This window comes from Rhinopithecus roxellana, chromosome 7, assembly GCF_007565055.1.
Source record: "Rhinopithecus roxellana isolate Shanxi Qingling chromosome 7, ASM756505v1, whole genome shotgun sequence".
In the NCBI taxonomy this organism is placed as follows: domain Eukaryota; kingdom Metazoa; phylum Chordata; class Mammalia; order Primates; family Cercopithecidae; genus Rhinopithecus; species Rhinopithecus roxellana.
This window is the reverse complement of record NC_044555.1, coordinates 113778634-113922812: the sequence shown is the minus strand read 5'-3', so window position 1 is coordinate 113922812 and position 144179 is coordinate 113778634. Positions and strand designations below refer to the sequence as shown.

Here is a 144179-nt window from a genome sequence, read left to right as displayed (position 1 = left end):
ATCCCAGCACTTTGGGAGGCTGAGGCGGGCGGATCACAAGGTCAGGAGATCGAGACCATGGTGAAACCCTGTCTCTACTAAAAATACAAAAAATTAGCCGGGCGAGGTGGTGGGCGCCTGTAGTCCCAGCTACTCAGGAGGCTGAGGCAGGAGAATGGTGTGAACCCGGGAGGCGGAGCTTGCAGTGAGCCGAGATCGCGCCACTGCACTCCAGCCTGGGCGACAGAGCGAGACTCTGCCTCAAAAATATATATATATATATATATGTCAGGCAGTTTAACCTAAAGATGAGTGGTAAAGACCCCAAGTTCTACAGCCAGATAATCTGAGTTTACATCCCAACTGCTATGGTTTGAATGTTCATTGCCTCCAAAACTCAACTTGAAAGTTAATTGACATTGTAACAGTATTAAGAGTTGGGACACTGGAAAGGTCATTAGGCCATAGGGACTGTGCCCTTATGGGTGATATTAATGTTATTATAAATGGGCAAGTTTGGCTTCCTCTTTTACGCACTTGTCTTTCCACCGGCCACCATGTAATGACCCAGAAAGAAGGTCCTTGCCAGATGCTGTACCTTGACCTTGAACTTCCCATTCTCTAGAACTTTGAGCTAATAAATTTCTGTTCATTATAAATTACCCAGTCTCACTTTTTGAAAGAAGACATACATACAGCCAACAAGCACTAATGCAAATCAAAACCATAATGAGATACCATCTCACACCAGTCAGAATGGCTATTATTAAAAAGTCAAAACATAACAGATGCTGATGAGGTTGCAGAGAAAAGGGGACACTTATACACTGTTGATAACAGACGAAATTATTTAAACCATTGTGGAAAGCATGTGGCAATTCTTCAAAGAGCTGAAAACAGAACTACCATTTGACCCAGCAATCCCATTACTGGGCATATACCCAGAGGAAAATAAATCAGTCTACCAAAAAGACACATTCACTTTACTTGTATTTTCATCACAGTGCTATTCACAATAGCAAAGACATAGAATCCACCTAAATGCCCATCAAGAGTAGACTGGATGAAGAAAATGTGGTACATATACTCCATGGAATACTGTGCAGTCATAAAAAAAAAACAAGATCATGTCCTTTGTGGGAACATGGATGGAGCTGGAAGCCATAATCCTCAGCAAACTAATGCAGGAACAGAAAACCAAATACTGTATATTCTCACTTGTAAGTGGGAGCTAAATGGTAAGACCATACGGCCACAAAGATGGGAACAACAGAAATTGGGGCCTACTTGAGGGTGGAGGGTGAGAGAAGAGAGATGAACAGAAAAGAATAACTATTGGGTACTAGGCTTAGTGCCTGGGTGAAGAAATAATCTGTATAATAGATCGCTGTGATATGAATTTACTTATATAACAAACCTCCACATATACCCCCAGACCTAACATTAAAAGTTTTAAAAATAAAATAAGATAAATGAATAACCCAGTCTCAGGTATTTTATTATAGCAGCACAAAATGGAGTAAGATATAACCCTCTCAATTTTGAGCTATGTGATTTTGCCCAAGGTACAAATAACCTTTCTGTGCCTTGATTTCCTAATATTATTCATTGTTATCTAAGCCTCGATGATGGTAAAAGAGCAAGTTTACTGTGTCAAATAACCAGTCCAGTAACATCGTAAAACAAGCTACCCGACTTTTTTCGTTAGCCATCACATATTAATTTAAGTGACTATTTTTCACTAGCCATTATACACAATATGATGACTTTGAAGAAATGGAACCATGAAACCACCTTATTGTAAGTACTGGAGTAAAGGACATGTGCTCAATGAGTAATATGCACAATAAGCCTTCCAAGAGCTCAGAGGGGAGAGAGACCGCTTTGCCCCCAGGCCACAGTGTGAGTACAGTCTGTATATTTTCCTCATTTAAAACCTAATCAGTTTTAGCAAAGCCATAGTTATCTTCCCTAACTATTCCAGAAATAGGTCAACCATTCCTTAATAAAGGGAAAGGAAATCAATGATTTCCAGCACCAACATTATGATGGTAAATGATTCTAGAAATGCATCAATTATCCTTTATAGTGAAAAACATTTTCAGGTACCAACATAATAATGATAAACTCATAAATTATACAGTATAAACACACAATATATGTCATATATTCTTGTTCATTATGTGAAATTTACTTTCATTAAAATGGTTATTATATTCTGCTCAAAAAATACATGCTCATTGAAAATTTTGAAGAGGAGAGGGAGCCAAGATAGCCAACTAGATGCAGCCAGAAGACACAAGTACCACCGAGGGACAGGAACACTGGGAAGACTGGCACACTCTGAGCAGATCCTCAGAGGGAAGGCATTGAGAGTGGATGAAGGGAGGGCACAGACCCTGGACTGAAAGGGCAAAAAGTGTACGGCCCTTCCCCTCCTCCCCCGATGGCACACATGTGTGCACACATCCAGCCTCCCACCATGTTGGCATGACCTCTCACCCTGCCACTCTCACCAACACTACCAGCGCCCCACTGCCACTGAGGCACAGGCAGCCCACTGCACCACTTCCACTGCTGCAGTGCTAATGCATGCACAGGTGCCAGAACCACACCCATACTGATGCCCTGCCCCTGCCATGCCATGTCTGCCATGCTGCCCAGACCCCACCCCCATGTGGGCACCCCTCCATGCCATTCCATTTGCTGGCACAAATGAGTGAGCACAGATCTGGCTGGCACTGCCTGTATGAAACACTTTAGCCAGTACTTCCCCATCAAAGTATTGTGGCCTACAGAGCAGATCACTTCGGCCTCTCCAACAAAACAGGTTTCAAACCTCAAGAGGCAAGGAATGAAAGTTGGGAGTCTAGAACCAGCTCCCCAGAGTTAGAGCATGCCAAATCTACCAAGCAAATGGAAAACACAAAAAAGGAGGAATTGCTATTCTACTTTCAGATGAAACAGAGTTTAAACCAACAACAATCCAAAAAGACAAAGAAGGGCATTACATTGTGTTAAAAGATTCAATTCAACAAGAAGACTTAACCATGTTAAATATATATGCAGCCAACACAAGAGCACCAATATTCATAAAAGAAGTTCCTAGAGACCTACAAAGAGACTTAGACAACCACAGAATAATGGTGGAGAACTGAAACACCACACAGAGTATTAGAGAGATCATTGAGGCAGAAAACTGACAAAGATATTTGGGACTTGAACTCGACGCTTGACCAAATGGACCTAAGAGACATCTTCAGAACTCTCCACTCAAAAACAACAGAATATACATTCTTCTCATTTCCACATGGCACACACTCTAAAACTGACCACACAATCAGCCATAAAACCATTTTCAGGAAACGTCTTCAAACCAAAATCATATCAAACATACTCTCAGACCGCAGTGCAATAAAATAGAAATGAATACTAAGAATGTTTCTCAAAACCATACAATTACATGGAAATTAAGCAGCCTTTTCTCTCAATGACTTTTGAGTAAACAATAAAATTAAGGCAGAAATCAAGGAATTCTTTGAAACAAATGAGAACAAAAATACAACATACCACCATCTCTGGGACACAGCTAAAGCAGTGATAAGAGGAAAGTGTATACTGCTAAACCCTCACATCAAAAAGTTAGAAGAATCTCGAATGAACACTATCAAGGACACTTAAAAACATTATCATACATGTACCCTAGAACATAAAGTATAAAAAAAAAGAAAAAAAATAGCAACACCATATTTTATATTATTACCCACCATTCCTTACTCTATCTAAATTTACCTGTTAATCCTTACCAAGACCAAGAAAATGTATTTATTTTAACTACTTATCTCCTCTAGCACATTATAAACTCCATGACCTTGGGGCTTATCCATCTCTTCGTTCACCAAACAAAATAGTAAACATAGCAGAGCAGACATCCAATAGCTATATATCTTTTTTACAAAATATCTGACCTGTTATTATTATCAAATAATCAATAAGAGAGTTTAAGTTGGAGTGAGATTATCATATATCCAAAAGCTATTTTTGAATAAACGAATTCATGAGTAATAAACAAACAACAACAAAAAAAAAACTAATGCTCTACAAAGGTCAGCAAACTATGACCAGCCCACATTCTACTTTTGTCCATAAAGTTTTACTGGAACACACACAAAAACAAACAAACAAAAAACATTATCAAGGGAAAAACAAACAACCTTATTAAAAAGTGGGCAAAGACATGAACAGACACTTTTCAAAAGGCAACGTACACGTGACCAACAATTATATGAAAAAATGTTCAACATCACTAAACAAAGAAATGCAAATCAAAACCACAATGAGATACCATCTGACACCTGCCAGAATTACTGTTATTAAAAAGTCAAAAAATAACAGATGTTGGCGAGGTTGTGGAGAAAAGGAAATGCTTATACATTGTTGGTGAGAATAAAACTTAGTTCAGTCACTGTGAGAAACAGTTCAGAAATTTCTCAAATAACTTACACAGAACTAGAGTTTGACCCAGCAATCTCAATATTGGGTATATACCTAAAGGATTATAAATCAATCTTCCATAAAGATGCATGCATATATGTTTATTGCAACACTACTCACGATAGTGAAGACATGGAATCAATCTAGATGTCCATCAATCATGAGCTGGAAAGAAAACAAAGTATAAATACAACATGGAATACTATTCAGCCATAATAAAGAATGCAATCATGTCCTTTGCAGCAACATGGTTGAAGCTGGAGGCCATTATCCTAAGGGAACTAATGCAGGAACAGAAAACCAAATACTGCATGTTCTCACTTGTAAGTAGGGGCTAAACATTGAATACACAAGGACATAAAGAAGGAAACAATAGACCCCAGGGCCTACTTGAGGATGGAGGGTGGGAGGAGGGTGAGGATCAAAAAACTACCTATTGGGTACTATTAATACAAGAGTTAATAAGAAATGATTTTAGGCAGATAGTAAGGGTAAATGCTCTCAGTGGAAATTTTCCTGTAGTAAGAAACAACCCCCGAACCATCTCTTTTCTAACAGAAACGGCGGCTTGAAGGGCTGGGCTGTCAAGCTTTGATATGCAAATACCAGCCATTCGAAACTGGGTTCACCCAATATGGTGATTCCTGCCCTCTTCTTTTTTTTTTTTTTTTTTTTTTGAGACGGAGTCTCGCTCTGTCGCCCGGGCTGGAGTGCAGTGGCCGGATCTCAGCTCACTGCAAGCTCCGCCTCCCGGGTTTACGCCATTCTCCTGCCTCAGCCTCCCGAGTAGCTGGGACTACAGGCGCCCGCCACCTCGCCCGGCTAGTTTTTTGTATTTTTTAGTAGAGACGGGGTTTCACCGTGTTAGCCAGGATGGTCTCGATCTCCTGACCTCGTGATCCGCCCATCTCGGCCTCCCAAAGTGCTGGGATTACAGGCTTGAGCCACCGCGCCCGGCCCCTGCCCTCTTCTTATTACCATTGTGCCAAGTGTGATGGCCACCTCCAGATAACATCATGTGTTCAAAACATCACGACGGCCGGGCGCGGTGGCTCAAGCCTGTAATCCCAGCACTTTGGGAGGCCGAAACGGGCGGATCACGAGGTCAGGAGATCGAGACCATCCTGGCTAATACGGTGAAACCCTGTCTCTACTTAAAAATACACACACACAAAAAAAAACTAGCCGGGCGACGAGGCGGGCGCCTGTAGTCCCAGCTACTCGGGAGGCTGAGGCAGGAGAATGGCGTCAACCCGGGAGGCGGAGCTTGCAGTGAGCTGAGATCCGGTCACTGCACTCCAGCCTGGGTGGCAGAGCAAGACTCAGTCTCAAAAAAAAAAACAAAAACAAAAAAAACAAAAAACAAAACATCACGACGACCCACATTTGCATATTAACAGACTAAGGAGGGCCAGGTTTTTGGCAAGCTACGTGAATGACACACCTGGTCAAACCAATCCTCTGGGCCCTACGCAAACAAGACACCCCCTCCCCCAGCCTCCTGATGTAATGAACTGCCTTTCTGCCACACACAGGTTTCTCTTTGTTCCAAGTCCCCCGCTCTTGCCTCTGTATGGGAGAGCTGTTCTCTTCTTTCTTCCTTCTTTCTTGCCTATCAAACTTTTCGCTCCTTAAAACCACTCCACGTGTGTCTATGTTGTTAATCCTATCTGCAGGAGACCAAGGAGCCTGGTGTTCCTTCAGTCATCAGAGCTGTATCATTTTGGTGCATGGGCCTGGAATTCATTCATCAGAGTGGTGAGGATGGAGTGAATCTCAACTTCAAATCTGTTTTAATCCCAAGGCTGTCTTCCAGCTATCCTGTCGCAAAATCTTTCCTTCTTTCCTTCTTTCTCTATCTGCAGTGTCTTACTCCCTGTGTGTTGAGTATGTGGGAAGTTTTACAGCCCAGGCAAGTAATCCTGTTAGGCAAGATCAGGAAATGCTATAGTACTGGGGAAATAGCTCAGGGAATGAATGGAAAAGGAAGTGTTTTTAATATGCAGTTTAGAAGCCCTACGGAAAACCAGGGCCAAACCTCTCAATTACTCTAAACTGACTATAATAGATCAAAAGCCAGGTGCAAATCATGAAGCCTTTATGGAAAGGCTGAGAGAGGCACTAATAGAACACACCTCTTTATCCCCTGATCCAGTCAAGGGACAGCTTATCCTGAAGGACAAATTTATTACACAGGCAACTCCCAATATTAGAAGAAAACTACAGGAGCAAGCTGTAGGACCGAATAGCACTTTAGAAAACCTCCTGAAGGTGGCCACTTCAGTCTCATAATAGGGACCATGAGGAGACCCAAAAGAAAGAGAGAAAGCTCAGGAGAAGTACAGAGGCTCTAGCAGAAGCTTTGCAGGCTTGCAAAGTCCAGGATCCCCGAGGTACATCCGCTAGTTGCTATTGGTGTGGCAGACCAGGGCATTTTATTTTATTATTTATGTATTTTTTTATTACACTTTAAGTTCTAGGGTACATGTGCACTACGTGCAGGTTTGTTACATATGTATGTATACATGTGTCATGTTGGTGTGCTGCACCCATTAACGTGTCATTTACATTAGGTATATCTCCTAATGCTATCCCTCCTCCCTCCCCCGATCTCACAACAGGCCCTGGTGTGTGATGTTCCCCTTCCTGTGTCCAAGTGATCTCTTTATTCAATTCCCACCTATGAGTGAGAACATGCAGTATTTGGTTTTCTGTTCTTGCAATAGTTTGCTGAGAATGATGGTTTCCAGCTTCATCCATGTCCCTACAAAGGACATGAACTCATCCCTTTTTACGGCTGCATAGTATTCCATGGTATATATGTGCCACATTTTCTTAATTCAGTCTATCATTGATGGACTTTTTTGGGTTGGTTCCAAGTCTTTGCTATTGTGAATAGTGCCGCAATAAACATATGTGTGCATGTGTCTTCATAGCAGCATGATTTATAATCCTTTGGGTATATACCCAGTAATGGGATGGCTGGGTCATATGGTATTTCTAGTTCTATATCCTTGAGGAATCGCCATACTATTTTCTACAATGGTTGAATCAGTTTACAATCTCACCAACAGTGTAAAAGTGTTCCTATTTCTCCACATCCTCTCCAGCACCTGTTGTTTCCTGACTTTTTAATGATCGTCATTCTAACTGGTGTGAGATGGCATCTCATTGTAGACCAGGGCATTTTAAAAAGGAATTCCCAGGCAGCAAGAAGAAGCTACCTTGACCCCGTTCAGCCTGTGGTGAAAACCACTGGAGACAGAACTGCCCCCAGAGGCGGAGGTCACTGGGATCAGGACCAGTCTTACAGATGGTACGGCAGGACCGATGGATCCCAGGGCTCAAACCTCGGCTCCAGCAACTCAAATTGCCATCATAGCACAGGAGTCCCAGGTGATTCTGAAAATTGAAGAAAGGAAAGCAGACCTCCTTCTAAACACTAGAGCCAGTTTCTCTCTTTTTTTCTCTCGAATCCAGGTCTCCCCTCTTCCTATAGCCTGACCGTAATTGGCATCTCAGGAAAAATCCGAATCCAATATTTTTCTCCACTTTGGTTGTAGTTAGGAGGACCTATTTAAAACATGCTTCCAAGCCATTGTCATGATAGCTCTATTAGTCAGAAAAGCCTCCAAGTTAACCCCAGGACATAATTGAACTGTTTACACCCCATATAATGTGGCAGGATCACCGTTCTCTGGTGGGAGCTCTTAGCTAGCAAACAGCCCAGTAAAGCAAGAAGTACGTAAGGCAGGATAAGCAGTAGTCACTGTCCCCAAACATAAGCACTCAATTAGCTGAGCTAATAGCTCTTACAAAAGCACTTAAATTAAGCCAGGGAAAGGTAACTAACATTTATACTGACTCCAAGTATGCCTTCCTGATTTTCTATGCTCATGCTGCCATTGAAAAGGAAAAGAATTTTCTTACCACTAATGGATCTACTATAAAATATCACCAGGAAACTAGCAGATTATTATCCTCAGTTTTTCTTGCATGACAGATAGCAGGGATGCATTATAGTGAACATCGAAAGGGAACAGATGAGGTAGCCAAAGAAAACAGATGAGCTGATCAGCCAGCTAAGTCAAAGGCAAGGAAGCCACAAGGCACTGACACACTTCAAGCCCTTCTAATCTAGGAGGGCTCCATAAAAGAAATTAAACCTCAGTATTCCCCTGCAGAAATAGAATAGGCCACTTCTCAAGGGCATACTTTTCAGCCCTCAGGATGGCAAACTCTATTTGCCAGCCTCCAGCCAATGAAGGTCCTTAAAATCCTTCCCCAAGCTTTTCACTGGAGAAAGGATAAAACTCATCAGTGTGCTCAGAGATTGTTTGCAGACAGAAAACCTCTACATTGGTTAAGCATGTAACCTCTCTAGCTCACTTCCAACAAGAATGAACACAACTAGCAGAAGCCCAAGCCCAGGAAATAAAACCACCTTTCTTTAACCCAGGAAATTTAGTATTAGTGAAAATTTTCCTCTCTCTCCTTCCATAAGCCAACCTGGGAAGGGACCACCACTGTTCTTCTTTCAATCTTCTCAGTAGTAAAAGTTATAGGAATCAACTCCTGGATACATCACACTCAATTCAAAGCCTGAAGAGCTGAGGGAGCAACCCTTGACAGCCCAGAGGAACACCCTGAATATCAATGTGGAGAAGTAGAAGATCTTAAGCTAAACACCATAAAAGATAAGAAACTGAGTGAAGGACTATGCATCTTACTGAGTCCCACCTTTACCTCAACAGATACTTTTTGTCATTTCTGTCCTTTCGTCTCAAAATTTGCCACCAAATATTAGAACTTCTTCTTAATGCATATTTGCAGGGAGATTTAATTATTCATAGAATCGCATTTGTAACTTTGTAAATCTCCAAAGGGAAATACTATATCTGGGCAAGTAAAGTTTTAAATGACAATTATTTACCATGCCACTCTTGGGAAAATGGTTATAGTCACGCTACTATTTGCAATAGAACTGTACACTGTGTCAGCACCCACAGTGTGGAATTCTGTTTGTAAAATTATAATTGCTGTAATATTTTGCCTGATTATCATCCTTATAACAGGATTAATAATTACAGGAGAAATTTAGTCAAGGTTGTTTTGCTTATAACAGGAGCAACAGTTACGGATAAGAAGCAAGCATATCATTAAGTTCAATAGGACTTTTTACTAAAGATTGGTAATATAAGACACTCTAAGCTATGAAAAGAAGGTTATAAAGAAAGAAATTGTATATAAGAAAGGATTTTTATGGTAAATACTTGTCCTAAAATGAAATGACTGGTTGTTTAAGGGAAAGATGTTTGGGAGAAGTCAGAAAGCTTAAGGATGTTGTGGGAGGGTCTGTGAAAGTCATGAAAAACTATAATAATTAAAGGAAAGTAATTGTCACAATTAACGCTAAAGTTATTTTAGCCAGCCAATAATGCATTTCTCCCAATCATACTGCAAGTTAAAAAGATGGCCTGAGCCTAAAGTTATTCTCTAATGGCAAATCAAGGGGAAAATATGCTTTTCTCTAGGAAAAAGTAACTTTTATATTAACGTTTCTGGTAATGTACATCGACATCTAGTGGAGGCAAACCGGTATTGCAATCCACTGGTGTAACAAACAGGTGTCAAACTCTACTGTCAGTTATGTTCTATGGGACCCCCACTAATGGTGGTAACCTTAATACTTATATTCTAACCCTATATTTTAAAACTTATTGTAAAATGTATCTGTTTTCACCTAGAAGCAATTAAACTCCAAATGGTGCTGTGAGCAGAGCCACACATGGACCCACCATTCAACCTCAGGAGAAGGCCCAACCGCTGTTCCGCCACACAAAGCCCCTTTGAGGCAGGGAGCAGCCAGAAGGAATCATCATCCAACACCTCCCAACAGCAGTTAGGTTCACTTCTCTTTGAGGGGGAATAATACAGGAGTTATTGAGAAATGATTTTAGGTAGGATAGTAAGGGTAAAGGTTCTCAGTGGAAATTTTCCTGTAATAAGAAACAACCCCTGAACCATCTCTTTTCTAACAGAAAAGGCGGCTTGAAGGGCTGGGCTGTCAAGCTTTGATATGCAAATGCAGGCCATTAGAAACCGGGTTCACCCAATATGGTGATTCCTGCCCTCTTCTTATTACCATTGTGCCAAGTGTGATGGCCACCTCCAGATAACACCATGTGTTCAAAACATCACAATGACCCACATTTGCATATTAACGGACTAAGTTAGGAGGGCCAGGTTTTTGGCAAGCTACGTGAATGACACACCTGGTCAAACCAATCCTCTGGGCCGTACGCAACAAGACACCCCCTGCCCCAGGCTCCTGATATAATGAACTGCCTTTCTGCCATGCATGGGGTTTCTTTTTCTTCCAAGCCTCCCTCCCTTGTCTCTGTACAGGGAGCTGTTCTCTTCTTTCTTCCTTCCTTCTTGCCTATTAAACTTTTTGCTCCTTAAAACCACTCCACGCGTGTCCGTGTTGTTAATCCCGTCGGCATGAGGCCAAGGACCCTGGTGTTCCTCCAGTCATCAGAGCTAATCACTATGCTTATTATCTGGGCTATGAAATAATTTTTACACAAAACCCCTGCAAGACACAATTTACCTATATGACAAACCTGCACCTGCAGCCCTGCAATTAAAAGTTAAACATTTTTTTGAATGCTACTAAAAACAGCCATAATTAGTTTTTTTTTAAGATGGCAGACTGGAGGCAGTGTTAGTGCGGCCCTCCCACCTGGAAGGACAGAATAGTGGAGAGAAATTCACACTATTTTTTTCCCCCAAGAACCAACACAGGAACTTAACAGGAAAACTGAAAGAATCTACAGATCCTTTGAAAGAAGTGGCAGGCTGCAACCTACTCTGTGAGACAGGCAAAACACCTGTAAATTCCCAGAGTGTGAGAAGCGGAGAGTCTGCTTCCGAGCATACATCCCCACTGGGGAATCTGAAAATTCAGACCATGGGAGAAGGCCTTAACCCTACACAGACCTGGGAAGGATTGAGGGAGCGGTGTAAAACATAAAAGTAGAAGCAGCAGCAGAAAATGCCTTGCAGGCATTCCTATCCCTAGGGAATAGGGAACCTAAGGAAGCTGTTCCTGACTATATCTCACAGGGGCCCTCGGGGAAGACACCCAACAAGCTCAGGAAGAGCTGGCAGAGTGAAAGAAGCTCCCAAATGAATTTTGTGATATAATCTCAAGCGGGGACCAATTCCCTTGATCAGAACCCAGGGATCAAGCAGGAAGTATGCTTCAGACTCGAGCACAGAAGCTTGGCACCCAGCCCTGCAGGCAGACGGGGAGGGGCATGGTTTGAAAAGCATGGTTGCTGCCTCCCTGCCTGGGGCATATCTGACATCTGTGCGCAGAATGCCTGGATCTAAACCTGGTGCTATCAGAAGAGCACTACAGGAGTGAGACTGGCCTCACCAACTGCCTGGGAGCTGGGTAAGGCTTACTGTTGCAGCCTGCTACTCCAGACTCCCTTAGCAAACTCTTCTGTGCAGCAGAGGCACTTATACCTTCCTCCAGAACATTACCCTAGTGGCCTGGCAACCATCCCCCGTCCTTCACAGGGGCTGTGGCCTGCCCCACTCAAAGAGAGTAAGAGCTCAGACCCGCCTAACCCTGCCCCATCTGATGACATCCCTCCACCCACCCCGGTAGCTTAACACAAAGGAAATAAACTTTTGGGAGCTTTATAGCCCCACTCATCACCTGACAAACCAGAATATTTCCTCCGGGAAACTTAGCGCAACTCAAATCCCACTGTTACTACTGTAGCTGATGATCTTTTGCAAGTGCCACCTCCTGGCTGGAGACCAATCAACACAGGCCGTTACAGCACCTCTAGGTATAATAACACTGCACTCAAGAAGAAAATGGTCGCATGACCTCAACTATCACCACTGCCTGCAACACTGTGAGTAACTAGAGGTCTTCAGTCTGTCCACATGATAAGCTCACTACTATTATAACCAGCATTTGAGAAAGCCAGCACACTAAGCCTATCCACAACTAAGAAATCTCACAGAGTCTACACCGCTCCCCTGCCTCCTCCATCAGAGTAGGTGCTGGTATCCACTGCTGGGAGAACTGAACAGATCACATCGGTGGATCTGCGGCAGATATTTCCCAGTACCAACCCAGAGTCTAGTAGCCCCACTGGGTGGCTAGACCTAGAAGAGCAGTAACAATCACTGTATTCTGGCTCTCAGGAAGTCCCATTCCTAGGGGAAGAGGGAGTGCACCACATTAGGGGAATGCCCCATGGGACAAAAGAATCGGAATGGCAGGTCTTGAGTCCCAGATTTTTTCATTGGTGGAAATTTTCTTACAGCAGAGACGCAATTGCAGTGCTGGGCACAGTAGGGAAAATCTGCACCTCTACCCAATAGGCTGGCAGTCTCTGTGATCATGAAGGGTCTTGGAGAAGGGGTCCTTGTTCCCCCCTTGCACACCACTGCAGACACAGCTGCAGCTTCTCCCATGGGAACACAACATGGATGCACCTATAGACAGCCTTCCTGGAACAATTCAGGGTGATTGCAGCCCCACAGGAGGAACACTCCCCAGATTCAGGCATGCACAAGAGGCAGAGTCACAATTCTTCCACACTTGGAACATCAATATTCCTGCAGATGAAAAGAGGTGCTTGTCTGATCTGAGTAGCTGGAACACTGGGATAGGAGTGAGGCCTGGAAGTGGATAGCTTTCCTGCTGGCCTGGCAGGTGACCTGATGTAGCTCCTACCCTTCACTCTGATAAAACCTCAGCACATCTAATAGAGGGCTCCCTCAGCCATCTTCATCAAGCCTGGGACCTCTGCACACCATTGGTATTACATCTACCCATCTGCTTTAGCTACAACTGGTGCCTACTCAGGGATACCTCCCCTACTATCCTGAAGCCTAAATAATCAACTCATTAAATAAAATACTGAAGAAAAATTAAATAAAATGTACAACACAAGAGAACGAGATAGGCTTCAAGAGATCTCTGACATTCCAACCCCATAAGAGACAGTGAACTTGCCCACACATCAAGTACATAACTACTATAACCAGCATCTGGGAAAGTCAGTGCACAAAAACTCTCTGTAACTAAGGAACTCATACAGAGTCTTCACCCCTAAAAGCAGCAAAAATCAAATTTGGCTATAATAAACTGTAAACATTAAAGCCAGATCCTTAGGAGGGAAACATTAAATTAAAAAAGAACACAGTCAAATCAAAAATAAATTCAAGAACTACTTGAATAAATAGTCTACCTAAATGAGAAGGAATCAGAAAATTAATTCTGCTAATATAACAAAACAAGGTTCTGTAACACCCCCAATAGATCATACTCGCTCTTCAGCAATGGATTTAAACCGAGATGAAATCTGTTAAATGCCAGATACAGAATTCAGAAGGTTAATTATTAAGATACTCAAGAAGATACCAAAGAAAGATAAAAACCAACATAAAGAAAGTAATAAAGTCAGGATATTAATGAAAAATTTTCCAGAGAGACAGATATCATAAAGAAAAACCAATTAAAACATTGGGAAATGAACAATACACTTAGGAAAATACAAAATGCAGTGGAAAGTTTCAACAATACACTAGAACCAATAGAAGAAAGAATTTCAGAGCTTGAAGACAAGGCTTTTGAACTAACCCAATCAAACAAAGATAAAGAAAAAAAGAATAAAAAGAAATGAGCAAAGTCTCCAAGAAATATATTATTTTAAATGGCCAAATCTAAGAATAATTGGTGTTCCTGAGGGAGAAGAGAAGTCTAAAAGTTTGGAAAACATATTTGAGGGAATAATTGAGAAAATTTTCCTTGGTATTACTAGAGATCTGGATATCCAAATACAAGAAACTCAACAAACTCCTGGAAATTTTTTTGCAAAAAGACTACCAACAAGGTACATGATCATCAGGCTGTTTAAAGTCAACATGAAGGAAAGAATTTTAAGAGTTGTGAAACAAAAACACCAGGTAATCTATTTTTAAAAAACCTAACAGCAGATTTCTCAGCAGGAACCTTACAAGCAAGAAGAGATTAGGGTCCTATCTTTAGTTTCCTTAAACAACATGATTATCAGCCAAAAATTTGGTATCCAGCAAACCTAAGCTTCATAAATGAAGGAGAGATAATCTTTTTCAGACAAACAAAGGCTGAGGGAAATTTCCACTACAAAACCAGCACTACAAGAAATGTTAAAAAGGAGTTATAAATCTTGAAACAAAACCTCAAAATACATCAATATAGAGCCTCTTTAAAGCATAAATCTTATGGGGCCTATAAAACAATAACACAATAAAAATAAAACACAAGGTATTCATGCAACAAAGAGCATAATGAATAGAACAGTACCTCAAATCTCAATATTAATGCTGAATGTAAATGACCTAAATGCTCCACTTTAAAGATACAGAATAGACAAATAGATAAGAAAAACAACAACTAAATATCTATTGTCTTCAAAAGACTAATCTAACACATAAGGACTCATATAAACTTAAGGCAAAGGGATGACAAAAGATATTTCACACAAGTGGAAGCCAAAAATGGGCAGGAATAGCTATTCTTATAACAGAAAAAACAGACTTTAAAGCAACAACAGTAAGACAAAGAAGGTAATTATATAATGATAAAAGGGTCAGTACAACAAGAAGATATGATAATCCTAAATTTATATGCACCTAACACTGGCCCTCCCAAATTTATAAAACAATTTCTACCATATCTAAGAAATGAGATAGACAGCAACACGATAACAGTGGGGAACTTCAATATTCCACTGACAGTATTACACAGACCATCAAGACAGAAAGTCAATGAAGATACAATGGTCTTAAACTATACCCAGAAGAAATGGATTTAACAGATATTTACAGAACATTCTACCCAACAACTGTAGAATATACATTCTTCTCATCAGCCCATTGAACCTTCTCCAAGATAGACCATATGATAGGCCACAAAATGAGTCTCAATAAATGTAAGAAAATGAAAATCATATCAAATATCTTCTGATACCACAGCGGAATAAAACTGGAAATCAACTCCAAAAGGAACCTTCAAAACTACACACATATATGGAAATTAAATAATGTGCTCTTGAACGATTTGGGGGTTAACAATGAAATCAAGATGGAGATATAAAAATTATTTGAAATGAATAATAGTGACACAACTTATCAAAACCTCTAAGATACAGCAAAAGCAGTGCTAAGAGGAAAATTCATAGCGTTAATTGCCTACATAGAAAAGTTTGAAAGAGCACAAATCGACACTCTAATGTCATACTTTAAGGAACTAGAAAAATAAGAACAAACTAAATCCAAACTGAGCAGAAGTAAAGAAATAACAAAGATCAGAGCACAACTAAATGAAATTGAAACAACAACAAAAAAAAGACTGGAAAATTTAAACAAAATTAATAGACCATTAGCAAGATTAACCAGGAAAAGAGAGAATATCCAAATAAGCTCAATTAGAAACAAAATGGGAGATATTACAACTGATACCACAGAAATACAAAAGGTCATTCAAGGCTACTATGAACACCTTTACATGCACAAATCAGAAAATCTAGAGGAAATGCATAAACTTCTGGAATTTACAATCCTCCTACATTAAATCAGGAAGAAACAGAAACCCTTAACAGACCAATAACAAGCAGCAAAATTGAATCAGTAATCTTAAAAATGCCAAAAAAAATTCCAGATGGATTCACAGCTGAATTCTCCCAGACATTCAAAGAAGAAATGGTACCAGTCATACTGGTCATACTGCAACTATTCTAAAAGATAGAGAAAGACAGAATACTTCCTAAATCATTCTATGAAGCCAGGATAACCCTAATATCAAAACCTGGAAAGGACATAACAAAAAAAGAAACTACAGACCAATATCCCTGATGAACATAGATGCAAAACTCCTTCACAAAATACTAGCTAACCAAATCCAACAGCACGTCAAACAGATAATACATCATGTTCAAGTGTGCTTCATCCCAGTGATGCAGGGATAGTTTAATATACACAAGTCAATAAATGTGTGACATCACATAAACAGAATTTAAACAAACATCATATAGTTATTTCAATAGGAGCAGAGAAAGTATTTTATAAAATCCAGCATCCCTTTCTGAAAAAAAAAAAAATCTCAACAAAATAGGCATAAAAGAGACTTACCTCAAAGTAATAAGAGAAATCTATGACAAACTCACAGCCAACATCATACTAAATGGAGAAAAGTTAAAAGCATTCCCTCTGAGAACTGGAACAAAACAAGGATGCCCACTTTTACCACTTCCATTCAACATACTATTGGAAGTTCTAGCCAGAGCAATCAGACAAGAGAGAGAAATAAAGGACATCCAAATTGGATAAGAGGAAGTCAGACTGTTACTGTTCACTAATGATATGATCACATACCTATAAAACCCTAAAGACTCATCCAAAAAGCTCTTAGATCTCATAAATGAATTCAGCAAAGTCTCAGGATACAAAATCAATGTACATAAATTAGTAGCACTGCTATATTCCAATGACAACCAAGAAGAAAATCAAATCAAGAATTCAATCCCTTTTACAGCAGGTGAAAAAATAATAATAATTAGGGAAGCACTTAACCAAGGAAGTATAAGATCTCTACAAGAAAAACTACAAAACACTGATAAAAGAAATCATAGATAACACAAACAAATGGAACCATATTCCATGCTTATGGATGGGTAGAATCAATATTGTGAAAATGGTCACACTGCCAAGGGCAATCTACAGATTCAATGCAATTCCCAGAAAAATAACATCAGCGTTCTTCACAAAACTAGAAAAACAATCCTAAAATTCATATGGAACCAAAAAAGAGCCCACATAGCCGAAGCAATACTAAGCAAAAAAAAAAAAAAAAAAAAAAAAAAAAAAAAAAAACAAAAAAAAAAACCTGGAGGCATAACATTATGTGACTTCAAATTATACTACAAGATTATAGTAACCAAAAAAGCATGGTAGTGCTATAAAAATAGGCATGTAGACCAATGGAACAGAATAGAGAACTCAGAAATAAAGCCAAACACTTACATCCAACTGATCTTCAACAAAGCATACAAAAACATAAATTAGGGAATGGACACCCTATTCAATAAATGGTGCTGGGAAAACAGGAAAGTTATAAGTAGGAGACAGAAACTTGATTCCCATCTCTCACCTTGCACAAAAATCAACTCAACATGGATCAAAGACTTAAATTTAAGGCCTGAAACTATAAAAATTCTGGAAGATAATGTTGGAAAAACTTGTCTGGGTTTTGGCTTAGGCAAAAAAATTTATGACTAAGACCCCAAAATCAGATGCAAAAGAACAAAAATCAATAAATGGGACCTAATTAAACTAAAAAACTCCTGCACAGCAAAAGAAATAATCAGCAAACAGACAAACCACAGAATGGAAGAAAATATTCACAAACTATGCATCTGACAAAGTACTAGTATCCAGAATCTACAAGGAACTCAAACAAATCAGCCAAAAATAACAAATAATCCCATCAAAAAGTGAGCAGAGAACATTGATATGGTTTGGCTCTGTGTCCCCACCCAAATCCCATGTTAAATTATAATCCTGTGTTGTGGGAGGGACCTGGTGGGAGGCCATTGGATCATGGGGGCAAATTTTACCCTTGCTATTCTTGTGATAATGAGTGAGTTCTCATGAAATCTGGTTGTTTGAAAGCGTGTAGCACTTCCCCCTTTATTCTTTCTCTCTCTTCTACTCCACCATGTGAAGATGTGCCTGCTTTCCCTTTGCCTTCTGCCATGATTGTAAGTTTCCTGAGGCTTCCCCAGCCATGCTTTCTGTACAGCCTGCATAAATATCAGTCAATTAAACCTCTTTTCTTCATAAATTACTCTGTTTTGGGTAGTTCTTTATAGCAATGAGAGAATGGACTAATACAAACACGAATAGATATTTCTCAAAAGAAGATATGCAAATAGCCAACAAACATATTAAAAAATGCACATCATTAATCATCAAGGAAATGCTAATTAATCCCACAATGAGATATCACTTTACTTTTGTAAGAATGCCCATAATTTAAATATTAAAAAATAATAGATGTTGGTGTGGATGTGGTGAACAGGGAACACTTTCACACTGCTTGTGGGAATATAAAGTGGTACAACCACTATTGAAAAGAGTATGGAGGTTCCTTAAAGAGCTAAAGGTAGAACTACCATTCAATCCAGCAATCCCACTACTGGGTATATACCCAAAGGAAAAGAAGTCATTACATAAAAAAGACTCATGCACACCCATGCTTATACTAGCACAATTTGCAATTGCAAAGATATGGAATCAACTTAAGTGTCCATCAACCAATGAGTACATAAAGAAAATGTGGTATATACACAGCATGGAATACTACTCAGCCATAAAAAGAATGAAAGAATGTCTTTTGCAGCAACTTGGATGCAGCTGGAGGCCATTATTCTAAGTGAAATAACTCAGGAATGGAAAACCAAATATTGTATGTCCTCACTTATAAGTGGAAGCTAAGCAATGAGGATGCAAAGGCATAAGAATAATATAATAGACTTTGGCAACTGTAGGAAAGGCTGGTTGGGGGTGAGTGATAAAAGACTACATACTGGGTACAATGTACACTGTTGAGATGACAAATGCACTAAAATTTCAAAAATTACCACTGAAGAAATTTTCAATGTAACCCAAAACTACCAGTACCACAAAAACTATTGAAGCAAAAAATAAAAACCATCCATAATCCAGAAATAATCACCAATAACATTTTTGCATATTTTCTTCCATTTTTTCTATATTGAGCTAATAATGCATAATTTGCGTTTTAAATAATATTTCATTTTTTTTATTTCAATTAAATATGTAAAAGGAAGGGAAGAAAAAGTCCTCATAATGCCACTATCAGTTAACCTGAGATGCATTTTAAAAAGATTACACACGTGGTTAGAAAATTCAAAGAGTATAAGGCCGGGCTCAGTGGCTCACACCAAGTAATCCCAGCACTTTGGGAGGCTGAGGAGCGCGGATCACTTGAGGCCAGGTGTTCAAGACCAGTCTGGTCAACATAGTGAAATCCCATTATTCACTTAAAAAAAAAATAGCTGTCAATGGTGGTGCAGGCCTGTAATCCCAGCTACTAGAGAGGCTGAGGCATGAGAATCACTTAAACCTGGGAGGTCGAAGTTGCAGTGAGCCGAAATCACGCAATTGCACTGCTACATCCTGAGCAACAGGGCAAGACTCTGTCTCGAAAAAAAAAAAAGGAAAATTGATACAGTATAATGTTGTAGCCTTCCACTACACAAATGTAATAATATATACTATATAATATGCCACAAGGTTTTTATTAGGTTTTCAACTCTTAAAAATTAGAAACAATACTGTGTTGAATTATTTACCAATACATATCAGTATCATATGACAATGGCTGGATGCATTTTTACCAAAATTGCAAAGTATATTTAGAATACTGTAACCCAAAATATAAACTATGTAAGACCCATGAGATTTACTTTGAGAGTCAGGAGGGAAACATTCCTAAAAATATGCTGCAATGCAACTGTATCTGAGGTTCAGCAAGAGCCCTCTATGATTGCTAATCAGGAAAGCCCTGCTACAGGCATTAAGATGCCAAGGAGTCAGAAATCAAGCAGTGCTTAAACAAGAGCCTCTTTTTTAAAAATCACAAGGTCAGATACTACAAATTACAGTACACGAAATTACAAGGACTGATTTTCTATTGAATTGTTTCTCAAATAGTCAACTTGATATTATTAATATGTCATCCAGAGCAAGAAACAACAGGAGTAGTACTTACGTTATGGTCATTGATGATTAACATGAACAACTCAGAAGAGGACAACTGAAAAATAAGTGAGTCAAAATCTGTCTTATAGGAATTCTAAATGATAAAGAAAGAAAAAGACAATGGGTTGGTATGGTTTGGCTCTGTGTCCCCTCCCACATCTCACCTTGAATTGTAGTTCCCCAAATCCCCACATGTTGTGGGAAGTAATTTAAATGTGGGGGTTGTTACCCTCATGCTGTTCTCCTGATAGTGAGTTCTCACAAGATCTGACGGTTTTATAAGAGGCTTTTCCCACTTTTGCTCAGCACTTCTCCTTCCCGCCACTATGTGAAAAAGGACATGCTTGCTTCCCCTTCTGCCACAATTGTTAAGTTTCCTGAGGCCACCCCAACCTTGTGGAACTGTGAGTCTATTCAACCTCTTTTCTTTATAAATTACCCAGTCTCGGGTATGTCTTTATTAGCAGCCTGAGAATGGGCTAATACAGTGAATTGAAATCAGTAGAGTGGGTGCTGTTATAAGGATACCCAAAAATGTGGAAGCGACTTTGTAACTGAGTAACAGACAGAGGTTGGAACAGCTTGGAGGGCTCAGGAAAAGACAGGGAAATTTTGAAACTTCCTAGAGACTTGGAGGGCTCAGAAAACAGGAAGATATAATGAAGTTTGGAACTTCCTAGAGACTTGTTGGATGGCTTTGACCAAAATGCTGATAGTGATATGCACAATGAAGTCCAGGCTGAGTTGATCTCAGATGGAGATGAGGAGTTTTTTGGGAACTGGAGCAAAGCTGACTCTTGTTATGCTTTAGCAAGGAGACTGATAGCATTTTGCCCCTGCCCTAGAGATCTGTGGAACTTTGACCTTGAGAGAAATAATTTAGGGTATCTGGTGGAATAAATTTCCAAACACCAAAGCATTCAAGAGGTGACTTGGGTGCTGTTAAAAGTATTCAGTTTTATGTATTCACAAAGATATGGTTTGGAATAGGAATTTATGTTTAAATGGGAAGCAGAGCATAAAAGTGTGAAAAATTTGCAGTCTGATGATGCAATAGAAGACTGCAGGTACCCAGAAGTCAAGAATTCAGGTCTGGGAACCTCCATCTAGATTTCAGAGGATACATGGAAACTCCTGGTTGTCCAGGCAGAATTTTGCTGCAGGGGCAAGGCCCTCACAAAAACCTTCTGCTAGGGCAATGGGGAAGGAAAATGTGGGGCTCAAGCCCCCACAGAGTCCCCCCTGGGGCACTGCCTAGTGAAGCTGTGAGAAGAGGGCCACCATCCTCCAGATCCTAGAATGGTAGATTCACCAACAGCTTTCACTATGTGCCTGGAAAAGCTGCAGACACTCAACACCAGCCCATGAAAGCAACCAGGAGGGAGGCTGTACCCTGCAAAGCCATAGGAGTAGAGTTGTCCAAGATCATGAGAACCCACGTCTTGCATCAGTGTGACCTGGATGTGAGACACAGAGTCAAAGGAGATAATTCTGGAGCTTTAAGATTTTACTGCCCCACTTGATTTCAGACTTGCATGGGGCCTTCGTTTTGGCTCATTTCTTCCATCAGGAATGGGTGTATTTATCCAATGCCTGTACCCCCATTGTATCTAGGAAGTAACTAACTTGCTTCTCATTTTACAGGCTTATTGGCAGAAGGGACTTGACTTGTTTGGGGTGAGACTTTCGACTATGGACTTTTGAGTTAATGCTGAAATGAGTTAAGACTATGGGGGACTGTTGGGAAGGCATGATTGGTTTTGAAATGTGAGGACATGAAATTTGGGTGGAGGGCAGGGGCGGAGTGACATGGTTTGGCTTCCCCACCCAGATGTCATCTTGAATTGTAGCTCCCATAATTCCCACATGTTGTGAGAAGGACCTGGTGGGAGATAATTGAAATATGGGGGCTGTTTCCCCCATACTGTTCTTGTAGTAGTGAATAAGTCTCATGAGATCTGATGGTTTTATAAGGGGAAACCCCTTTTGCCTGGTTCTCATTTTTTCTTGCCACCACCAAGTAAGAAGTGCCTTTCGCCTTCCACCATGACTGTGAGGCCTCCTCAGCTGCATGGAACTGTGAGACCATTAAACCTTTCTTTCTTTATAAATTACCCAGTATTGGGTATGTCTTTATCAGTAGTGTGAAAATGGACTAATACATGCAATAAAGGAGACGACTTGGTGCTCACAGTGGTAACAAGGAGAACATATTGTCTTAATAATTACTGTTGATGTGGCTATGAAATTAAGAAAACTAAGTAAATTTTTAAAACTAAGAAAATTAAGTAAAGTTCCTAAAATAAAAACGCATAGTGTAAACAAACAAAATTATTTTAAAATCCAGAAAAAGTTCAGTGGTTCAGCAAGAATTCAGCCTTTTTGTTCCAAAAGAGCTCCACTTCATGAGGATAGTACTGCTTGCAGCTATTCTCTCTGTTAGGCACTCTGCAGGCAGAGTCATCTGGAGGAGGTGGTAGGGGAAGAAGTGAAAGTACTGAAAATATAAAGTATGCTAAAGACCTCGTCTTGTTGGGTAGAAGCATCATAGAAAGCTGATTAATTCGTGATACCAGTAAGAAAATGTACATTTTTTCAGTGCCTACAGTTCTTGGGCCCCACTCCTAGTTTCATTTCAGGACAGGAAGGGCCACACTGACTGAAATGAAAGCAAAGGCCCTGTTGGAATCTCAGTCCTGGAGAAACTGATAGAAACTTCCAGAGGAGCTCAAGATCATGAAGTAAATGCTAGCAATGTCAAACCAACTCTCAAAGAAGCGAAAGACTGACTTCCTCTGGTAGGGGGGATTCAAAAAGTGCATAAACTGGGGAAAATATTTAAACTGAGGTGATGGTGACCAACACTGCTACTAAGGTAGAAGCATAAGGAAAATTCTGGTTTGGAGTGAGGGCTTAATATCAATCTCAAAGTTGTTAGTTTGGTGAAAAAGCAATTGTGATTTTTGCCATTTCTTTTAATAGCAAAAACCACAATTAAATTACTTTTGCACCAACCTAATAATTTTAAGATATGGTCAAAATGTCTCTTTTCAATAAAAATCAAATGTTTGAAGGTTTCAGGGTCAAAAATAAAGTTTGTTCCCACAGTTTTGTAATCAGACTATTTCTCCTTCCTGAAGATGTAGGTGTTCCCTGATGGGAAACTATTGGAATAGAATAACAAATCTGAGAGAGGTATGGTTGGGTGGGGCTCTGAGAAAACAGAAAAAGTTTAGAGAACAACATAAATGAAAGTAAAGGAGGGAAGAGATACTAATGTACGTGGTAGTGAGAAAACCAGTCTGACTAGAGTAGATGACCCGTGGGCAAGTAGAGAACAAAGATGATTCTGTAGGGAAGGTCATGGGCACTTGGAGGGCACATGTGGACATTTAGATTTAATGATGAAACTTGAATTGTATGTTTTTGAGTGATATAAAAAATGATATTTAAAGAGATTAATCTGGTAGCAATAAACCAGATGAGCAGTAGTGAGAGATTGAGAGATTTGTGGAAGGACTTAAAATTTGGAGGATGATAGTCTGAGCAAGGGGAATGAGATTGCTGACAAAGGAACAAATACTAGACACATTAAAAAGCAGATGTTTCTTTCTCCCTTTTTTATTACAAAAATATTACATACTTCAAAAGTTCCAATTGCACAAAAGTATGTGAAGTAAAAAATAAATATGTACGTATATATGTACCTATTTGAGCATAATCACTATTAGAAGTGATATTTCAAACTTCCAAACCAGTATAGGAAAAAGTACATATACTTTGACAAATCTACCAAGGCTTTAAAAAGACAGAAAAATTAATGAATATTACCAAATTATAATAAATATGAAAGGTTTAATTGTGAAATATTAAGGGCAGACATTGCAAGATCGAGTAAAAAAACTCATCACATGCTGTTTTGAAAAGATATACCCAAAGCAAAACAACAAAGAAAAGCTGAAAATACTGGTATGAATATAATAGGCAAATGATAACAAAAATAAAGTAGGGGTAGCATAGAAGAGTCAAGACAAAAATCATTAAATGAGTCAAGGAAGGTATCTTTTTGAATTAATATATATTGTGAACTAATACAATCCAATAAGATCATCACAAAACAATACCCTTAAAAGCAATTTCAAATATGTCAAGCCAAAAAAGTTAGAAATAGGAGACTGTAATAAAACAATTAAGTGAGATGTTTTATATATTTTTATTAGAAAATTTAGATAAATCAGACAAAAATAGAAAATTTGAATAACAATGAACTAATTTGACTTAATTTGTAGAAGCATGATATAATATTTACCCCAACAAAAATATATATTTTCTCCAATTGTTCATGGAATATTTATAAAAAATTTATTTCATATAGAATACAAAGAAAATATTCCAAGAGGTATAACTCACGCAAGAAACATTCTCCATCCATGAGATAGTAAGTAGTAATTAAGGGAAAAATGAAATAGGAAGCAAAACATCAACTAAAACCTAACCACATTGAAATATATACACTTCTAGATAATTCTTGGATTAAACAGGAAAACAAAGCTTTAACTAAATATGAGGTGACAAAAAAAAAAAACAGACATGAAAATGCTGAAAACTATAGGATACAATCAAACATGTGTTTAGAGGAAATTTTCTAACTTAAATGCACTAAACAGAAAAGAAAGAATTAAAAGTAAACTAAGCATTACCTAGAGAATCTAGGAAGAGATCAAACAGAACTAAAGAATGTAAAAAGAAGGAATTTACAAAAGCAGAAAGTGATATTTGAAAACACTTGATATTTCCAAAAAAAATAGATAACTGAAAATAAAATATACAAATCTATGGAAAGTCCTACCAGAGAAAATAAAAAAGCATATAGCCACGTATATGCAAATTAAGGCACATCAGGAAATATTATGTGTAATTTCCAATCAATACATCTGAAAATCCGGATGAAATGGACAGTTTCGACAAAATTGACTCCAGAATAGGAGGAAATCTTGGATAAAATAATCATACAAGAAATTGAAAGATTTAAATTTCTAGGCCCCAAGCATGCACTAGGACAAAACAGTTATACTGGTGAGTGTTACCAATCGTTTAAGGAACAGCTTGTGTCTAAGTTATTTACATTGTGGAAAAGGAAAAAAACTTTATTCACAAAAATATCATAATCCTAATATCAAATCAGGAAAGGGGTATCACAGAAAGGAAAACAATAAATAAGAGTTTCCCAACAAGTGTACCTTGGCACACTGGTGTCCTGTGAATGGCTTGCACGTGTACTGTAATCTTTATCTCCTAAGGCCTTGGGTCAACCAGGCAGATCCTGGGAAGCCAAGCTGCCTCTGCCCTGAGCAATCTTGTCTATTTACCCCAGGGTGCCATGATGTGAAAGAGGTAACAGGGCACTTCTATAGGCATTTGTTAATATAGAGCTTTATATCCTAAATAAAATAATGACATACCAAAACACCACTACCAAATCAGTTTTATTCCAGGAATCTAAGAATAGCTCAACATTAGGTAATTAACTACACTGATGGATTAAGGAGAATAACCATATCATCACCTTGATATCAGCTTGTCAGATGCCAGAAAAGCCATCTTGATAACATTCTATATCCATCCCTGATAAAATTATACGTCAATCAAGAACAGAAGGACATTTCCACAACTTGAAAAGGGGCATTTATCAGAAACAATGACAATTATAATATTTAAACAAAGAGGCATTTCTATTAGAGCCAAAAACAGAAGGTTGCCTGCTCTTTGTTAATCAACATCAATCTGCATTGTCCTGGAAGTTATAAAGTATTTACCAATGTGCTAAAAGAAAAAAAAAAATACATACAAACATTAGCAAGGAAAAGACAAATGTTTTATTATTTACAAATGGCATGACTGTGTACCTAAGAAATCAAGATAATCAAATGAAAATAAAAACTGGCCGGGCGCGGTGGCTCAAGCCTGTAATCCCAGCACTTTGGGAGGCCGAGACGGGCGGATCACGAGGTCAGGAGATCAAGACCATCCTGGCTCACACGGTGAAACCCCGTCTCTACTAAAAATACAAAAAACTAGCCGGGCGACCTGGCGGGCGCCTGTAGTCCCAGCTACTCGGGAGGCTGAGGCAGGAGAATGGCGTGAACCCGGGAGGCGGAGCTTGCAGTGAGCTGAGATCCGGCCACTGCACTCCAGCCTGGGCGACAGAGCGAGACTCCGTCTCAAAAAAAAAAAAAAAAAAAAAAAAAAAAAAAAAGAAAATAAAAACTACTGTTAGGGCTAGGAATAGAGTTCAATATGATACCTGGATATAAGATAAATATTAAATAGCTTTTCTATGCACTAATGGTAAGGAATTTTAAAAATGCAATATCATTCGTGTAAGAGGAACTAAAACTATAAACTAACAAATAAGCCCAACAATTGTTTTAATATCTAAATGGAGACTACAGTAAATTTACATAAATTGAGACAGACACCTTGTTACTAGATGCAAAACTCACTATCATAAAGATGGCAGTTCTTGACATGTTACTCAAAAGGTCTGAAGCATTTCCAAGGGATTAATTTTTTTATGGACATTGATGAGTTGATTTTAAAATTAATCTAGAAAAATAGGATGCACAAGAATAGTGAAAAATTCTGAAAGAAAGAATAATGTAGGGGGAGCAGTCCCATCATATGTCAAAACATAATGCTACAGTAATTAAAACAGTGAGGTACTAGCTCAGTACTAGAGAAATATTATCAGTTGAACAGAAAAGAAACATAAAAAAATACCCAAATAATTCATGATAAAAAGAGAATTCCAAATCAGTAGGAAAATAATTCAACTGAGGAAATAAGTTGAAAAAACTGACTCTCTGTTCTGAAAAAAAATAAGCTTAGATTCCTACTTTCTACCATATACACACTTATAAAAGAAAAGCCAATCCTAGATAGGGTACTAAGCAATAAGAATGTACAAAATATTGGAAGAACCAGGCACACTGGCCCACACCTGTAGTCCCAGCTACTCAGGAAGCTGAGGCAAGAAGATCTCTTTGGCCCAAGAGTTCAAGACCAATGTGGATAACACAGAGAGACCATATCTCAAAAACATATTTTTTGATTAGAAGAATATATGGGAGAATATTTTTATAATCTTGGGAGTGCAGAAGCCTACCTAAGTATGAAACAAAAACAAGAAACTATAAAAGGTTAAAATGTTTGTCTATTTACATAATTAAATCTTCTTTATGGTAAATAGCACCATAAATAAATTTAAAAGACAAATTGACAAACATTTGCAATATACACCAGACAAAAGGATATCAACTCTAATATCCAGAGATCTACAAATTAATAATAAAACAAGACAAATGACACAACAAAAGAATAGGTAAATGATGCAAACAAACAATTTCTTACAGAAGAAATAAAAATAGCTACTAAATGTATGAAAAGTTGCTTAACTTTACAAATTATTAGAGAAAAATAATTTAAAGGAACGAGATTAGATTTTCCATCCAAAATATTGACAAAAGTCAAAAATAACAGCATTCAGCATGCCAGGAGGGCAATTTAGCTCAAACATGTTGATCCAGAAATTATATTTCTCAGGTACCAGCTCTTTAAAATCCTTGTAAAAGTGCAAAAAATTGTAAAGATGCTTTATATAGCGTTATCTATATTAGTAACAAACTTGTTAACAACCAAAAGATCTATCATGTGGAAAGAATTGAATAAAAGATTGTAAAGATGCTTTATATAGCATTATCTATAATAGCAACAAACTGTTAACCTAAAGATCTAATGTGGAAAGAACTGAATAAATAATATAGTACTCCACACTCTGAAATTTCCTGTAGCTGTTTTATAAAATGACTTTCTAATGAGCAGGACAAAAGCAAGTTGTAGAATATATATATAGGATGTTAATATTTTATGTTAATAATATTATAATATTATATTATTATATTTTATTATGTTACAATAATATAACATTTAATGTCAATAATAATAACATATCAACACTTTTCACTCCCTGTTATGTTTTTTCATTTTCTAAAACAAATGAGAATACATTCAAGTAAATAAAAAAAGTATGAGGAAGGTAACAAAACAAAGAGTCATGGCTATCTCTGGGAGATAGGATTAGGAGGATATTTTCACTTTTTACTTTATACACTACTGCTTTTTTTTTACTTTTTACAATAAACATATATTACTTTTATAACAAAAAATAAGCCCACCCTATAAAACACACACACATATATATACACATATATATGTATATATATATGGGATATACATATATGGAATATACATATATACACATTGTGTATATATGGAATATACATATATACACATTGTGTACATATGGAATATACATATATACACAATGTGTACATATGGAATATACATATATACACATTGTGTACATATGGAATATACATATATACATATTGTGTATATATGGAAACATTAAAAAAGTGATTTGAAATCTGACTACGCAGAAGCAATTATTGTTAACATATCAACACTTTTCACTCCCTATTATGTATTTTTCAACATATTTTGGATCATGCGCTATGTAATTTTTGAGCTTGCTTTTCAATAAATATAGTATTCTATTTCCCTGTATCAATAAAAGCGCATTAACATAAAGTTTAAATCTATTTTAATTTTGAAAATAATGCATGTTCAAAATAGAAAATTTCAAGAACAAAGAACCAAAAGAGAATAAAAATCCCATGTAGTCTTATCACCCACAGATAAATTACTTTAAAAAATAATGAAAGACAAATGTACAGAAAGGGATTAATAATCCTTAGATTGTGCACACTGTCTCATTGATTCATATAAGGCCCTCTTTTATTTTTACCCATTAACTTGCCTTTTTATTTAATGTTAATAATCATAAAATTATTAAATAATCAATAATGGGATTTCAATTACATAATGACACCAACCACTACCCAACACATGAGTACTGGAATATTAACCATAATATGAATTCATTTACATAGTCCTCCCATATTCTGACCCTCTTTCCTCAACCCCAGTGACCATTATCTTCAATTTTTAAAATTTTTTTTGCTTTTTAATAAATTATTTGTATCCTGTGTGTATGTAGCCCTAAATAATATAGTGCTTAGTTTTACTTGTTTTTGAATAATATAAAAAGGATATCCTATTATATGTAGTCTTTTGAGACATGATATCTTAATATTCTAGAAGTAAAATCTACCCACATTATGTGTAGCTGTAGAACATTCATATGATGACTATATAATATTTTATGTGAAATATACCGTGATTTATCCATTTTCTTTTTGGGACTTTTACTACTAACATTTTAGTGTATATCTTCTAGTTATTTTCCTGAAGGCATTTAGTTTTCCTTCTACAAAACATGAATATTATACATATTTTTGTGACCTATTTCTCTCACTGGTGATACCTTACGAACATATTCCCATTTCAGTAAATATTCTTCCATGGTATAAATTTAAATGACCGCACAGTATTCCATTAGATAGTTACAATATAATTTTCTAACCACCCCAACCGTTAGACATATGATTGCTTGTAATTTTTTTGCTGTGATTATGATGCACATGGCCTTGTTTGGCTCAGCAACTCTCCTTTTAGAAATTTATCCTAAGTAATGTGCAAATACATCTGCACACAAATATGTACAGGGACGCCATGTAGAATGACACAGTTTCTGTTCTTCACACCTTACATAAAGTATGTGCTGATCACAGAAGTTTTTATAATACAAGAAAATTGGAAGGAACTTAATGATCACCCATAGGAGATGGAGTAAATAAATTATATATTAAAATTATTACATAGCTGCACAGTTACTGACATAGAAAGTTGTTCACAATTTATTGCTAAGTGTAAGAAAGAAATAGGTTAAATTGCAGTATGATTACATTTTGTACAAGAAAATATACCAGTGAAAGTGTCTAGAAGAGCATACTCGAAAATCTTTACAGTGATTATCTCTGGATATTGAAATTATTTGAGAATTTATTTTTTTCACTTTGCTAACATACATTTTGAAGTGTTTCCAACAGTAAAACTTGATTCCATGTACAAGAAAAACGATGAATAAATAATAGTTTTGTGCACAATTGTTTAAATATTTTTCCTGAATAGAAAATACCTGTACATTGTAAGAACTTAAAAATAAAAGAATATATAGAAGAAAATAAAATCATACATAATCCAACCTATCCAGTGATAATTAGTTTAGAGTCCCCAATACATTTACTTCTAGTCATTTGTCACTGATTATATATTTTAAAATAGTTGCCATCACACTTTATGTAACCTTGTATGCTGATTTTTCACTTAACTTATAAAATGAATATGCCATAGTATTTTAACGGAAGAATATTTCATCATAGGTACGTGGCACATTTACTTAGTCATTCCCTTAATGTTAGATTAAGGTTTTTCTGTTTTTCACTATACCAAATAACTATGTGAGGAGTATCTTTGTGCATGAATTATCCACATTTCAGATAATTTCCTTGGACGGATTCCTTGAAGTGGAATATACTAAACAAAAAAGTATATTTTTATATCCCTTGATATATATTTTCCAATAGTACTTCACATATATTTTAAGGCAAAATGAGTAGCAGGGAAAACAAAGAGGTCAAAACAGCTGGGTCTCATGGCTATTGTTAGCACTCAGATTAGTAAAACTGATATATAAAAAATCTTTTTTATTTAAGTCACAAGGCTATATTGTGAGAACCAAATGAGAATATAGATTCTTCAGAGTCACAATAAATATTACTTCTTTAGGAATGCTTTCCTTGATTTTCCAGACTCTCAGTTACTTTTTCTTCATGGCCTTACAATTGATAAGTAATTTTTCGATTATCTGTATGTTGTTTGTTTCCCACAGATTATTTTAAGCTTTATCAAAACATACCTGGCATACAGTTAGCGCTCAATAAATATTTGTTGAATGAATGAATGAATGAATGAATGAGGTGACAGCACTCTATAAAGTATAAATCATAAGACATTCAGAAGGCATTTCTATTTTAATTGGTATTATTATTGTTCCTTTTTGTTATCATATAGATGATTTTAAATCTTTAGAGAGTCCCTGCCTAACTGTAAAAATTTAATTATGTGGTTTTCATGTCAGCCAGAGGCCTGGGTAGCAACATTGCTGAAGGTACTTGGTGGGAGCTGAGACTTAGAGAACCAAGTAGTTAGTTCTCTAGATCAGCATGCTGCGATTTAAGGAGTTGTAGCTACCATTAGTTGGATACAAGGCAGTGGTCAGGAACCCAGGAGGTTGTGATATTTCAAGCAGGTAGATGCTGGAGGTTAGAAACAAACTAATGGTAAGTGCTCCACATAGTAAGGTACAAACTGGAGAATAGTCAGTAATAAGGGATTCAAATAGATAGAAGAGATAAATTCCAAGCACCAGTACTCAAAGCATGGAGCTATGAATATGATTCTGAAGCAAAGGGTAATTGAACTCAGTGCTTCCTTATGGTATCAGAAAGTGTTTGCACCTACTTCCATATACAGGACCAAGGGAATGGTAGTAGCTGGTTGGGGAATAAAAGCTGTGCATACAAATACACTCTGGCAGTGACAGGATCAAGTGAGACCATTTGTATATGGGATTGTATAATATTCTACAGATAATGTGGAAGCAATCAACCTTTGGATCACATCATTCTATCATGATTTTAAACAGCAGATATCACAGCATAGTGGTTACAATCATGGACTCTCACAACAGGCTAGCCGCGTTTAAATCTGGCTCCATTATTTAGTAATTGTGTCCTGTGGACAATTTACTTCACCTCTGTGTGCCAGTTTCCTCATCTGTAAAATAGGGATAATGATGGTACCTAGCTTCAATGGGTTGTTGTGAAGATTAAATGAGTTAATGCATGTAAGGATCTTAGAACAGTGCCTGGACGTAGCAAATGCTATGTTAAGTGTTGTTGTTATTATTATTATATTATTCTTTGGTCACATAAGACCAATGTTAAAAATTGATATCATTTAAAATGGACAAACAATACACTACACGTTAACTTTACCTAAAATACCAGTCTTAAACAGGAATTTTCTCATTAAATAAAAATTTCACTTAGACCTAAACATAGTCAACTGTATAAAAACTGTAAGCACTAGTGAAGTAGTAAAATTTATTGCAGCAGTCCTATCTGTTTATTCTGCAGAAGTTTTATTGTGGACATTATTTTTAAAAGTTGTAGAGATTAAATACACATTTCCTAATTGTAAAAAACACAAACTGCAGCACAGTTGGTTCATAAGATCTGGTCTATAAGGAGGAATGTCCCATTAAATGTTTTTGAAGCTAATTCAACTAGAAGCAGAAATAGTTGAGTTGGAAGATTTTTCTGTAGAGTGATTTTAACATGGGAAGGCTCAGACAGGGGAAGCCTAGATTTGAAAAGGCCTGGACCTGGGGAAAGTTTGGAAGATCTGGACTATAGAACATGATAGAATACCTGGATATTGCAGACACTGGAAGACCTGAATGTTAGAAGATCAGCACACTGGAGACGTTGGAAGACATGGATATTGAGCCAGTTGATGGAAGACTGGGTAGTTGTTGGAAGACATGAAGATGCTGGAAGACACAGAGATGCTGGAAGACGGGGAGATGTTGGAAGACGAGCAGATGCTGGAAGCCCTGGAGATGCTGGAAGACCTGGAGATACAGGAAGACACGGATTTGTTGGAAGACGTAGCTTAGTTGGAAGACATATAGTTTCCGGAAGATGTGGATTTTCTGGAAGACATGGCTTGGTTGGAAGACATGGATTTTCTGGAAGACGTACCTTTGTTGGAAGACGTACCTTTGTTGGAAGACGTACCTTTCTTGGAAGACGTACCTTTGTTGGAAGACGTACCTTTCTTGGAAGACGTACCTTTCTTGGAAGACGTACCTTTGTTGGAAGACACAGGTAGGCTGGAAGACATTAATTTGATGGAAGACATGGCTTTGTTGGAAGACGTGGATTTGCTGGAAGACACAGATTTCCTGGAAGACCTGGATTTTTCGGAAGCTATGGATTTGAGGGAAGACAAGGATTTTCTGGAAGACGTGGATAGTCTGGAAGACATGGCTTGTTGGAAGACGTGGATTTGCTGGAAGACACAGATTTCCTGGAAGACTTGGATTTTTTGGAAGCTATGGATTTGAGGGAAGACAAGGATTTTCTGGAAGACTTGGATTTTTTGGAAGCTATGGATTTGAGGGAAGACAAGGATTTTCTGGAAGACATGGATAGTCTGGAAGACCTGGAGGCCATTGGAAGACGTGGATTTTCTGGAAGACATGGCTTTTTTGGAAGACATAGATTTTCAGGAAGACCCGAATTATCCGGAAGACCTGGATTGTTGGGAAGACGTGGATTTTCTGGAAGACTGGGAGGTTACTGGAAGACATGGATTTTCTGGAAGACATGGATTTTCAGGAAGACGTGGATCTTCAGGAAGACATATATTGGCTGGAAGACTTGGATTTTTTCCGGAAGACGTGGATTGGCTGGAAGACCTGGATTTGGTGGAAGACATAGATTTTTCTGGAAGACGCTGACTGGAAGACCTGGATTTCTTTCTGGAAGACACTGATTGACTGGAAGATCTAGATTTTTCTGGAAGAACTAGATTTACTGGAAGACTTGGATTTGGGGGAAGACATAGATTTTTCTGGAAGACATGGATTAGCTGGAAGATCTGTATTTGATGGAAGACCTTGAAATTATTGGAAGACACAGATTTTCTGGAAGACGTGGATTTTCCTGGAAGATCTGGATTTGGTGGAAGACCTATAATTGCTGGAAGACTGGATTTACTGGAAGACTTGGAGCTTCTTGGAAGACATGGATTGTCCGGAAGACATGGATTGTCTGGAAGATGTTGATTTTCCGGAAGCTCAGGATTATCTGGAAGACCTTGAGATTGCTGGAAGACTTGAAGTCGCTGGAAGACCCGGAGTTGTTGGAAGACCTTGACACTGGCGCCATTGGAAACCCTGGACATTGGAAACATTGTAAGCACAGGATATTGGAGACATTGCAAGCCTTGGATTTTGAAGACATTGGTTACTCTGGACATTGACGATTCTGGAGACCCTGAACATTGGGATATTGAATATTGGAAGTCACAGACAGTGAAATCTCTGGAAATTAGAGATATTGTAAGTCCTGTACCTTGGAACTCCTAAATACTGGCAGATATGAACAACAGCAGATGTAGACATTTATAAATCCTAAAATGAGAAGCCCTGGATTTTAGGAGACATTGGTAAGCATGGATACTGACATATTTATGTCAAAAGACAGTTTGGAAGAATTAAATTTTAAAGATGCTGGACGTCAAGAATACTGGCAGCCTGGACAATATGAGACCAGGATATTAAGAGGTCTATTCATTCAGACATTGAGGATATTGATGTACCTGAAAATCGTAAGACCTAGTTCTTGCAGGCATTTAAAGACTTGGGCATTGGAGGAATTGGCAATAAAAATACACTGTAAAACTAGAATGTAGGAGACATTTAAAAATGTAAAAACTGTGTGATGTAAGTGCTGGAAGACATTGAAGAATTTAGACTTAAACACTATGAGATACATAGCCTCTAGAACACCTGTATATCGGAGACATTGGAGGATTAGGACCATGGAAGACTTGTAATTTAGAACTCTGGATCCTGAAAGACAAGACCTGGACTTTGAAGATGGGTTGTTGGAGATATTAGTAAGACCTAAATTTTTAATAACTTGAATACTGGGAAGTTTAGAAAACAAGGGCATTGGAGATGCTGCAGGACAGGGACTGGAATGCATGGATGTTATTGCATGGATGTTATAATATTGGGAAGATCTGGCAATTAAAGATGTTGGAAGCTGTGGAGCTTAGAAGACTTGAGTTAGAGAAACTGAAGAACAGAAAGGCCTAATCTTAATGGTATTGGAAAGTCCTGCTGAAAGATAGTAGCAATATTCAGAGTTGTGTATTAGGGCCTAGATATTAAATTAAAAGACATCATGAGACTACTCTTGTAGTCTTTAATACTATTGCATCTCTTCTGCTAAAAAGCAAAACACAAGGAAATAGTATTCTAGAAAGGTGAGAAAGAGAAGGCAGGGAAATTCAAGAAAGAGCAAATAGTTTGAATGGGTTGGAAGCTTTTTTCATAGTCTCAATGAACTGGCCTTATTAGTTAACAAGATGGGAATGGGAAATTATCAAAGAATAAGCAGTATCTAGGTTGAGAGAACTGCTTGGCTTTAGATCAGGGATCAACAAACATTTTCTGTAAAGATTCAGAAGTAAATATTTAAGGCTTTACATGTTACATTGTCTCTGTTGCAACTACTCAACTCTCCCATTGTAGTGCAGTCACAGACAGTAAGTAAATGAACGGGGATGGCTGTGCTGCAATAAAACTTTACTTAAAAAAAAAATGGTTGGGCTGCATTTGGCCCAAGGGGCCTTCGTTTGCTATGCCCTGCTCTAATGCCAAATCAAGATATGGTAAAGTTAAGTACATTCCAGCCTAGCATTCACATATGAGAACAAGCAGAGAACAAGAGAACTTGTTCTCACATGGAGAACAAGCAGAGAAAATTGAAGCCGAATGGTAAATAACAATATCATGTGCTGTAATGATAGGAGATGAAACTGGCAAGAAACTAAGAATTTAGATCTCTAGGCAACTGTTTGGACAATTGCCCAAACAGGGAGCCTTGTATTCAGAGCCAAAATTAAATGGGTTGCATTCAGGGGCCCAACCAACAGGGCTGAGGATCAATGAGGATGTCCTGATTTAATTAAATAAGCTGGAAGCTTAAGTAAATTAGAGAAGAAACCCACGCCTACAGACTGGACATCTATGGAGGGGAACAGGAAAAAGATTATAGCTTGGTAGACTCTTCCCAGGCACCCTGGCTTCAGGTAATATATGTAATTTCTTAAGTGACAAAGAGCTTAAGTGACAAGCTTAAGGGATCAGACTTGAGCTGTGGGCTGAAGGCCCTTAGTACTTAGATAGGGCTGAGGAGTCAGGAACTATCACATATATTACATGAAAGAGAACACTGGCATACAAAACTGGGAAAGTACACTGGAATTAGGCCATGCATGATTTAAAGATCAAGTAGTGGAATAGATAGACAATGGGTGGTCATTAGACATCTATGAACAAGGAGGTTTTGGAATCAGAACTGTACATAAGGAAAGTCAGTTGAGCAGCAAGGTGCTGAATAGCAAAGACTACTAGATATATATAGTAGAACACCTAATACTCCAAGTTAAAACACTTAAAGGGTTGGGATGTGAGGCTAATACAGTTATGTAGGTAAGTGGTAGTGGAGGCTAGAATTAAGGCAGTGACATTTCTGTCACTCAGCAGACGCAGCATCAGTTATGATGAATACTTAGCATTCTGAATGACACTATTTTAAACTTCTTGAATGCCATCATAGAATACATGAAATTCAAAGAAGTTCAGAAGCCAGCTGTGAGGAATTTTCCTTGCCTAGTAAGATTACATAGACTTACACAAATTCTCTCAAAAGGCAGCTGAGCTAATACCTTGGTAGTCAAGCAAAAACAGGTCCTATTTAGCTTTATCTTTACCCCTGTATCACAGTTACCTAATTTTCTTTAAAGTGGAAACAAGTGGATGGATTATTTTCTAGAGAATAAGAACACATCCATGTCCAAAACTGAGATTACCTCTAGTCACTACACAAATAAATGTTATGCAATGATAACCATATTATAGCATAAAGAATCACTACAGATCAGGGAGTAACTTACACACAAGCAAATTATTGTTTCATGTATCCCTCATCAGCAAACAAAAAGAAATACTAAAACTCATTTTTAAACTTCCTTCTCTCATCTTAAAACCATCATGCATACCTTAATTTGAGGGAAATTAAGTATCAAAATGTGAAAATTTTGCAAAGATAGGCACAAACTCTCATATTCTGGTTGCATAATGCTTATTCATATAATAATAATAACAACAATTTATTGAGCGCTTACTATGTGCCAGGCACTGTACTAAGGATTTCATATAATCTTATAGCAATCCTACAATGCAGGTATTTTTGACCCCATTTTACAGATCAGAAACTGAAGTCTGGAATGGTTAAGAAATAAGCCCACAGTCACGCAGCTGGTAATTGGTAGGGGCAGGATTTGAAAGCAGATCCATGTGATTACAAAAGCTTGGCTCCGTGCTCATTCTCCACAACCCAATAACCCAGGGGTGGTACTGCCAGGACTAAGTGCCACTCACCCAAAAAGTGGGTGCCCCCAGTCCAGAGCAGACAAGAAGTCAAGAAGTCAGTGGCAGAGCTCTCACTTTAAGTTCCATTTTCTTATCATTGTGATACTCACCATACACTGCCAAGTAGTCAAGAACCAATTCTAGGTGTTTGCTAAGATGAATTAATTATATCTTTAGCTTTATGTAGCAATGCAAGAAAGATGAAGTGCAATGTCTCAAACACAATAGATTCATACTTAATTTCTCAGTATTTGTTATTTATGCTAATGATACTTATTGTTTCACCTATTTTCTATTTGATTTTACAGTTCCCAGTAATATATACACTCTGTTCATAGTACATCATATTTCTGAATTATTAGCAACCATAACACACTGACATTAAAGGCCATTGAAAGGTACTAACACTATGTAAAGTTCAGTGATCAATGCATTTCACATCGTAAACATTGTTCACACAAGCTTTTAGACTATACATACTGTCAAAACCCTTTATTAGCATTCAGGTGGTAGAAGCTATGTAATCCAAATGTGTAATTTAAAGAGCTTTCTCTGCATTTTGAACTTAAAAGATTTTCAACGAAAAGTTCTTTTTAAATGTAATACAAGTTTCCTAACATACTCGTCCCATTTCATCAGCCTGGGCTGCCCTTTCTCCCCACCCCTCTCTCTCTCTCTCTTTTTTTTTTTTTTTTTTTCTTTTTGCCACAATGGTTAAACATGTCTGTAAAGAAGGGAATTTCCATGCACTTTGTAATATTGAGCTCAAGAATTTACCCAAACCATTTGCCAACAGATTCTCTCCACTCAAACTGTGCATAAAACATACTAAAAGAAACCTCAGCTTTTATATTTGGGGGACTATTCTTAAACAAGAAAAAAATACTCATTTACATGGCAGTGTTGTCATTAACTTCTATTTCTACCTTTAGCCTATACCAAACTTTCTCATCCTCCTACAAGTTTTGCTGACTTGTTGAACTTAACCACAGTAAAATGTTCTTTGACTCTCATCAGTGATACTTCTTAGGTTGTTTTAACTGGATATTGTCTTAAACAATAATTTGATTTATCCCAATATTTTATTTCAAATGACCTGGGCCCTAGATAAATGTTTCCATACATCAAGCCAAAGTCAAAGTATTCCCATGACAACTAAAATCATATTTCTCATTTTATTATTTATATTAAGAGTTCCTAGTTGATGCAATTCAATTTAACCTTTTATTTCTCTAATTCTGGTCAAATTAAATGAAAAAATTGCCAAGGTAGTAATCTCAATAAATGGTAAAATTATCAAAACAGCTTTTTTTCTTTCTTTTTTTTAGATGGAGTCTCACTCTGTCGCCAGGCTGGAGTGCAGTGGCGCGATCTTGGCTCACTGCAACCTCCATCTCCCAGATTCAAGTGATTCTCCTGCCTCAGCCTTCCAAGTAGCTGGAATTACAGGTGCACACCACCACACCCAGCTAATTTTTATATTTTTAGTAGAGACGGGGTTTCACCATGTTGGCCAAGATTGTCTCGCTCTCTTGACCTTGTTATCTGCCCGCCTTGGCCTCCCAAAGTGCTGGGATTACAGGCCTGAGCCACCGTGCCCAACCAAAACAGCTCATTCTTTAAAGTCATATAGAACCACTGATTATACTAAGGAAAAGATCACTGATTTAAAAACATTTACCTGTAGATGTGATTAAGAAGAAGGAAATGGAGGCCGGGCGCGGTGGCTCAAGCCTGTAATCCCAGCACTTTGGGAGGCCGAGACGGGCGGATCACGAGGTCAGGAGATCGAGACCATCCTGGCTAACATGGTGAAACCCCATCTCTACTAAAAATACAAAAAACTAGCCAGGCGACGTGGCGGGCGCCTGTAGTCCCAGCTACTAGGGAGGCTGAGGCAGGAGAATGGCGTGAACCCGGGAGGCGGAGCTTGCAGTGAGCTGAGATCCGGCCACTGCACTCCAGCCTGGGCGGCAGAGCGAGACTCCGTCTCAAAAAAAAAAAAAAAAAAGAAGAAGGAAATGATCTATGAAAACTTAAAGCATTCACCATACAGAGTACTCTGTTTGGGTTTGTGGAAACAATAGATACAAAATATTGGCATTTTACACACAATATCTGTGCGTTATTTTTCCCAAACCCTATAACCCAGAGTGGGGAAAAAGGCTATTATCACAGACAAAGAAACTCCCAGTAGGTATTTCCTCTCTTTCCTTTCAGAGAGTTGGTGTCTATATTTGCCTTGTTTCTGCGGCATTATGCTCTACTTCCTTTTCTGGGAGGGACTAAAACATGGTAAACCTTGAACCATGAGCACAATTATGCAATGCAATAATACTCCTATTTACCTTGGTCTCTATGAAAAAGTTCAGATATTCTCAAAATCAACCATTGTGGTTGATGCACCTTTCTCTCAAGGTAATGTCAGAGATAGAAAGACTTTAGACACCAAGTAGTCTTACTCTCTCATTTGAAAGACAAGGAAAGATAGGAGTGCCTTGAATAAGACCATTCATTGAACTAGTGGCAGAACAAATCAAGGTTTCCTAGTTCCTGGGCCCACTACCATTTATATTTTCTATCATAATTTTCCTTAGCTTTCAAGCGGCAGTTTGAAAACCATGGCTATATAAAGAAACACTGGAGGAACTTTTGAAATATACAGATTCTGGCCCTATCCCTGATTCAGCAGGTCTGTGTGCAATTCCTGAAAATCTATATTTTTCAAAGCTTTCTATCATTACTCTGACACACAGTCAGTGTTGAGAACAACTGTGGTTTAGATCAAGAGCATAAGTTCTCCTGGAACTGTGGCGGATCGCTAGATCCACAGTATCCTACAATGGGTTTTCAACCCTCATCTTCCTCATTTGAGCATGTTGAAGAATATCTGTCATCTCAACCATAACCGTGCAAGCAAGCCCTTTTTTTATTATTATTATTTTACTTTACGTTCCAAGATACATGTGCAGAATGTGCAGGTTTGTTGCATAGGTATACATGTGCCATGGTGGTTTGCTGCACCCATCAACCCTTCATCTAGGTTTTAAGTCCCACATGCATTAGGTATTTTTCCTAATGCTCTCCCTTCCCTTGCCCCCCACCCCACAACAGGCCCCTGTGTGTGATGTTCCCCTCCCAGTGTCCATGTGTTCTCATTGTTCAACTCCCACTTATGAGTAAGAACATGTGGTGGTTGATTCTCTGTTCCTGTGTTAGTTTGCTGAGAATGATGGCTTCCAGCTTCATCCATGTACCACAAAGGGCATGATCTCAATTGTTTTTCTTTTTTATGGCTGCATAGTATTCCATGGTGTATATGTGACACATTTTCTTTATCCAGTCTATCACTGATGGGCATTTGGGTTGGTTCCAAGTCTTTGCTATTGTAAATAGTACTGCAACAAACATACATGTGCATGTGTCTTTATAACAGAATAATGTATAATCTTTTAGATATATACCCAGTAATGGGATTGCTGGGTCAAATGGTATTTCTGGTGCCAGATCCTTGAGGAATCGCCACACTGTCTCCCACAATGGTTAAACTAATTCACACTCCCACCAACAGTGTAAAAACGTTCCTATTCTCCACATCCTCTCCAGCATCTATCATTTCCTGACTTTTTAATAATCGCCATTCTGACTGGCCTGACGTGCGGCAGGTGTGGACAGGCCAGCGTGAGACACACCCAGAGTAGGTGGGCACACGCGGGCTGGGGTAAGGAGGACCCCAGAGGGTGGTGGGAGAAAGGAAGGAATAGGGACAGACGGCACCACTGGTCCAACAGCCCCCCGAGCACGCAGGCAGACAAACCCCTGTGTGGAGGGCTCACTTTCAATAGATCGCAGTGAAGAAGTTGCTCTGCTACTCATGAAACCCCGACCCAGAAGTAGGTTGTCTAGGAATGGTTTAGCGCCAGGTTCTTCACGAACATGTGTTGCATGATGCGCAAGGGGGTGGCTGCCTTTCTGGCCAAGGCCCGTTTTCCAGGATGAGGGGCTGTCCACACTGGACCCTGGTCTGGCTCTCATTGTGGTTTTGATTTGTGTTTCTCTAATGATCAGTGATCATGAGCTTTTTCTCATGTTTGCTGGCTGCATAAGTGTCTTCTTTTGAGAAGTGTCTGTTCATATCCTTTGCCCACTTTTTGATGGGGTTGTTTTTTCTTGTAAATTTGTTTAAGTTCCTTGCAGATTCTGGATATTAGACCCTTGTCAGATGGGTGGATTACAAAATTTTTCTCCTATTCTTTAGGTTGCCTGTTCATTCTGATGCTAGTTTCATTTGCTGTGCAAAAGTCTTTTTAAACTTTTTTGTTCCTTTTCCTTCAAAATGTGAAACTCACGTATAGTTCACAGACTGAGGAGAAAGTTACTACACTCCCTTATGCCAAATTTCACGTGGAGTGGACTTGTTTCCTGCTTCCTACAAAACCAAATTCAATTCACTCTCCGATGTCAGTTTTTGACACAGCTGTTTAAAGCATTTTTTTTCATTACTGTACATACATTTCCTTATTCCAGGTTGTCTTTATGTTTTCTCAAGTTATATAAAGTCTCTTTTTGGCAAGCACATGACAATGAACTATCTTTCTTCTTTTCTCTATTCAGGTTTTCTGTGCATCATTATCAGATATAATGATGAGGTCAGTGCTGTGAATCCGGCACAAATAGCAATTAAGACAGAAACAACAGCGTTGTTATTTGGACTTCCTCTCTATTCCCCAGAATAACTGTCCAACTGAGTTCAAAATGGACATCAGTTGGGAATGTGTACAAGCAGCCAAAAGAACAGGCAGGTTCATCCTATGTCTTTGCTCAAAATTCTTAGAACAAGATAACAGCGTCATATTTCTGGCTTTGTGACTTTTTTCTTTCCTCTGTCAAATCTGCCTGGCAAATTCCAAACATCCAAAATTAAAACAACCATAACATTAACTTTTGTAACACAATTGAATCAAATAAAGTAAATACATGGAATTATGGAGGGAATTGAAAAACAATCTGAGAATGAAGTCTCCATCACCATCAGAGAACAGGAAGTAATAATATCTGTTTTTTTTTTTTTTTTTTTTTTTTTGGAGGATATTCAACTCTTCAAATCACTGGGGAGGCCAGATATGAGAACAGAAAGAATCTATGAAAACGAACTCTAGCAGCTGTTCCTCCTTGATTAGCTACCAAAGGAAATCTGGAAATTTAACATAAATATACTGCTTTTCAGGATCAGCCAATAGCTAACATATACAACTGCTGCAAAACAAATTAATTTAACTTATACCAAACTAATCCTTTCTGGTGAGACCACAAGTTAGGCTTAATCAGAATTAAAACAAATTTCAGATCAAGAGTACAAAATCAAATCATCCAGCCAAGTACAGTAGCAGCACACCTCCTTAAATGCCATAGTTGAGTCCCTGAAACTCTCAGAGTATTCGTGTTGTAGGAATTTAAGACCTTTTAGGAAAAAATGAGGCAGGGATGTGAGTATCACGAAAGCCCAGACAATTAGTTTGTTCACCAAAATAAAACAATAAAATAAATATCAATGATATTTTATATTAGCAATAGTGGATATCAGGCAATTAACTTCCTTTGTGATCTCAAGATGAAGATGATAACACATCAATGAAAATGCTTGGTCATAACAGTAGTAACAGGGAAAGAATAGAGAAAATTGCATTTCGTCTGAAGAGATGTAAGCTCAGTCTTCTGCTTACATCTGCATTCATCCCCAGCACACAAATCACCACATCATCAGAGCCATCAGAGTCTGAATCCCAAGGTTTAACCATCTGTGTGTGGCATTTCTACTTCCTGTTTTTCTGTTTGCAGAACGGGTTTCAATGACATGTCCTAATGTCAACCTCTTCTCCCCTTTCAAGTAAGCAGAGAGAAAAGACTTATCAGTGTTTGTTTGGAGGTTTATTACTACTGCTTTATAGGATTGTAAGTAATCATCTAAGCCTTACCTGAAAGTCAGTATGTAGTCCACCAAAGGATCTCTTTCTTTTGAATCACTGTGATAATTTCATTTGTGGAGTAGATACTTGAACATTCTTAGAGTTCTGGATGTTAACGTATGCTGGCTTCTTTTATTGCCTTTTGATGTGATCACATCTCCAAAATATTTCTAAAGTATCTTTTGACGGTGAGAGTCTAACAACTCAGTAATGCCACTTAATTCAATGTCTTCGAGGCCTTCACTATTCAAATGGTTTGCAGATGTTACAATATTTTCAATTTCTTCTACCACTGGAAGGAAACCTTCCGAATCAGTCACAACCTCATTCCAAAATTTCTGCCAGACTTCATTAAGTGTTGATTGTTTTATTTGTCTCACTGATTCTTCTACAACTGTTAAGGCATTACAAATGGAGAAATTTTGCCAAGCCACTTTCACAGTAAAGTTCTGGTGTCTCTGATAAGATCTGCAGGTAGTCAAAATACAGGCCGAGCATAGTACATCAGAAACTTTAGCACTCTCAGATGCATGAGTTGAAGGAGTGGAGTCGTACTGGGGGTAATGGAGATGACTTGAACACAAGGAGCAGCATTTATGACTACATTTTTGTAGTCAGCAGTGTAGGAGCAGTGTCCAGAATCAGCAACACTGTGAAGTCCAGATTTCTTATTCATTTAAATATTATTTAACCTCAGAACAAAACACTTCAAAGACCAGTTCAAAAAGAGTTTCTCAGTGATCCATATTTTATGGTTTCCCTTCATGTAGACAGAAAAGTGTTTCTGGCCTTCTCTTTAAAAAAGGCAACAATTTTGGAATCTGTTTAATCAGAACACACTGGAACAAAGCAGAATTTCGAGTTTGTCTTCTCCAGGCTTGAAGCCTCTGGTCCTTTTCTCGTGCTTTGCAATAGATGCGCAAGTAGGCGTTTGCTTCCAGAGTTTCAGCAGCACTGACAACCTGCTCAAGCAAATTGCCATTTTCCTCAATCTTCTTCAGGTATTCAGGATTCTCTCCGGCAGCTTCTTAATCTGCTTCCTCTGCCAGCCACTCCACTTCCTTTCATTACAGGCCACAGCTTCGCTTCACTTCGCTTCTCTTCTTCTCTTCTCTTTTTTCTCCTCTCCTCTCCTCTTCTCTCTTCTCCTCTCTTCTTTTCTTTTTTTGAGACAGACCTTCACTCTTGTCACCCAGGCTGGAGTGCAATGGCACGATCTCGGCTCACCTGCAACCTCTGCCTCCTGGGTTCAAGCGATTCTCCTGACTCAACCTCCTGAGTAGCTGTGATTACAGGCACCCACTACCATGCCTAATTTTTGTATTTTTAGTAGAGACAAGGTTTCACCATGTTGGCCAGGCTGGTTGCAAACTCCAGACCTCAAGTGATCCGCCCACCTGGCATTTCTTAAACCTACCCAACCACCCATTACTTGCAATGAATTTTATAACTTTCCATCCAGATTGAAATTTAAATTTGCAGTTTTGCTCACTGGCAGATTTTGCTCACTGGCAAATTTTAATTTGCAGTGATGCTCACTGGCAGATTTTACATACAACCTTCTCTGTTTCAGAAGCCACAAGTGCACATCTCTTTATATTTTCTCTATTGTGGCATTTTGAGTTATGTATGATTTTCTCAGTGATTCTTGTGTGCCCCCGATTCACTGGCCCCAACTGTTTTCTCATTTTTCCTTATTGTATGATGTGTAGGTTCATTAACACCAAAAATATGACCTAGGAAGTGTTGCTTTCACCATTATCAAGCATTTAAAGAACTTTCATTGTGTTCGCTATTAACATAACCTTTCTTGCCCTCTTTACTCTTCTTGCATCTCTATCATCCCTCTTCTTGTTCTTTTGCTTGCATGCCATTCTCACCCTAACTCATGCAAATTTACAATGACTGAAAGTCATATATCACTGAGAGTACACAATATTAATTTGTAATACATAAGAACCAAATGATAAAATTCACAAGACAAATAAAAAGGCTACCCAGTTTTTGTATGACAACACGTGTGTGATCAATGGCTGCAGAAGCAACAATATCAAGCAGAAGAACAAGGGTAGAAACAAGTAACCCAAATGCTGGTCTTCTCACAGGAGGTAGCAAGAAAGAGGATGGTGACTTGAACTTGCATATCATTCCAAAGCTCTCAAAGGCGCAGACTTAGGAAAACTTAAATTTTGTATGAGAATGACTTGCAGTTGTGAAGCGATCGTAGAACTCAGGAGTCAAGGTCAGGCTACCAGGCTGAGGTGAGAAGCACACCATCTAGGAAAAGGCAAACATAAAAATAGGAAATGAGGTCAGGAACAGAGGCAATCTAAATGAGTAGCTTATGAGCTAGTGAGAAAGACAGAAATTTGGAGTAATAAAAATATATGCCAAGGTCGGGCGTGGTGGCTCACGCCTCTAATCCCAGCACTTGGGGTGGCTGAGGCAGGGGGATCACCAGGTCAGGAGTTTCAGATCAGCCTGTCCAACGTGGTGAAACCCCATGTCTACTAAAAATACAAAAAATTAGCTGGGCATGGTGACGGGTGCCTGTAATCCCAGCTACTTGGGAGGCTGAGGCAGGAGAATCACTTGAACCCAGGGGGCAGAGGTTGCAGTGAGCCAAGATCGCACCACTGCACTCCAGCCTGGGTGACAGAGTGAGACTTCATCTCAAAATATATATATATATATATGTGTGTGTGTGTGTGTGTGTGTGTGTGTATACACATATATATGTATATATGTGTATATATATGCCAAATTGCCCTTACAAAGGTTGTACCAATTTGTATGCTAAAAGCAAATGAGAGTTCTTTTCTCTCATGTACTTACCAACATGAAACATAATCAACATTTGTGACTTGTATCAATTAGAAGGTAAATAACAAGATATCTAATTTTTGTTTTAATTGATTTCTTTAATCATCTTTCCTCTTTAAATACTTGTTCTTATCCCTTTTCCACGTTATATTTTTTTCTTACTGATTTATAGGTACTGTTAACATTTTAGAGATCTTATTTTTAATCCTCTCTATATTGCAAATATTTTCTCCAAGCATGTCATTTACTTTTGAATTTTATTACTTTTGTCTTTTGCCATAAAGTTGCTTCTAGTATTTATGTAGTCAACTGTCTCTGCCTTGCTTTGAAGAGTCTTCCCCCCAATAAGATAATACAAATGTGTTCACTTATTCATTTTTAGTATTTTTACAGTTCTCTGGTAGAATTTCAAAACACTAAGGAAAGGATGGACTACTCAAAAAATGATGTTGGAATAAACAACTGACTATCCATCCACAAGTGTCTGGAGTTCTCTCCCAATGGTCTTTTTTCTCTCTAGAGCCTGAGAGTTTCTGGTAGTGCCATAACCCTTGGGTAACCAGGTTGAGTGCTCAAGTTGATCTTAGGTGATCCCTCAGTTTCTTTGGGTTAGTGTAGCTTGGAGAGGAAAGTGTTTTCAAATAAATAATTACTATCTATTTTGTTGTCTTAAGTTTTGTTCTTCCACCAATCCATACTATGACTCATATCAACTAAGCAACAGTACCAAGTTCTCAGATCTCAGATCTTCTGATAACGCTTCACTAATAATCAGTCAATAAATAGTCACTCATAGTTTTGGAAGGACTGAGGGAATCTGAGCATGAGTAGGCTGTTAGATGACATTAGGTCACTGCTGTTGATTCTACTGGGTGCAGTAATGGAACTGTGGTAATATAAATAAATATATGGTTTTGTCAGGGGAGGACCTGAAGCAAATACATATATAATGTTATCAGTAATTTATTTTATGGAAAAAATGTTAACAATTTTTATATTGTTGTTTTGAGATGGAGTCTCACTCTATCACCCAGGCTGGAGTACAGTGGTGCGATCTTGGCTCGCTGCAACTGCCTCAGCCTCCGGAGTAGCTGGGATTATAGGCGTGAGCCACTACACCTGGCTAAATTGTTACCAATTTTTAAATCCAGGTGCTTGGTAGGTGGACATTATAATTAGCATATAATGAGCAGTGAGGACGACCAGAGGTCACTGTCATCACCATCTTGGTTTTGGTGAGTTCTGGCTGGCTTCTTTACCACATGCTGTTTTATCAGCAAGGTCTTTGTGACATGTATCTTGTGCCGACCTCCTATCTCATCCTGTGAATAAGAATGCCTTAACCTCCTGGGAATGCAGCCCAGTAGGTCTCAGCCTTATTTTACCCAGCCCCTATTCAAGATAGAGTCACTCTGGTTCAAACGCCTCTGATACCATCTCTTCCAGGAAGCTTTCCCTGATCCCTCCTGCTGGCTCTATATTGATGGTGGAAACTCAGAGCCTTCCTCCAATGCCTACTCTGATTACAGCACTTAGGATATTTCACTACAGTGCCATCTGTTTTCCTGTGTTTTAATCATTTGGGAATGCCTTGACAGTAACTGAAATAGAATAGGTCCTCATTTTATAGCATAAATGCTTACAGTACAGAAAGTAAGACAAGCATGCAACACTCTCAAAAGCAGTAGCATTTGAATGGGACCTTGAAGAATGGGTAGAATTTTTAGGGTGTGGAGGAGAAGGCAAGCAGGTGGAAGGGACAAAGGCGGAGGCACGAAATTGCTGGGTACACATGGAATTAGATGAGAGATGAAGCTGAAACAAAGGATGGCTGAAGTGGGCAGTAAAAATAAAACTGGAAAAGATTTGTTGAGGCAAATCATAAAGGGCTTCAGGTGCCAGATTTCTTTGATGAGTGGAGTTCTTTAGCTGTCTTGATATTAATGAAAGGGTTTATGTTTGCAATGAATAAAAAAGCAGATATTTAGGATTAATCTGATCTATTCTTCCTTGTTACTAGGTTTCGGCACACAAAATGTATGGAAAATTTGCATTCACAGAGGGGAGGGAGAAAAAAACGAATTTCATTAGATGCTATGGAAATCAAATGGGATTATAGAATTCCCACTGGCAAGCAGAAGACAGCATCTAAGACTGAAATGGAAGAACTCTGTAACACATAACAGGACTGGTCTAGAAAGATGTAAAAGCTGAAGCAAATGTAGATGAAGGAACAAATGGCACCTATGAGGCCCTCCATGATCTGGCCCCAGACTGTTAAAATAGTTTCCTGACTAATTTTGCTATAACCAAGTCCACCCTCATAGCCACCAGCTTTTTATTCCCAAAACAGTACCTCTGCTGTGTTGTGCTTACTCAAGAAGCCTTCAGTGGCTTCCCAATACCTACAGGACACATTCCAAACTCCTTGAACTGACCATCAGTGACCTTGTCCTAATTCTCGCTTCCTGCGTTTGTGGGCACTACAAGGCACCTTCCTCAAGAAAGGTTCTCTGGAAAGACTGGTTTACTTATTGGCTCCTGACCAAAATCATATTTGTACCGCTGCTCACACCATTCCTTCTAGCTGGAATGCCCCCTTTCCTTTCTATCTATGGAATCTCATCATCCAACTCAAGCCCCATTTAGTCCATTTTATGACCATTAGAAAGACATGAAGCCTTAGAGGAAGTAACTAGGTCCTATACTTATATGTATTTGTGTATGTATATTAGTACAAATATATATATAATATATATACAAATACATATACTAATATATACATATACTAATATATAATATTTATCATGTATAATTAAATATATTATATAATATATTAATTACTATATATAATATTATAATAATTACTATAACAATTAGATTAATAATATAACTATTATAGTTCATATTAATTATGAAGCTGAAACAAAGGACGGCTGAAGTCAGTCCCTCAACCTTGGCCTTGTCATCTTCTATAACCTCTAACAAATCCCCTGTCCTTCATCTAACTAGCTAGCTATCCCATTGGTTCTATCTCTCTGGAGAACTCTGACTAATACAAACTAGTTTATAGCTTGTCTAAAAACTTCAGAGAAAATATGTCTTCAAAATAATAATAATAATTATTATTATTTTTACAAATAATACAATCATACATATACAATAATACAATCATTACAAATAATTATTATTATTTATTATATAATATAATATATAATAGAAGAGTTAATTATAATAAATATATCATATATTATATATTATAATATATATGTATTTATATATTGCATCATTAATTCAGAGGCCCAGAGAGAGGAAGCAGCAGTGATCTTGCACAGCTTCTAAGATTACTATCGTCCTTCTATTGTATAAGTACAGAATGGATGTGTTAACACTAACCCTTTTGTTACAGTCAAATCTTCTCAACATTTCATTTCCTCCTGAGGTCTTCGATCTACACTTGAATGAAGCATTATCAAAGGAGAAAGGGAATAAGGTCGAGGAAATGGTACTAACATGTTTTGATGTGAGCACTCGGTATATGGCAAACCCTTTACAACGTAGGTCATATTTTGGCCTACGACAGCCTTGTATTTAAAAAAGCAGAAGCTCAAAGATGACATATGGCATGTCCAAAGTCACACAGCTAGCGTCCAAGCTCCAGACTCCAATACTCATGTTTTTTACACTAACCTAAGCTGTTTCCCCTTAAAACGAGTAGCTGTCACTTACATTCTGGTGCATGCGAAAATTCTGTCATGGAGCTGTGTTATGGTTTGAATGTCTGTCTCCTCCAAAACTCATGTTGAAATGGAATTGCCACTGTAACAGTATTAAGAGGTGAGATCTTTAAGAGGTGATTAGGTTCCACTGTCATGAATAGATTAACGCCATTTTCATGGGAGTGGATTCTTCACAAAAGGGCAAGTTTGGCCTCTCTCTCCTTTGCCATGGGATGACACAGCAAGAAAGCCCTCGCCAATTGTCAGTCCCTCAATTTTGGCCCTTGTCATCCTCCATAACCACATGAACAAATTCCTCTACTAAATCCCCTCTCCTCTATCTATCTAGCTAGCTAGCTATCCCATTGGTTCTGTCTGTCTGGAGAACTCTGACTAATACAAACTAGTTTATAGCCTGTCTAAAAACTTCAGAGAAAAGATGTCTTCAAAATATTCTACTCTGAGTAAGAGACAAAGACTGCTTCATGAAACTGTTCAAGAATTCTCTTTCATGGCCAATGTTTAAGAGGCATAAGTTACTAAATGTGCATAGAACCACTTATTTAAAATTAAATAAGCAATATTATATGCAAATGAATCTAAGCAGCTCTAGAGCTAAACAATAAACTAAGGGGAAATTAATACATCATGTTCAAATTAAAAATATTATTAACAATAATGGAAAAAATAATAGGTAAATGACACTATCATTTACCTATTGATTTTTCTGGACCAGGCACTGTTCTAGCTGCTTTACGTATATTAACTCACTTAATATTTAATAAAACCCTATGCAATGGATATTATTATTATTCTTTTATAGATGAGGAAATTGAGGCTCAGACAAGTTACATAACCTGTCCGAGGTCGCACGTTTATTAAGTAGGAAAGCCCAAAATGTACAGCTATGCAATCTTGCTCTACACTCCACACTCAATCATTACAATGTACGTGAAACTAATGATGTTAAGATCTTTTCTTGCAATTCTTAACTGCTCAAAATCATCCTAACACAAGAAACTTCTGATTGAATAAAAAAGAAGGCCTCCATCTTTAGAAAAGATGTATGATAATACCTGTAGCATAGCAATGAGCAAAAACCATATTAAAACACCCAGAATAGCGCATAGGTTCTAACACAGAATGTGAGTCTAAGTTTCTACAATATGAATTTGATATTCCTATTAAAACTGTAAGAAATAAATTAGTATCGATACAACTCTTCCATTAACTTTCTACAAATATGACCTAAACATAGAGAACAGATTTCAATCCTAATCCTGCTCAGAATCATACACATTGTTTGTTATTTCATTTATGGTAGTTAATTATAAATCTTTTACATTTTTAATTTTTAAATTCCCACTGCACGTAGAAGCATATTTTACTGGAGACTTCTCTGTAGAAAACTGAATTGTACATTGTAAGATCACATGACTATTCATATCCCAGTTTTCATTCTTCCAAATGAGTAATATAAATTCACAAATTAACTTTCTTTATTTGAAAATTTAAATATCATCCCTATGAGCAAAAGCCCTAGCTACTTATGTTCGAAATAATTTAGGGATATGATGCCGATTTATTATCACATTGCTTTTTTGTTCTTGCTATTTTAATCTTTGATTGTTATGAAACATCTTCACTTTCTTTCTATGGTTCAATGGGTTAAAAACCAAATAGACATCCATCAGTTTTTAATGATAATCTATTTTTCACATTAAAATTTCATGGAAAATCGTTCATACTTCTGCCTGGATGGAAGTTTTTAAAATAGCTCTGAAAATTCACCACCAAAAACAGTCAAAAAACATTCTATGTAGCTATAGTGCCCTCTGCTGGCCACAGCGTGGAACAGCTAAACCAGGCCTATGAGAAACTCAACAGCTAAGGAATCTGCCAGTGTCCCACGTTTGACGATGCCCACAACGACCGTTCGGCCTACCTTTTCCCCATTTCAGGTTAGGTAGAATTTGGCTTGATACCTCCTCAAGGGAAGCAAAGTCTTTTTAGCAGGCCAGGGATCACAAGTGCCCTTTTCTTCCTTTTGAAGAGCTGGTCACGCCCAAAACTTCAAAAGATTTTAAGAAAAGGCACACGGATTTGAACAATAGTTTCCTGATCTTCTCCAGATCTTTTACAGATCTTCCTCTTAACCTCATTTTTCACTGGCACGCATAAGACAAAAAGGAGCATTTATAAATAACACCAGGCCATCCCCTACTCCGGAGCTAGCTGCCCCCCTTGTCACCTCCCTTAAACCTAAGAGCAGCAAACAATTCAAGCTCAGCATAAAATGGCTCTAGGGGATGGTAAGAATTGAAAACCCTTTTTAGCCAGCACCTAACAGTGTCTACTCACTTACTAGGAGAGGTAAATGGTGCTTCCTAAGTTATTGAGTGTGATCCTCATTAAAGGTGCTTGTATCATTGCAAGTTCAGACTGAACTGCCATACCACCAAATATACACGTGGCAAGCTAGAAAGGAACAAGGCGTCTCCACGCGCGGAGGCATCCCTCTTAGAAAAATAATTCCAAAAGCCGTTCCCTGCTATTTGCTGTTACTTTAAAGATTTTATACTCAATTCAATTATTGAAGGGGTTCCTAAATACTAATTAAAGGAGTGCAGTTTCCCCTCTAACTTTGCTTCTGTGAGGCTCGGGCAGTTCCAATGCAAAGCTTTGCAACCTGGGGCGGCTGTATAAGCGCTCACCTTTGAGCTACTCCAAAATCCGTATCGACCCCAGGGCCTCGGTGAACAAAGCACTGGACTGCGCTTCCTGAGGCTCAGTCCCTGTCCCTTCCCACACAACCAGGAAAGCGTATACACAACAAAACCCGGAGGTCCAGTACGTGGCACCACGGAAAGGATGGAATCACTTCAGAGTTGATTAGCGGCGCCGGGGATTAGGGTGAGGCAAGTGAGGCTAAGTCGTTCAAGTGCAAAGTCTGAGCTTGCCCTTATTTAATACTTGTTATCTAGCTTCTCGCGGAATTTTGGCTGTAACTTTGAATTTTAAAGAGATTGCATGAACATTTTTATCTTGGTTACTGAGTATCTTGGTACCGCCTTAAATTTTGTACCCAAGGCGAGTGCCTTGCTCGTTTTGCCCTGTTTACGACCGTGGCGATTGAGTGAGGGCGATTATCCAGCTACAGAAGGGGTAAAAGATACCCCGGAGGAGGAAGCCGGGAGCCGAAGCAGGAGCCCTCAGGATGGGAAGGAGGAGGAGGTCGCAGAAGTGGGCTCTGGCTGGCTGGCTGGCTGTGAGCCAGCGAAGACGCTCCGCTCAGGAAATTTGTGGGGCCGCCAGGAAAACTAGCTTGGTTAAAGCGGAATACGGGAAGTAGTCGGCTTACCGGGTCTGGCTGCTCCGGGCCACGCAATCGCCTCTCCTTAACCGCCTCCCCTCTCTGGGGAGGATTCGTCTCGTCTCTGCAGTGTGCTCACTCTGATGCAGTGCCGTTCCGTGCCACGTTGTCACCCGGCCGTTCTCTGGAGAGACCTGCCCCCGCGGATGGCCTCTCCAGCGTTTCGTCGGCTCCTGACTCCCCTCCCTCTGCAGTGGGCGGGGTCGCCCCCTTCCCCCACTCCCCAAGGAGGGGAGGGCTGAATGCTGTCACTTCGGACCTGGTTGCAGTATGCCAGGGACTCTTCCTCAGTTACACCACTCACCACCACCCTCACCCCCGCCCCACTCCGTCTCTGCAGCGGGATTAACCAGCTCAAGTCCAGAGTGGTAAGAGACCCTCCAAAGTTCTGTAAAAGTCGTGGATGGAGTAGATCACAAGGGCGTCAAATCTTACAACTGGAAAGAACATCCGATTTGGAGTATTTAACATTCAATATCTATCGTGAAAAGTCACCAAGCAAATTAAATGTGGGTCAATATTGAATACCAGTAGTGAATTCTAACAGATACACACAAAAAGAAACCTCTCTAAACCAGGCCCTACGAATTGCTGCCTGTGCACGCTTGACACCTCCATCAAGGGGTATAAAAAAGCTTTTAGAGGAGGACGGAGTTTCTGTTTGGAAACGGCCTGAAGGAAGCTCAGTTTCATTGAACGCCAGGCTGAGAGGATTTTTATTTGCTGTTCCTACTCAATTATAAGACCTCAAATTTCTCTGAAGCCCTTTGCAACATAAAATAGCAAGTGCTCGTTACTTTGAGAGTCTTACAAAGCATTTTAAATGGCTTGTTCAACTGAGACTGGCAGCTCAGAATTTGTTCTTCTAGAAAATGGATGTGAATAACAGCTGTTCATGCCTTACAGTTGTTTTAATGTGTTAAAGTGCACGGGAAACAAGCAAGCCAGTGAAGATCCATATTTCTCCCAATTCCCCAAAGATATATTTTACTGGAGAAGTCTTGTCTTCAGATCTTCAACTTCATTTATTAAGCCCTTAATAAATGAGGATCGGTCAGTAGAAGAACGAATATCAGACTTAGCAATTTAGTTCACCCAGTTAAAACTGAATCTCAGAGAAACAGTGAACCCCTTTTGTTTTTATTTTAACTGAAATTCACATTTAATTTCAGTTAAATGTGAATTTCACATTTAATGCTCTCTTCCTGACAAATCCAAGAACAATGCACCAACTACTTGAATTCTTTTTTTTTTTTTGAGACAGTCTCCCTCTGTCACCCAGGCTGGAGTGCTGTGGTGCAATCTCGGCTCACTGCAACCTCTGCCTCCTGGGTTCAAGCGATTCTCCTGCCTCAGCCTCCTAAGTAGCTGAGATTACAGGCACCCGCCACTATGCCCGGCTAATTTTTGTGTTTTTTTGTTTGTTTGCTTTAACACCATGTTGGCCAGGCTGGTTTCGAACTCCTGACCTCAGGTGATCTGCCTGCCTCGGCCTCCCAAAGTGCTGGGATTACAGGCGTGAGCCATCGCACCCAGTATACTACTTGAATTTTTTTGTCTATAGTTTTTAACAAACAAGGCAATAACAGACATAGGCAAAAATGCCACATGGATTTTTAGTAATTTATACATGCAAAAAATATACTAACCACATTGAAATATGTGTTATGAAAGTTATAAATATATAGATTGAGGAGATTGCCAATCTGATAGCTAGGAAGTCTTGGATCTCTGCAAACTACTGCTTGCCAGTCAAATCAGGCCTATGGTCATTTTTTGTACAATCTTTCACCTAAAAATGACGTTTACATTTTTTAGTGCTCAAAAAAAAAAATCAAAAGAAGAAGAATATTTTGTGACAAGTGTAAATTATGTGAATTTCAAAATTCGGTGTCCATAAATAAAAGTTTATAGTAACCTATTCATGCCCACTTATTTTCATATTGTTTCAAGCTGCTTTTCTGCTACAGTGGCAAAGCTGAATAGTTTCAACATAAACCATATAACCTGCAAAGCCAGAAATATTTACTGTTACAGAAGCAGTTTGTCAATCCCTGACATAGATGAAGACATTACCTGTAAAGTGGTGTGACAAATAATCGTTAAGTCTGTTAGCTGTAACTGAGTGGGCTCAACATTTTCCTTCTTAGAGAAATTGTTTAGCTATCCTTTTTCTCACAGTCAAAAGAAAAAGATCATGTTTTCATACACACGAAATGTTGGTAAACCGCAAACCGATGGGATACAGGCTGTCTCTGTTTTTCATGACTTCTAATTCACCCTTTGTCCACTGCTAGGCTGCTTCACAAACCAAAATATTGCTGTGGTTTCTACAGTCCTAAGCCAGTCACTACTTTACCAAGTGGCTCGCCTGCCATCTAGTGGGGAAAGATAAGAGTACACTCTCTCTCTCTCTCTCTCTCTCTCTCTCTCTCTTTTTCAAAAAACTCTGACGAGGTCGCTATAAGCTGTAGGACCTTATATGTAGGACCTCAGCCAGTGATGATTATAATAGTAATTCCTTACATTTTAATGGCACTTTGCAATTTACAAACTATTTCCCAAAGTATAGTATTTTAGCTAATCCTCCCTCACCACAATTCTAGGATGTAAGCACATCTTCTTTTTTCATAATACATAATGCCATATTTTTTCAGATGCAGAAACTGGGTGTAAACATTGGCTTACTCCAGGTCATACAGGTGGGCTCGAACTCAAACGTCATGCTCTATTTGCTGAATCTAACACCTCTGAATTTGGGCTCTCTCATTTCTACATTTCCAGTTCTATTCTATGAATGATTTTGAGTCTCTGCCACAAGGACATTTATTTTGGGAAACTCCCTTGGGTAGTCTTTTTAAATAAACAGGACCCATCCGAAACATCCCCTCTCAAAAAAATATTCTAAGGAGACAAACAATTTTTTTAGCTAAAGGTTTAATTAATGTTTATCAAAACACGTTGTTATCTTAGACACATTTTATGATGCAAGACACACAAATTTGGAAGAAGACACTTAAGGCTTAAACCTTGGAGAACTGTGAGACTCCTGGCAGAACGCCTGCTACTAGCTACCCTAAATCCTTTTCTGATTAAGACATACAATAATTTTTCCAATTCAGTATGAGTTCCAACTTTTGGGCCTACAAAACAATGTTTGCTTAGAGCTTTGACAGTGTAAGCCACAGAGTTCTCAAGAAGAGGTCCATTTTAATTGTTCAGTGTCTCAGAAACTTCCAGCGGCTTATTGTGAATCTGCAAAGGGACCTCAGAACTCATTGTGCTAAAGCTCATTTGAGAGGAAAGATTTGTGGGCGTTTCCAGCACTCACTAAGGTGTCTCTGTCTTGTAACAGCAGCCTTTGTGCTAGGTGATGACCAAGAACCAGATTCAATGAACCAAAGGTTAGGGCAACCCACAAGAAAGAGTCATGTTTACACTGACATTCATCTGCAGAGTCTGCAGTTTGGGACACAATGAGAATGGACCAAATCCTGGGCCAGCTGCTAAATGCAGCTGTACTTGAGTGTGTCCAAAACTACAAGGAGGGTAAATGCAAACAAAAGCAGGCTCCAGAGCTTTGCAGGTCACTGTTCCCAGGCTGTGCCTATTTCTTGTGAACAAGCCTCCTGTGACAATATTTTAGTGTTAGTGTTACTTGCAGATTGTCACACTTTCATATTAAACATTTCAAGTTGTGGTGGGAGTGTGAAAACTAAGACATCTGGGACATGGGAAAGAAATAGTTTTATTGCTATATTTATGAACAGCCTTAAGTTTAACCACAGGTGAACCTTACTGTTTGCAAGCTCTCCTGATGATGTGATTTATATCATAGATGCAGGAGATCTCTGAAACTCTCTAGCTCAGACATGACATTTTATTGGTTGCCCAACTTGCCTTGGCTGCCAACATTCTGGCTAGGCCATTTTTAGCTGTTGAGGACCAGATACATATATATATTTTTTAAATGGAGTCTTGCTCTTGTCACCCAGGCTGCTGGAGAGCAATGGCATGAACTTGGCTCACTGCAACCTCCGCCTCCAAGGTTCAAGCGATTCTCCTGCCTCAGCCTCCCAAATAGCTGGGATTACAGGTGCCCGCCACCACATCCGGCTAATTTTTGTATTTTTAGTAGAGACGGGGTTTTGCCATGTTGGCCAGGATGGTCTCAAACTCCTGACCTCGTGATCCGCCCACCTCGGCCTCCCAAAGTGCTGGGATTACAGGCGTGAGCCACCGCGCCTGGCCGAGGGCCAGCTATTTATGTGTCTATTATGTGGTTCAACTCAGGTGTACCTAAACAATTTTGCAAAGAGCATACATAGTATTGATCATTTCTCAATAGTCCCTGAGGTTCACTTCTGGTTTTCTCAGCGATGTCAGGTCATCCCAAGTATGTTCCTACAAGTTTACAACACAAGAGTTTCCCAACGTTGCTACGAATTACGTCACAACTATTATTGGTGCTGCTGCTGCTGCTGCTACTACTACGACTAGTACTACTACTAACAACAACAAGTGACACTTATATAGTGTTACCTCTTGTTAGGCATGGTTCTAACAAGACTAAACTAAACCAATCCTCATTGACTGTACCTGTGGAGTATAGTATTATTAATGCCCCCATTAGACACAAAGGCTAAGAGACTTGCTCAAGTTCACACAGCTAGTGAGTGGTAGGGCAGCATTTGAACCCTAATCATCTGATTCCAAGGCCATCACTATGAATTACTATTGCCTCCATCCTAAAGCATGGTTAGAAGAAAAGACACACCATTCTCCACTGCCTACTCAACAAAATCCAGTGACCTGTCTTGGCATTCAGTGCCTTCTGTGATTTTCCTCAGCCTGTGCCACCATCCAGACTCTTCCACTCTTGCCACTTCAAAAGACTCACCATTAACAGGCCATGGCTCTATTCAAGCTATTCCTTTTTTTTTTTTTTTTTTTTTTTTTTTGAGATGGAGTCTCACTGTTGCCCAGGCTAGAGTGGCAATGGCGTGATCTTGGCTCACTGCAACCTCTGCCTCCCAGGTTCAAGCGATTCTCCTGCCTCAGCCTCCCGAGTAGCAGGGATTACAGGTGCCTGCCACCACACCTGCCTAATTTTTGTATTTTTAGTAGACACGAGGTTTCTCCATGTTGGTCAGGTTGGTCTCGAACTCCTGACCTCAGGTGATCCACCTGCCTCAGCCTCCCAAAGTGCTGGGATTACAAGCGCGAGACACCCCGCCTGGCCTATTCAAGCTATTTCTTCTGTTTTACCTCATCCCTGACTCCTTTCCCTGTTGAACTTCTACTTAGCTTTTAAAGCTCACCTCCAATTTGATCTATTTGGTAAATCCTTATCTGAGACCCCAGCTAGAGGTAAACACACCCACCTCTGAACCTACCTTATAGCCCTTTGTCTGAGCTTCTTGTAGGGCACTTGGCATTTCCTACCTGGTATTGGAATTATTCATGGGCATGGCAGTCACACTCACTAGACTATACACTCACTGAAGAAAACCCAGTTCAACGAGTGCTTAGACCATGACTCCTTCCTTGTTTTCCCTAAAGAGAGCAATCCCCAGGCTCCCACATCACTTTGTTCTTACCTCAGTTGTCCATACACCTAACCTTATCCCAGGATGCTGTGACTAGTCTGGGTATCTGACTTCCCTAGAAGGTAAACTCCTTGAGATCAAATAGTGTTTTGTCTTTGTATTACCAGCCTAGCATAGTCTCATTCTCCTGTGTTTGTTGAATGAATGAAGAAAAGAGTCAAGCCTTTCCTGAATTTCCCCAACTTCCTTCCTTCTCTCAACTCCAATAGCAATATTTTTTGTTGTTGTGACACTTGGTTAATTTTGTTTTAGAGTTATCTACAGACAGGTCTTAGCTCCCTTGTTAGACTATAGGCACCCTATGGTTGGAGCTACGCCTTAGGAGCATCTCCATGGCCCCATCACCTAGCAGAGTCTCTGGTCCAGTAAATAGACTCAATAAATACTTTCTGAATGAATTATTTGTCACAATGAGTGTAGTCCCTTAATGCCGGGCTCATAGGTGTTCCCAAAGAATAAATGAGCCAAACATGATGGCTTGCAACTGCAACCCCAGTGACTTGGGAGGGAGGCACGAAGATCACTTGAGTCCAAGAGTTTGAGACCAGCCTGGGCAACATAGTGAAACCCAATCTTTAAACAACAACAAAAAAAGTAATTAACTGGGCGCGGTGGTGCATGCCTGTAGTCCTAGCTTCTCTGGAGGCTGAGGAGGGAGAATGGCGTAGGCCCAGGAGTTGGCAGCTGCAGTGAGCTGTGATTGAGCCACTGCACTCCAGCCTGGGCAACAGAGTGAGACTCCATCAGAAAGAAGAGAAAAGAGAAGAGAAGAGAAGAGAAAAGAAGCTGGGGGTGATGGCTCACGCCTGTAATCCCAGCACTCTGGGAGGCTGAGGCGGGTGGATTACCTGAGGTCAGGAGTTCGAGACCAGACTGATCAACATAGAGAAACCCCATCTCTACTAAAAAAAAAAAAAAAAAAAAATTACAAAATGAGCCGGGCATGATGGTGCATGCCTGTAGTCCCAGCTATTCGGGAGGCTGAGGCAGGAGAATCGCTTGAACCCAGGAGGCGGAGGTTGCAGTGAGCCGAGATCATGCCATTGCAATCCAGCCTGGTCTACAAGACCAAAACTCTATCTCGAAAAAAAAAAAAAAGAAAAGAAAAGAAAAATAAAATAAATGAAAGAAGGCTGAACCATGGAGAAATCAGCCATCTAGGCTGAGGGGAGTTGTGTGTGATAGAATGGCTGTGAGCTACCAGGCTTATCATTCACACCAATACAGACAAGCAGCCATCAGTTGTCACTGTCAGTAGCACCATTAGAGGTAATTCATTATTCTTTGCCCTGCCATGGTAGAAATTAGGAGAGCAAATATCAACATCTTCCAAGAGAATAGAACAAAGGGATAAAAACCTATAAAGAAAATATAACTTTTGGCCAGGCACGGTGGCTCACGCCTGTAATCCCAGCACTTTGGGAGGCCAAGGCAGGCGGATCACCTGAGGTCAGGAGTTCAAGACCAGCCTGGGCAACATGGCGAAACCCCATCTCTACTAAAAATAAAAAAAAAAAAAAAAATGAGGCAGGCGTGGTGGCAGGCACCTGTAATCCCTGCTACTCGGGAGGCTAAGGCAGGAGAATCGTTTGAACCTGGGAGGCAGAGGCTGCAGTGAGCTGAGATCACGCTATTGCACTCTAGCCTGGGAGACAAGAGCAAAACTCCGTCAAAATAAAAGGAAAATGTAGCTTTCATACATCATTTTTATACAATAGCTGAACATATTCTAGAAAAATCTGCATTTATTGGTCAGTGCAACTGTATTCCAATTCTAGTATTCCTTTCACATCACAATTTTAAATCATTGAAAATAAAATAATTGGTAATTTTAAAATAAAATAATTATAGATTATTTTTTAATTATCTTAGCACCTGGTAAGATAAATAATAGGTTAAAATGCTTACATTATAACACAATGGTAGAAAGGTTTTAAAAGTTCACTAAAAATACATAGGTCTACAGGTTAATAATTAGTCATTCCTATGCCATCATGGATGAATAAATAAAAATAAATTTTCTGAGAATGAAATGATCCTCAAAACTCGGTTCTTTATACAATAACACAACCCTAAGATATAGGAAAAAAGAAAAATGATATTTCAGAGAACCAACTCTGTGTCAAGTATTGTGCTAGATGCTTTGCCGCACATTATCTAATTTATCCCGCTAAAAAAAACGTATACAAAGAGGCTGGATGTGGTGTCTCACGCCTGTAATCCCAACACTTTGGAAGGCTGAGATCGGTGGATCTCTTGAGGTCAGGAGTTTGAGACTAGCCTGACCCACATGGTGAAACCCTGTCTCTACTAAAAGTACAAAAATTAGCTGGACGTGGTGGTGCATGTCTGTAATCCCAGCTACTTTGGAGGCTGAGGCAGGAGAATCGCTTGAACCCGGGAGGCAGAGGTTGCAGTGAGCCAAGATTGCGCCTCTGCACTCCAGCCTGGGAGACAGAGGGAGACTCTGTCTCAAAACAAAACAAAACAAAACAAAATATACAAGCAGAAGTCACACAACTCATAAGCATCTGAACTGGAGCTTGATCCTATCTCTTTGGTGTCCCTCCATTTATTCTGCCCCTCTAATTAAGAATTCATTGCAAGTATCAGTACTGTTTAATCTTCTTCCTCCTCACCACAAACAGCATTTCAGTTGCTATCTGGGCCAGTTAATTGAATTTCAGAGACTCATTCAATACATCTAAATCCAAGTAGTCAGCATTTCTGCCATTCAGCTTGCCAATGTCTATCATATAGTTCACTTTAGATAGTTTAAACCTGTTAAGTTAGTCTTTTTAAATTTTTTTCATCTCCTTGAGGTGCACAGTTGTGATAGCCTGCTGACAGAAAGCGAATCATGGCAATCCAAGCAGGCTGAGTTCCAACGGATCAATAACTCACTTGGTGGCTGGCTGCCAAGTGGCCAATCGCCATCAAAAAATATGGAGCCAATTCTTCTCTCGTCTGCCACTGATTAATTGGCAGTTCTATTGTCAAAAACGTTTTTCCTTGGCAGTGGTGACAGTCCCTTCCAAGCAATCATAGGCATGAGAGTAAGTGTGCAACCAGCCTCCAGATAGGGAGTCGCTGCAAATATTTATAGACATTTTTGGATTGGGGAAAAGTTTGTGGAAATGTATGCATAAAGTACTTACGTAATAGGGTATACACAATCAGTTTAAAAACACTAAACACTTGTCAAAATGGCAGTTAAATTTTTTTCGGAATTAAATGAAACTGATGGAACAAGAATCAGGAAAGTAATTACCCGGAAAAAAAAAATGTTTCTCGGATTTGTAATTACAGTTAATTGCTATGAAACACCATGTTGATTTCAAAAGCTGTTAACTAAATTGAAAATAATGATATTGTGAATTCATATGTTTTTATGTTTGCCTATGCATATGGACTAGGGTAAAGCCCCAAATGACTCTGTGAACCAGCTCACCACAGCACCTTCTGGACTGGCTGTACATCCAGTCCCCTTACTCTGGTTGCATCTGCTTTTCTCTTTCTCACTCCATCCCCATAGACTTGCAAGTTCCTGCTCCCTTCCCCTATTCCATAGAGCTTCTAGGATGGAGATACCAAGAGAAAATAATTTATGAGATTAAAAAATAATAAAATGGCCGGGCGCGGTGGCTCAAGCCTGTAATCCCAGCACTTTGGGAGGCCGAGGCGGGTGGATCACGAGATCAGGAGATCAAGACCATCCTGGCTAACACGGTGAAACCCCGTCTCTACTAAAAATACAAAAAACTAGCCGGGCAAGGTGGCGGGCACCTGTAGTCCCAGCTACTCGGAGGCTGAGGCGGGAGAATGGCGGGAACCCGGGAGGCGAAGCTTGCAGTGAGCCGAGATCACGCCACTGCACTCCAGCCTGGGCGACAGAGCGAGACTCCTCCTCAAAAAAAAAAAAAAAAAAAAATAATAATAATAATAATAATAATAATAATAAAATGAAGCTGTGCAGGTGAGCTGGCTTTATAACTGGCATTCGATCGAATCATACCAGGGTTTAGTCTTTCTACGCTTTACATAACTTCAAAGCATGTCATTTTTATTCACTGTAGCCACAACTACCTAAGTACAAGAGGTTTCCAGTTTCATTCATTTCAAAGTTTCATTCAAATGTGATTTAGATTATGACTATAGTAAGACAATGAACTTTCAGAAAATCTGTCCTAAATAACAAACAGTGATTTTATCTTTTCCAACTTTACCTGACACAAAAAATAATTTAAATCCATGGCTCCATGTAATGTCTCTTTGATGAGTTAATATTACTATCTATCTTCTTACAGCTGTTCTTAAAAAGTTGGGCCCTAGTTACTTATTCTATTTTGGGCAAGGGGGTATATAAGTAATTCAGAGAATTCTACCTTTTTGTTCAAGGACTTACATGTACATGTCTCAATAATATTTAAATACTGATCCAATAAGTGCTTGTCCATTTTAATGACTCCTTATTTAGTAAAATTTATTTATTTATTTATTTATTTATTTATTTATTTATTTATTTATTTGAGATGGAGTCTCGCTCTGTCTCCCGGGCTGGAGTGCAGTGGCCGGTTCTCAGCTCACTGCAAGCTCCGCCTCCTGGGCTTATGCCATTCTCCTGCCTCAGCCTCCGAGTAGCTGGGACTACAGGCGCCCGCCACCTCGCCCGGCTAGTTTTTTGTATTTTTTAGTAGAGACGGGGTTTCACTGTGTTAGCCAGGATGGTCTCGATCTCCTGACCTCGTGATCCGCCCGTCTTGGCCTCCCAAAGTGCTGGGATTACAGGCTTGAGCCACTGCGCCAGGCCGGTAAAATTTATTTATATTCAACTAGAACTTACCCTCATGTATCTTTCACATTTGGGGACAATCTGACCCCCTAAAATATCTCTCTCTCTGCAAAATGTGTACTGTGGTCGAAGGTGCTTTTCCCAGCTTCCCATCAATGTCTAGCCTCTATTTTACGAAAATGCCAGGGAAATGGAGATATGCTGAGACTAAGTATTTGATAGAGAAACTAATTAGGCTTTGACAATTAGCTACCAAATTAAACTCCGGTACCTTGAGACTGACCCAAACAGAAGGCAACTCTGTAACCAGATACTTTCACAAGATTAATATTCATAAATTCATCTATTCATTCTACAAATCTTTCTTTAACTTCCTGTTCTGGAGGCATCACTGTGCAAGGTGTGGAAAATAGGTAGAGCAACTCATGAAATCTTCATAAGACTATGCAGTGGATATTATGATTCCTATTTTACAAGTGGAGCTCAGAGAAGTGTAGTTATTTGCCCAAGGCCATACAGCTAGTAAGTGTCAGAGTCCCTCCAAAACAACTCAAACAACAAATACACATTTAACTTCATCTTTCACTCAGGGAAGTAGCATTTGATCAAAAACCTTGGGCAGAGGATTGGTAGAGTTTTAAGGCACTGTGGACACATAGGATTATTTACTGGAACTTTTATCAACTCTCTACTACCTTGGCAAGATATTACCACCACTAAAGGTGGCACCCAATATGGACATTTATGATCACAGTAGTTCAGCATCTCTTTTTCAAGCACTTGTAGTGTCAGGAAGTTCTGTGACTTACCGGGATCACAAGATATAATTCAATAGAGTTTGATTTAAAAGCCTAGGGTTGTTAGTCATTTTGAAAATCTGTTCTAAATTCATTACCGGGACTCCAATTTTAGTCAACCATAGAAGTTGGGCAAGTACCTATGGCTCTGAGAATCAAGAGGACAATTAGGAAAGGAAAGGAGCAGCTTCCCTTCTTACCTAAGGCCCGTATCTAGAGCCCAACCACAAATAAGTATAGATTTTATGAGCATATAGGGATGGCAGACTTCAGTGAGGATGAACCCCAAAATTTGAGGGTGAGGCAAAAAAAAAAAAAAAAAAACAGCCTATGCTACCAAAAATCAACATGAAATCGATGGCTGCTTGCTCCATGTTAGAGATCCATCCAATTTCTATCAAGCCACATTGTCTACTTTTACTTCCTTCATTATATTAGGAGTCCAAAAAAAAAAAAAAAAAAATCCCCCAGTAGAAAAAAATCTGCTGGAAGAAAATTTCTTTACCTGGGAGACAGCCACACTCTTTGAGCTCCATTTTCCCCTCTGAAAACAGACCAAGCAATGTCAAGTATCTCCCTAGGAGACGAGATGCAACGTAATAAGCTGATTTTCAGAAACTCAAACAAGAAGCGACAGCTACGGCAGGATTAATTCAAGTTACGATTTCCTGTCCATTTGCTTGATTTTTGAGTACTGAAGAGATAAACAGTTTTGCCCTTGAGACTGGTTAAGAGTCAGGGCTAAGCCTGCTTCACCGACTCATGCCCCCTTAATCCAGTAGCTGTCCAACTTGGATATACACACGCTTCTGGCATTCATATAACAAAGTCTTTTTTTTTTTTTTAATTACGCCACCTATGGCCTTATGGAAAAAATGCAGAGCACATAAGAAAGGTGACTATGAGTCAGTTTAATTAGAATCATAGGGAGGAGGGGATCATTATTTTTCATAATATGCCGCTGTGATTCCCGTGTGAATCCAAGACTAAGTGCCACTAGTTTAGATGGTTTCAACCTTGGGAGGTTTTTGAACTGGGAACTCAGGTCAAATGTAGCAGGAGTAACTCCCTAGACCAGGATTGTCCAATAGAAATACAGGAGCTGGCCGGACGCGGTGGCCCACGCCTGTAATCCCAGCACTTTGGGAGGCCAAGGAGGGCAGATCACAAGGTCAAGAGATCGAGACCATCCTGGCCAACATGGTGAAACCCCGTCTCTACTAAAAATACAAAAATTAGCCCTGTGTGGTGGCATGCGCCTGTAAGCCCAGCTACTCGGCAGGCTGAGGCAGGAGAATTACTTGAACCTGGAAGGCAGAGGTTGCAGTGAGCCGAGATCATGCCACTGCACTTCAGCCTGGGTGACACAGCGAGACTCCATCTCAAAAAAAAAAAAAAAAGAGAGAAAAGAAAAGAAATATGGGCGCCATGGGTATAATTTTAAATATTTGGAATAGCATATTTTAAAAAGTGAAAAGTAACAGGTAAATTATTTTTATAACATACTTTATATAACCAAACATATCCAAAATGTGATCATTTCCACATATAATACAGAGAAAAAAATAATGGGATAGTTTATAAAATTTTCAGACAAAGTCTTGGAAGTGTGGTGCATATTTTACAGGTAGAGCACATCCTCGGTACTAGACAACACAGCTCTAGAAGCCAAAGCACTCTTCCACCATGAGTGTATGCTCAAAGAAATACCCCCCAAAAGTATATGGCTCTTACTTCCCTATTGGTTATCGCTCCAACATGGCCCTGTATAACAAATAAAGGCAAAGATGTTTCACGAACTTACAAACACTCAAAGCTGAAAGGGCCCACAGATATTTGGTCCAATGTCTTGATCTACTAACAAGGTAATTGAGGCCCAAGAGTGGAAGGCTTATCCCAAATTATACTGATAATTAGTAGCACAGACTCTAATTAGTACAGACTCCGGAATCTTAGTCTGCTCTCACTATCCTGAAAGAGACTGGTAGTTGAAAAGGTGACATCTGTCCTGATTTTCCCTTTTCTTAATTTTCAAAAAAGTACTTAATCCTGAAAACAACAAAGAAACTGATCTTCCTCTTCTATTTATGTATATAACAAAGAAAATTATGTTGTCAGCAATTCAATCATATCATCTAGCCAAATATATCAGAAACTTTACATTTTATGTTAAATAATTAAAATAACTAATTCTTACTTTGTTGGGATTTTTGTTGTTGTAGCAGGCTTATTTGATGTAGGTAGCTTATTTGATGCCTCCTCAACCATCAGTTTCAGGACACTAAGCATGAGATGGCTAAAGGGCCAAATTAACTCAGGAGGCTCCCAGTTGAATGGAGTCATTGATTTCTGGAACAATCCACACATCTGGTAGGAGCAATCAGATGCCTCATTAACAGACTTGGTGTTAAACAAAAGGCTATTTGGGGTGTCACAGGCCACTGGTTGGTTATACAACCTCTTTAGTCTCTCATCTGTTTTTTGAGTCGGCAAAGGTCACTTAAACACGAATCTTCACCTGCCTGACATTCAGGAGTGTGTGGTGACAAAAAAGCCTTTTAAAAAGAGAGATGCTTAGTAACAATAAACATGTGCTTCTCTAACATGCAATTATGTGTACTAGAGAGAGATGTGGGTCAGTGTGTTTGGGTCCTTCTTTGTTCTTTTAATTATTCTCCTTGGTGATTTGTGTTGGTGTTAACCTGGAGACAGTTCTGCCCCACTCAATGTTGGCTTGTCTATGGTTTGTCACTGTTACACCACATAACTGTGCAAATAACCAACACATGGATACATACCAACACATACATACTGATTCTATTCTTCATGCATTCATTCATTGGCTGAGCATCTCTATAGAAGGCACTGTGCTAGGCCCTTTGTGGGACATAAAGAAGATACATCTACCCTTAAGATGCTTAGGTGTATGTAGAGGGAATATAGAAACAACTGAAACAAATGACACCATCTTTGTGCTCACAGACATGAATTGTGCAATATTATGGGATATATCACATTATTACAGCGGTGTATCTGCATAATTTGTTGTTATATCATTTTGAGTAGATGTATGTGAGAAAGAGACACACAGATGAGGGAAGGACAAGTGACAGGCAGTTTTGACAAACTCAAACACTTGAAATCGGGCTAAGAATGAAAGCTAAGGTCTTATCAGTTTCTGCAGCAAGAACGTTTCTCTTTATTCTGCTTTAATTGCACAGTGGTGAGAAAATTTCCATTCCCCTAGAAAAGTAATGCATTCTTGCTTGTCCAAGTTTACATTACCTGACATGATTTGGGCATGAATTTTTTACAACAAAAGTGAAAAATAGCCTCATAATCAATGATACTTTTACAAGCTATTCATACAGAGAAAGCCAGGGGATCTTTACTATGGGGCTTGCACAGAGCCCAGTTAACCTGGCAATATTCATGTACCGTATTGTGAAGATACAAGCAAATGACTATGCCTGGTGGTTGGACCCAACAGAGAAGTGAAGTATCGTTGATGTTAGAGACAGACAGACCCTTCCTCACAAAACTTCTAGGGGCTTTGTTCCCTCTCCCTCCTCCTCTAGACCTTGGAGTTGATAGGATTTTGTGATGTCGCTACTGACTATTCAGATGTGGAAATACCAGAGATTGCTGAAAACTTTTTTGCTTGCTCATGGTGGAAGGGAAGACAGGGATGTATTTGAGATGAGCTTTAATAGACGGGATGAGTTTTAAACAGCCGAATTGAGGAAAAGCGGCACTATAGGCAAAGGCAGTGGCAGAGAGAGTGGGGGGAAAGCCTAAAGAATTGGAAGAAGCCAGAGCAAGGGGGAGCTACTACTATGTCCCGTCCCTAAGATAATCATCACCAAGGGATCAAGGGAGGGCATAAGAAAATGATTGTGGCAAAGGTGAAGGAGCGACTGCAAACATCTCTGTTCCTTTTGGCCAAGTTCCTCCTAAAACTCTTCCAGCTCTCCTTTATCTTTTTGAAATTCCTATGTAATAAGGAGGCCTGTGGGGTAGATATGTAGACTCCTTTCTGAGTTGCTGCAGGGAACTGAATAATGCGGCCTTGTAAACAAGGCTCTTTAAAAGTCCTTAATCCCAAGACATTAAGTAATATTCACAAATACAAGATTAAATGAAAAATTTGAGGAGCAAAATATGCCTGCTACATTAATAAAGTATTAGTGGACTATAATAAGGATTTCATGTAATCTCTTTAGGAAGCCCTTAATACCCTGCACTGACTACAAAACTATTCTTGTTTCCTCTGAAATTCTACCTCAGCAAATTGTTCATCCAGCCAGGAAAGACACTGAAGCCTCTTCAAAATGTATTCTTCCCACTGGCAGATTGGTTTAGGTTGTCAAGTCTTATTTTGTATCACATGCATCTTGCTTTGGTCTCACATGATTATTTCCCAGATTAAATAGTCCTCTATCAGATATACAAACAGCCAAAAAACATATGAAAAAATGCTCAACATCTCCAATTATCAGGGAAATGCAAATTAAAACCACCATGAAACACCACCTTACTTCTACAAAAATGGCCATAATTAAAAAATTTTTTAAAAATAGATGTTGGCATGGATATGGTAAAAAGGGAAAACATTGACACTGCTGGTGGGAATGTAAACTAGCACAACCGCTATGGAAAATGGTATTGAGATTCCTTACAGAACTGAAAGTAGAACTCCCATTTGATCCAACAATCCCACAACTGGGCATCTACCCAAAACAAAAGAAGCAATTATACAGAGAGACACATGCACACACGTTTATATTAATAACAGTACAATTCACAATTGCAAAAATATGAAACCAACCTAAGTCCCCATCAACCAATGAATGCATAAAGAACACGTGGTATATATGCACCATGGAATACTACTCAGCCATAAAAAGAATGAAAGAATGTCTTTTGCAGCAACTTGGATGGAGCTGGAGGCCATTATTCTAAGTGAAGTAACTCAGGAATGGAAAACCAAATATTGTATGTTCCCACTAATAAGTGGGAGCTACGCTATGAGGAGGCAAAGGCATAAGAATGATATAGTGGACTTTGGAGACGTGGGGGAAAAGGATGTGTAGAGAGTGAGCAATAAAAGACTACATATTAGGTGCACTGTATACTGCTCAGGTGACGGGTGCACCAAAATCTCAGAAATCACCACTAAATAACTTATCCATGTAACCAAAAACCACCTGTACCCCAAAAACTACTGAAATAAAAAACAGTCCTCTATCAATAGACATGGTTTTTAAAAATTCATTTATTTTTAGTTGACCAAAAATGGTATATATTTATCGTGTATATGATGCGTTATTGAAACATGTATACAATGTGAAATGGCTAAGTCAAACTAATTAACATATGTATTACCTCACATAGTTATTTTTGTAGTGACAACATTTAAAATCTACTCTCTTGACAATTGTCAAGAATACAATATATTGTTATTCACCATATTCACCATGTTGTACAATGATCTCTTGAACTTACTCCTCCTCCTCCTGTGTAACTGAAATTTTGGATCCTTTGTCAAACGTCTCCCCATGTCCCCTCCTCCTTACCCCAGCCCCTGGCAAACATCATTCTACTCTCTGCTTCCATGAATTCAAATTTTTTACACTCCACATATGAGGACAAAACGGTATTTGTCTTTGGTGTCTGGCTTATTTTATTTAACATAATGTTCTCCAGGTTCATCCATGTTGTCCCAAATGACAAGATTTCCTTCTTTTTTATGGCTGAATTGTATTCTATTGTGTATATATACCAGATTTTCTTTATTCATTCATTGATGGACTTGTAGAACATGTTTTTAAAACTTCAAAATTTGGCCAGGTGTGGTGTCTTACACCTGTAATACCAACACTTTGAGGAGGCAAAAGCAGGAGGATCACTTGCACCCAGGAGTTTGAGACCAGCCTGGGCAACGTAGGGAGGCCTCGTCTCTACAAAAAACTTTTCAAAAAGTGTTTAAAAATTAGCCAGGCAAGGTGATGGGAGCTTGTGGTCCCAGCTACTCAGGCAGCTAAGTGGGAAAATCACTTGAGCCCAGGAAGTCAAGACTGCAGTGAGCCTTGACTGTGCCATTGCACCCCAGCCTGGGAGACAGAGCAAGACCCTGTCTCAAAAATTAAATTAAACTAAATTAAAACTGCAAAACTCAAACTACTTTTCAAGTAGTTACCCACAAACTGATTAGGTTGAGGGAAGAGAAAGAGGGTGAGTAGAAAGACAAAGAGATCTGTACCACTCTCAGATCAAGTGTTCACCTGCAGCCATTAAAGTGAAATTCAGTGAAATATTTTTGCTGGTTCATGGTCCTACTTTCTCTAAACAAGAAGCATATTTTCCCAAACATTTAAATTAATTTGTAACCTCATAACTTTAACAAACTTTCATTAAAACAAAAATGAGGTGGTTTCTTCTGGGGTGGAAGTTAATATTTTATATTCTTCTATCCCAGTTTGTTTATCTATAAAGGATCATGAAATGCCCTTTAACTGCATAAGATGTTGTCATCCACTGTATACTCTCCTCCTTATAAACTGTTGGACAGGCCAGGTGCAGTGGCTCACGCCTGTAATTCCAGCACTTGGAGAGGCCGAGGCGGGCAGTTCGAGACCAACCTGGCCAACATGGCGAAACCCTGTCTCTACTAAAAATACAAAAATTAGCTGGGCATGGTGGCACACATCTGTAGTCCCAGCTACTCAGGAGGCTGAGGTGGGTGAATCGCTTAAATCCGGGAGGTAGAGATTTCAGTGAGCCAAGACCACGCGCCATTGCACTCCAACCTGGGTGACAGGGTGAGATTCTGTCTCAAAAAAAAAAAAAAAAAACTGTTGGACAAATAGGAGAGAAGAGTGCAGGGCAGGGATGGCATGTGGCTAGATAGGTCAAGGCACCAAAGGCACAGCCAGAGGAATTTTGCTTTCCATAGCCAATTCCACATCTTCAAAAATAAGGCAGCTCTTAGTGAAGACAGTTGGGCACAGCCATCCTAGCTCACTGCCAGCTGGAAGAAAACAAAAGTCAAAGCCAGTACACCTGGCTTCACATGTTTACAATGCCTGTGCTATTCTGCATGAAAAGCCAGGCCAGGATTCAATGAAGGCCAATGTAATTCTTTTTTTTTTTCTTTTTTTTTTTTCGGATGGAGTTTTGCTCTTGTTGCCCAGGCTGGAGTGCAATGGTGCAATCTCAGCTCACTGCAACCTCCTTCTCCCAGGTTCAAGCGATTCTCCTGCCTCAATCTCCTGAGTAGCTGGGATTACAGGCGCCAGCCACCACACCCAGCTAATTTTTGTATTTTTAGTAGAGACAGGGTTTCACCACGTTGGCCAGGCTGGTCTCAAACTCCTGACCTCAGGAAATCTACTTGCCTTGGCCTCCCAAAGTGCTGGTATCACAGGCGTGAGCCACCGTGCCCAACCCAAAGTAATTCTTTATTCATCAGCTCAGAGATTTCCAAACTTTGAAAAAAATGCAATTCCAGCCCATTTTACCCCATACCTAAATGTTTTTTTCAAAACACTTCCAAATAAACAAAGTTTTTGTTGCATTTATTATTTTTCCTACTAAGAAAACTCCTACGCATTTATTGTGGAAAATTTTGAAACTGCAGGGAAAATGTATTTATCTTTCCTTGTTAAGACGAATTCACTTGTGCTTTAGAAACTTACATGCCCTGTCTTTCAAATCTTAGGGCCAAAAGAAGGAACCATATTTGAAACTGGCTTTGGAGTGAATCAGTGTGTGTGATGAAATGCAGTTTGTAAGGTAGATACTGAAGGAGCTCCAGTCCCAGGAAGGGAGTTAGAACAGTAAATACAGTAAATGTCAAGGGTGGAGCGGGAGGGTAGTAGAACACCTAATCAAAAATATGGGACAATGTAAGCAAACTCTTCATTAGTTGCTCCCAGCAAGCACACAGCTCTTTACTCAACACATTTCTAATACCAAATAGTTTGTTCTATTGTCTCCATAAATACATTAGTAGCTGTCACCTATCTTATAATTTTTAGTTTAGCCCTTGTATGAAGCGTTGATTACGTAATTCTAAGTGAGTGATCATTGTGATATGTGCTAATTGTACAAATCCATCAGGAATGTGAATATTCTCAAAATGTAACTTCACACTGGATCCCTCTCTCATCCAACTATATGAAGCATAAATCTGCCAAATCACATTTTCTTTACATTCTACTGGGGATTATTATTTAGTTAATTACATAAAGAATATATCATACTTTTTAGCCTATGTAGTGAACAAACTTAGTTAAATTCTAGAGGAATGGGGGAAGGGGAGATGTTGATCAAAGGATACAAAGTTTCAGTTAGACAGAAGGAATAAGCTTTAGTGATCTATTTCGCAAAATGGTGACTGTAATAAATAATTATGCATTGTATATTTTAAATGTTTCACCACAAAAAGTTAAGTAGTTAAAAGAGTAGATTTTAAATGTTTTCAACACAAAAAAGATTAAGTATGTGAGGTAATGGATTTGTCAGTTTGAGTTAATCACTCCATAATGTCAACATGTATCAAAACATCACATGGTACTCCATAAATATATACAACTACAGTTTGGTGTTTTTTTTTTGAGACGGAGTTTCGCTCTGCCACCCAGGCTGGAGTGCAGTGGCTGGATCTCAGCTCACTGCAAGCTCCGCCTCCCGGGTTCACGCCATTCTCCTGCCTCAGCCTCCCGAGTAGCTGGGACTACAGGTGCCCGCCACGTCGCCTGGCTAGTTTTTTTTTTTTTTTTTTTTTGTATTTTTAGTAGAGACAGGGTTTCACCATGTTAGCCAGGATGGTCTCGATCTCCTGACCTCGTGATCCGCCCGTCTCGGCCTCCCAAAGTGCTGGGATTACAGGCTTGAGCCACCACGCCCGGCCCAGTTTGTTAATCAAATAAATATTTTCTAATCTAGTGGAAGAAAAAATTAAAATGCTATATTTTTAAGTGACCAAGTTCTCTTATCCTCTATTTGCAGGCAGTGTCATTCATTCCTAACACTGTGGTTGGGGAGGGAGGTGTGCGTGAAAAGAGAAAGGCAGTTTCAAGTTCACTCCTAATTTATTGTAAGCAATGTATATGACTAATAAAATCCCTGAATCTTATTAAGTTTCACTTTTCCATATTTTCTTGGGCCTGGTCCCAGACAGCATATGAAATGACCAGTGAATAAACTAGGGATAATATATAGAAGAAAAATAGACACTAAAGTTATCAACAGAAAATATTACCAGATAACTTTCTACTCTCCACTTTATTACTTTCTGTGTCACCAAGACCTATATTCAGTAGTGAAATTCTTTTGGTTGGAAGCATCGGCTATCCCTATAGTTTTTAGCGAAGCAGGATTGGGGCATCTTCCAGCTGGGTTTAGACTGTCTGGAAACTATGGCTGAGTCGACAGTGCAATCTAACCATGCCATGTGGTCAACAGAGAAATGATGCTCAACTTAGGGAATGAATGGTCAGACTCACCAGGAATACTATGTAAGACTTTGGTACCCTGTCCTATGGACTGTTGAGAGGAGAAAGCATGGATAACAGAAGCCTCAAAATTGTCAAATGAAGATTGAGAAAAACTTAGCTAGGCAAAGAATTAAATGAAACATAGGTGCTGTCTTCAATTATCAAAAGGGTCAAGTATCAGTGGGAGGTGACTTGGCCAAGAGATCAGAACCTCTATCAAAGGGGGCAGATTTCAGTTCAATATGAGGAAGAGTTATCTAATGAAGATGGCCAAAGACTGAATGGGCTACCTTAGAAAACACCAAGCTTCCCAGTACTGGAGATGTTCAAGCAGAGGTAGGAGAGATAATTTATTGGGAATTTCAAAACTGAGATATAAGGATTACACTAAATGGCCTTTAAGGGTTGTTTGCAACTGTATATCATCACCTTCCCTTGTCTTGTCCTCAGTCTCAACTGGGGTCTAGGGGAAGTGCTGGAAATTTTTCCTATGTCATAAATGAGGTCATTGCTTAGCTTTCAACCTACCTTCACTGACAGGTGTGGCCTCTGGGAACACAGTAGGGATTTTAGACAATGCTGCAGGTAGCTTAAAAAACCTCTGGTCCAACCAGGTGCGGTGGCTCATGCCTGTAATCCCAACACTTTGGGAGGCCGGTCACAAGGTCAGGAGTTCAAGACCAGCCTGGCCAATATGGTGAAACCCCATCTCTACTAAAAATACAAAAAATTGCCGGGCATGGTGGCGTGTAGCTGTAATCCCAGCTACTCGGGAGGCTGAGGCAGAAGAATCACTTGAACCCGGGAGGCGGAGGTTGCAGTGAGTCGAGATCACACCACTACCCTCCAGCCTGGGCAACAGAGCAAGACTCCGTCTCAAAAAAAAAAAAAAAAAAATAGGCACCTGCACAGATGACACCCATCCATCTTGTTCAGGAAGCCCCCAGAGAACGTCCCCCACTACCACCTTCTCATATACAAGCATCTTTATGCTTGAACCCAGATCTCCGCACAACAATCAATTCCCCTCTGTCGGCTCCTTTGTGATGAAAGCCTGTCAAAATGCACAGGTTTAGTAGTAATGCTCGACCTCTCTTTAGCACAAATGCAGATGTCCAACCACATGTTTACCTCCTATCTTCCTAACTGATCTAGATTGTGACTCATCCTCCCCCAGACAAGTTGTGAAGCAGCTGGAAGTCTTTGATCTGAACCAATAACAGATCAGAGGTTGGCTCTTTGCTATTGGTTTACCAGGTTTGCAGCCCTTGCGGCAGTCGAACCTAGTGTACAAACTCAGGTGCAAAAAAATCAAAATGATGCAAATACTCCTACCTACCTTACCCTTGCATTTTGACACAACACAATAAACCCCTCTTCCTCACTTCCCAATAGAAATATGCAACCAAATATACTGTATCATTTTAGCCAGGAAACAGTCTTTTCATGAATGCTCATTCCTAAAATACTACATCCCTATCCTTCTGTCTGCATGTACAAGAAACAGTTTCAGCAATTTCTGATATTCCCAGGTCTGCACAGTCAGTAGCAACACCTAAAAATTTTACCAACTCTAAGGTCAAGAGGAGGAGGTGGAGGGAAAGCCTCTCAACTTTCTTTTGGAGAATGGCTTCCCTGTACCTAACATCAAACTCCTTCAAAATATCTATTGATGTAACTGCTCGCAGGGTCATGTGCTTGTATCTTCACAATATGGTGCATGAATACTGCCAGATTAACTAGACTCTGGGCAAGCCCCATAATAAAGATTTTCTTGCTTTCTCTGTGCAAATATTTTAATGTCTTATAACTGTATCATTAGTTGGGAAGGCTGTCTTTACTTTTTTGTAAAAATTCACACCCAAATCATATTGGGTAATATAAAGTTGGACAATTGAAATGCATTACTTTTCAGGGTAGAAAGGGGTTGTCTCACTACTGTGCAATTAAAGCAGAATAAACAGAAAAAAAAAACTCTCCTACTGCAGAAGCTGATAAGCTTGTAGCTATCATCCTTAAGCCCTGATTCCAAGTGTCGAAGTTTGTCAAAACTTCCTGTTACTTCTCCATCTCTCATCTGTGTGTCCCTGTCTAATCAAAATGACCTAATAACAAATACCTGGCATTTTATCAGATATAAATCTCTATTTGTATTTTTTCTCTTTTCTTTTTTTTTTTTTTTTTTTTTTTTTTTTTTTTTTTTTTTTTTTGAGACAGAGTCTTGCTCTGTAACCCAGGCTGGAGTGCAGTGGTGTAGTCTCGGCTCATTGCAACCTCTGTCTCCTGGGTTCAAGCAGTTCTCCTGCTTCAGCCTCCCAAATAGCTGGAATTACAGGTGCCCACCACTATGCCCAGCTAATTTTTGTGTTTTTAGTAGAGACCGGGTTTCACCATGTTGGTTAGCCTGGTCTGGAACTCCTGACCTCTGATGATCCACTCTCCTTGGCCTCCCAAAGTGCCGGGATTACAGCTGTGAGCCAATGCGTGCCTGGCCACTATTTTTGCTCCCTTTCTCCCTTTCCCCCTTTCCCCTTCCTTTCCTAAGTGCCGGGATTACACTGTGAGCCAATGCGTGCCTGGCCACTATTTTTGCTTCCTGCTCCCTTTCCCCTTTCCCCTTTCCCCCTTCCTTCCTTCCTTCCTTCCTTCCTTCCTTCCTTCCTTCCTTCCTTCCTTCCTTCCTTCCTTCCTTCCTTCCTTCCTTCCTTCCTTCCTTCCTTCCTTCCTTCCTTCCTTCCTTCCTTCCTTCCTTCCTTCCTTCCTTCCTTCCTTCCTTCCTTCCTTCCTTCCTTCCTTCCTTCCGTCCTTCCTTCCTTCCTTCCTCCTCCTTCCTTCCTTCCTTCCTTCCTTCCTCCTTCCTTCCTTCCTTCCTTCCTTCCTTCCTTCCTTCCTTCCTTCCTTCCTTCCTTCCTTCCTTCCTTCCTTCCTTCCTTCCTCCTTCCTTCCTCCTTCCTTCCTTCCTTCCTTCCTTCCTTCCTTCCTTCCTTCCTTCCTTCCTTCCTTCCTTCCTTCCTCCTTCCTTCCTTCCTTCCTTCCTCCTTCCTTCCTTCCTTCCTTCCTTCCTTCCTTCCTTCCTTCCTTCCTTCCGTCCTTCCTTCCTTCCCTTCCTTCCTTCCTTCCTTCCTTTCCTTCCTTCCTTCCTTCCTTACTTAACCTTCCTCCATCCTTCCTTCCCCTTTCCTTCCTTCCTTTCGCTTCCTTCCTTCCTTTCCTTCCTATCCTTCTTCCTTCCTTTCCTTCCTTCCTTCCTCCTTCCTTCCTTCCTTCCTCTTCCTTCTGTTCTCTCTTTCTTTCTTTCTTTCTTTCCGTTCTTTCTCTCTCTTTTTCTTTCTTTCTCTTTCTTTCTCTCTCTCTCTCTCCATATATTGCCTTCTACCATAAGACCTTACCAAGAAATATTCTTTCTGCTATTCACCGAGTGTTTTGTCAGCTCAAAGTCACACTAATTGCTTTCCATATAAGTATTTTAGAGGGATATCTTTTTGCTGTGCAGGAATTTTCTGCCTACATGAATATGAACAAATCTCAGGATATAGAATCGTTGCCCGAGTGCATACTCTTTCTTTAGGGGACTTAAGTAGTTTGATTTTTTTTATGTGCTTGCAAAAGAGACCACATTTCAGCAGGGCAAAATATAGTACAGAAAAAGGAAGGTTAAAAAGTTGTCTACTTGGATCTACCTGGTGGGATGCAGGAAAAATAAAAGTGTTTCTGTCCTGCTTTTGAGTACCCTGGATTCAATGTACAAATCTAAGAGAAAAGCTCAAATTAACCGTGGATTAATAATCCTCACTCTGCCAATAGGAAAGTCACTTACTTGAAGATCTTTCTCTCTCATAGAAATCCGAAGACTATACCCTACACTAATCAAGCTAAGAGCGCTACATATTAAAATATATATATATATATGGTGTAATTGGTGGTTTTTCAAGATATTCAGCACAAAAACTTTTAATAAGCTCCACTCAATAATTTTAACCATAATCCTACTTATACAAAAATTTTCTGGTAAACTTTTGCAAAACAAAGTGCCCCTGGGAAAGCTTTCTTTAGGTAAGATGTAACCAATATATTCAGTCTATTTACCGTAAAGACAGATTAGAAGTTCCCTACAAAGATACAGTGAGGTTAAATTAAGTTGATTCCCTGGGACTGATCAGAGCTGAGAGACAGGGAGGAGCACAATGGCCGTTTTGCCAGCAATGCCGAAGGGACAGTGTGAAATAAAGCAAACTGTTGTTCGCCATCTCCCATCAGTGAGAAAAAGCATTACCAAGATTATTTGTAAATCATCTTTCAATTGGCATTTTCTGTGGCCTCATTTGAAATGCTACTTTCACCTCTGTCCATTGCATTTCATAGCAAGATGCTGTAATTGTTGAAGACCCTCGGGATGTACTACAGAAGGCAATCATCTACAGGCATTCTTGCATTTGGAGTCATCTGGTATTTCCTGACTTCCCCAAGGTTTCTATTATGAGCTAGTCCCTTTTACAACCAAGAAAATGAGTTCCCTCATACAATAGAGACAAGAGTCTTTTCCTTACTCAGATAATGGCAACTCTGAATACAATTCTCTTCTGGGTAACGGGAAAACTTCTGTTAGTCTGAGACGGCTGGCACCCTTGGCCATTCCCTCCCTCAATCCTGGTGTCCAAGACAAGTGCTTGTGACTGTGCCCCAGTGGCTCAGAGGATCTCTTCAAGCACATTTCCTCTTCTCTCTTCCAAACCCTCTAACCCTATTTGCATTTCTGCGATTTGCATCCAGGTGCCTCAACCCAGCCCTTTTGACAGCAGTGGGATGCCCTGGTTGGACTCTTGAGATTTCAAAGGCATGATTTCCTGGCTCTAGTACCCACTGGAATACTTACTCTGTATTCATGGGTCAGAGCAGCCTCACTACTGAGTCTAACTCAGATCTCTAGAGCCCCTGGCTGGTGTTTGTCACCTAGGCTCCAAGCTCTGGAGAGGAATAAATCATCTTTTACATCTGTTTCAACCTTTACTGTTTCAACCACTGCAAGTCACAATGTACTTTCACTGGAATTTCAATTTGATTCTAACAATCGCCTTACCTGGGGTTAAGTAAGGCAAGTGTAATGTCACAGACATTTTATAGATGAGAAAATAGAGACACAGAAGATGCCCCAGGTTGTAGCATGGAAAAATGAGGAGTCAATATGAGGTACTGTTGAGTAGTACTAACTACCCCTGTTCTACAACTATGATTCCTAACAACACAATAGCAGCAATAATAGCTTATGAATCCTATGTTATGAGCTGACAGCAAGAATTCAGTGCACATTAGGAATGCTTCTAATTTTATTTTGCATCTTCAGTTAATTATTCACTGGCAAGTATCCCCTTTTGAATGGAATCAACTACATAATTGGTAGGGCCTAGTGCAAAATGAAAATGTGGGGCCCCTTTTTCAAAATTTATTTAAAATTTCAAGACGGTGACAGCAGAGCATTAAGCCAAGTATGGAACCTTTGCAAGCAAGGGGCCTTGTGCAAAAGCCCCTTTTGCCCATGAAGTTGGGCTTCTAAATCCTCAAGAAATATCTAAGAAGTCTTAATGTAAGGTTTCACTGTAGGGACAAGAGAGAAAACATGTCATTGGGTCTCCTATTCTTCTCATTGCAAAAAAACATTCACTTTGTTACTTCTTGATTGATTGATTGATGAGACTGATATCTCATATCATCAAGAGTATCATTAGAATCAGGGATGTGCCGTAATTCCTGGTTGACAAATCTCATTTTTACTTTATTGATTCTTGAGATAATGTACTTCGTGTGAAATTTTCATGCATCCTACTGACCTCCCGAATATAACATAAAACAAAAACTAGGAAGCTGCCCAATCTTCATTCTTTCCCTTCTTAGACCCTTCAGTCAAGAAAGGATATACTGATTATGTTAAGCCTTGACGAGAACTCCATCTGTCAGCCTACTTACGAAGAAAAACAGAGTCATTGAAGTCATAGCTTCACACAAGACTGTGCTAAGCAGTTCTCCCAATGGAGGTACTAGACCTTTTCAGTCTGGAGAGATCTGGTCTGTCCCAGCCCTGACCCCACATGTCACCATTCTACCCTAGCCCTCCCACTTCCAAACCAGGAAACAAAGAACAGAATGCCAGAAAAACCATGAAATACCAATTATGATGAGATGTATAATGAAATGTTATTTAAGAGGACTCTGACAAAATTTTAAAGAGAATCACATTTTAAGTTTTGTAAATACAATAACACATAGAAAAGGTGTTTTCATTAGGCCAATGTCTTTGAGTTTGACTTTCTGCCCTCCATGATCTTTTTCTCTTGATAAATAACTTGGTGTATTTAATCAATTCTAGGATGCATACTTTTTTATTACACTTCACATCACTGAAATCAGAATGGATCTTATATAATCAATGGCATTTTACAGTCACTGTGGGCCAGAAAGTAGTTGAATAGGGGTAGACATTGTCCATGTATGCTCAAATTTGGTCACAGCTGTTGTTATATCATGATACATAATAAAAATATATATCTAAGTAAGTCTAAAAGAGCTCATTAGTAAGTATGAAATTAAAATTCTAATGAATATGAAAGCACTACCGCATAGTTCATCTGGAAGTATATTTTTCTCTTAATATTACATAAGAAATAAGTACATAAAAAAGTTTCAGATGTTGATGAGGGTGGTGGCTCACGCCTGTGATCCCAGCATTTTGGGAGGTCACGACAGGCATATCACCTGAGGTCAGGAGTTTGAGACTATCCTGACCAACATGGAGAAACCCCCATCTCTACTAAAACTACAAAAAATTAGCCAGGCGTGGTGGCGTATGCCTGTAATCCCAGCTACTCGGGAGGCTGAGGCAGGAGAATCACTTGAACCCGGGAGGCGGAAGTTGCAGTGATTCGAGACTGCATCATTGCACTCCAGCCTGGGAAACAAGAGAGAAACTCCGTCTCAAAAAGAATAAATAAATAAATCAGATGTGATTAAATACTTCATGTCTTCAGTGGAATGCATTATCCACCACTGGAATTATGAAGAGTCTGAAAAGGTTCACATGTCACCACTAAGAAGCCTTTCGAAATTCATATGGGAAAGTGTCTGGGTACTAACAGAGGACGTTTTTCCCAATATTCTTACTGGAATATTACTTTTTTTAGTTTTTCCTGCTTAATACCAAAAGTCCCCCAACATGGAAACCCAAAAACTAGTAAAAAGCACAGGTAACATCAGAATAGCAATATACTGAACCAGATTAGTGGAAAATCAATTTTTTCCATAGAAGTGGTTTTAGGGAAACTTAGAGAGATTTCCCATATAAACTTTAGACCAGCACTGTCATATAATATATATAATGTGAGCTTCACAAGTAATTTTAAATTTTCATGTTGCAACATTTTTTAAAAGTTTAAAAATCAAGTAAAATTAATTTTCGTGAAATGCACTATTTAATTCTATATCATCAAAATATTATTTCAACATGTAGTTAACATAAAATATTAGTGAAATACTTTATCTATGTTTGTTCTGTCCTTGAAACCCAGTGTGTATTTTATGCTTACAGCATATCTGTTTGTGCTAGCCACATTTTAAATGTTAAATAGCCACATGTGATTGTGGCTCCCAAACTGGACAAAACAAGTTTAGTCAAAATGTGCATTTATCAACAAAACAAAAAAATCCCTTCCAGGACAATTTGCTCAAACATGATCACTCACAGAAGCATCCAGCAGAAATTCAAAAGTGACAGCTACTTCCATTGCACAGTAGTGAACATAAACTACAATAAATGGGTGATTCCCAGAATTACAACAATGTATTGTTCTGGAACAATCTTGCAGGAGACAGACTAGAACAGTGGTCTTCAAACTAGGCTACTGTTACACAAATTCTTTTCAAGAAGTACCTGAGTAGGAACAGTATCAATGAATCTACTTTCAGGTTCTCAACTCTTACTTGTATTCTCTCTTAAAATGAAACTGCCTAAGAACACCATTTTTTCCCACATGCTTAAAATTAAGCATTCTTTTCCAGCAATCACTAACATATGTCATCAACTGGGGGAAAAAAAAAGCATCTCCTAACTAGTTACAGTAGATATTGCTGACACTGATTCTTTTCAACATAATTGGACTGTTTTCTAATACTAAAAAATATTTAGACTTTGGTAAAACTTACATATAGAAACTGGCAATGCCACTACTGGGTATTTATCTAAAAGAATAGAAACTAATATATCAAAGGGATACATGTGCTCCCATGTTTATTGCAGCACTCTTCACAATAGCAAAGCTATGGAATCAATCTAAGTGTCCATCCACAGATGGATGGATAAGGAAAACGTGTTACATATAAATCATGGAATACTACTGGGTCATAAAAAAGAATGAAATCTTACCATTTGCAGCAACATGGATGGAACTGGAAGTCATTAACTTAAGTAAAATAAACCAGGCACAAAAAGACAAATAGCACATATTCTCACTCATATGTGGAAGCTAAAACAGTTGATCTCATGGAGGTAGATAGTAGAATAATAGACATCAGAGACTGGGAAGGCTGTATAGGCAGGACAGGAGGGATGAAGAGAGGCTTATTAAATTGACACGAACATACAGTTAAATAGAAGGAATAAGTTCTAGTGTTTGATAGCATAGTAAGGTAACTGTAGGTAACAACAATACATTGTGTTTTTCAGAATAGCTAGACGAGAGGAGCTGAAATGTACCTAACACAGAGAAATGATAAATACTCAGGTGATAGTTACCTTAAATACCTTGACTTGATCATTACAAATTCTAGGCATGTGACAAAATTTCACATGTACCTCATAAGTATGTACAAATGTATCAAGAATATTTAAAAAGTTAAAAATTAAAGAAGAAATTATGCAATTTATTTCAGAAATTGTGTGATCATTGTATTCAACTTGTTAGAACCTGTTTTCTCAGACTGTATCGTAAAATATCTTTTCCAATTACAATCAATCCTTGGCCTACTGCAGTGGCTAAAGTTTGTAATCCCAGCACTCTGGGAGGCCGAGGCAAGTGGATTGCTTGAGTCTAGGAGCTCCAGACCAGCCTGGGCAACATGGTGAAACCCTGCCTCTACTAAAAAGACAATAATTAACCAGGTGTCACGGCTCACACCTATAATCACAGCTACCCGGGAGGCTGAGGCACGAGAATCACTTGAATCCGGGAGGCGGAGGTTGCAGTGAACCGAGATTGCACCACTGCACTCCAACCTGGGCAAAAGAGTGAGACTCTGACTCCAAAAAAAAAAAAAAATTCATTTTATAAATAACCTTTATACTTTCTACCTCCTATTATCAAAAATAAAATGATACGTGAGTTTTATATTTAGCAATTATTTTTTAGACTCTTTCATAAAATATCGTAAAAAGTTTGACTCTAGGCTGAGTGCAGTGGCTCACGCCTGTAATCCCAGCACTTTGGGAGGCCAAGGTGGATGGATCACGAGGTCAGGAGATCGAGACCATCCTGGCCAACATGGTGAAACCCCGTCTCTACTAAACATACAAAAATTAGCTGGGCATGATGGCGGGCGCCTGTAATCCCAGCTACTCGGGAGGCTGAGGCAGGAGAATTGCTTGAACCTGGGAGGGGGAGGTTGCAGTGAGCCGAGATCACCCCACTGCACTCTAGCCTGGCAACAGAGCGAGTCTCTGACTCAAAAAAAAAAAAAAAAGAAAAAAAGAAAAGTTTAATTCTATGGTCTAATTAAGTTTATGGATTTGAGAAAAAAAATGTATATGCTATTCTTAGTTAATTATTCCCAGAAATTCAACTCCAATGTTCTAAAAACACATGCATACATAGTTACATGAGAAATTCTGCCTACATTCAGAATCCTTGTTTCATGTATGACATCCAATGGTAACTACATACTACATTATTTAATTTAAAATTACATATCAGAAACAAAGTTATTATTTAATTTCTTAATTTATTTTGAAGTGGATAAAAACCTCATTTTTATTTTAATATGATATTTACTTTGCTAGCTATCTGTTTAACAGGGTGCTTCATAATTGATTTATCCATGGTTTGAATAATGTGCCTCAAAATGTATATTAATATTTTTTCCTTGAAAAATGAAGTCACACTTTTTCTGAAACTAAATCTGATTTTGTTGATTGTTTTTATATGAATACTGCCTTTGCCAATTAAATTATATTATGAATATTTTCTATAAAATTGTTAATTCAAATCTGTAGCCTTAAGTTCTTATATTTATAGAATATAATAAATTCAAGGCTGGGTGCAGTGGCTCATGCCTGTAATCCCAGCACTTTGGGAGGCCGAGGCCAGTGGATCATCTGAGGTTGGGAGATCGAGACCAGCCTGACAAACATGGAAAACCCCATCTCTACTAAATACACAAAAGTTACTTGGGCGTGGTGGCGCATGCCTGTAATCCCAGCTACTTGGGAGGCTGAGGCAGGAGAATCGCTTGAACCCGGGAGGCTTCAAGACCACAAATATGGTACTTACTCAGTTTGGTCACTAGGAGGTTGCAGAGAGCCGAGATCGCGCCATTGCACTCCAGCCTGGGCAACAAGAGCGAAACTCCGTCTCAATCAATAAATAAATAAACAGCATTTTATCAAAATTATTGTATTGGCAAAGACATTTGATCTAAGTACTTTGATTTTCACAACCTTTTATATGTATAATGAATTTTAAATAATGCCGCAAATGAAAATATGACAGATATAATAGTTATGTAATAAATTTGGGGAAAGCCATTTTAGTAAACTTCCCAGAAACTGAAAAAGTGACTTAACAACAAATCCTTTAGTAAATCAGAGGGTTTCGTTGCTTTCACAGAATTAAAGATGAGTCTAATCAAGTTGTCTGTTAAAACTCAAAAATTTAGGTAAAATTTTTTTAATCATTAAAAATTATTTTTGATGACAGGTCACTACATGATTATTTATGGGAACAAAATTTTCTGAGTTCTTTTATCTATAAAAATGAAAGACAGGAACTGAAGTCTGTCTCATTAGAAATAAGTAAGAGTCATCCTCAGATTCAAAAACTAGTTTGGGGAAAATAAAATCATATTCACTTAAGAGATGTATTTTTGGCCAGGCAGGGTGGCTCACGCCTGTAATCCCAGCACTTTGGGAGGCCGAGGCGAGCGGATCACCTGAGATCGGGAGTTTGAGACTAACCTGGCCAACATGGTGAAACCCTGTCTCTACCAAAAATACAAAAAAATTAGCCGAGCATGGTGGCGCGTGCCTGTAATCCCAGCTACTCTGGAGGCTGAGGCATGAGAACTGCTTGAACCTGGAAGGTGGAGTTTACAGTGAGCTGAAATCGCGTCACTGCACTCCAGCCTTGGCAACAAAGCAAGACCCTGTCTCAAAAAAAAAAAAAAAAAAAAAGAAAGAGATGTATTTTCAACCAATTTTACTTTTCATTTTACTAATTACTTACCAAATGTGTAATATTTTATGTTCTTCTGATTAAGTGTGTACTACTAATAAATTTATGATAAAAATTTTAATCTTTTGAGGCTTAGAGAGTCACAGAAAACTTATTTCAATTCTTATATACTTTTTGCAGGCCTGTATGGTAAGGTGACCAATAAGGGGCCTTTAACCATTTAAAATATATACATTATTATACATTATCTGAGGGAAGTTGAATGGAATGGCAAGTTCAAGGAGATAGAAATACTATGTAAAATTTCTGATTGCTAAAGAAGACCTTGTTCGTGTTTTTTTAAATCAACAATTATGAATATCAAATGAGTATGGTATTTTTATTTCATTTATTTTTGCATGCAAAAATTTGATGAAATAATTTATTTAAAAGTCTGAGTATTCATAATATGCTGGAAATACACTACAAATACTTAAACTTATGATAAGAAATTTCAGGTGTTCACTTCAAGATGTGTGATGGAGTAGACCATTTTCCAAAATGATGTTAGGTGGTAAATAATTAGAAAGTATGAAGATCACTGCTATAGAACACGGTCTCAGTGAATTCCACAGGGAAATTTGGGATGGCAGGGGGAAAAGTTGGAGAGAAAGATTTGTTTTTATTTTATGGCTTTTTTTTATTTCTAGATATGTAGTGGAAATCGCTATAACTTGATGTATACGTGCTTATTCACCAGGGTGATTACACAATCTTGCAAGGAGTGAAGTTTTAGGGACTTTTCTGAGCAATCCACAAATACGGTACTTACTCAGTTTAGTCACTAGGTGGCAAATGTGCACTGGGCGCGAAGCCCTCTTCCCATTCTCCCACTCCTCTCTGTCTCAATCTTCCATCTCCTCCTGAAAAGAGGAAAAGAATACTAACGACAATAATAACAACAACAAACTACACTAGCAGGAAATATTTGTTTCAGGTCTTTCCATTTGCCAAAGACAATAATAATCCCTTATCATTGCTGAGAATTTCAGAAATGACCTTGTTTGTGGACATAATCCATATTACTACATTAATAAACTATTCTTTATTAATACATTTACCAAAAAAAGTTGATTAATACATCTCTATGATATAATCATGCAGTTTGACCACAAAAACCAAACCCTATCTAGCTAAGCACTTTGTACCAAAACCAAAAGATAACAGCAATAGCAGCAACATCTATGACATTCTAAGCACTGGGCTAAGCCCTTCATTTCACTACATCTTCAAAGAACTCTAAAAGATAGATGCTAATATTACTCCCGTGTTACAGGTAAGAAGGCAAGAAAATGGCCCTAAATCATTGAACTAGTAAGTGATGGAGCTGGGATTAAAATGCAGGTTTTTTTTTTTTTTTTTTTTTTTAACTTCAATAGACATGCATTTAAATATTACAGTTTGACATTTCAGTGGGGTGTGTGTCTGTCCCTGTATCTTTCTATATGTGGCTATGCACATGTTTCTATTTCTGTGATTCCATGTGATTTTATGTCTCTGATTCTGTGCACGTGAAAGCACATGTGCACGTGGGTTTGTGAGGTGTGTGCATACTCACATGTGAACTCAAGATCTTCTAGATATCCTTCTGGTAATGTCCTCATCTACTTTTATACAGCATATTTAGCAGAAGGAGCTTGATAATTTTCATTCTCTCTTGAAAAGACTAAGACAAGGGCACGAACAGAAAACCAAACACCTCATGTTCTCACTCATAGGTGGGAACTGAACAATGAGATCACTTGGACACAGGAAGGGGAACATCACACACCGGGGCCTATTGTGGGGAGGAGGGAGGGGGGAGGGATAGCATTAGGAGATATACCTAATGTAAATGACGAGTTAATGGGTGCAGCACACCAACATGGCACATGTATCCATATGTAACAAACCTGCATGTTGAGCACATGTACCCTAGAACTTAAAGTATAATAAAAAATAAAATAAAATAGAATAAGAGTCACAGCCTCGGCCGGGCGCGGTGGCTCACGCCTGTAATCCCAGCACTTTGGGAGACCAAGATGGGTGGATCACCTGAGCTCAGGAGTTTGAGACCAGCCTAGCTAAGATGGTGAAACCTTGTCTCTACTAAAAATACAAAAATTAGCCAGGCGTGGTGGTGGGTGCCAGTAATCCCAGCTACTTGGGAGGCTGAGGCAGAGAATTGCTTGAACCTGGGAGGTGGAGGTTGCAGTGAGCCGAGATCACACCACTGCACTCCAGCCCGGGCGACAGAGCAAGACTTTGTCTCAAAAAAAAAAAAAAAAAAGTCACAGCCACCTTTGTAAAAAGTGCTTCTTTGTGGTTAGGTGTCTCTGTTTTTCATATGCATAAATTGCATGTGTCTCTAATGTCTGTGCATGTGTAAATCTGTGTTTCTGTTTGTGGCATGATTAAGTCTATGAATGCATCCATATACCTACATTGGCATATGTATATGTGTATATCCATGTATTCGATGTGTGTTTAGGACTTGTATGTCATGAACCTAGGAGTACATTTGTAGAACAGTATGTGTGGATATGTGCATGGCAGTGCGTGCATATGTTGACACGTGAGGGTGCATGTCTGTTCATCTGTGCATTTGTGTACTGTGTATGTCTATACGTACATATGCATGTCTAAAGTGTGTTTAGATAGGTATTATCTAAAGATATATGTATATGTCTCTTACATGCTTACGATGTAGTCTGCTTGGGTATTTCTGTGTGGGTATACATGGCATCTGAGTGTACATCTGCCTGTGCATTTAAATGTCTGTACATGCAAGTACATTTATAGAGCTCTTTATGCAAGGGCCTGTAATGGCTTTTTTGTGTTTGTTTGTTGTTGTTGTTGTTGTTGTTTTGTTTTTTTTTTTTTTTTTTTTTTTTTGAGACGGAGTCTTGCTCTGTCACCTGGGCTGGAGTGCAGTGGCCGGATCTCAGCTCACTGCAAGCTCTGCCTCCCGGGTTTACACCATTCTCCTGCCTCAGCCTCCGGAGTAGCTGGGACTACAGGCACCCGCCACCTCGCCCAGCTAGTTTTTTTTTTTTGTATTTTTAGAGACGGGGTTTCACCGTGTTAGCCAGGATGGTCTCGATCTCCTGACCTCGTGATTCGCCCGTCTCGGCCTCCCAAAGTGCTGGGATTACAGGCTTGAGCCACCGCGCCCGGCGTTGTTGTTGTTTTTTGAGGTGGAGTTTCACTTTTGTCACCCAGGCTGGAGTGCAATGGCTCAATCTCGGCTCACTGCAACCTCTGCCTCCCGGGTTCAAGCGATTCTCCTGCCTCAGACTCCTGAGTAGCTGGGATTATAGGCACCTGCCACCACGTCCGGCTAATTTTTGTATTTTTAGTGGAGGCGGGGTTTCACCATGTTGGCCGGGCTGGTCACAAACTCTTGACCTCAGGTGATCCACCCGCCTCAGCCTCCCGAAGTGATGGGATTACAGGCATGACCTGCCACGCCTGGCTTATAATGGGGGTTTTGAGTGTGTCATCATTTAAGTGAGTGAAATCCTGTCTTGTTTGGGGGCAGTAGCCATGTCTAGGTGTACATATGTAAATCTATGGGACTATATCTGTATTCACCTGTATTTATCTCTGCAGGAGTCCAGCCACATAAGATAATATCTGTGTCCATGTGGACATGTTTTGTCCTTTTGTTTACTGCTTGCAAATATTCATCTGTGTGAGCTTCTGCATGTCTATGTATCCATGTGTACATAATATACATATACTCATGCACTGGGTGTGAGTCGGTGTCTGTGCCTGTACATTCTTGCTTGTTAGATTAAGATGCCAGGCATCATTTAATCCTTACAACAGCCTTGAAGGCAGGGAACACCATCTTCCCCAATTTATAAGTGAGGAGCTGAAGATTGGTGAATTAGAGTACCTTGCCTAAGGTCATATGGCCAGTAAGTGGCAGAGACAGAATTCAAAACCAGGTCTGACAGACACCAAACTTATATTCCTTGTACTCTACCACAGAACATTTCAATATCCAATGTGCGTACGCAATAGCACCAGGGAGTGGTGGAGCCAGGATTGGAAGTAGGCAAGTCTGCCTCTAAATTCTATGTTCTAAACCTTGATTCTTTCCTGAAGTTATCTCATTTCATCCTTGGAATAGTCTAAAAGTAGATATTGCATCCATATTTACAAATAGACTCAAAGAAATGAAGTCGGCTGGGCACGCTAGCTAATGCCTGTAATCCCAGCACTTTGGGAGGCCGAGGCAGGCGGATCACCAGGTCAGGAGTTCGAGACCAGCCTGGCCAACATGATGAAACTCCGTCTCAACCAGAAATATAAAAAATTAGCCAGCTGTGGTGGCACGCACCTGTAATCCCAGCTACTTGGGAGGCTGAGGCAGGAGAAGTGTTTGAACCCGGGAGATGGAGGTTGCAGTGAGCTGAGATTGTTGTGCCATTGCACTCCAGCCTGAGCAACAGAGCAAGACTCCATCTCAAAAAAAATAAAAGAAAGAAAGAAAGAAATGAAGTCACTTGTCAAAGCTCTGTGTGAGCATGTAGGCCCTCTCCTCAAAATCTGTGGAGCAAACAATATGGTATTGGGTATTCAATGTAACTGACTGAGTTTGTCCCTTACGAAGTGAATCTGAATGTTCTAGAGTGAGCATACATATCATGCTACTTTTTCTAGGTGTTGTAAGGCCTTCCGAGTATTGTGTAGCAAGTCTGGGAATTATGAGAACCAGCTGTGAAATATGTGGTAAGTCTATGCGTTGTGGACTGAGTATGTGCATTGTGGATTACATTTTCGCTGTATATGCCTCTTCTGCATCATGATATGAGTCTGAGTGTATAAAGACCGTGAGGCAAGCCTGAGTGTTCTGGGGCTAGTTTCTGGGTGAAATGACATGTCTCTGTGTAGTGGTGCAAGGCTAGATGTTGTGGGTCAAGTCTGGTGAGGTGAGATAAGTCTGAGTGTGGCAGAGAACATCTTTTTGTTACAAGGGAAGTCTCTTTGCATTGGGAGTTGGTTCTATGTGTTTGGGAATAATGAGCTTTATGTTGTGACATGAGTCTTTCTGATGGGAAAGTGGGTTGTGATCAAGTATGTGGGTTATTCAAAGTATAGGGAAGTGTAGGTCCTGTGAGGGAGTTTCTTGTGGTGCCGATCTGTGCCAAGTGGAATACATGTCTGCACTGTGAGGCTGTTCTCTACATTAAAAGAGATACATAAAGGCCGGGCGCGGTGGCTCACGCCTGTAATCCCAGCACTTTGGGAGACTGAGGTGGGCGGATCACGAAGTCAAGAGATGGAGACCATCCTGGTCAACATAGTGAAACCCCATCTCTACTAAAAATACAAAAATTAGCTGGGAATGGTGGCGTGCGCCTGTAGTCTCAGCTACTCAGGAGGCTGAGGCAGGAGAATTGCTTGAATCCAGGAGGCAGAGGTTGCAGTGAGCCGAGATTGCGCCACTGCACTCCAGCCTGGTGACAGAGCAAGACTCTGTCTCAAAAAAAAAAAAAAAAAAAAAAAAAAAGAGACGTGTATAAATGGCACACAATGGAAGCTGTGGGTTGTCGTATATCTCTCTATATTTTTTTCTTTTTTCTCCTCAAATTCCTTTTTACCATAGGCTATCTCTATAAAGTGTGGGCCAGTCAGTCATGGGCATCTGGTTTGGGGTGAGCATGCTTTGTGGGAGTGATTCTAGGTGCTGTGACTTTTATGATTATGATTTTCTGGATTCAATTATATGCAATGCTAGGGTAGTCTACAGAGTGTGGATCATGTCCTCACATTGTAAGACATGTCCAGGTGTTGTGGTCTACACATGACAGCCTGTATATTGTGGGATGTGTCTTGAAGTCATGGGGTGAGACTATATATTTCATGGGTTGATTCTGGACAGCTATAGTAAATCTCCATGTGATGGGGCAATCTTTGCATTTTATTTGCATTTTATATTGTATATTATATATAAAGAATATAAATTTTTGCATTTATATTCCTTACAGGAAATCTCTCTGTGTGTGTGTGTGTGTGTGTGTGTGTGTGTGTGTGTTTTTCCTGAGGGTTGTAGTCCCTTAGGAATCGGACTCTGTCTGCACCTAGTGTGGCATTTCTGGAACTTGTGGTCCAATTCTGTGCATTTTCAGGCAAATCTATACAATACAGGCTGATTCTTGATGTGATATGAGGTATGTCTTGGTGTTGCAAAGAGAATGTGGGTGGTTAGGGGCAATACTGGGGTGTGGCGAAGCTTGTGTTTGCATAATACTATAGGACCACTCTGTGTGCTATCAGGTCAGCCTGCATTATAATGCAATTTTGTGTGTTGTGGGGTATGTCAAGTTATAATTAAGCATGTCTTGAATTGTGGGTTTTTGTGTTGTGTGATGGCTTGTTTTGTGGGGTGATTTCAAGTGACAGGATGCGTCTGTGGATCACAGGGTGTGTCTCTCAGTGTTGTGGCGTTAAGTCTGTACATTCTGATGCTTATTGTGAATTGTCACGTACACTTTTATGTTTTGTAGGTCACACATTAACGTTGTGGGGTGATGTGTGGTTGTGATGAGATTCTGTGTGTTCTAGAAGAGTCTGAGTGTTGTGGAGCACGTGAGTGCACTGTGGGGAGAATCTCATATGGGTTGAGTCTGTATGTCTAATTTGATTCTAAGCGTTTTAGAGTAAGTCTGCATTTGGAAGAAAGTCTGAAAATGACATGGCAATTCTGAGACTGTGGGGAATGTCTATGAATTTGCAAGACATTTTGTACACTGGAGGACACACCTTTCATTAGAGTTTTCCACGTTGTTGTGGGGCTAAGTACACTGTGGTAAGTACACCGTAGCCCATATCTGGGGTTTCAGTCAAGGGTACCTCATGGGGTGAGGCTGTACTGTACAAGGCATGCTTGGTGAGGAACATATCTGTACAATATGGGGTAGGTCTTGATCCTGTGGTGCAAGTCTGTGAGTCCTGGGGTAATTTTGGGTGTTGGGGGTCACATGGTTTTTTGTGGGGTATCTGCATTGCAGAGTGATTGTGTGCATTAGGGGGTAAATCTGTGCATCAGAATGCAATTTTGTGTTTGCAGGAAAACCTTTGTCATAGGGTATGTGTCCACTGTAAGTTGTATATAAGTATTGTGAAGTTAGTTTGTGCATTGTAAGACATGTCTTTTATTTTTTATTTTTTGAGGCAGAGTCTAGCTCTGTCCCCCAGGCTCGAGTGCAATGGCGCGATCTCAGCTCACTGCAACCTCCACCTCCTGGGTTCAAGTGATTCTCCTGCCTCAGCCTCCTGAATAGCTGGGATTACATGCCTGCGCCACCATGCCCGGCTAATTTTGTACTTTTAGTAGAGATGGGGTTTCTCCATGTTGGTCAGGCTGATCTCGAACTCCTGACCTCAGGTGATCCATCTGCCTTGGCCTCCCAAAGTGCTAGGATTACAGGCATGAGCCACCATGCCCGGCCTGTAAGACATGTCTTAAGGTGGTGTGGCAAGACTGTGAGTTTATGGGTGAGGCTGAATATTTGGGATCTCTTCTTCTCATAGTGGAGTAATTGTCTGTTGTAGAGTGAGGCTGTGCATTGTGAGGGAGATTTTTGCATTACGGAACTTATCTGTGGGTTATAGGGCATGTCCTGGTGTGAGTATGAGCAATATAGGGCAAGTCGTTTTCTTGTAGGTTCACTGTAGGCATTGTGAGGCATATGCATAGTACTCTGGTACATGACTGACTCTTCAGGCAACTTTAGGTGTTACGGTAATATTGGGTTAGCTGTGGGGTAAGTCTTGACATTTTGTGAATTTTCACACTGCGAGGTAAAATTGTTCACGGTCGGGCGTGGTGGCTCACGCCCATAATCCCAGCACGTTGGGAGGCTAAGGCGGGCAGATCACCTGAGGTCAGGAGTTTGAGATCAGCCTGGCCAACATGGTGAAACCCCGTCTCTATTAAAAATACCAAAAATTAGCCAGGAGTAGTGGCGGGCACCTGTAATTCCAGCTACTCAGGAGACTGAGATAGGAAAATCGCTTGAACCCAGGAGGTGGAGGTTGCAGTGAGCCGAGATCGCGCCATTGCACTCGAGCCTGGGCAACAAGAGCGAAACTCCATCTAAAAAAAATAATAATAATTGTTCATTGTGACAGGGTTCCATGGGCTGTGCTGGGAGTCTTATGTCATGGAGCATGTGTGATATAGTAAGTTGGTCTAGGTGTTGAGTGGTTAGTGTGGAAGTTATGGAAAAGACCAATGTGGGCTCATATGCATGTTGTAGAGTGTTTCTTGGTGTTGTAATACATGTCTGTGTGTTTGGGTGCATATCTGGTGGCTCTGTGCATTTTGAGGTAATCATTTGCTTTGTGAGTAAGTCTCTGCATTGTGGGATAATGCTATAGGTAAGAGTGAAAGTCTGTACATTATAGAATGAATTTGAAAGTTGGGTAGAATTCCATACAGAGTGGGGCAAGTCTGTTTTCTGCAGTACATCTTAGACCTGCTGCAGAAGCCTATGCTGGCAGGGGGTGATGGGGAGGTAGGCAAGTCTGTGTGTTTGAGATTGTGAGCAGATGATGTGTATCCATTAATTATGCAGTGTATGTTCTGAGAAATGCTTGTAAGTTCTTATGCAATACTTCATGTTTCTGAGGAGTCTGTATCTTACCAGGCATATTTGTGTATTGTGAGGTGTATCCAGGTGTGGAAGAAGCCATATATTTTGAGTGGAGTGTCTGTTCTGATGCAATCTTGGGTGCTGTGAGGTAAGTCGACATTGTAGGAAGAGCTCTGTGATGTTAGCCTGTAATCCCAGCACTTTGGGAGGCCGAGACGGGTGGATCACGAGGTCAGGAGATCGAGAGCTCTGTGATGTTACGGAATTCTGTGCATTGCTTAGGCAATGTCTACGTTGTGAAAGGGTTGTCTGTACATTATAAGGTGTGTCTGGGCATTGGGTGACAAGCGTGAGCTGTCAGTTTATTTTAAGTGAGGGCAAATCTATGCATTGTGCTGCGTCTGTTCTGGGGTGAGTTATTTTGCGATGAGTGTCAATGTTTGGTGTAAATTTCAGAATTGTGTGGAAAGTATGGGAGGTGAGTCTTTGTTCTGTAGGGTAGATCTGAGTTGGCTGTAATTGTGCATTATGATGCCATTCCTTGGGGTCAGTCTATGTTGTGTAAAATGTTTGTGTATTGTGGGTGTGTCCATGTGTTGGAAGGCATGTGCATATGTTGTGAGGCACGGACATGTAAATATATTCTGTGGCCAGGCTGAGTGTTGCAGGGTAAATGTGTAGGATATAAGGTACACCTGGCTGCCATAAAGTAAGTCTGAAAGTAGTGAGGCAAGTCTGGGTGCTATGAAGCACATCTTTGTGGTTTTTTATTTGTGTGTTATCCAGAATGTCTTTGTATTGTGAGACAATCGTTGGCAGTGTAGAAAGTTTGTAAATTGTGCGGCATGTCCCTGTATTGTAGGACATGTCTGTTAGTTATGGATGATGTTTGCGTGTTTTGGGCTATGTGTGTATGTTGTGAAGTAATCAGTGTTATTGAGTGAGTGTGAGTGTCATAGTGTGAGTCTGAATGTTGTGCAGCAAGTCTGGGTGTCATGGAACATGTTTCTGTGTTGTCTGATTTGTCTGTGTTATTCATCCTTTCTGTGTCCTGAGGTAAGCCTTCATGTTATGAAGGCAAAAAGTTGTTTGGTTGGGCATGTCTGTGGCTGTGGGCCACGTCTGAATGTTGCTCTGTTAGTCCCTGTGATTCAAAGTAGGTATAGGTTAATGGGCCAAGTCTGCATATCATGGCGTAAGTCTGGGTATTTTGCAGCAAGCCTTCTAACAATGGGTATGTTTGGGTAGTGTATGTTTCGCTTGTGTGGTTCAGTATTTATGTGTGTTGTGAGTCAAGTTTGGGTGTTACAGAGGTCCAAAAATAGTTCGTTGGGTTAATATGCATATCATGGAGACAATCTATTTTGGGGGGACATATCTGTGTATGCATACGGAAAGTATCTGTGTCTGCATATGGAATATGTCTGTGTGTGTGTGTGGAATGTGTCTGTGTGTGTTTATGGAATGTGTCTGTGTGTGCATATGGAATGAGTCTGTGTGTGTATATGGAATGTGTGTGTGTGGAATGTGTCTGTGTGTGTATGGAATGTATGTGTGTATGGAATAAGACTGTGTGTGTGTATGGAATGTGTGTGTGTGGAATGTGTCTGTATGTGTGTATGGAACGTGTCTGTGTGTGGAATGTGTCTGTGTGTGTGTGGAATGTGTCTGTGTGTGTGTATGGAACGTGTCTGTGTGTGTGTATGGAGTGTGTGTGTGTGGAATGTGTCTGTGTGTGTGTATGGAATGTGTCTGTGTGTGTATGGAATGTGTCTGTGTGGAATGTGTGTGTGTATATGGAATGTGTGTGTGTGGAATGTGTCTGTGTGTGTGTGGAATGTGTCTGTGTATGGAACATGTCTGTGTGTGTGTATGGAATGTGTGTGTGCGTGTGGAATGTGTCTGTGTGTGTATGGAACGTGTCTGCGTGTGTGTATGGAATGTGTGTGTGTGTGTGGAATGTGTCTGTGTGGAATGTGTCTGTGTGTGTATATGGAACGTGTCTGTGTGTGTGTATGGAATGTGTGTGTGTGGAATGTGTCTGTGTGTGTGTGGAATGTGTCTGTGTGTGTGTATGAAATGTGTGTGTATGGAATGTGTGTGTGTGTGGAATGTGTCTGTGTGTGTGGAATGTGTCTGTGTGTCTGTATGGAATGTGTGTGTATGGAATGTGTGTGTGTGGAATGTGTCCGTGTGTGTGTGGAATGTGTCCGTGTGTGTGTGGAATGTGTCTGTGTGTGTGTATGGAATGTGTCTGGGTGTGTGTATGGAATGAGTCTGTATGTGTATGGAATGTGTGTGTGTGAGGAATGTGTCTGTATGTGTATGGAATGTGTCTTTGTGTGTATAGAATGAGGCTGTGTGTGTATGGAATGTGTGTGTGTGTGGAATTTGTGTGTGTGTGTATGGAATGTGTGTGTGGAATGTGTCTCTGTATGTGTATGGAATGTACGTGTGTGTGTTTGTATGGAATGTGTCTGTGTGTGTGTAAGGAATGTGTGTGTGTATGGAATGTGTCTGTGTGTGTAAGGAATGTGTGTGTGTATGGAATGTGTATGTATGGAATGTGTGTGTATGGAATGTGCGTGTGTATGGAATGTGTGTATGGAGTGTGTGTGTGTATGGAATGTGTCTGTGTGTATGGAATGTGTTTCTATGTGTATGGAATATGTATGTGTGTGTGTATGGAATGTGTGTGTGTATGGAATGTGTCTGTGTGTGTGTATGGAATGTGTGTGTGTATGGAATGTGTCTGTGTGTGTGTATGGAATGTGTGTGTGTATGGAATGTCTGTGTGTGTGTAAGGAATGTGTGTGTGTATGGAATGTGTCTGTGTGTGTGTAAGGAATGTGTGTATGGAATGTGTCTGTGTGTGTGTAAGGAATGTGTGTGTGTATGGAATGTGTCTGTGTATGGAATGTGTCTGTGTGTCTGTATGGAATATGTGTCGGTGTATGGAATGTGTGTGTGTGTGTATGGAATGTGTGTGTATGGAATGCATCTGTGTGTGGATATGGACTGTGTCTGTGTGTGTGTATGGAATGTGTGTGTGTGTATGGAATATGTGTGTGTATGGAATGTGTCTGTGTGTGTGTATGGAATATGTGTCGGTGTATGGAATGTGTGTGTATGGAATGCGTGTGTGTGTGCATATGAAATGTATCTGCGTGTGTATGGAATGTGTCTGTGGGTGTATGGAATGTGTCTGTGTGTGTGTATGGAATGTGCATGGAATGCGCGTGTGTGTATGTGTACGGAATGTGCGTGTGTGTATGGAATGTGCATGTGTGTGTGGAATGTGTGTGTGTGTATGGAATGTGTCTGTGTATCGTGGAACCAGCATGGATCTTGTTGTATGACTCTCTGTAATGTGAGGTGAGTACTGTTGTATATCTGCACATTGCAAAGTTGTTCTGTATGTTTTCAATCCTTTTATATCCTTTTTGTGTGTTTTGAAGCAAGTCTTGGTGTGAGAGTGTCAAGAAGTTTTTTTCTTTTTTCCTTTTTTTTTTTTTTTTTTGAGATGGAGTTTCTGTTGCCCAGGCTGGAGTGTAATGGTGCAACACTGCAACCTCTGCCTCCCGGCTTCAAGCGATTCTCCAGCCTCAGCCTCCGGAGTAGCTGGGATTACAGGGATGCACCACCATGCCTGACTAATTTCACATTTTTAGTAGAGAGAGGGTTTCTCCATGTTGGTCAGGCTGGTCTCGAACTCCCAACCTCAGGTGATCCGCCCGCCTCAGCCTCCCAAAGTGCTGGGATTACAGACGTGAGCCATTGCGTTTGTTTTGCCGGCAAGTTTCTGTGTTGGGGAAGGTTTGTTGGGTGTGGAGTATTTTCAGGAGTTGTGGGGCTGGTTTGCATTATGTCTGGTTGTTGTGAAGCTAGACTGGGTGATATAAGGCGTGTCTGGTTTTGTGGACTAGCATGGGTTTCACGCGATTAGATTTCATGTTGTGGAGTGAATCTGGGTGATCTTTATTTATGTTACGGGTTTTGTCTGAGTGTTCTCCAGCATGTCAGACTTGTGCTATAAGGTGAGTCTTCGCACTGTAAAAGCAAGAAGGTATTTTATGGAGCTACTCTGGTGTTGGGGGGTAGATACATGTGTCATAACGTGATGCCTGTTATTATGTAACACATTCAGGTGATGAATGCTATGTCTGTGAGGTTGGTTTTTCTTAACTGCAGGTGCACTGTCCAGCATTTCTCCGTTCTGTGAAGCTAGTCTTTTTCTTCTTGACACCAAAAAGGTGTTTGTGGAGACCGTGTGCATGTTGTGTGATGAATTCATGTATTAGAGGGCATGTCTGTTTACCATGGGTATTAATTCTATGTTATTGGGCCAGTCTAGGTCCTGTGTTATGGGGTGACTCTGGATGTTATGAGGCATACCAGCACACTCTGGGGTTTTCTGAACTTTGTCCATTGTTTCTATGTGCTGTGTGGAAAGTCTTGATGTTGTGAAAGCAAAAAGATGCTTTTTGTGGCCAGTCTGTTAGTTGTGAGAAGTTTCTTGGCTGTGGGCCATTACTATGGATTGTAGGACAGTCTGGGTTGCCAGGCAAGTCTGGTTGTTGGAAGGTGTTTGAGTGATATGTGATGTTTCTGGTTATGTGGGGCATGTCTGGGTGCTGTGGGGTAGGTCTAAGTAATTTGGGGGTAAATGTAGCTGTCACAAGTGAACCTGAGTGCTATGAGGTGAGGGTAAGTGGTATAGGGTATATCTTTTATGTGTTTTTCTCTGTATGTTATCCAATATTTCTATTGTTTTCTAAGGCATGTCTTAATGTTATTGAGGCAAGTAAATATAGAGTTAGTCCATGTTATTAGGACGGTTTGTGTATTATGGAGCACAACATGCGGTGTAAGGCAGGCATCCCCAACCCCTAGGCCACGGACCAGTACCACTCTATGGCCTGCTAGGAACCAGGCCACACAGCAGGAGGCAAGCAGTGAGTGAGCAAGCCATTACCACCTGAGCTCTGCCTCCTGTCAGATCAGCTACAGCATTAGATTCTCGTAAGAGTGTGAACCCTATTGTGAACCGTGCATGAGAGGGATCAAGGTTGTGTACTCCTTATGAGAATCTAATGCCTGATGATCTGAGGCAGAACAGTTTCATCCCGAAACCACCCCTCCCACCTCACTCCCAGTCTGTGGAAAAACTGTCTTCCACAAAAGTGGTCCCTGGTGCCAAATGGGTTGGGGACTGCTGGTGTAAGGCATGTATTCTTGTGGTGCATTCTGGAGTTTTGCAGAGTCATTCTGGGTGTCGTGTGGCAACTCTGGGTGTTACAGGCGCATATCTTGGTGCTGCAGGACTTGGTTGTGTATTTTCCAGCATCTGCGTGTGTTCTTAAGAAACTGTCAGTGTTGTGGAGACAAGCAAACATTTTGGGGGTCTTTGTATTCATTGTGTGCATAGTCTTGTCTAGCTGTTATAGGGCAAATCAGACTATTGCAGGTCAAGCCTGGCTATTGCAATGTAAGTCTGGTGACATGGGGCAATTAGGGTTAGGTGGGGGTAGATCTGGGTGTGATGTGTTAGTCTGAGCATCTTAGGGTGAGTCCCTGGGTCGGAGTGTTGCAGTGAGATTGGGTGTTATGAAGTGACTTTGTGTGTTGTAGGGCATGTCTATGCATCGTGGGGTTTTATGCATGTTTTGCTCAGCATTTCTGTGTGCTCTCAGCTAAGTGTTGGTGTTATGAAATAAAAAACCTATTTTTCAGGACCAGTCTTTGTTGTCTTGAAATTATATGTATTATGGGACATGTCCATGTATTTTGGGGAAGGCTGGGTGTCATGGGGTAAATTCAGTTGTCCCCAAAATATACGGACATGTCCAATAATACATATAATGTTGTGATTCTGTGTGGCTTGGATAAGTTGGCATGTGTTACAGCAAGTCTTAGTATTGTGAATCATATCTGTAATTGTAGGAAGTGTCTGTATTGTCCAGCAATTCTATGCACAGGGAGGTTAAGTGTTGGTGTTGTGGAGCAAGAAACTGTTGTGTGGGATTAGTTGTTATGTTGTAGGAAGGATTTGTATATGTAGAGTTATGTCCATATACTGTGGCTCCTATTTGGGTGTTCTGGAATTAGTCTGGGTTCTGGGGGGCCATTCTAGGTGTGGCATAATGAATCTCTGTTTCAGATGAGTCTCGGTGTTAAGGGACAAGGCTAGTTGAAGGGGGTATGTCTACGCCTTGTTGAGTCTATATGTATTTTTGAGCATTTCTTCTGATATTAAGCTAAGTTTTGAAGAGACAAGGAAGTTTTTTATGGAGACCATTTGTGTGTTAAAGGTAGAGGCTGTGTAGTTCCATGTGTGGTAACGCATGTCCATGCATTGTGGTCCTATCCATGCATTGTGAAGCATGTCCATGGGTTGGCAGACTAATCTGGGATTTGAGTCTTTTTTTTTTTTTTTTTTGAGATGGAGTCTCGCTCTGTCACCCAGGCTGGAGTGCAATGGTGCAGTCTCGGCTCACCGCAACCTCCGCCTCCCGGGTTCAAGTGATTCTCCTGCCTCAGCCTCTTGAGTGCGATTACAGGTACCTGCCACTATGCCCGGCTAATTTTTGTATTTTTAGTAGAGTCGGGGTTTTGCCATGTTGGCCAGGCTGGTCTCGAACTCCTAACCTCGTGATCCGCCCACCTCGGCCTCCCAAAGTGCTGGGATTACAGGCATGAGCCACCACACCTGGCCTGGGATGTGAGTTTTTAAGGTGTAAAATGGATCTAGGTGTTTCCAGGCGAGTCTAGGTCTTGTCCAGGAAGGCTGTGTGTTGTAGAACATATCTGCATACTGTGTTTCTCTGTATGTGGACCATCCTTTGTGGGATGTGCTGCTGTGAGGGAAGTTGTAGCAGGAAGAGGCTATTTTGTGTGGCCAATCTGTGTGTTAAAGGGAGAGACTGAGGCCGGGCGCAGTGGCTCACACCTGTAATCCCAGCACTTTGCAAGGCCGAGGCAGGTGGATCACCTGAAGTCAGGAGTTCGAGACCAGCCTGGACAAAATGAAACCTAGTCTCTACTAAAAATACAAAAATTAGCTGGGCATGGTGTTGCACACCTGTAGTCCCAGCTGCTGGGGAGGCTGCGGCAAGAAAATCGCTAGAACCTGAAAGGTGGAGGTTGCAGTGATCCAAGATCGCGCCACTACACTCCAGCTTGGGCAACAGAGCAAGACTCTGTCTCAAAAAAAAAAAAAAAAAGGAGTGACTGTTTATTGGGTATTGCCATGTGTTTTGGGTCAAGTCTGGGTGATATGGGGTGTGTCGGTGTGTTGTAGAGCAAGTCTGCGTGTTACGGAGTATATATGTTCATGTTGAAATATTTTAGTTTGTGTTGTCAAACAAGTTTGTATTTTACGAAGCACATCTTAGTGTTGTATAGGCAAGACAGCATTTTGCTGGACCAGCATTTATGTCATGGGGATAATGTATGTGTTATGGGGCATGTCCTGGTTTCTTGTCTGTTAATTGTAGTCACGTTTATGTGGTGAGATGCTGTTCTGCATATTGGAGAAGTCTATGGCTTGTGGATTGTTTCCAGAGATTTTGAAGTGAGTTCCTTGTGTTGTGGAGCCAACGTGGTATTCTGGGGTGAGTATGTGTATTGGAGAGCATGTATGTGTATGATAGGCTGCATTTGCTTAAACTGAGATGACTCTGCATGAATGAGTTTTTGTTTCATGGGTATGTTGTGCACTGTAGTGTGTCTAGATGTTGTGTGATAAGTCTAGGTGTTATGCAGAAACTCTATATGATAGATGCTTCTGGGCATTACAGAATAGGTGCAGTCAGGCTGGGCGCAGTGGCTCATTCCTGTAATCCCAGTACTTTGGGAGACAGAGATGGGTGGATCACCTGAGGTCAAGAGTTCGAGACCAGCCTGGCCAACATGGCGAAACCCTGTCTCTACTAAAAGTACAAAAATTAGCCACGTGTGGTGGTGGGCCTGTAATCCCAGCTAGTCGGGAGGCTGAGGCAGGAGAATTGCTCCAGCCCAGAAGGTGGAGGTTGCACTGAGCCGAAATCACGTCACTGCACTCCAACCTGGGCGACAAGAGCAAGACTCCGTCTGCAGAAAAAAAAAAAAAGAATAGGTGCACTCAGTATGGGTGTTATAGGAAAAGAGTGGTGAGAGTATTCATTGTGATGTGATTCTGTGCTTTATGAGGGATATTCTATGCATTGTGGGTTGATTCGAGTTGTTTTAGATTGAGTCTTACCTTTATGCTCCAGTTCCGTGTGGAGTAACAATGACAACCTGATCAGCTAACACCAGTAACGCTAAGTCTTTACTAAGCATTGCTCTAAACACTTTATAGGCATTAACTCATTTATTCCTCTTTTTTTTTTTCCTTTGAGACAGAGTTTCACTCTTGTTGCCCAGGCTGGAGTGCAATGGCATGATCTCGGCTCACCGAAACCTCTGCCTCCCTGGTTCAAGCGATTCTCCTGCCTCAGCCTCCCGAGTAGCTGGGATTACAGGCATGCGCCACCACGCCCGACTAATTTTGTATTTTTAGTAGAGACGGGGTTTCTCCATGTTGCTCAGGCTGGTCTGGAACTCCCAACCTCAGGTGATCCACCCGTCTCGGCCTCCCAAAGTGCTGGGATTATAGGTGTGAGCCACCACACCCAGCCCATTTATTCCTCTTAACAGCTATAAGAGATAAGTACCCCTATTACATAGTTATTCCTAACAAATAGCTGAGAAAACTAGGGCACAGAGAGTTCCAGAAACCTTTCCGAGGTCACACAACTAGTAAGTGATGCATGTGGGATTGGAACTCAGGCAGTCTGAGACCTGAGTATAAGCTTTTAACCATTGTACAGCAAGTTTTGTATCATGTGGGTTGAGACTAGATGAGTTGAGGCTAGTCTTTATCTTATGCCAATCTGGGCACTGTGTGGTAGGTTTTAGCATTGTGGGCATGGGTTTGCTTTATGGGAGTCTGGGTGTTTTCGTGCAAGTCTGCATGCTATGGGATGAATTTGTGTGTCTATTGTGATGTGACACTGTGCATTTAGGATGGTTTTGTGTTTAGGGGGATATCTCTGCATGGTAGGACTTATCTAGGTATTACAGAGCAAATCTGTGTAGTGTGGGGCCTGGTCATATGTGTGGTAGTGTTCGGTAAGTCAGATTTACGGGCAACTTAGGCGACGTGGGGCATGTAGTTCTTTATGAGACAAGCATGAAATAAGTGTAAAATGTGTTGTGGCCGGGCATGGTGGCTCCTGCCTGTAATCCCAGCACTTTGGGAGGTTGAGGTGGGCAGATCACCTGAGGTCAGGAGATCAAGACTATCCTGGCCAACATGGTGAAACCCCATCTCTACTAAAAACATAAAAAATTAGCCAGGGGTGGACGTGCCTGTAGTCCCAGCTACTCGGGAGGCTGAGGCAGGAGAATTGATTGAACCTGGGAGGCAGAGGCTGCAGTGAGCTGAGATTGCGCCACTGCACTCCAGCCTGGGCAACAGAGTGAGCCGCCGTCTCAAAAACAAAAACAAAAACAAAACAAAACAAAAAAAAGTGTTGTGGAATGGGGGCTCTGTATTATCATGTGATGCTGCCAATTTTAGGAGCACGTATTTTGGAACATGTTTGTGAAGAGCAGGAGTATCCACATGTGAAACAAAAATATGTGTGTGATAAGGTGTGTTTGTGTGATGTAGGACATATCTTTGAAGTTAGGGTGTGTGTGTGTGTGTGTGTGTGTGTGTGTGTGTGTTGAAGGCCTGTGCCTTGTGGGGCAAGGCTGGGTACAACACACAGCCTGGCTTCCAGTCTGGGTATTGTGGGATGTGTTATAGAGCAAGACTGTGCACAAAGTTGTTACTTGTGATGCAATTCTGTGTGTTGTGAGTGATGCCTGGTTGGGGTTCCAGTCTGTAGGGTATGTGGGTACTATGGCGGGGTGTCTGTGTGCTGTTGAGTGTTTCTAGATGTTCTAGAGCTAATCTATATAGTATATGGTGAGTCTTCGTGTTGTCAGATGATTCTAGACATCTGGGGTAGGCCTTTTTTTGTTTTGGTAGTAATGACAGTGATGGCTGTAATATAAATTAACAATTCTAATTGTCAGTATGTGCCAGGCAGTGTACTAAGCACTTAACAAATCTTAATGTATTTATTATTCACAACAACCCTCTGAAGTAGGCACTACTGTTATCTTTGTTTTACAGTTGCACAAACTAAAGAACAAAGAAATATACTTACCCGAGGTGATACAATCAGCAAGGGATGGGACCTTGATTCAAACCCAGTTAGTATGGGTCTAAAGGCCTTGCTGGTAACTATTACACAAGCTGTATTTCTGTTGTCGTAGGCCAGAGTTGTAGCTCAACAGCATGGAAAAGCACATCTGTCCACCATGATGGAAATCTTTACATTGGAGGGGCAATATGTGTGTTGTGTGTCTACCGACTGGGAAATGTTTATGTGCACTGTCGGTTTTGCACTGTAGAGTTAAGTCTGTGTTATGATGCAATTCTGTGCATTGTGGAAGCAATCTGCGTTTACACGCATCACTGTGAATCATAAGGCACATCTAAGTGTGGTGGATATGATTCAGTATGTTACAGAGTAAGTCTGTGGTATGTTACAGAGTAAGTCTGTGCCCTGAAGGGCTTGTGTGTACACTTAGGGTGAGTCTCAGTGCTCGGTGGTGTTTGTGTGAGTTGTGAGGCAAGTATTTATATGGATGGGTGAATCTGTGCATTTTGGTGAATTTCTGTGCATGGCTGGGCATCTCCTGTTTTGTAGGCAGCAGCTTGAGCTACTTTGTAACCCCAAGGTGCTGGGATTACAGGCGTGAGTCACTACGCCCGGCTGGAGCAAGTATTTGTATTGTGTGGTGAGTGTGTCTTTTGTGACAGGAATTTGTGCACTGTAGGACAAGTTTGTGTGCTGTGGCCCAATCCTGTGCACCAAGGAGTGATGTATGTTGTAAGACGTACTGTCGCATGTCTTTGTGGTGAGGTAAACTTGTCTGAAAGCTATAGGGGGAGTCTCTGTAGTATGGGTTTAGTCTGTGCTTTGTGGGGTGATTCTACGTGCTCTGGGGGAGTGTCTGTGTAGTGCTGGGCAAGTCTGTGTCCTGATGTGATGGTCTGTGGCCTGTGGTGCTTGTCTGTACACAATGGGGTGAGTCTGTCTGTTGTGGGAGGGTCTTTGCGTTGCGATGCGGGTCTTCAAGCTGTCTCATGAGTCTGTTTCCGGGAAAGTCTGTTTCTTGGCAAGAGTCCCAGTGCTCTAAGATGAGTCTATGATCTGTGGTGAGAGTGTGTGATCTCAGGGGTGTCTGTGTGCCCCGGGGAGAGTCTGTTTCCTGTGGGAAGAAGCTGTATGCTCTGGAGAAAGTCTATGTGCTCTGGGGAGAGTCTGCTGGCCTTGAGAGTATGTGTGCTTGTCGGGGCAAGCCATGTTCTATGGGGCAAGTCTGCATGCTGTGTTTCCTAGAAAGGGTTCGTGTGATGTGGGAACAGTGCGTGATGCTGGGATTGTCTGTGTGTCTTAGTAGAGTCCTTATGGGGGGGGGGGGCAAGTCTGTGTCACGCGGGGTGCGTCAGTGTGCCTTAGGTGAGTCTCTGCATTAAGGAGTACATATGTGCCTCTGGGAGAGTCTAATGATATGGGGAGTGGGGTGTCCATGTGTTCTGGGGAAAATCTTTCTGCTGTGGTGCTTGTCGGTGTGCCTTTGGATATGTCTGTGTACTGGAAGGCAAGTGTGTGTACTGTGAAAAGAGTCTGTGTGCTGTGGGAGTAAATGTGTTTGTGTTATCTGGCCAGTGTGCGCATTAAAGGATGAGTTTGTACACTGCGGATACAAGTCTGCTTCCAGGCAAGTCTCCCTTAGTATCTACAAATAATAATAGACAACGCTTACATAATGGTTACTACGTGCCTGGCGCTGTTCTAAACATGCTGTTAGCATCCCCGTTTTACATCTGAGGAACCCGAGAGATTTAAGTAACCGTCCCACAGTCATGCAGCTAGCAAGCAGCCGAGGTCTGAAACCAGGCAGTCTGTTTCCTGTTCTCATACTATTACGATTCCCTTCGGGGCCCTGAGGGCATCGGTGGCCTCAAACCTTAAAAAGTCACTGGTGAGCATATAGAGAGCAGTTAATTTGGGAGGAAAGAAAAGGAGCGGCTAAAAGCCTTCCAAGCTTTATAAAAAAAAAAAAAATGCTCCATATACAATAACGATGGCAGCTTAGCTCAGAAAAACTGACGTCATGTCTGCCAAATAACTCCAGCCACTGCGGCCCTCAGGACCCCTCCCCTGGCCTCACAGCCGCATTCTGCTACTGCAGTGGAGCAAATGCGCATGTCCTGGCGAGCTGCCATTGCCAGGGAAACCAACCTCCTCATAAACAAAACACAGTCTAATGCGGCAAGTCAGGAAACTACTGGGACTGAGGCTGTGAGCCAAAGGAGCCCTTTGCAATAACCGCGGGCAAGGCAGCCTCCCACTCACGCGCCCCCGCCCCGCCCTTTTTTTTTTTTTTTTTTCCTCCAGAATTAGTAAAGCTAGAGGCCCGGAGCAGAAGTCAACAGAGAAAGAAAGCTTCATTGAGGGCCCAGGAGAGGTTTGGTAATAGGTAGCAAGTGATTTTAATTGTCAGATCTCTCTGGGCAATATTTAACCCATCTCCCACTAAAAAACTCCTTGCTTTATGTCTTGAGCCTTATACCTGCAGTGAAAAGAGGTGGCCCACTGGGGTGTGTCCCTGTCTAAGAGAGGTAATGGCAGTGGTGGCATGGATTAGGACTCACCCTAGCTCCTTTAAAACCCTATGTGAGACTGCGACCAGCAACAGGCTGGCAAACATTATTTACTTCTACTCCTCATACATTTCTTGTATTTCCCTCTCGTATCATTCTAGAAAATTCCAGGAACTGAGTGGAGGCAAGTTTAACTCATTGAGTATCTGAAGAGTAAAAAAAAAAGAGGTTGAAGAAGGAACTTTAACCCCGGGGGCATTTTTTTTAACACACAATTGGGATATCAGGTGTGCCCAACAGGAATAGCACACCTGAAACCGTGGTTTCCTGTATTTGGATTCCTTAAATTTTAATTTGCAACAAGAATGTGACAAACGTAACATATTTAAAATGAAAAAAATAACCTGTTTAAAATACTGCCCTAATCTGCATGTGCCTAGGATTTTTGAAAGGCACATGCACAAACATGGTGCTCTAGTATGCTGTCAGAAGCTGCAGGAAGGTAGGAGTACTATTGCGAAATGTAACCATCTTGGGTAAAGAGAAAATGGCCGACCTGTGGAAAGCTACACCCTATCTAATGGAAAAACAGTTGTTGCGTTGGATTATTCAATAAGTGATGGCTGAAACAATCAGTGACCTATTAGGGGGAAAAAAATTTAATCCTACTGTATAACATAAATCAAAATGAATTCTAGGTGGATTAAAGAGTTAATTGTAAAAAAAATGAAGCAATTAAATAACTAGAAAAAATACAGGTGAATACACTAATCAAAGGAAAGAAAAAATCACAACACTTAAAATGGTCAGATATGGAAATCTAACATGTAAAACTGTAAAATATCAAAAAAATCACCACCATAAATGGTAAAAATTAATAGGAAAACAATGGCTGGAAAATAATGTTTATACCACATATAATAAATAAATGAGGTGATAGGTGTTGGGAGGAAGAAACCTCAAACTGATTCATACCATTTGATCCAGGAATTCCATGTCTATGAATTTTTCCTAGGGAGAAAAAACCAGAAAAGCACATAGAGATTTATATGGAAAGATATTCCTTCAGTTATTTATAACAGCAAAAATTATGTACATATAAACATTCAATAGTCAGACATTTAGTGGGACATCTATATGATAGAAAATTATACATCCACAAAACATCACATTCTTGGAAAATATTTTAAAATATGGGGAATTGCTCCCAATATATATTTAATGGATCAAACAGGTTAAAAATTGTATGTACATGTCATCTTCATTTTTATAAAACATATTTCTATGCATTTATTTGCACATATTCAGAGAAAAGAGACTGACAGTAATAAGATTAACAGTAATTATCTCTAAGTTATGGGATTATGGGTAATTTTTATAGTCATCTTTAAATTATTCAAAATTTACTACAATGACTATGATATTTTTATAATAAAGGGGAAAACATCATTTTTAATATTTTAGTAAGTATATAAAAGCACCGGAAGCACAGAGAGGAGGGTGTAGAAGCAAAGACAAAATACCAATATAGGCCAGCGGAGGATCACGCAAAACGAGCTCATTATGTACTACTGAAAGATTATAGCATTATTTGCATGTCAGTATGTATAGAATTTCTTATACAAGATGGAGTCCTGGCAAATTTTCTTCGCTACACCAGAGAATGGTCACATGTCCCTGGATGCGTCAGTCACTCTGTTTGCCGCAGTGCTCTGTTCAACGCCCCCTCCCTTTGCCTCCAGTATGTTCTCTCCCTTTCCCTCTGCAAAACATGCTACCAGCAGACATGTTCAACTTGGGAAAATGGCCCATCTTGAGGACTTTCTTTTAAGCTTTTTCATTCTTATTTTTCCTCCTGGATTGCTGCTTTTTTGTCATCTAACTAAAAAACGAATCTATTTATCTATCATTTTTCTTTTCCTCATGTTCAAGGGTCAATGTGAATTTCAAAGAAATAAACCCCTACTTCCCTTGTTTTGTTTTGTTTTGTTTTGTTTTGTTTCCCATTTTTCTTGCAGAAACAGAGCTACAGAAGCATAGACATTTTCAGGAATGTTTCAGAAACAAACGTAAAACCTTTGTTGATAAGAATCTCTGCTATCTGTCTCACATCCCTTTTCAAAAAAAAGAAGCACTGAGAACATTCTGTCTTTACTGTATAAATTGCTGTCCAAAAATACAAATGAATTTTTTCCAGTGAAGTCACAATCATAATATTCATTATTACTTTTTCATGATTTTTTTATCCTAAAGCCAAATTTTAATGTTTCTCATTGAATACACGTTCATATCTCACATGAAGCAATCAATCTGAACATTATTACAAACTGCCCTCTTCCTCATTTTCTCTAGTATAGACATCCCATCACACGACTTTCTCAATTTAAAAAATAAGGCGTCGTATCCTTTCCTGCATTGCAAAATAATATTTTTCTTACGCTCTCCCAGCACTGAGAAAATAAACCAGGTTTGAGAACATCTTGAATCATAACCCATTTCATCACGTCAAATACAAATATCATAAAGCTGAGGTACAATTCTGAAAGCAATTTTCCAATTTAGTAACATCTTCATTAAATCTTATTTTAAGAAATATTTTACAAGAATCACAAGGGGGAAGTTTCTATATTTCCTCCTAGCAACTCCGTCATTGAAGAAACAAGCTTTAAACTAGAAAAATGACCAGGTAATATTTAGAATTTAATTAATCCATTTCCCAATGCTGCTGATTAGAATCAGGGATTCCTACACAGTTTTGCATTATTCTCTTCCATCAAAACATGTCACTTGCTTTAAAAATCTTAGTCTGGATATCTATTTTACAAAATATTTCTCAGCTACTTACCAGCGGCACGCTGTCTCCCCACCAGCTCTGAGGCTGTCTGTCGCACTGAAGGAGTGGGGGCAAACAGCAGCGCAACAGCCACTTGGAAATGAGATGTGCTCTGAAAAAGGGATTATCCCTATGGAAAGAAATGAAAGGCCTTGAGATTATCCTCAAGAATTCTCCAAAAACATGAAATCATACTAAACATTATATGCTAAAATGTGCATGCTCATCAAAGGGCAGATTTTAATAGCTAAACCTCTAATCCAAAACACACAAGTTGCCTTGATTTCCAGAGGAACCCCTACAAGACTATGAGCTTTTGGCTCTCCCGTCTCCTAGCAACAGTCCCATTAACTTTTTTTTTTTTCCCCGCAGTGGTCCTACTAGGCATCAGAAAACATTGACAAGGTCTAGTCTCTGAGGATGAACATTACCATTTTGTTGTTCAGTATGCGTTTTCCCCCAGGCAAGTAATAAGGAAAGTTAGAAATTCAAATAACAAAGCCCCCAGAAGAAGATTTCTGATTCAAATGACATTCCACAGTGAAAAGCAGAAATTTTTCTGGTCCCCTCACTTGGTACAATGCTGTCAGTAGAACCCTGTTCTAATATGAATCTGCTCAATGCTACCAAACCGTACAGTTAAAATCAAGTGGAAATTTTTTGTTACATATTTTTTCCTACAATAAAAAAGAGAGAAAGAACGATTCATTCATCCCACAAATATGTGTCGTGCCACAAAGTGAGGTATTCCTGTATCACCATAGTCAAAATATGGTGCTGGGGACAGGGATTATAAAAGTGAACAAAAAATAGTCCATACTCCCTTTAAAAGTTCATAATGTAAACCCGGGAGGCGGAGCTTGCAGTGAGCTGAGATCCGGCCACTGCACTCCAGCCCGGGCGACAGAGCGAGACTCCGTCTCAAAAAAAAAAAAAAAAAAAAAAAAAGTTCATAATGTAATAATATGCACAGCTGCAAAAATAGAAGTATTTTGTCGAAGTTATTCTTCTTTTTTTCATCAGTTTTGGGTAACATTATCATTAGAGTTGTTACATGATCTGCCCCAAAATACTGGACTCCCAATGGGTGGAAGAAGTAAAGAAATACATACTTAATTGTAAAATACATAAACATATATTCGTGTATCTCAATTGATCATGCACATTTATCTTTACAGTGTAGCTTTCAGAAAATTTTTACTTCTATTTTCACAAATGTATTCATTTCAGAAAAACTTTACAACATTACATCATGACATAAACTGCTTTTAAAACTAATTTAATTTTTGCCAGATAGGAAGTATGTGGCAATTCAGTTCAATATCTTATAATAAAAAAAGATCAGTACCTTTACTATGTATTTACTATAGGCCAGGCACTTTTCTAAGTACGAGGTGATGAACCTGAAAAGACTGTTATCATCACGTTGCACAGATGAAGAAACTGAAGAGATAAAGTAACGGAACAAGGACACCAACCTTTCTTACCCAGAGCTCAAGCTCCTCATCACGACATCATTGAATCACAAACATCGGAGTTCTTCTAAATCACCTGGAGTGTTCATTTTTTTAAATGAGGACTAAAGGGGACCTGTTCCCAAGTATTCTGTTTTGGCAGGCTAGGGGCAAGCCCAGAAATCTGTATTCTTAACAAACGTCATCATTTGGTTCTGACCAGAAAACTTAAATAGAATCTTTATTATTGGTAATGTTATTGGAGAAGTAAATTCTAAAACTATGACACATACATACACACACACACACACACACACACACACACACCCCCACCATGTGTGTATATTCTGCATGGTTAGAACAAAGGAGTAAATGCATTTTTTGTGTGTGTGGTTTTTTTTGGAACCAGAGTTCTCACTATAGGAGAAAGGAGATACAAATATGAATCTGAGAAAGTGAAGAGAATCCTAAAGAAACCTGTGGTGACAGATTTGAATTGGAAGTTTTAGTATGAACTCATGATTTCCTAAGACAAATCTTCCTAGGTCCGTCAACAGAAAGGAGGCAATGACATCCCAGTAGCAATTAATACGACATACCAGCAGCAATGAGTACATCTAATGCCCAGCTATTAGTTTCTAAATACTGTTACCTACTGAAAGAAAGCAAGTTTTACTGGAAGAATAGCTGACGCTATATAAGGGCCAGGAAAAACGCAAGTGAGCTTGAAGTATCTTGTATTATAAGCCAAAAAGCACTTGAAGAACGATGAGAACACATCACAAAGACACAGGAGATGGCTTGAAAGGGCTCTCACTGGCTAAATCTGGTACAATTTGAATATCAAAAGGAATAATAATGGTCGTTGACTATAAAACATAGAATATAAAAATCCATGAGTCCACAGTGATAGTAAGAAAGAAAAAGTGGTAATGGAGAGGCTAACTGCTTTGTTCCAGAAGAATAACAGAAACGAAACGAAACTGCTTTTTTCTAAAAGAATATACATGTGTAAAGAATGACAGAATTTGTAACTGACCATTTAGAAGCCATCAGTACAGGCCGGTCACTGTGACTCACGCCTGTAATCCCAGCACTTTGCCTGTAATCCCAGAACTTTGGGAGGCCGACACAGGTGGATCTCCTGAGGTCAGGAGTTCGAGACCAGCCTGGCCAGTATGGTGAAACTTCGTCTCTACTAAAAATACCAAAATTAGCTGGTCATGGTGACAGGCGCCTGTAATCCCAGCTACTTGGGAGGCTGAGGCAGGAGAATTGCTTGAACTCTGGAGGTGGAGGTTGCGGTGAGCCGAGATCGTGCCACTACACTCCAGCTTGGGTGACAGAGCGAGACTCCATCTCCAAATAAATAAATGAAAGAAAGAAAGAAAGAAAGAAGGAAGGAAGGAAGGAAGGAAGGAAGGAAGGAAGGAAGGAAGGAAGGAAGGAAGGAAGGAAGGAAGGAAGGAAGGAAGGAAGGAAGGAAGGAAGGAAGGAAAGAAGGAAAGAAGGAAAGAAGGAAAGAAGGAAAGAAGGAAAGAAGGAAAGAAGGAAAGAAGGAAAGAAGGAAAGAAGGAAAGAAGGAAAGAAGGAAAGAAGGAAAGAAGGAAAGAAGGAAAGAAGGAAAGAAGGAAAGAAAAAAGGAAGAACCCATCAGTATAATAACAGATTTAGGCAAGAATTATCAATGCATACCAAAACCATTAGGCAAAATACTGGGGAAGAGAATATTCACAGGACTTTGAAGTATTGCCCACAGGCTACTAATTAAATATAAAAGAGAAAAATGTGCATTTTCAATGGAGTAATTTGTGATGAAATGGGAAGCACACGTCATCTATTTAAGTACTAGCCAAAAATATTTTATCTGAAGAATCAATCATTAAATCCAGATTGTGGAACAATCTAGAAGACCGCTGGCCTGAACCCATCTAACTATTTTTAAAAAGCGGGAGGTGGGGTGGGGTGGGGTGGGGTGGGGTGGGCACGGAAACTATCCTAGATTAATGAAGATTAAAAAGATACAATACCAAATGCAATGTAACAATAGGTTAATCATTGGTAAATCTAGGTCAAGTATACACAGGTGTTCACTGTGGTTTTTTTTTTTTGAGCCTTTCTGTAGGCTTCAAGTTATTTTAAATGAAAAAATAAATTATTGGCCGGGCACAGTGGCTTATGTCTGTAATCTCAGCACCTGGGAGGCCAAGGCAGATGGATCACCTGAGGTTAGGAGTTCAAGACCAGTCTGGCCAACATGGTGAAACCCCATCTCTACTAAAAATGCAAAAATTAGGGCCGGGTGTGGCGGCTCACGCCGGTAATCCCAGCACTTTCGGAGGCTGAGGCGTGTGGATGACCTGAGGTCAGGAGTTCGAGACCAGCCTGACTGATATGGTGACACCTCATCTCTACTAAAAAATACAAAAATCAGCTGAGTGTGGTGGTGTGTCCCTGTAGTCCCAGCTACTCAGGAGGCTTAGACAGGAGAATTGCTTGCACCCGCTTGAACCCAAGAGGCAGAGGCTGCAGTGAGCCAAGATGGAGCCACTGCATTCCAGCCTGGGTGACAGAGCGAGACTCCGTCTCAAAAACAAAAGAACAACAGCAACAAAATTAGCTGGGCATGGTGGCAGGCATGTGCCTGTAATCCCAGCTATTGAGGAGGCTGAGGTGGGAGAATCACTTGAACTTGAGAGGCAGAGTTTGCAGTGAGCTGAGATTGCGCCACTGCGCTCCAGCCTGGGTGACAAAGTGAGACCTCATCTCAAAAAAGAAAAAGAAAAAAGAAAGAAAAGAAAAAATTATTAAAAGGTAAATTTAGCAAAGAGGAAAATACTTTCAGAAAAAGAATTATTGCACAATAATCATATTTAAAGTTAAAATCCATATACATTTTGCAATTAATGATAATCAGGTTTGTAATTCCGAAGTTAGAGAAAGAACTTTCCATACTGACCAGATGGAGGATGAATACAACTGGGCTTCCGTATCCATGAGTTCTTCATCTGTGAATTCAAAGTTGAAAATATTTTTTAAAAATCCATCTGCACTGGACATGTATAGACTTTTTTTTGTGTCATTATTCCCTAAATAATACAATATAGGCATATCTCATTTTGTTGCACATCACTTTATTGCACTTCATAAATCTTGCATTTTTTACAAATTTAATGTTTGTGGCAACCCTGCATCTAGCAAGGCTATTGGTGCCATTTTTCCAACATGTGCTCACTTGGTGTCTCTGTCACATTTTGGTAATTCTTGCTATATTTCAAACTTTTTCATTATCATTATATCTGTTATGATGATCTGTGATTAGTGATCTTTGATGTTACTATTGTAATTATTTTGGGGCGCCATAAACTGTGCCTATATAAAAGGGGAACTTCGGCCAGGTGCGGTGGCTCACACCTGTGATCCCAGCACTTTGGGAGGCCAAGGCAGGTGGATCATGAAGTCAGGACCCAGCACTTTGGGAGGCCAAGGCGGGCGGATCATGAGATCAGGAGTTCAAGACCAGCCTGGCCAACATGGTGAAACCCGTCTCTACTAAAATTTAAAAAAAAAAAAAAATTAAAAAAAATAGCTGGGCATGGTGGTGTGTGCCTGTAATCCCAGCTACTCAGAAGGCTGAGGCAGGAGAATTGGTTGATCCCGGAAGGCAGAGGTTGCAGTGAGCTCAGATCACGCCACTGCACTCCAGCCTGGGTAACAGAGCAAGACTCCATCTCAGAAAATCAAATAAAGGGGAGAACTTAATTGATCAATGTTGTGTGTGTTCTGACTGCTCTACCACCCTGCTGTTTTCCCGTCTCTCTCCCTCTCTTCTAGATTTCCTATTCCCTGAGACAAAACAATAATGAAATTAGGCCAATTAATAATCCAACAATGACCTTTAAATGTTCGAGTGAAAGAGTCCTCCCACATCTCTCACTCTAAATCTAAAGCTAAAAATGAATAAGCTTAGTGAAAAGGGCATATGAAAAGCCGAGACAGGCTGAGAGCAAGGGCTCTGGCACCAAACAGCCAAACAGTGAATACAATAGAAACACTCTCGAAGGAAATTAAAAGTGCTACTCCAGTGAATACACGAAAGATAAGAAAGTGAAACAGCCTTATTGTTGATATAGACAAAGTTTGAGTGGTCTGGATAGATCAAACTAGCCACAATATTCCTTTAAACCAAATCCTAATCCAGAGCAAGGCCCTAATTCTCTTCAACTCTGTGAAGGCCCTAGCCTTCGTATCCTAAGAGGTGAGGAAGCTGTAGAAGGAAAATTTGAAGGTAGCAAAGGTTGGTTCACAAAGTTTAAGGAAAGAAGCTGTCTCTATAGCATAAAGGTGCAAGGTGAAGCAGCAAGTGCTGATGGAGAAGCTGTAGCAGGTTATCCAGAAGATCTAGCTAAGATCATTGATGAAAGTAGCTACACTGGGCCGGGCGTGGTGGCTCAAGCCTGTAATCCCAGCACTTTGGGAGGCCGAGACGGGCGGATCACGAGGTCAGGAGATCGAGACCATCCTGGCTAACACGGTGAAACCCCGTCTCTACTAAAAAATACAAAAAACTAGCCGGGCGAGGTGGCGGGCACCTGTAGTCCCAGCTACTTGGAGGCTGAGGCAGGAGAATGGCGTAAACCTGGGAGGCGGAGCTTGCAGTGAGCTGAGAACTAGCCACTGCACTCCAGCCCAGGCGACAGAGCGAGACTCCGTCGCAAAAAAAAAAAAAAAAAAAAAAAAAAAAAAAAGTAGCTACACTGAAGAACAGATTTTCAGTGTAGATGTAACAACCTTCTATTAAAAGAAGATGTCATCTGGGACTTCAATAGCTAGAGAGAATAAATCGATACCTGGCTTCAGATCTTGAAATGACAGACTGGATCTCTTGTTAGGGATTAATGCAGCTGGTGACTTTAAGTTGAAGCCAATGTTCATTTACCATTCTGATAACCCTAGGGCTCTTAGTAATTATGCCACATCCACTCTGCCTGTGCTCTGTAAATGGAAAAACAAACCCTGGATGACATCACGTCTATTTACAGCATGGTTTACTGAATATTTTAAGCCGACTATTGAAACACACTGCTCAGAAAAAATAAGATTGTTTTCAAAATGTCGCTGATCGGCCGGGCGCGGTGGCTCAAGCCTGTAATCCCAGCACTTTGGGAGGCCGAGACGGGTGGATCGCGAGGTCAGGAGATCGAGACCAACCTAGCTAACACGGCGAAACCCCGTCTCTACTAAAAAATACAAAAAACTAGCCGGGCGAGTTGGCGGGCGCCTGTAGTCCCAGCTACTTGGGAGGCTGAGGCAGGAGAATGGCGTAAACCCGGGAGGCGGAGCTTGCAGTGAGCTGAGATCCGGCCACTGCACTCCAGCCTGGGCGACAGAGCGAGACTCCGTCTCAAAAAAAAAAAAAAAAAAAAAATCAAAATGTCGCTGATCAATGACAATGCACCTATCCATCCAAGAGCGCTGATGAAGGTGTCCAAGGAGATGAATGTTGTGTTCATGACTGCTAACACAATATCCATTTTGCAGCCCATGCATGGATCAAGAAGTAATTTTGACTTTCAAGTCTTATAATTTAACAAATTTAATAAGTTTATAGATGTCATAGATAGTTATCCTTCGATGGATCTGAGCAAAGTCAATTGAAAACCTTCTGGAAATAAATCACCATTCTAGAAGCCATTATCAACATTTGTGATTCATGCTATTAAGAACATTTGTGGCTGGGCACGGTGGCTCATGCCTGTAATCCCAACACTTTGGGAGGCTGAGGCGGGTAGATCAATTGAGGTCAGGAGTTTGAGACCAGCCCCGCCAACATGGTGAAACCCTATCTCTATTAAAAAGTACAAAAATTAGCTGGGCGTGGTGGTGCACACCTGTAATCCCAGCTACTCGGGAGGCTGAAGCATGAGAATTGCTTGAACCCGGGAGGCAGAGGTTGCAGTGAGCCAAGATCGTGCCACTGTACTCCAGCCTGGGAGTCTCAAAAAAAAAAAAAAAAAAAAAAGAACATTTGTGATTCATGGGAGGAGAATATCAACATATTAACACGGGTTTGGAAGAACTTGATTCCAACCCTCATGAATAACTTTGAGAGGCTCAATACATCAGTGGAGGAGTTACCTGTAGACGTGGTGGAAATAACAAGAGAACTAGAATTAGAAATATAGCCTGAAGATGTAACTGAATTGCTGCAATCTCATGATACATCTTGAATGGGTGAGGAGTTGCTTCTTACAGATGAGCAAAGGAAGTGGTTTCTTGAGATGGTATCATCTCCTGGAGAAGATGCTGTGAACATTGTTGACATTATTACAAAGGATTTAAAATATTCCATAAACTTAGTTGACAGAGCAGCAGCATGGTTTCAGAGGATTGACTCAAATTTTGAAAGAAGTTTTTTTGGTTTGTTTGTTTTTTTTTTCAACATGGAAGCTTGCTCTGTCACCCAGGCTGGAGTGCCAGTGGCACAATCTTGGCTCACTGAAACCTCTGCCTCCCAGGTTCAAGCAATTCTCCTGCCTCAGCCTCCCAAGTAGCTGGGATTACAGGCGCTCACCACTGCACCCAGCTAAATTTTGTATTTTCAGTAGAGACAGGGTTTCACCATGTTGGCCAGGCTGGTTTTGAACTCCTGACCTTGTGATTCGCCCACCTCGGACTCCCAAAGTGCTGGATTATAGGCATGAGCCATGAAAGAAGTTTTACTGTGGGTAAAATGCGATCAAATAGCATCACATTGTACAAAGAAATCTTTTGTGAAAGGAAGAGCAATAAATGTGGCAAAGTTCATTGTTCTTTTTTTTTTTTTTTTTTTTTTTTAGAAAAAGGGTCTCCCTCTGTCACCCAGCCTTGAGTGCAGTGACATGATCTCCGCTCACTGTAACCTCCACCTCCTAGGCTCAAGAGATCCACCAACCTCAGCCTCCTGAGTACCTGGGACTGCAGGCTCGTGCCACCACGCCTGGCTAATTCTTTTTGTATTTTTTGTAGAGATGGGGTTTTACCACGTTGCTTGGGCTGGTCTTGAACTCCTGAGCTCAAACGATCTGCCCACCTTGGCTTCCCAAAGTGCTGGGATTTTAGATGTAAGCCACGCACCTGGCCTCGTTGTTCTTATTTTAAGATATTGCCACAGCCACATCACCCTCCAGTAATCACCACCCTGATCAGTCATCAGCAATCAACACCAGGCAAGACCCACCTTCCACCAGCATAATGATTGCGACTCACTAAAGGCTCAGATGATTGTTAGCATTTTTATCAAGAAAGGATTTTCTAAGTTACAGTATGTACTTTTTTTAGGCATAGTGCTATTGCACATTTAATAGACCACAGTACCGTGTAAACATATCTTTTATATGCACTGGGAAATCAAAACATTTGTGTAACTTGCTTTACTGTGATATTTGCTTTATTGCAATGGTGTGGATATTGAACTGAACCTGGGATATCAGCAAGTTATGCCTATGTAACAACTATTTACATGGCATTTACATTATCTTAGCTCTAATACGTAATCTAGAGATCACTGAAATTATACCAGAGGAAATCCGTAGGACATATGCAGACACTACGCCATTTTCTATCACAGACTTGAGCATATGCAGACTTTGGTAACCGTGGGAGGTTCTGGAACCAATCCTCCACAGATACACGGGACAACTGTATTTGTCATGTGCCATCTAGTGGTAAAGTGCTAATTTACCGCGCCTGAAGGATTTCTAATAACACCGAATTTGACAAATGACCTATTAAATATTACTATAATGTTATTATCATAAATAAAATAAAACATTTTGTATTATTGTGTATAAATAGAGTTCAAAGGTATTTCCCTTAATTTTCAGTATTTGTTCTTGATTATAGGGGAATGCCTCTGCTGAGACATCCTGATAATCTTTTGCATCTTTCCATAGGCTATATAGGCAAGGCTCAACTGGAAGCTGACCTAAATCTTGGTTAAGTGGCTTGTAATTCTCCCTGGGATATGATAAGGTAAGTGGTCTTGTGAGGACTGTTTCTTTCCGTCTCCCTATCTTATGGGAGGCTGCCAAAAGACAGTTCTCATCCACCTTCCTTATTCTGCTGAGGCACAGGATTTTCTATCTTGCTGCTTCTCTTATGATGTGACTTCAGGCTATAGAACCACTTTGACATAGTATAGGAATAGTTCTTCCATGACAGAGTAACCCACTGCTCATGCCATCTGTCATCTGAAGCCTCTGGTTCACTGTAATCCTGTGGAACTAAGGATGTGGGGAGCTGACACCATAATATTCTTGTTTATGCTGTCTGTGTTAGTAATAAACTGTCTGTATCCATTTAGGCTCCTTTTTTTTTTTTTTTTAATGGAGTCTCACAGTATCACCCAGGCTGGAGTGTAGTGGCACAATCTTGGCTCACTGAAACCTCTGCCACCCGGGTTCAAGTGATTCTCCTGCCTCGGCCTCCCAAGTAGCTGAGATTTACAGGCGCTTGCCACCGTGACCGGCTAATTTTTGTATTTTTAGTAGAGACAGGGTTTCACCATCTTGGCCAGGCTGGTCTTGAACTCCCGACCTCGTTATCCGCCCGCCTTGGCCTCCCAAAGTGTTGGGATTACAGGCGTGAGCCACCGCGCCCAGCCTAGAAATGTAATTCTTAATTTCCAGATTCACAGAATTTTCCCACTTATGTTATTGATTTCTGGATTAATCGAATTGTAATCAGAAAAAAGAAAACAACTTTACATTATTTCAATCCTTTAAACATTGTTGAAATTTGCTTGACTTCTGTCCCCATCACTTTCTAAGGCCATGAAAACTGAAGCTGAAATTCAGTTGAAACTGAAGCTTTGTAAGGTCATGAAGACTGGAGCTGAGTTTGACAACTATTCTCAGTGCAAGGAGAGTTTCAGTGTTTCCTTTTCTTTTCAAGTTCTCACTTTCACTGAGATGTTTTGCCTTGTAGTTCCTTACTCTCTAGCCAACTTTTCCATACTTTCATAAAGGTAGGCCAGGCATAATCACTCATGCTTGTAATTCCAGCACTTTAGGAGGCCGAAGTAGGAGAATCACCAGAACACAGGAGTTCAAGACCATCCTGGGTCACATAGCAAAACTCTGACTCTAAAAAATTTTTTAAAAAATTAGCCAGATGAGGTGGCACCTAGTCCCAGCTACTAAGGAGGCTGAGGTGGGAGAACTGCTTGAGCCTGAGAGGTCGAGACTGCACTGAGCTATGATCGTGCCACTGAACTCTGGCCTGGGTGACAGAGCAAGACTCCGTCTCAAGAAAAAAAAAAAGCACACTGCAAATTTTTTTCTTTTTATTTTGTTAAATTGATGAATAATAATTGTATATATTCATGGGATACATAGTAGTCCTTTAATACATATACCATATTATAGTGATCAGATCAGGGTAATTAGCATGTCCATCATCTCACACATTTATCATTTCTTTTTCTTTCTGTTAGGAATGTCCAATATCCCCATAGCTATTTGAAACTATATATTACTGTTACCTATAGTCTAGCATTTTTAATTGTTTTCAGCAAGATTGGTCTGAATCACATCATTTGAACACCAAATTTAGGTGCCCACTTGCAAATTACTATTTTTTACTTATACAATGAACAGTTTTGAAAAGTAAAAAAGGCCTGTAATCCCAGCACTTTGGGAGGCCAAGACGGGCAGATCACGAGGTCAGGAGTTTCAGACCAGCCTGGCCAACACAGTGAAACCTTGTTTCTACTAAAAATACAAAAATTAGCTGGGTGTAGTGGCATGCGTCTGTAGTCCCAGCTACTCGGGAGGCTGAGGTGGGAGAATCATTTGAATCTGGGAGGTGGAGATTGCAGTGAGCCAAGACCATGCGCCATTGTGCTCCAGCCTGGGTGACAGAGTGAGACTCCTTCTCAAAAAAAAAGAAAGAAAAGTAAAAATGTTCTAAATTAATAGAAATCTTAATGCTTTTTGAAGGGGAATTCATGTTTCTTGAACACTACTCCACCCTTCACTACTGTTTTTTGAAGGACACAAAAACATCTGGGTTGGCCAGCTCTTGAGGCACTCAAAGATAATCCATCATGAATTTGATCTCTATATTTACCAGTTAACTTTGTCCAGGGACATATATTCCACACACTAAATTCTAGCCCATTGAGAAACACAAGGGAAGCTCCTTATTATTTGAAAAAGAATTGAAGCACATAACAACTAAGGTTGCTATGTCAGTCCCATATTAATAATGCTATAATGTACCAAACATCACAATTTATAGACATTACCTCATTTAATCTTCATCACAACCATGGAAGGCAATGCCTACTCACCCTATTTTTTCAAATTGGGAAACTGAAGCTAAGCGAAAGTAAGCGACCTGCATAGGACACCCAAGAAATGACAGAAACAGCAGTCAAAGCAAGATCTGCTTTTATTCCAAAACCGTATTCTTTCCACTAATTCTTGCTTCCTTTCGTCTTCATGTATGAAATACTTAGGTATAATGTATCAAACAAGACATGCAACAGTGTAGTCGCACAAGAGTGGGACCTCAAATAAAATGCTTACAATTGACTAAAGTAAACATCTCTGCAGTTCCTACCTAGTGTCAGTCACTATGATAGGTTATTTCGTATGCATTGTCTCATTTTCAGTCCTTTCAATTACTTTATGAAGTAACTTTCATCAAATTCCAGTTCCTTTAAAGTTTTCTTTTAATGGATGTCTCAAATTTAAAATAACTTTCATTTCAGCCAGGCGCGGTGGCTCACGCCTGTAATCCTAGCAGTTTGGGAGGCTGAGGCAGGTGGATCACCTGAGGTCAGGAGTTCGAGACCAGCCTGGCCAGCACAGTGAAACCTGATCTCTACTAAAAATACAAAAATTAGCTGGGTTTGGTGGCGGGCACCTGTAGTCCCATACTTGGGAGGCTGAGGCAGAAGAATCACTTGAACCTGGGAGGTGGAGGTTGCAGTGAGCCGAGATGGCACCACTGCACTCCAGCCTGGGTGACAGAGTGAGACTCCACCTCAAAAAAGTAAAAATAATAAAATAAAATAACTTTCATTTCAAAAGTAAAATAACGTTCTCAGGGGCACACAATTAACTGGCAAGTAACCTAAAGGAAAGTAATCTCTAAAAAATCATGCCTTAGAAAATTGCCAGCCTTCACAAAAGGTAAATTGGCAGTTATGTGTTATTACCTGTGGTCGATGATTTATTTATTATATATGCATCTGGATGAGTTTCTTTCACCTTCCTTGAGACGTCTTCTTTATGACATTTCGGAGCCAGAACTGTGCAATCATTCCTAAGGGCAAGAGAGGAATCAAGTCATAAAGAACATGCATTTGGGGCTCAGGTTTGCGTTGGAATTCTGGCTCCATGCTCCCACATAATAGCTCTACCTGTCCAAATTCTACCCCTCATTTCCCAACAGGAATATGCTGAACAGAAGAAATGAAAAGACTTAGGGGAGTCATCTTCATGTCAGCCTCTTCCTTCTCCAGTTCTACTCAGTGGCTGTCACTAATACTGCCACCTACAGGCTTATTCATCCCCTCTCTTGTCATGTTCATTCACAAATCCTAGAACACAGGATGATTAATAACTATTTGTTGAACGAATGAGCAGTAAATATATTGCACAAACATTGGTTGCATGATTCTTATAAGACAATCCTTGTATTAGGGATATAGAAAAGAAAAAGACACAGTCCCTGCCTTTGAAGAGCTCGAAGTTAACTGGACAAGACAGAGAAATAAAACAAATTAAATAATACAGTGTAGTAAATACTCTTATAGAGGTATGCTGAAGATTGTGGAGGAGCGAGATAAGAGGTACCTAAGTGGGGAAGATATATCTGAGAAGGCTTCCAGACTAGAGGTAAAATCCAAGTTGAATATTGAAAGATGAATGGGTGTTCGTCAGAAAAGTTGAGGAGGAAGGACAGCATTTCAGACCGAGCAGCAAGTTCAACGAGAAAAAAATGCTCCTGTCAATAGAAGAAAAAAGTGCTATTTGATAAAATTCAATATTTATTCATGTTAAAACTCTTAGAAAATTAGGTATAGCAGGCCAGGCACGGTGGCTCATGCCTGTAATCCCTGTTCTTTAGGAGGCCAAGGAGGGTGGATCACCTGAGGTCAGGAGTTCAAGACCAGCCTGGCCAACATGATGAAAACCCGTCTCTACTAAAATACAAAAAATTAGCTGGGCATGGTGGTGCACTCCTGTAATCTCAGCTACTCAGGAGGCTAAGTCGGGAGAATTGCTTGAACCCGGGAGGCAGAGGTTGCAGTGACCCGAGATCACGCCACTGCACTCCAGCCTGGGCAACAACAAGAGCAAAACTCTGTCTAAAAAAAAAAAAAAAAAAAAAAAAAAAGAAAAGTATAGCAAGAAACTTCCTTAATCTGATAAAGGGTGTCAGGAAACTCTGGCAATGTTATATATCTCCACATAGGCCACCTAGGCAAGACTCAACCACAGTCTGATGGAACTCTTGGTGGAATATCCTTTGATGCTCTCAAAAGCACAGCAAAATAGGCAGTCTTGTGAGGAGTTGTCACAAAGCCATGTCTTGCCCATTTCCCTATCTAGGAAGAGGCTGTCAGGAAGCAGTTTCTCAATCACCTGCCTGGTTCTGGTGAGCCTAGGACTTTCTGCTTGCTCTGCACCCTCCCACACTGATATGGTTTGGCTGTGTCCTCACCCAAATCTCATCTTGAATTGTAGTTCTCATAATCCTCGCATGTCATGGGAGGGACCCAGTGGAAGGTAGTTAAATCATGGGGGCAGTTACCCCCGTGTTGTTCTTATGATAGTGAGTTTTATAAGGGGCTTTCCCCCCTTTTCTCAGCATTTCTCCTTGTTGCTGCCATGTAAAGAAGGACATGTTTGCTTCCCCTTCTGCCCTTACTGTAAGCTTCCTAAGGCCTCTGCAGCCATGCTGAAGTGTGAGTTAATTAAACCTCTTTTCTTTATAAATTACCCAGTCTTGTGTATGTCTTTATAAGCAGCGTGAGAATGAGTTAATACAGTAAATTGGTACCAGGAGTAGGGCTGTACCCTGCAAAGCCACAGGCATGGAGCTCCCCAAAGCAGTGGGAGCCCACCTCTTGCATCAGCGTGACCTGAATGTGAGACGTGAAGTCAAAGGAGATCAGTTTGGAATTTAAAGGTTTAATGACTGCCCTATTGGATTTCAGACTTGCATGGGGCCTGTAGCCCCTTTGTTTTGGCCAATTTCTCCCATTTGGAATGGGTGTATTTACCCAATTCCTGTACCCCCATTCTATCTAGAAAGTAACTAACCTGCTTTTCATTTCACAGGCTCATAGGCAGAAGGGACCTGTCTTGTCTTAGATGAGACTTTGGACTTGCACTTTTGAGTTAATGATGGAATAAGTTAAGACTTTGGGGGGCTGTTGAGAAGGCATGATTGTGTTTTGAAATGTAAGAACATGAGATTTGGGAGGGGTCAGGGGTGCAATGATATGGTTAGGCTCTGTCCCAACCAAAATCTCATCTTGTATTGTAGTTCCCATAATGTCCACGTGTTGTGGGAGGGATCCTGTGGAAGGTATTTGAATCATGGGGGTGATTACCCCTATGTTGCTGTTCTCATGATAGTAACTGAGTTCTCACGAGATCTGGTGGTTTTATAAGGGGATTTTCCCCACTTCGTTTTGCACTTCTCCTTGCACATAGAATATTTTTCTTTTTTTTTTCTTTTTTTTTTTTTGAGATGGAGTCTCGCTCTGTCTCCCAGGCTGGAGTGCAGTGGCCGGATCTCTGCTCACTGCAAGCTCTGCCTCCCGGGTTTATGCCATTCTCCTGCCTCAGCCTCCCGAGTAGCTGGGACTACAGGCGCCCGCCACCTCGCCCGGCTAGTTTTTTGTATTTTTTAGTAGAGACGGGGTTTCACTGTGTTAGCCAGGATGGTCTCGATCTCCTGACCTCGTGATCCACCCGTCTCGGCCTCCCAAAGTGCTGGGATTACAGAGAATATTTTTCTTTCCGATTACTATGAAGTTTTTTTTTAAAAGATCTTTACTTCATTTGGAATTCACTGTAGCATGCTGTGAGGATTTTAATTAAGTTTTCCAAATAATGTTGATTCTCCAATTGCTATTTACTGAATTCTATCATCACTTATTTTATTTAATTTTATTTATTTATTTTTTTATTATACTTTAAGTTCTAGGGTACATGTGCATAACGTGCAGGTTTGTTACATATGTATATTTGTGCCATGTTGGTGTGCTGCACCCATCAACTCGTCAGCACCCATCAATTCATCATTTATATCATGTATAACTCCCCAATGCAATCCCTCCCCCTCCCCCCTCCCCATGATAGGCCCCAGTGTGTGATGTTCCCCTTCCCGAGTCCAAGTGATCTTATTGTTCAGTTCCCACCTATGAGTGAGAACATGCGGTGTTTGGTTTTCTCTTCTTGTGATAGTTTGCTAAGAATGATGGTTTCCAGCTGCATCCATGTCCCTACAAAGGACACAAACTCATCCTTTTTTATGGCTGCATAGCATTCCATGGTGTATATGTGCCACATTTTCTTAATCCAGTCTGTCACAGATGGACATTTGGGTTGATTCCAAGTCTTTGCTATTGTGAATAGTGCCGCAATAAACATACATGTGCATGTGTCTTTGTAGTAGAATAATTTATAATCCCTTGGGTATATATATATACCCAGTAGTGGGATGGCTGGGTCATATGGTACATCTAGTTCTAGATCCTTGAGGAATCGCCATACTGTTTTCCATAATGGTTGAACTAGTTTACAATCCCACCAACAGTGTAAAAGTGTTCCTATTTCTCCACATCCTCTCCAACAACTGTTGTTTCCTGATTTTTTAATGATTGCCATTCTAACTGGTGTGAGATGGTATCTCATTATGGTTTTGATTTGCATTTCTCTGATGGCGAGTGATGATGAGCATTTTTTCATGTGTCTGTTGGCTGTATGAATGTCTTCTTTTGAGAAATGTCTGTTCATATCCTTTGCCCACTTTTTGATGGGGTTGTTTGTTTTTTTCTTGTATATTTGTTTGAGTTCTTTGTAGATTCTGCATATTAGCCCTTTGTCAGATGAGTAGGTTGCAAAAATTTTCTCCCATTCTGTAGGTTGCCTGTTCACTCTGATGGTAGTTTCTTTTGCTGTGCAGAAGCTCTTTAGTTTAATTAGATCCCATTTGTCAGTTTTTGCTTTTGCTGCCGTTGCTTTTGGTGTTTTAGACATGAAGTCCTTGCCCATGCCTATGTCCTGAATGGTACTACCTAGATTTTCTTCTAGGGTTTTTATGGTATTAGGTCTAACATTTAAGTCTCTAATCCATCTTGAATTAATCTTCGTATAAGGAGTAAGGAAAGGATCCAGTTTCAGCTTTCTACTTATGGCTAGCCAATTTTCCCAGCACCATTTATTAAATAGGGAATCCTTTCCCCATTTCTTGTTTCTCTCAGGTTTGTCAAAGATCAGATGGCTGTAGATGTGTGGTATTATTTCTGAGGACGCTGTTCTGTTCTATTGGTCTATAGCTCTGTTTTGGTACCAGTACCATGCTGTTTTGGTTACTGTAGCCTTGTAGTATAGTTTGAAGTCAGGTAGTGTGACGCCTCCAGCTTTGTCCTTTTGACTTAGGATTGTCTTGGCAATGCGGGCTCTTTTTTGGTTCCATATGAACTTTAAAGCAGTTTTTTCCAATTCTGTGAAGAATCTCATTGGTAGCTTGATGGGGATGGCATTGAATCTATAAATAACCTTGGGCAGTATGGCCATTTTCACGATATTGATTCTTCCTATCCATGAGCATGGTATGTTCTTCCATTTGTTTGTGTCCTCTTTGATTTCACTGAGCAGTGGTTTGTAGTTCTCCTTGAAGAGGTCCTTTACATCCCTTGTAAGTTGGATTCCTAGGTATTTTATTCTCTTTGAAGCAATTGTGAATGGAAGTTCATTCCTGATTTGGCTCTCTGCTTGTCTGTTACTGGTGTATAAGAATGCTTGTGATTTTTGCACATTAATTTTGTATCCTGAGACTTTGCTGAAGTTGCTTATCAGCTTAAGGAGATTTTGGGCTGAGATGATGGGGTTTTCTAAATACACAATCATGTCATCTGCAAACAGGGACAATTTGACTTCTTCTTTTCCTAACTGAATACCCTTGATTTCTTTCTCTTGCCTGATTGCCCTAGCCAGAACTTCCAACACTATGTTGAATAGGAGTGGGGAGAGAGGGCATCCCTGTCTTGTACCAGTTTTCAAAGGGAATTTTTCCAGTTTTTGCCCATTCAGTATGATATTAGCTGTGGGTTTGTCATAAATAGCTCTTATTATTTTGAGGTACGTTCCATCAATACCGAATTTATTGAGCGTTTTTAGCATGAAGGGCTGTTGAATTTTGTCAAAGGCCTTTTCTGCATCTATTGAGATAATCATGTGGTTCTTGAGTTTGGTTCTGTTTATATGCTGGATTACGTTTATTGATTTGCGAATGTTGAACCAGCCTTGCATCCCAGTGATGAAGCCCACTTGATCATGGTGGATAAGCTTTTGGATGTGCTGCTGAATCTGGTTTGCCAGTATTTTATTGAGGATTTTTGCATTGATGTTCATCAGGGATATTGGTCTAAAATTCTCTTTTTTGGTTGTGTCTCTGCCAGGCTTTGGTATCAGGATGATGTTGGCCTCATAAAATGAGTTAGGGAGGATTCCCTCTTTTTCTATTGATTGGAATAGTTTCAGAAGGAATGGTACCAGCTCCTCCTTGTACCTCTGGTAGAATTCAGCTGTGAATCCATCTGGTCCTGGACTTTTTTTGGTGGGTAGGCTATTAATTGTTGCCTCAATTTCAGAGCCTGCTATTGGTCTATTCAGGGATTCAACTTCTTCCTGGTTTAGTCTTGGGAGAGTGTAAGTGTCCAGGAAATTATCCATTTCTTCTAGATTTTCTAGTTGATTTGCATAAAGGCGTTTATAGTATTCTCTGATGGTTGTTTGTATTTCTGTGGGGTCGGTGGTGATATACCCTTTATCATTTTTTATTGCATCCTCTCTCTTTTCTTCTTTATTAGTCTTGCTAGTGGTCTGTCAATTTTGTTGATCTTTTCAAAAAACCAACTCCTGGATTCATTGATTTTTTGGAGGGTTTTTTGTGTCTCTATCTCCTTCAGTTCTGCTCTGATCTTAGTTATTTCTTGCCTTCTGCTAGCTTTTGAATGTGTTTGCTCTTGCCTCTCTAGTTCTTTTAATTGTGATGTTAGAGTGTCAATTTTAGATCTTTCCTGCTTTCTCTTGTGGGCATTTAGTGCTATAAATTTCCCTCTACACACTGCTTTAAATGTGTCCCAGAGATTCTGGTATGTTGTATCTTTGTTCTCATTGGTTTCAAAGAACATCTTTATTTCCGCTTTCATTTCGTTATGTACCCAGTAGTCATTCAGGAGCAGGTTGTTCAGTTTCCATGTAGTTGAGCGGTTTTGATTGAGTTTCTTAGTCCTGAGTTCTAGTTTGATTGCACTGTGGTCTGAGAGACAGTTTGTTATAATTTCTGTTCTTTTACATTTGCTGAGGAGTGCTTTACTTCCAATTATGTGGTCAATTTTGGAATAAGTGCGATGTGGTGCTGAGAAGAATGTATATTCTGTTGATTTGGGGTGGAGAGTTCTATAGATGTCTATTAGGTCCGCTTGGTGCAGAGATGAGTTCAATTCCTGGATATCCTTGTTAACTTTCTGTCTCATTGATCTGTCTAATGTTGACAGCGGAGTGTTGAAGTCTCCCATTATTATTGTATGGGAGTCTAAGTCTCTTTGTAAGTCTCTAAGGACTTGCTTTATGAATCTGGGTGCTCCTGTATTGGGTGCATATATATTTAGGAGAGTTAGCTCTTCCTGTTGAATTGATCCCTTTACCATTATGTAATGGCCTTCTTTGTCTCTTTTGATCTTTGATGGTTTAAAGTCTGTTTTATCAGAGACAAGGATTGCAACCCCTGCTTTTTTTTGTTCTCCATTTGCTTGGTAGATCTTCCTCCATCCCTTTATTTTGAGCCTATGTATGTCTCTGCATGTGAGATGGGTCTCCTGAATACAGCAGACTGATGGGTCTTGACTCTTTATCCAGTTTGCCAGTCTGTGTCTTTTAATTGGAGCATTTAGTCCATTAACATTTAAGATTAATATTGTTATGTGTGAACTTGATCCTGCCATTATGATATTAACTGGTTATTTTGCTCGTTGGTTGATGCAGTTTCTTCCTAGCCTCCATGGTCTTTACATTTTGGCATGTTTTTGCGATGGCTGGTACCGGTTGTTCCTTTCCATGTTTAGGGCTTCCTTCAGGGTCTCTTGTAAGGCAGGCCTGGTGGTGACAAAATCTCTAAGCATTTGCTTCTCTGTAAAGGATTTTATTTCTCCTTCACTTATGAAACTTAGTTTGGCTGGATATGAAATTCTGGGTTGAAAATTCTTTTCTTTAAGAACGTTGAATATTGGCCCCCACTCTCTTCTGGCTTGTAGAGTTTCTGCCGAGAGATCTGCTGTTAGTCTGATGGGCTTCCCTTTGTGGGTAACCCGACCTTTCTCTCTGGCTGCCCTTAAGATTTTTTCCTTGATTTCAACTTTGGTGAATCTGGCAATTATGTGTCTTGGAGTTGCTCTTCTGGAGGAGTATCTTTGTGGCGTTCTCTGTATTTCCTGAATTTGAATGTTGGCCTGCCCTACTAGGTTGGGGAAGTTCTCCTGGATGATATCCTGAAGAGTGTTTTCCAACTTGGTTCCATTTTCCCCCTCACTTTCAGGCACCCCAATCAGATGTAGATTTGGTCTTGTTACATAATCCCATACTTCTTGTAGGCTTTGTTCATTTCTTTTTCTTCTTTTTTCTTTTGGTTTCTCTTCTCGCTTCATTTCATTCATTTGATCCTCAATCGCTGATACTCTTTCTTCCAGTTGATCGAGTCGGTTACTGAAGCTTGTGCATTTGTCACATATTTCTTGTGTCATGGTTTTCATCTCTGTCATTTCGTTTATGACCTTCTCTGCATTAATTAGTCTAGCTGTCAATTCTTCCACTCTTTTTTCAAGATTTTTAGTTTCTTTGCGCTGGGTACGTAATTCCTCCTTTAGCTCTGATAAGTTTGATGGACTGAAGCCTTCTTCTCTCATCTCGTCAAAGTCATTCTCTGACCAGCTTCAATCCGTTGCTGGCGATGGGCTGCGCTCCTTTGCAGGGGGAGATGCGCTCTTATTTTTTGAATTTCCAGCTTTTCTGCCCTGGTTTTTCCCCATCTTTGTGGTTTTATCTGTCTCTGGTCTTTGATGATGGTGATGTACTGATGGGGTTTTGGTATAGGTGTCCTTCCTGTTTGATAGTTTTCCTTCTGACAGTCAGGACCCTCAGCTATAGGTCTGTTGGAGATTGCTTGAGGTCCACTCCAGACCCTGTTTGCCTGGGTATCAGCAGCAGAGGTTGCAGAAGATAGAATATTGCTGAACAGCGAGTGTACCTGTCTGATTCTTACTTTGGAAGCTTCCTCTCAGGGGTGTACTCCACCCTGTGAGGTGTGGGGTGTCAGACTGCCCCTAGTGGGGGATGTCTCCCAGTTAGGCTACTCAGGGGTCAGTGACCCACTTGAGCAGGCAGTCTGTCCATTCTCAGATCTCAACCTCCGTGTTGGGAGATCCACTGCTCTCTTCAAAGCTGTCAGACAGAGTCGTTCGCGTCTGCTCAGGCCTCTGCTGCTTCCCCTGTTGTTTTTTAGCTGAGCCCTGCCCCCAGAGGTGGAGTCTATAGAGACAGGCAGGTTTCCTTGAGCTGCTTTGAGCTCCACCCAGTTCGAGCTCCCCAGCGACTTTGTTTACCTACTTAAGCCTCAGCAATGGCGGGCGCCCCTCCCCCAGCCTCGCTGCTGCCTTGTGGTTAGGTCACCTCAGACTGCTGTGTTAACAATGAGGGAGGCTCTGTGGGTGTGGGACCCTCCCGGCCAGGTGAGGGATATATTCTTCTGGTGTGCCCGTTTGCTTAAAGCGCGGTATTGGGCTGGGAGTTACCCGATTTTCCAGGTGTTGTGTGTCTCAGTTCCCCTGGCTAGGAAAAGGGATTCTCTTCCCCCTTCCGCTTTCCAGGTGAGGCGATGCCTCACCCTGCTTCAGCTCTCGCTGGTCGGGCTGCAGCAGCTGACCAGCACCGATTGTCCGGCACTCCCTAGTGAGATGACCCCAGTACCTCAGTTGAAAATGCAGAAATCACCGGTCTTCTGTGTCGCTCGCGCTGGGAGTTGGAGACTGGAGCTGTTCCTATTCGGCCATCTTGCTCCGCCCCCCTCTCATCACTTATTTTAAATGGAACCTTTATCACATACTGAATTCCCATGTATAAATGATCTGCTCCTAGACTCAATTCTGGGGCCAGGCGCAGTGGCTCACACCTGTGATCCCAGCACTTTGAGAGGCCAAGGCAGATGGAGTTCAAGACCAGCCTGGCCAACATAGTGAAACCTCGTCTCTACTAAAAATACAAAAATTAGCTGGGTGTGGTGGTAGGTGCCTGTAGTTCCAGCTACTCGGGAGGCTGAGGCAGGAGAATCCCGTGAACCCGGGAGGCAGAGGTTGCAGTGAGTCGAGATTGCACCACTACGCTCCAGCCAGGGTGACAGAGCAAGATTCTATCTCAAAAATAAATAAATAATTAGAAACAAAAATATGAGAATTTTTCTTTTCCTTCCTTCCCTCCCTCCCTCCCTCCCTCCCTCCCTCCCTCCCTCCCTCCCTTCCTTCCTTCCTTCCTTCCTTCCTTCCTTTCCTGCCTTCCTGCCTTCCTGCCTTCCTGCCTTCCTGCCTTCTTTTTTGAGAGCAAGTCTTGCTCTGTTGCCCAGGCTGGAGTGCAGTGGCATAATCTCGGCTCACTGCAATCTCCACCTCCTGGGTTCGAGCAATTCTCCTGCCTCAGCCTCCTAAGTAGTCGGGATTACAGGTGCCCGCCACCATGCACGGCTAAATTTTGCATTTTTAGTAGAGACGGGGTTTCGCCATTTTGGCCAGGCTGGTCTCAAACTCCTGACCTCAAGTGATCCAGCCACCTCGGCCTCCCAAAGTGTTGGGATTACAGGCATGAGCCACCACGCCCAGCCAAGCATTTTTCTTGGAGAGTTCTGGAAAGAATATTTATACCAAAGAAATGACTCTATTCTAGGCTTGACCTAAATTATTCCCAGATTAAAGTGCAACACACTTTAAATAAAATATTTGAAATTAAATGAACCATTTAGGGAGGATCCTCAAAGATAGTAGTCTGGGACTCTAGACTGTTAAGGCAGGTCATCAATGGTACTGTTTGTGTGAGATGCCTGGGACACTGGAGCTGATCCTTGGGTCCCCATTTGGCATAAGGAGAACAGTACCACTGAGCCACAGCAGGCACACTGACAGATTCAACAGCAGACTTGCTACTTCTACAGCGAAGTAAAATATTCAAGACCTATTTCATTGGAGAAATAGTATCTAGTCTCCAGAGAAGGACTCACAAAATCAAGAGTTCATTCAGGAAAACAGAATTGGAACCACATTCCACTGTGGTTTTATCCTGAGCTGTTGATGTGCCCATGCCTAGTGTTGCTTAGAGGAAAAAAAAAAAAAAAAAACTAATTTATTTTAAATCAGTTGATAAAAGGGAAGGTGGTGGTGTTTTCAACCTAATGCATACAAACTCTAAGAATATAATGCATTTAAGTACTTTACATTAAAGATGAGTCCATTGAATGTTCCAGCCATCTGCATGTATTAGAACGTATCTTCTAGCAAAGCATGGTACCCATGTCAGTACAGCATGAGTAAAATCACAGGTCACCTAGGTAGCTCAACTTTTCTGCTGATAATTTGGATGAAACTTTAATTTCCATCTGGATTCAAAGAGAAAAGAAGGTCCAGAATTAGGACTTATCCTTAACACAACTAGAAGCAGTAATGACTAAAAAATTGAGAAGAGTGAGAGAGCACAAATGAGCAAGAGAAGAATGAGAAATAGTGATGAAAGTGAGATGGCTGTCTTTAGTCTGCCCTTCTGCAGATTAGGGTTTTGTTTTTTGTTTGTTTGTTTGTTTAGATGGAGTCTCGCTCTCTTGCCCAGGCTGGAGTGCAATGGCACGATCTCAGCTCACTGCAACCTCTGCCTCCCGGGTTCAAGTGATTCTCCTGCCTCAGCTCCCGATATTACAGGCATGCGCCACCATGCCAAGCTAATTTTTGTATTTTTAGTAGAGACCGAGTTTCACCATGTTGGCCAGGGTGGTCTCAAACTCCTGACCTCATGATCTGCCCTCCTCGGCCTCTCAAGGGGCTGGGATTACAGGCATGAGCCACCATGCCCGGCCCTTCTCCAGATTAAACATACAAATTCATGAACTGTTTCTTCTATGATAAAGTTTCAAAGTTCTCACCATTTTTAATATCCTCCTCTGGAGATTGTCTAGTGTGTCCTCCAGAGAATTATGCTAAAAATTCACCAAAATAATCCAGCATTTGGCTGAAAAACACAGAAAAGACTAGTGTTGTTACATCCGTCGATCAAGAACACTTCTAGACACCATATAGCAAAGCATGAGGTAATGGGGAAAACGTGGCACTGTATTAGATGCTGACATATAACAGCAAAAAAGACAGACAAGGTCCATGCCTTGAAAGAGTTTATGAGTTTGACAAAGAATCAAACAAATAATAAGAACATAAGATAACAAGCTGGGTGTGGTGGCTCACACCTGTAATCCCAGCACCTTGGGAGGCAGAGATGGGCAGATCACCTGAGGCCAGGAGTTCGAGACCAGCCTGGTCAAAATGGTGAAACCTTGTCTCTACCAAAAATACAAAAATTAGTCAGGTGCGGTGCCGCACACCTGTAATCCCAGCTACTCAGGTGTCTGAGGCACAAGAATTGCTTGAACCCAAAAGGCAGAGGTTGCAGTGAACTGAGATCGCACCACTGCACCCCAGCCAAGGCAATGGTACGAGATTCTCTCTCAAAAAACAAACAAACAAGCAAACAAAAATGTAAGATAACAATGAGCACTACAAATAAAATAAAGCAGTGATATATGCAGCCTAGGTAGTCAGGAAAGGCCACTCAGAGAGTGACATTTGAAGTGAGTCCTAACGACAACAGTGAACCAAGAAACTTACATGTGGAAGTACTTCCGGGCTGAAGGAAAAACTAATGCAAAGATCCTGAGACTGAATGAGCTTGACATATCCAGGGACCAAAAGATGGAAAATGTCAGGAGATAAGACGAAAACGGTGAGCAAGGGCCAGGTCATGTAGGGCTCTACTAGCAATAGAAATAAACTTGGATATCTAATTTCATTTGAGATGGAGTAGGGACCCCTCTTAGGGGCCTGCCAGGCACCTTCCCAACCCAAGAATGGAAATAAAAGGAAAATCTTGAGTTCCTTCAAGGGAAATTCCAGGCACCTAGCTAGCCTTGAGAAGTAAATGAGCAACCTGATAAGCAAGAAGGTAATATTAGCCTATAGTAGCCTACAATAGTAGCCAAGGACGTTCGAGTCATAATGTGTTTAGTTCTGTATAGAAACTAAAGATAATATTTTTTTGGGGGGTTGGGGAGGAAAGGAGTTTCACGCTTGTTGCCCAGGCCAGAATGCAATGGCAAGATCTTGGTTCACTGCAACCTCCGCCTCCTGGGTTCAAGTGGTTCTCCTGCCTCAGCCTCCCGAGTAGCTGGGATTAAAGGCACGTGCCACCACTCTGGGCTAATTTTGTATTTTTAGTAGAGACGGGGTTTCTCCATGTTGCTCAGGCTGGTCTCGAACTCCTGACCTCAGGTGATCCACCCGCCTCGGCCTCCCAAAGTGTTGGGATTACAGGCATGAGCCACCATGCCTGGCCTAAAGATAATATCTTAACATATGTCCCTGAGTTGTTCTTCAGAAAAGTGGACCCCCTACCAATGGAAAAATGCCATCTGCTGGTAGGTAGACCTCAGATGAGGGAACTGAGGACTGAACTCTGATGCCCATTCAGTGTTCTGAGTTTCTTCCTGTAGGGCCTGGAGGAAGTCACACTTACAGGCCAGAGCTCAACATTCCTTTCTGCTGTTGCCAAATTTTTTTTTCTTGTGTTTTTTTTTTTTTTTTTTCCTTTTTTGAGACGGAGCCTCGCTCTGTTGCCAGGCTGGAGTGCAGTGGCGCGATCTCGGCTCACTGCAACTTCCACCTCCTGGGTTCAAGCAATTCTCCTGCCCCAGCCTCCTGAGTAGCTGGGACTACAGGCACCCGCCACCATGCCCGGCTAATTTTGTATTTTTAGTAGAGACAGGGTTTCACCAAGTTGCCCAGGATGGTCTCGATCTCTTGACCTCGTGATCCGCCCACCTCGGCCTCCCAAAGTGCTGGAATTATAGGCGTGAGCCACCGCACCCAGCCAAATTTTTGACAAAGCTTCGCCTCCTTAAGCAACTGCAAATCAGAAAATCTTTGAATCCACCTATAACCTGTGGACCCCTGCTTCAAGGTGTCCCACCTTTTGAGGTCAAAGCAATGTATAGCTTTCATGTATCGCTTTTTTACTTTGTGATCTCTGCCTCCCTGGCTTTAAAAACCCTTAAGCCATCAGGGAGTTTGTGTCTTAACCATAAATTGCCTATTTCTCCTTGCTTGGGGCCCTGCAATGAATGCCTCCTTTTTTTCATTGCAAATTCCAATATCAGTGTTTGACTTTGTTGTGACAGGCAGGAGGATGGGCCCAGGTTAGGCTGGTCACAAAATGCAAGTCTACTGCGAGGTCTTTAGCAAAGAAATGACTATATATATATATTTTTGAGACGGAGTCTCGCTCTGTTGCCCAGGCTGGAGTGCAGTGGCACGATCTCGGCTCACTGCAACCTCCGCCTCCCTGGTTCAAGTAATTTTCTGCTTCAGCCTCTGGAGTAGCTGGGGCTACAGGCACCCACCACCACACCCAGCTAATTAATTTTTGTATTTTTAGTAGAGATGTGGTTTCACCATCTTGGCCAGGCTGGTCTGGAACTCCTGACCTTGTGATCCACCTGCCTTGGACTCCCAAAGTGCTGGGATTACAGGTGTGAGCCACCACGCCCGGCCAATATATATATATATATATATATATATATATTTTTTTTTTTTTAATTATAGCTTTGGCTACTGTGTTGAGAATGGATTGTAACCTGGCAAGTGTGGAAGCAGGGAAAGCTGTACAAAGGCTTTTTGTAGTAGTCCAAGGAAAAGGTGTTGATGGATTGATTTAGGTGAAAGCAGAATAGGTGGTGACAAGGGTTCTAATCCAGAACACATTTTAGAGGTACAGTCAGCAGGATATTATTGCTGCAATAAGGGGGAAAAGAAACCTAGGATGATTGTTAGTTTATGGACATAAGTGACTAGGTGGATGGTGGTAACAGGTAATTGATAGGGGGACAAGAGAAACAGATTTACGGGAGGAAACTATAAAACAGGATTATTCAATTTGTCTCCCAGGGGAAACTGGGAGATAGCCACTTGGGTCTAAGTCTCTGAATATTATCCTAGAGGATTGAGGTATACTAAGTTGTTGATTAACTGAATAAACTGAAATAGATGTTATCATAAATAATATCTGGCATTTTTATATAGAGATATATAATTGTTGATATATTTATTATCTGGTATAGATAATCATATATAATAGCTGAAATTTGTTCAGTGACAGTTACTGCTATATGGACACTGATACACTGATTGTCTTATTTAACCATCACAGTAACCCTATGAGAGAAGTACTATTTATTATCCCCATTTCACAGATGAGAAAACTGAGGTTCAGTGTGCAAGGAACTTTCTTGAAATCAACAACTAGTAAGTGAAGGAGCAGGATTAGAATCCAGGCATTTTGACCACAGAATCCCTCCTATTTCTATTCTCCTGCCTTCTCTATTTCCTTCTGGTGACGTGTGCCACTCTGAATTAGGCGACTGCCTTCTGTTACTGAACCACAACCTCCCTGAGGACAGGGACCTTGTATCATTCACCCCTAATTCCACAAGCCAACTAAAATCCCTAAGCAACCATCTAGGCCCACCTCCTCATTCTCTTAGTTACTCCATTAGCGGGATTGGTTCTATGACCAAGCCATCATCAATGATGATCATTATCATCATCATTATGATGACGTATGCTGACTTCATATTGGTGGTTTCACTTCATAATCCTGAAAGGAGATCATTTTCATCTGAAGGAGAGAGAAAGGGCAGATAAACTGGACTAGAGTTAAACTTCTCCTTTTATCCATAGGGCAAAAAAAAAAAAAAAAAAATGTTTAAATAATAAACAAAATTCCAATGTTCTTTTATTTTCTCATTTTTGTATTTTTAGTGGAATACCAACTTCATGTACACCTGGCTTATTCAGGTGAGTGAAAGTCGACAGGACAACTAACAGGCTTAAAAAATAACATTAAACATTGGGGAAGCAAAAGTTATTCCTGGAGGTAATTATATTTCACTGTGAAGTATTCTCAAGACAGTAAATTCTCACAAATATTTTGCAGCACCCATAAAATTCAATGGACCACCATCCAGACAAAAGGATAAAAACAGAACACATGAAGATAATGAATTTTCTTCAAACTATTCAGGTAAATTAATGCATTCTTCACATTCAGTGAGATTACAGTTATTTCAAAAGATAAGTTAAGGCTTCTTCCGTACTCTGTGTAATTCTTTGTCTGTGTTTAGGTTCACAGCACTGTACCTAAAATACAATAATTGGATGAATATTTGCTCAGCTATTAAATACTGTAATCTTTCATGTCTATAAACTGACCATTCTCTTTAGGGATTCCTGCTTTGTTCTCTTTCACTTGTTTTTGCTTAACACCAAAAAAAAAAAACCAAAACAAAACAAAAAAAACCTTGTTTACAAGCAGATTATATGAACATGTCTATATGACTTTAATTGTAATTTAACATATGTGTTTTTTGTGCTTTAATTGGCAGGGAATATTAGTCCAGATGTAGACAATTTGCAAGTGTACAGCTTTCTGTTTTTTAAATTTTACTTTAAGTTCTGGGATACATGTGTAGAATGTGCAGGTTTGTTGCATAGGTATACAAGTGCCATGGTGGTTTGCTGCACCCATCAACCCGTCATCTAGGTTTTAAGCTCCACATGCATCAGGTATTTGTCCTAATGCTCTCCCTCCCCTTTCCCCCACCTCCTGACAGGCCCCAGTGTGTGATGTTTCCCTCCCTGTGCCCACGTGTTCTCATTGTTCAACTGCCACTTATGAGTAAGAACATGTGGTGTTCGGTTTTCTGTTCCTGTGTTAGTTTGCTGAGAATGACGGCTTCTAGCTTCATCCACGTCCCTGCAAAGAACAAGAACTCATTCTTTTCTTTTCTTCTTTTTTCTTTCTTTCTTTTTTTTTTTTGAGACTGAGTCTTGCTCTGTTGCCCAGGCTGGAATGTAGTGGTGCAATCTTGGCTAACTGCAACTCCTGCCTCCCAGGTTCAAGCAATTATCTGCCTCAGCCTCTGAGTAGCTGAGATTACAGGCGCCCGCACCATGCCCAGCTAATTTTTTTGCATTTTTAGTACAGATGGGATTTCACCATCTTGACCAGGTTGGTCTTGAACTCCTAACCTCGTTATCCAACTGCCTCATCCTCCCAAAGTGCTGGGATTACAGGCATGAGCCACCACTCCCAGCCTTGAACTCATTCTTTTTTATGGCTGCATAGCATTCAATGGTGTATATGTACCACATTTTCTTTATCCAATCTATCATTTATGGGCATTTGGGTTGGTTCCAAGTCTTTGCTATTGTAAATAGTGTTGCAATAAACATACATGTGCATGTGTCTTTATGGCAGAATGACTTACAATCCTTTGGGTAAATACCCAGTAATGGGGTGGCTGGGTCAAGTGGTATTTCTGATTCTAGATCCTTGAGGAGTTGCCACACTGTATTCCACATTAGTTGAACTAATTTACATTCCCACAAACAGTGTAAAAGCATTCCTATTTCTCCACAGCCTCTCCAGCACCTATTGTTTCTTCAAAGTTATTTGTCTTCTGCTTTGCATTTTTAGGTTTTTATTTGTTTGTTTTGTTTTGTTCTTTTTTTAGAGACAGGTTGTTGCTGCTGCTCAGGCTGGACTCAAAACTCCTGGCTTCAAGTGCTCCTCCTGCCTCAGCCTCCCAAGTAACTGGGGCTGCAAAGAATAGCTGGGACTATAGGCAGGCACTACTGTACTTGATGCTTTTTTGCTTGACTGCTAGTTGGTATTTTGTTTATCTCAAAAGACAGGAGTCAACACTTGATAATTGGAAAAGTCAGGAAAGAGATCTTTGTTGGAGTTATGTGGTATGCAAAAACGATTCAATTTATTACAAAGAAAGTGAAATCTATACAATATATCATTTAATTAGTGATACTCCTGATCCCTCCCTGACACTGGCTTTCTGAACTTCTCATGAAAACACAAGCTTCCCTCCAGGTCCTCAACCCAGGAAGACGTTTCCCAATGTATACTATAACAGGAGCAGACCAGAAATCAAATTGATTCAATTGTTAATGTTCCATATTACTGATGACAAACGTTCAATATGAACATTCCTTCATAATTTTGCAAGTGCAGCAAAATTATTCTACTGAACATTGGAATACATTACATTACGTTTATTAGCATTTAGCATTTTCGCTATTTGAAAACTACATTTTAGGATCCTTGTATAATACCAAATTATTTCCTTATCTTCTTAAATCTATCTCTATCCTTTGTCCACTCTCTGATTTCCCTCAACAGCCTTCTAATTGGGATCCCTGCATCCAGCCATTTTATACAATTGCTGGAGCAGTACAGAAGGTGGAAAACCTGGAGGATGGGTGGGGAACCATAGCCATTGCCACGGGCATTGTGCTACATGACTCCAAGAGGGACCAGTGTGGCCACCACTAGCATACATAGAGCACATTTATGCAAATTAGAGAAAGGTGTTCCCTCTCGACAGATAGATTGGAAAAAGGCACCTCTCTGGATGAACAGATCAGTAAAGCACTCTCTCTTGTGGGACATATTAAGAATGAGGACCCTCGGTGGGCTTACGTAGCTCTGTGGGCTCATGGTATAGCAAACACAATACAGGCTTAATTCCAGGCCTTACTGCCTACTCTTACCCACCAGGTACCTTTGTGCAGTGCAAATTGTGCAATCATACACAGCAGTCCTGTGAGCAGCTTTCTGACCTTTTTTTTATTCTGTCTTGGCTTTCTCTCCTGGAACCCTAAAGGCCACTTGATTCAGAGTTCTTTGGGCCAGTGGGACACAATTGTGTCTTGCAAGGTTTCTCTCTTCCTAGATCGGACCCTTTTTTGTTTTCTTTTATATGTTTACTAAATGCTGGCTATGAGCAAGCCACTGCTCCTCACCCATTCTCACTCATTGTAAAACACATGGATTTATTCATCTTTCTAAAGCTCAGGTATGAACGTTTCATCACTTGCCTGCTTCAAAATCTTTGTCCTCCCCAAGCATCGAGCACAGAGCTTGAGTCCTGGCCACATGTCAGAAGTCGTGGATTGTGGTCCCAAAGTGCTGGGATTACAGGTGTGAGCCAGCACGGGTAGAGACAGGGTTTCACCATGTTGGCCAGGCTCGTTTTGAACTCCTGATCTCAAGTGATCTGACTCTCTCGGCCTCCGAAAGTGCTAGGATTACAGGCGTGAGCCATCGCACCCAGCGTTTTCTAACATTTTTAATGACAATTTTTAAATATACAGAAAAATTGAAAGAATTGTACACTGAACACACCCATCACCTAGATCCTGAAATTAAACATTTTAGTATATTTGCTTTGTATAGCCCATGTTATTTTTATCATACCATTCTCCCTTTCTGTTTGATGTCACGCACCTCAGGGTTTTTTTCAGCTCTAGTAGGCTAAGCTAGCTCATCCTTTACCAATGAAGAGACAGAATGAGAGGGAAGGCGAAGGGTGGGGCTAATAACAGTCAACCCAAATTAACAGATTTAAGGAATGAATAGTATATTTATGTCACCTCTTGTACTTTAATTTATGCCAACTACAACGTTTTTATTATTTTATTCCAGGTACAATGAAAAATGGAAGTATTATCTCAGAAATTACAACTGAGAGGGATGAAGATATAGCATATGCTATACCTAAAAGATACATCAAGCAGGATATTGGGAATATGAATTGATGAAATTTAATTTACGATTGTCCTATAATGCCTTTTCATTACAGTACCACACAAATTGAGGCAATAAATGCATATTTGATCAAAAAAGTATGGCCACTCGTCTTTTAACCAGATAGATTGCAAATGTCATTAGAATTCAGGTTCTACGAGGCAGGAAAGAAGTGTTTTGACTAGAGACAAGGGCAGATGGAATAAGAGAGTCAGGCATTCAGTAGGAATTTAATTTGTATTTGCTTAGACAAGGCTGTGCAATGTAGTCTCAGTTCTATATTTATTTAAGATGATATATCTTCTTTTGGTATATCTGATTTTCTGAAAACAATATGATTAACAAATATGTTACTGATAGACAAAGTTAAAATCATCATGGGGACTTCATTTTTAGCAGTGATTGCACATAGACAACCCCTTGCTTAAGTAATTTTAATTGTATATATAGCCAGCCACCGCATTTCCCTGAAACATGGAATGACTATTTTTTGGCAACATGTAATTACAGTCATGTGTCATATAATGACATTTCAGTCAATGGCAGACTACATATAGAACAGTGATTCCATAAGATTATAATAACAGATTTTTATAGTACCTTTTTCTTTTTCTTTCTTCCTTTTTTTTTTTTTGTTTTTGAGACAGAGCCTCACTTTGTTGCCCAGGCTGGAGTGCAGTGGCTCCAGCTCAGCTCACTGCAACCTCCGCCTCCCAGGTTCAAGCGATTCTCCTGCCTCAGCCTCCCGAGTAGCTGGGATTACAGGCACCTGCCACCGCATCTGGCTAATTTTTGTACTTTTAGTAGAGATGGGGTTTCACTAGGTTGGCCAGTCTGGTCTCGAACTCCTGGTTTCAAGTGATCTGCCTGCCTCGGCCTCCCAAAATACTGGGATTACAGGCATGAGCCACTGCACCCAGCCTATAGTACCCTTTTTATGTTTAGATACACAAGTATGTATCATCTTGTTACAACCACCTCCAGCATTCAGTACAGTCACATGCTATACAGGTTTGCAGCCTAGGAACAACAGGCTACACCATGTAGCCTAGGTGTGTAGTAGGCTATACCATCTAAGTTTGTGTAAGTACATTATGATGTTAACATAACAACGAAATCAATTAATGCATTTTTCACACGCATACCCCCGTCAAATGACTGTATATACTAAACAGCATGCACTATCCATTAAGTAAGCAACTACACCTCAACTAAGGTTTTATTTATTGTCAAATAATGCTGATAATGATGATAACAACCACTAACTTATTATGATAAATTAAGTGTTTCAGATGGGTGTTTTTCAAAATGTGGGGATTTACTCCTGAGTTGCACCATGATATTAATTTTTCAAAAATAAATCAGAACTTAATATAGCTGAGAATGGAAAGTATTTTGGTCCGTCACATGTAATATATGTTTTGTAAAACTTTTCAGTTACACACACACCAATACAAATACTTGGTTGTGATGCCAAATGTATTTGGTCAAAAGTTTTGAAAGCCACTGTTTAAGTTGCTGGCCATCACCCCAACATCCCACCTGAAATACAGTGCCATAACAGAAACATACTCCAGTTGAAGTCTTAGCAGTGCAGAGCAGAGAAGGACAACTACCTCTCTTTTGCCCTAGACTCCTATCCTTATCAGCTCAGCCTATGACAATATCACGTTTTCGTTGTTGTTGTTGTTGTTGCATATAGATCACGCTGTTTGCACATATCAAGCTGGTGCTGAAGCTCAATTCCTTTCAAAGGGTATTATCACGTTGAAATTATATTAGACAAAGTGAGCCACAAAGTATCATCAAATTATTAGCAGAAAAAGTAGACTGTGGACAAGACTCACATAAGTTTCTTATACTGCTTATTCAAATATATAACATCATGACAAGTTTGAAGAAGTACAAACTTATTTGTTCTACTAAAATTAAGTTAAAAAAAATAAAATAAAATAAAGGAGTATAGGCTGGGAGCGATGGCTCACGCCTGTAATCCCAGCATTTTGGGAAGCTGAGGTGGGCAGATCACCTGAGGTCAGGAGTTCGAGACCAGCCTGGCCAATATGGTGAAACCCTGTCTCTACGAAAAGTACAAAAGAAGTAGCCGGGCATGGTGATGCATGTCTGTAATCCCAGCTACTTGGGAAGCTGAGGCAGGAGAATCGCTGGAACCCGGGAGGTGGAGGTTGCAGTGAGCCGAGATCGCGCCACTGCATTCCAGCCTGGGCAATAGAGGGAGACTCCGTCTCAAAAAAAAAAAAAAAAAAAAAAAAAAAAAAAGAGAGAGAGAGAGAGAAAGAGAGAGTATATTGCCATGTAAGTGTGTTTATTTTCAGGTAACCATTTTAGGATCACTTTGTCATAAGCAAATGTAGGCAAAATGAGATGGAAAACAAAAATCAAAGGAATCTTGCTGCTGAGAAAAGACAATTAGAATGTTTGTCTCTGGGTTACCTAGTTTGGTTATTTAGATATCTGGGTTAACTAAATCTACATTGATCCAATTTAGTCAAAGCTGCAAATTTTTGTGTATTTCATTAGTACATATAAATACCAACACAAGCATGAAGTTTCCAAAGTAATTCTCTAAAAATTAAATAGAATATCCCC

The 144179-nt window shown here is 40.3% G+C and overlaps 1 protein-coding gene, 1 long non-coding RNA gene and 1 other non-coding gene across 3 annotated transcripts; 1 reads left to right on the top strand and 2 right to left on the bottom strand.

The window, feature by feature from the left end:
* Positions 1-3934: 3934 nt before the first annotated feature.
* LOC115898876 lies at positions 3935-4011 on the bottom strand. The gene has a single exon (XR_004058531.1). It is a non-coding gene; the product is annotated as a small nucleolar RNA SNORD81 (small nucleolar RNA).
* Positions 4012-32953: 28942 nt separating this feature from the next.
* CDR1 (cerebellar degeneration related protein 1) lies at positions 32954-34436 on the top strand. Its single transcript, XM_010384111.2, is given in 4 exon segments — positions 32954-33467; positions 33470-33648; positions 33650-33775; positions 33777-34436. Coding segments are annotated over 4 exon segments (777 nt in total). The 5' UTR covers positions 32954-33142; the 3' UTR covers positions 33924-34436.
* Positions 34437-45297: 10861 nt separating this feature from the next.
* On the bottom strand, positions 45298-109929 carry LOC104678763. The gene is made up of 4 exons (XR_750236.2): positions 109883-109929; positions 108013-108048; positions 86471-86561; positions 45298-45894 (listed from the first exon to the last, which is right to left on the bottom strand). It is a non-coding gene; the product is annotated as an uncharacterized LOC104678763 (long non-coding RNA).
* Positions 109930-144179: the final 34250 nt, after the last annotated feature.